The 112,460-nt window shown below is 37.0% G+C and overlaps 1 protein-coding gene across 1 annotated transcript; it reads left to right on the forward strand.

Moving 5' to 3' along the window:
• The first annotated feature begins 1,363 nt into the window (after positions 1-1,363).
• DEUP1 (deuterosome assembly protein 1) lies at positions 1,364-91,153 on the forward strand. The gene is made up of 13 exons (XM_087434027.1): positions 1,364-1,439; positions 26,833-27,004; positions 28,696-28,791; positions 36,624-36,758; positions 43,914-44,156; positions 52,045-52,190; positions 55,360-55,465; positions 59,895-60,092; positions 61,917-62,003; positions 70,617-70,640; positions 74,032-74,228; positions 79,764-79,878; positions 89,929-91,153. The coding sequence occupies exons 1-13, from the start codon at positions 1,393-1,395 to the stop codon at positions 90,103-90,105; spliced, it is 1,743 nt and encodes a 580-aa protein (XP_087290153.1). The 5' UTR covers positions 1,364-1,392; the 3' UTR covers positions 90,106-91,153.
• The last annotated feature ends 21,307 nt before the right edge of the window (positions 91,154-112,460 follow it).

Here is a 112,460-nt window from a genome sequence, read left to right on the forward strand (position 1 = left end):
GCCGGGGCTGGCGGGGAGGGAGAGGCCACAACGGCCTCGGCGGCCGCGCGGCGGGCGGGCCCGGGCGGCGGGAGCGCGGCGGCGGGCGGCGGGGCCCCTCGGGGCGGGCCGGGCTGGCGGTGACCCCGGCGATCCTGCTCCCGGGGCTCCAGACCGCTCGGGGGAGCGCGGCGCGGCGCAGGTAACCCGCCCCGGCCTGTATGGCCCCGCCTCGGCCCCTGACCCTCGCCCTCGCCCCTCGGCCGGGCGGGCTTGCCCGAGAGGAGCGGGGGACCCCACCCCAAGCTGGCTGGGTTTGAACCGTGCGCGGGGTGGGGCGGGGCTCAAGGAGTCGGGGTCGGGGCCCGGGGCGCGCGGCGGGTGGACAGAGCCAGGGCTCAGGACGGTCCTTGCAGAAGCCAGAGCAGACAGTCTTCCTAAATTAGAAGATCTAGGTTCTAGATCTTGCCTTGGGCAAGTCAGCTAGCTTGTCTGTGCCTCAGTTTCCCTGACGTTACAGTGAAGGATTTTGAGGACCTACAAAATCAATTTATTCATCTGTCCGTTCTGGTCAAGTTCTCGTTCCCCATTCCCACTCCTCGCCCGTCCTCTCCACACACAATCCCAGAGTCTTAAATTCCTTTAATTTGAAGTGACATGAGCCCGGAAATCTTTCTCCTTCTGTTTCTCCCATCTTAAATACTACTTAATTGACTTTTATTCAGTGATTCAGCGGAGTGGAAGTCCTTTTCAATACTTTGTCCATTTATCCTCATAGATTATTTTTTAATTAAAACTTTGTTGCTGGGAAAAACTTTTTTTTTTACTTTGGGCAAGTACTAACATCCCTATTTTATCAAAAGGCTGAGGAGGTGCCCACAGACCCGTTGAAGAATTGTAAGATTTCTCTTTTTAGGCAATTCTTAGCCTTATCGTCTTAAATCTCATGGTATATTCATTCTAACAAAACCGGGAAAGAGCCAAAGAAAGAATGTACTCAAATAAAGGCAAACTTTTCGGGGATCCACAGAAAGGCAAGTTGGAGAACATTTAGTTGGATCTCCTGTTGAAGAGGAATTCTATTTCACTCATCTCGTGTACTGAGCACTTTGCAACATACCTGGCACCAAGCTGCTGTTCAGTACAGTGGATGAATGGTCATTTCAGTCAGTACCACATATTTCAACTTATCGCTAAGCCAATGTCATAAGTGCATGGGGGCACTAAAAAAAAGAAAAAAGACCAAATTTCTACATTTTCTAGAACCAAAGGCTACTACACTCAGAAAAACTCATACCACATGGTTTGCCAGTAGCAGAATTTTCTTGTTTTATATGTTAATAAGCATAAGCATTTAAGGAATCTAGATCATTTTTCCCCCTAACAGATTAAAAATCAAGAAATATAAACCAGATGCAGCAGTTTCTTGACATGGAGAAACAAGCCCAAAATACAATGGGGTAAGTGCTGAGAAATTTGTATTGAATGAGTTGGTACTTAACTATGCCAAAAATTCCCTGATGATGCATGAATTTTGAAATTTAGTGTTAATAGGATGTGCCAATTATTTTCGGTGAGGAGCATGGGGGGAATTCAAGTGACTCTGATTAAGAATCTATAGTGTGAGTCTTTCCAATTTTGACTATGGATCTGCACTCAAAAATAACCATTTTCTAACTTTCAGTGCATTTTTCCAGTGTTTTATGGTGGCGGGTGCCCACACAGGCCTCCTGTGCTCTTGGGTTTCACAGTGCAGCAGCTCCTAGCCAGGTGGCTCCTGTCTTGCTTCATCGAGTGTCTCAAGCTTTCCTCCACACTTGCCCTTAAGGCTGAACTCAACACTTAAACATAGCCTCAAAACAGAGTTAGCTCCTCAAAACAACAAAGAACTGGATATCAAACCAAAAGTTTCATGAAGAGATAAGGAATAGGATTTGCATAACATTTGCCATGGTAAAAAATTAAATTCCTTTTCACAAACATCTGTGCCCACCCCTTTCCTGCCAGGAGCACCACAAAGGTTTCTCATCCTGTTTCATTAGCCAGCTACCCAATGGCTGCCCCAGAGCTGGGAGGGGAGAGGGGTAGGAACAATGGGTAGGGGTGGTACTATAGTGCCCAACCTTGACTGTGACTTTCAACTATTCTACTCAGAACATGACTTTGACACCAGGCTAAAGGAAAGCTGCACAAGTCTGGATAATAATAGCTATCACTTTTTAAACTCCTACTGCATACTCCTCCTTAACAACAGCCATGCTAGGTATCATTCTCATTTTACAACTAAGAAAATGAAACATATTAGTTAGAGTATAGTCTAAGCTCTTGTAACAAAGAGACCCCAAAATACAGTGGTTTAAATAAGATTGAAGTTTATTTCTGTTTCGTATACAAGTTCAGAGACAAGCAGACCAGGACTGGTAGGGCAGCTCTGCCATCCTCACTACATGATTTCCATCTCTGGACCCAAAGTGATTGCTTACGCTCCCACCATCATGACTGTGCTTCTGCCAGAGGAAAGGGGAAAGGGCAAGAGGAAGGAGTAAGACCCTCCTTTTAGGAGTATGACCTGGAAGTGGCAGGCCTCACTTCTGTTCACTTCTCATTGGCCAGAACTTAATCCTAGAGCTATAGGTAGCTGCAAGGAAGGCTGGGAAGTGTGGTCTCTAACTGGGCAGCCATGTGGTCAACTAAAGCTTAGAAATTCTATAATAAAAGAAAGAAGAATGGATACTGGTGGACAACTAACAGCCTCTGCCACAGAGTTCAGAAAGGTAGAAAGAAAAAGAAATAAAGCAGGCTAAGGATGAGAGGAATAGAGTGTGAATGGGGTGATCAAACAAGGATTCCTTGAAAAGGTGGCTGGCACTGGCTCTGAGATTGTGTCTGGGCAAAGGGAGTTCCAGACAGCAGGAAGAGAAAGTGCACAGGCCTGAGGTGGGCGCTTTCACACAGAACGTTTGTAATGTGGTTGAATCATGATTCTCTGGCATCTGGGTTATAATAGGCTTTAATTTTAATTTATCTATGATTTCTCCCAATTATAGGTGTTTGTATTTGTGCCGTCATAAGCAACCTAAATTCCTTCTAATCAAAACAGTCATATTTAAGTGAGTTTGTTCTTTTTATTTGTTTTTAGAATGTGTGTCCAGAACATAAATAATTATAGAATGAATAAATGATCTATTTTATTGGCCTTTTTAAGAGAACAATATCTAGATTTTGCTTTGTTTTTGTTTTCTTATTCATGAATTTCTACTCTTATTAATTTGTCCTTTTATGATTTAATTTACTTATCTTGTTCTTTTGATTTTTTAGTTGAAATTTGTGTTTCAGCTATTTCCATGATTTCTGGGTTTCATGATTTCTTTCCATAATAAAAGCGTTTAAAGCTAAAGTTCTTCCCGCACACAGCTTTGCTGCTGGCCGTAGGATTAGTATTCCAGTCTCATTTTCTAAATAGTCTATTTTCAACTTTGATTTCCTCTTTGGCTCAAGAGATATTTAGGAGAGGTAACTTCCAGGGATGCTTAATTATCTTTTTATTGTTACTTTCTAATCCTCCTACCACCACGGTCATAGAATATGGCCTATATGATATTTCAGTTTCATTAAGATGAGTCTTGTGATCTGTTGCATGATCAACTTTTATAAATGTCCTTTGGACATTTGAAAACAAATGTATATTCTCTATTGGTTACATAAAAGTTTAAAAAAATTATGCATATATAGTCACACCTTTTAATTGTTATTATTATGTTTAAATTATGTTTTTCAAATCCACTGTTACCTTACTTTTTGTCTATTTGATCTGTGAAATTTTAGGACACACCTTTACTATAATTGTGGTTTTGTCTGATTCTTCTTGTATTTCAAGCAGTTTTTTTTACATATTACCTTGTTCTGTTGCTCAATGTATTGAGGTTCATAGATGTTATGTCTTCTTGGTATATTATATGATTTAGCTTTATAAAATATCTCACAAGTATAAGTTAATGTTTTTTTGTTTGAATTCTACCTTGCCTGATATTGATATTGCCAACTCTGCTCTCTTTTTAATTTAATTTAGTCTGTAACATCCTTGTTCATCCCCTTTGTAAAGGAAAAAAACTCAGTCTTTTCCTTTCTATGTAGGGAAAAACCCCATTCTTCCCTACTATGTCTTTCTTCCCTGTGTGTCTCTTTTACCTTCAAGAAGTGAAGAGAGCACTTCACTTCTGACACTTCTGGTCACCAAATGTGTGAAAGTTTTTCCCCCACCAAGCAATTCTCTGTAACACCAGCTGGGTGTCCTACAATTTAACTCAATTCTGGCACTGTCTACCCGGAGACAGCGTCAGATCCCACAGGGTAAGGCCTCAGTCCCACAAGACTGCGCCCTCCACTTCAAGCACCAGTTGCAACCCTAGGTTGTCACCTGTGCTTGTGACCAACTGGCTATAGATCTGAGATTCCAATGACCCCTCCTTGGGTTCGAATAATTTGCTAAAGCGGCTCACAGAACTCAGGGAAACACTGTTTATCAGTTTATTAAAGTATACGATAAAGGATACAGTGGAATATCCAGATGGAAGAGACATATAGGGTGAGCTATGTGGGAAGGGGTGCAGAGCTTCAGTGCCCTGTCCAGGCTTACCACTCTCCCAGCACCTCCGTGTGTTCACCAACCCGGAAGCTCTCCGAACCCCATACTTTTGGGATTTTAGGGAGGCTTCATCACATAGACATGATCGATCATTAACTCCATTTTCAGCCCTTCTCCCTTCACAAGAGAATGGGCAGAGAGACTGAAAATTCCAAGCTTCTAATCATGACTTGGTCTTTCCCGTGGCCAGTCCCCATCCAGGAGCTATCCAGGAGCCCACCCGGAGTCACCTCATTAGAACAAAAGACACTCCTATCCTCCAGGAAATTACCAGGGTTTCAGGAGCCCTGTGTCAGGAACTGGGGTCCAAGACCCATATTAGAATAAGAAATGCTCCTGGTGTTCTTATCACCCAGGAAATTACATGGGTTTTAGGAGCCCTGCACCAGGAACTGGGGACAGACTAAAATACACTTTCTGGTCCAAGACCCATATTAGAATAAGAAATGCTCCTGGTGTTCTTATCACCCAGGAAATTACATGGGTTTTAGGAGCCCTGTACCAGGAACTGGGGACAGACTAAAATACACTTTCTATGATCTCACACCCTTGTTTTCAGTCTTTTTTATGTCATATTGTGTCTCTCGTAAATAGTGTATGGTTAGATTAAAATATATATACCTCAATTGGAGAGTCTTTGCCATTAAAAAGAGGATTTTATGATCACTAACGTTTGACCCTTTTTGCTTTCCCAACATTTGCTACTCAATCTTGATTTCTTTTTCCTCTTTTTCTCTTAGAAGTTCTGCATCTTATTTCATAAGTTGTTAATTTATATTTTTTACAAACATTTTAAATTTGGGTTTCTCTTTTGGCATCCTGAATTTTAACTGTAACTTTGGCATCCCTCGGCCCTCATAAGACTTAACCCTTAGTCTTGTCTTTGCTTCCCCGTTCCCTTATCCTACCTCCAAGAATAATCTGGATTTCTAGTTCCTGATGGCTATTAATTTATATGTAAATTATTACATATAGCATAATGTTAATTATTTTATTCTTCTTTTATTTAAGAATCCTTTTTTAACTGCTGTAAGTTTGATTGCATTGCTTATTACTATTATTTGTATACAAAATCTTCCCTGTTCTTAATTTTAAAATTTTTTTGAATTTATTTTTAATGTGACTGAAGTACTTCCTTAGGTAATCTTTTCATAAAAATTAACATGGATGGTATACTTCTTAACTTTTTACATGTCCAAATATCTTGTTTTTACTCTCAAACAGGAACTCTGTAATATTAATCCCACTGTCTTGAACAATTGAGTGTTATAGATGGAAAGTTCAATGTCAGTCTCATTCTCTCTCTCTTTCAAGATTTTTTTCTTTCTTTCTTTTTATAAATGTCTGGAGGCTTATAGGATTTGTTTTTATCCTTGGCATTTACAGACTTACCGGGATGACTTTCTAGGTATGGATCCTTTCTCAATGATCCATCACAGCATTTGGTGGACACTTTTACACTGAGGATTCAAATCTCTTCAGCTCAGTGAAATATTCTTCTATTCTTTGATTAATAATTCTCCACTATCTTATTTCATTCTCATCTCCTAGAATGCCTGTGTCTTCTTCTTTACTCTCATAATTTCCATCATGGTCTTTTTTGCTCTATGTTCTGGAGGAATTTCTTGAGTATTCTCATTTTTATTTCAGCAATGATTACATTCTGTTTTTTATTGCCTCTATTGAGATCTTTAGTATTGGCAACCATGTTTTTATTTCCAAGAACTTCTTTTTTTTATATTTATTTCATTGTTCCCTTTACATAGTAAATCACTTTCGTTTTATCAATGCAATAAACCCTTGAATCTTATGAAAAATATGAATAAGAAGTGTTTGAAATTATCTCTTGCTTCTTATATCAACTCCTTTACAAGCAGTCATTCTGTGAGTGTGGCTCTAATGTATTTCGCCACATCCTTCAATTTGTGCTTCTCCCAAACCCCAACAACTGCTCCACAGCCCCACCTTTCTCCAAGCCTCTGCTACTTAAAAGAGAAATCTGTCCACCGACTACAGTGTAGCTCCAACTCCCTGAGGGCTCAGCATGGCCACCAGCCAATGTGTCGTGCAGTCTAATATATTCAAGATTGTTAAAGCTTATTTTTAATAAACTTATCTCTGAAGGTCATTTCTAAATAGGAATTGCACAAATGCATTGAGCAATGGTAAGGTCAATGAAACACATACATGGAGTCTCCAAATGGATGAATTCTGGAGTGTTGTTTTCAAAAATGTAATTATTCTTGTTTAAGTGGATGCACATATGATGGATTACTTCTTTAAAATATCTTTTCTAACTGAAAAAGAATATTTATCCAGATCTTTCTTAACTTAGTTACACACACATGTAGTTTAAAAGTCATTTGGTTCTTTATCACTGTTACCAAAACACAGCAATCTCTTGTTCCTTCCCCAGTTTTCCACTCTCTGGAGGCAACCACTTGCAGTTCTCTTGGCTGATTCTTCTGGTATTTTTCTTTATATCTCTACATAACATACTTAGATTGCTATTTCTTGATTTTTCAGTTTTAGGCATTATCTATTGAAATCCACAGTGGTTATTTTTCATGCCTCCAACACCTCATCCCCACGACACACACAACACACACGCACACATACACACACACACACACACACACACTCTTCCTATTCTTTCATCCTCCCAATACACTATAATTTTGGTTGGATCAATATTCTGTTTGCCTTGTTATGACTTTATAAATACTCTTCACCTCTGAGCCCTATAAATATATTGTGATTACTTTTCCTTTCCTGCACAACGTTTTGTTTTTCCTGAAGTGAAAAACTCATGTCTTAACTATAAATTTTTTTGAAATTTTCTTCTTTCTGCATTATTTTCTTCAAAAAATGTCTTTCTGTTTATATTTGACCTAATTGTGTGAACCGCTTTCCTCACATGTCTGTCATCCCTGACTGTTTGCTCCCGTTTAAGGGTAGTGGAGTCCGAAGCTGGAAGCTCCAGTGTACATGGGCGGGGCTTGTTGACAGGGGTCTTCACTGTGTGGTCATCAGGCTAGTCTCTTTCAGTCTTCTGTCTCAGGCTGATCAGATTCCAGAGAGCATTCTTTTAAATTCTCCTGCTTGGAAGGTACAAGTTGGGCTGCCAGCATTTACCCCCTACTTCCAGAAATACCCAGTGGGTTGCTTCTTGGCTTTCTCCACTGCCAGCTCCCATTAATTTTGTCCTTATAGGTTTAACTTTGTAGGTTAAAAATATCCCTTTGCTGTATTTTAGTAGGATTTGGGAATGGAGCAAAATGTGTATGTTCATCCATGTTCAACCAAAAGTCTCATTTTTCTCTACTGAATCATTTACTCTACTTTTTATTCTGTGACTTATATCTTAGCCATTGATCTCGTTCATAGAATCTTGTCAAATCCTTCCGAAAAATCTAGGTACTGCTACATGATCTGCCAAATTTTTTTTATCTGCCATGAAGGTCATATTTTCAAAGAACCAAGGCAGATGAATATTAAAGTATAACTTTTCACACCTGAATTCAGAAAAATCCTTTAAAGCAGTACTCTTCTCTGTGCACATCTTTCTTACACTTTAGTGTCCTTTCCCTCTGAGACATATAAATTCATAATCACGACTTTGCTTCCCCATTTCTTGTGAGTTAAATACAGTTTTAATAATAGTTTGTAAAAAAAAAAAAAGTCTAAGTCAATACATATTGATAGTTTAATAAATTATAGTAATGTATTCTTTTTGCACATTGAAAATTCTTTTAAATTTGATTGATTCTGTTGCTTTCTGAATGGCCCAGACTATACCCCATTAGTCTCCCTCCATCATTCTTTATCCTCACTCATCCACACATACTCTTCTCCAGAGTAATCAAATTTGACGTGTTCTAGTCTTTTGTTTCTCTGAAGAAGAAGCAAAGTGAAGTGGACCTGGGGTAAAATCCTGAAGATCCTGAAACGTTATCACAGTGCTGAGAGATTGTAGGAATTCAGTGAGTGATTCTGAAAGGAGGGAAGAAAGGGAGGGGTGGAAAGAGGGAAGGAGGTGGGGAAGGAGGAAGGAAGCAAAGGAAGGGAAAGATTCCTTTGAGACTACTAATTAAGCTGCTACCAAATTTAGGAAAAGATGAAAAATTACCTCTGTGTAGGATAAATTTGCAGATAATTTTTACAGGATCGTGTTTATAAAAGGTTAGTTGCATTAGTTACAAGTTACATTTTAAAAAACAGAAAAAGAAAAAACCATGATACATGTAAACCTAGGCATGTACATCAGGGGTCAGGCACACTCAACCTGACCTGGTGTTCCAGGTGCTCAGTGTTCTGGCACCTCGGAACCACTAGGAACAGTTGGGAGCCTCTCGTCAGAGCACTGGTGAAACGTGTCAAAACGTGAAGATTATAGAAATGTGAGGAGCTCATTAATTCTCTCCCCAGAGAAACGAAGCAGCCTCATTGGACAGCAGTTAGTGCAAAAGCTATGCCTTCCTTGAACTAAACTCAAGAAGCAAAAAGAAAAGGAGAAATAGATGCAAAAATAGAAGCAAGAAAAGTGGTGGTACAAGTACCAGAAGCAAGAGGAACATTAAGAAGTTAATCCAATAACCCTGCAGGCCAGTGGATTCTAGGGGCCCCAGCTCTGGTCAGCACTGTTTGTCTTCCCCTGTCGTGCTAGAGGGACCAGCACGGTGCCTGACACAGGTAGGAATGCAGTCAGCATTTTTTGAATGAATGAATTAACTGAAAGAATGACAGCCTATTAAAGGGGACAGAGTGTCAAACCACAGGAAGATCAAATACAAACACGAAATTCAAGGACCAGAAGAGTGGAGTCAAGAGTTCAGAATTACATGGAAATGAGATTTTATGAAAAGCAAAGTGTGAAAAAATAAACAGAATCTAGGACGGTTTTTATAGATGCATTTGGGATATCGAGCACTCGCCTTTTTAATTGGGGAATGTGTGGTATGTGATTATGTAGGAATGGCTTCAAGAGCCAGAGACAAGCCATGGACTAGAGTCTGCTTTCAATGTTATTTAAATTAGGATGAGTTTTGAAATTAATAGGTATATTTGGCTATTATTTCCTTTTTCCTCTAAAAGCTGTTATCAAGTTGTTGCAGCTTCTTATAATAGAAAGTGTTATAGAATGAGGGAAATATGTTTCCTATATTGCCATACTAAAGCATAAACATATATGGAGTAGCTGTATATGGGGAAATCCTCTAGCTAAGCCTTAGTGCAATGGAGTAAATATAATCTGTACAAATGCTAAAGTGGACAAAAAGAGCGTAACAGAGCTAGGTGCACTATAGAATCATGCGATGAAATGGCTCCCACATTTTCTCTAAAAAAGAGTAAGGAAGAAATGCAGATATCTTGTGCTAATCTTATCATTTTCAAGTTGTATGCTGCTTTAAGATGTTCCATAGGAAAAAATCAGTGGATCAGCAAAATAGCTGACTCATAAAGGACATCTGTTCAGAGTACCCAGAGAGTCTGTACCCATTCATATTAGAAATTGAAGTGGGATATGAGGCGCATTTGGTGCTGTGGCCCAGGGACCCAGGAATATCCAGATCTTGCCTCACATCACAGACAATCCCAAGGGAGATACATACGCACCTACAATAGCAAAGACAAAGCAAAACACTTTGAGCAGTAATGGTAATGAGGTTACCCACCTCACTCAGTGTCACTGGGGGCCATGTGGGAAGAAGTAATGAGGCACCTTGCCCCTCTCAGCCATGTGGTATCAGCAAAGGACTAGCAGGGAACCTGAACTCCCATCTCCACTCAGCAGTAGTGAGGCGTCCCTTCCCCCAAGTAGCAACAGAGATTGAGTCAAGAACCTGGCTTCCCACCGCTGCCTGATGGTAATGAGGCAGCACCCCATTTCTCTGATGGTGCATTCTCAGAAGAGGCCCGCTAAAACAAAAAATTTAAGTAAGATCCAGAGTCTCAGAACACAATACCCAAAGAAGTTAGGGTGTTTATTTTTCTGGAGGTTGGCAGTTCAGAGCTGACACTGTGGCTCTACAGTGCCATCAGGGATCCCATGAGCTTACAGTTTCATGGGGGGAGACAGATGACAACAGATAAATAAATATATATTGTGTCGGGGGTGGGTAGTAATAACTGCTATGAAGAGAAATTAAGCAGGTTTTTGGAGTAGAGAGTTACAGAGTAAAACTGATAAGGTGACATTTGAAGAAAGACCTAAAGAAAGTAAGGGATCTCTTCATATGGATATCCTGAGGAACAGTATTCCAGGCAGAGGAAACAGCAGCAGCAAAGGTTCTGAGGCAGGAACATGCTTAGTGTTTTCAAGAAATAGAAGGGAGGCCGGTGTGTGCGGAGAGGAGGAAGCAAGGAGGAGAGTGGTAGGAGGGAAAGTCAGAGAGGCAGATATGGCCAAATCCTGTGGGGCCTGGTAGACTTTGGTAAGGACTTCAGATTTCACTGTGTAAAATGGGGAGTCACTGGAGGGTGTTGAGCAAAGCAGTGACATTTTCTGACTTAGTGTTTTCAAAGGCTCATTCTCGTTGCTATGTGAAGAATAGACCATAGCAAGGCAAGAGTAGAAAGGACAGACAAGCTAAGCTGTTGCAGTAATTCAGGTGGAGATGACAGTGGTTTGGATCAGGTTGGTAGAGGTAGAAATAGTGACAAATGGGTATATTTTGACAGAAGAGCTGACAAGATTTAGAGATCATGGATTGGATGCAGGATGTGCAAGAAGGAGATGAGCAAAGGATGAGCCCAGGGCTATCAGTTGGAAGGATAAGATTGTCATTGATTAGAATGAGGGAGACTGGAGAAAATGCAAACTTGTTTTGACATGCCTGTTAGACATCCAGGTGAAGATGTCCAATAATTAGCTTGGATGTATCTTTCTGCTTCTTCATCCTCAGTGTGTGGCTTCATTGTTTGTGGTCACCTTATGGTTGCAAGATGGCTGAACCACTTCCAGCATCACATCTGCCTTCCAGGAAGGGAGTGGAGGAAGCCCCATGGGTAAAAACAAAAGAGTGCATGCCAGCATTTTATTTTGGGTTTACAAGTTCCAGGGATTCAGACCTGATATCTTTGCGAGCCATTCTTCAGCCTACCACCTATGAGAGTGGGGAAGTGAAACAAGGGAGGGCAGGTTATCAGATCTGCTACCACTGAGGGTGACTGGAGAGAAATCCTGATGGGGAAACTCAGGAACCCAGTATAATCACACCCCTCAGAGTTATCCCATCCAAGGAGCGAGTGAGCATTTATACACCAATAACTGACAGTCATTGGTTGAAGGTTGCTCCTGGGAGACCTTCGATTCTGTCACTTCTGGCCCATCACACAGGTGGCAAAGAGGATTCCAGTGACAAGAGAAGGCACTCAGGCAAAGAAATGCAGGTTCTGTCCACTGGAAATCAGGCCAAGTGCCCTGAAGCGGTAAGTGTGAGGGATGTATAGGATACCAACAGCAACTGCTGTGGCCCTCTTTTAAATAGCCTCATGGCAACTTCCGCTTACATTTCATAGGCCAGATTTTTTTACATGGCCATGCCTAGCGGAGACTGGGAAATGTAGTTGTGTTTTTAGCTGGACACATTTCCACTCTGAATTACATTGGCGCTCTGTTAGTATGGAAGAAAGGAAAGATGGATTCTGGGTAGGCAACTAGCCACGTAGGCAATAAGAATGGAAGCAGACAAGTGAGAAGGAGGACTCAGATCAGGGTTTTATCACTGGACATGATGAGAAGTGGTCAGAATTTAGGATATATATTGGAGGCAGTGCCAATAAGACTGTTGTTTTGGAGTTTGAGGGAAACACAAATCTAGGGTCATGAAGGGTTTTTATCTTGAGCAACTGTAGCAGTGGTGCCAATTAAAGAGATGGAGTGGATTGGAGTGGGGGCAGGTTTGTGGTGCAGGGAGTCAAGCACTGTGTTTTGAGCATGTGAGGTTTGAGATGCCTGCAGACGTCCTCTGAGAATGTCAGTGTTGAATAGGTAGTGGGGTATAGAAGGCTGGCGCTCAGAAGCTCAGGCCGCAGATACTGATTTGGATGTTATCAGAACAAGCTGGCATTAGAAGGTTCATTAGAAATTTCCAACATTCAGGAAACAGTATATTTCTTAGTTTTCTAGCATCGGAAAAACAGATTTTATCAATGTTTGCCTAATTTTTCGCTGTTGGGATCTAGTGAAATAGCTGGCTCTAGTTTTAAATAGAAAAATAACTATCCTCACATGTACTAACACTGCAGTCTCTCATCAACTAGACCTTTTGGCAAGAGGGAATTTTAATTGTCCTAGAGATTGGCTTATCCAAGCTAATGCCTGTGTAGATAAACACTTTATTATTAATTGTATCGTATGTTTCTATGTATTAATATGAAATAATATTTCAGATATGTGTTTATGATGATAGTAAAGTTACTTATATTTCTAGATAATTGTAAAAATCACCCTGAAGAAAGAGGGTTAATGCTTGCTAATGTTTCACTGTCTTCTTACCTCATTCAATCTGTAAATCAAGATGTTACTCAGAATGTGAATAGTTATTATACAAAAAGTTTATCTGTAATGTAGGTATTTTAACAGCTCTCCCATTGTTTTTAGAACATAAAAAAATGAGATTTTAAATTTGTATGTACCTAGAATTCTGATAAAACATTGATAGGGACTTGGAAGCTATGACATTGTATTTTATTTCTTTGAATGTCTTGCTTTGATGGTTATGATGGAGGCTTTAGAATAAGGCCTTAATAAGTACCTTTAAACATCTTTTTTTGGAATAGTGGGATTTATATCTCCTCCATATCCCTACATTAGGCTTGTTGCAAATGAGAGAGAAGAATGGACTGAATGTGAGCCACCATCTCAAATATGCAATAAAAATGGGCATTGTAATGCTGCTAAGTCAGCAAACACTAATGATGTCAATAAACAACATTTTTTGGACAACTAAAAAAGTGCTTGAGGAAAAGCTATTTTTAGCTATAATTCGATAATTAATTTTGAACAAGGGCAACCATGAAACTATAACCTAAAAGCCATAAGGTATAAATCTTTCACTTTACTGTTTTAGGAAAGATAATCGACTAAAGAGCAGGCTGACATCACAGACATGTCTGCAAAAGTGGGTTCTAGGACTTCTCCTGGAGTCTCTCCCATTTGGTTCTATTTATGTTTCCAGTGTGGTACAGTATTTGATGTGCAGAATGGGGTCTGTGACTACAGAACTACAGAAAAGTTGTTATATTTATTTTTTTAAGCTAAAAAAACAAAAACAATCACCCATTTCTCTCACCCCCCATCCCCGCCTCTGGCAATCACCACCAATCTGTTCTCTGTATCTATGAGTCTGGGTTTATATATATATATAAAAAATATAAATTATTATTATATATATAAATAAATTATATATATATATTTTTTATATTCTACATATAAGAGAGATCATATGGTATTTGTCTTTCTCTATCTGACTTATTTCACTTAGCATAATACTCTCAAGGGCCATACATGTTCTCGCAAATGGCAAGATTTCAGTCTTTTTTATGGCTGAAAATGTTCCGTTGTATATATACACTGTAATTTCTTTATCCATTCACCCACTGATGGACACTTAGGTTGTTTCCATATCTTGGCTATTGTAAATAATGCTGCAGTGAACATGGGGGTGCAGATATCGTTTTGAGTGAGTGTTTTCCTTTCCTTTGGATAAATACCCAGAAGTGGAATTGCTGGATCATATTGTAATTTTGTTTTTAATTTTTTGAGGAACCTCTGAACTGTTTTCCATAGTGATTGTGCCAATTTACATTCCTACCAGCAGGGCACAAGCGTTCCCTTTCCTCCACATCCTGACCAATGCTTGTTATTTCTTGTCTTTTGGAAATAGCCATTCTAACAGGGGTGAGGCGATATCTTATTAGGTTTTGATTTGCATTTCCCTGATGATTAATGATGTAGAGAATCTTTTCATGTATCTGTTGGTCATCTTTGGACATTTGTATGTCTTCTTTGAACAAATGTCTATTCATCACTTCTGCCCATTTTTTAATCAGATTGTTTTTTGCTATTGAAGTGTATGAGTTCTTTATATATTTTAGATATTAGCCCCTCATCAGATATATGATTTGCAAATGTTTTCTCCTATTCAGTAGGTTGCCTTTTCATTTTATTGATGGTTTCCCTTGGTGTGCAGAAGCTTTTTAGTTTGATATGCTCCCACTTACTTATTTTCTTTTTTTTTTTTAACCTCTTTTTTATTTTTTAATTTTTTTAATTTTTTGTTTATTGCAGTAACATTGGTTTATAACATTGTAAAAATTTCAGGTGTACATCATTGTACTTCTATTTCTGCATAGATTACATCCATGTTCACCACCAAAATACTAATTACAACCCATCACCACACACACGTACCGAATTATCCCTTTCACCCTCCTCCCTCCCCGCTTCCCCACTGGTAACCACCCATCCAATCTAAGTCCCTATGTGTTTGTTTATTGTTGTTATTATCTACTACTTAATGAAGGAAATCATGCGGTATTTGACCTTCTCCCTCTGACTTATTTCACTTTGCATTATACCCTCAATGTCCATCCATGATGTCACAAATGGCTAGATTTCATCGTTTCTTATGGCTGAGTAGTATTCCATTGTGTATATATACCACAGCTTCTTTATCCATTCGTCCCTTGATGGGCACTTAGGTTGCTTCCAAGTCTTGGCTATTGTGAATAACGCTGCAATGAACACATGGGTGCATGTACCTTTACAAATTGGTGTTTTCAAGTTCTTTGGATAAATACCCAGCAGTCCCACTTACTTATTTTCGCTTTTGTTCCTTTTGCTTTTGCATGTCGGATTCAAAAAATCAATGCCAATCCTATGTCAAGGAGCTTACCACCTATGTTTTCCTTCTAGGAGTTTTATAGTTTCAGGTCTTATGTTCAAGTCACTAATCCATTTTCTGTTAATTTTTGTGTATGGTATAAGATAGTGGTCCAGTTTCAATCTTTTGCATATGGCTGTTCAATTTTCCCAACACCATTTATTGAAGAGACCGTCCTTTCCGCACTGTGTATCCTTGGCTCGTTTGTCATAAATTAATTCACTATATATGCGTGGGTTTATTTCTGGGCTCTCTATTCTGTTCCATTGATCTATGTGTCTGTTCTTATGCCAATATCATACTGTTTTAATTACAATAGCTTTGTAATATAGTTTGAAATCAAGGAGCATGGTACCTCCAGCTTTGTTCTTCTTTCTCAAGATTGCTTGGCTATTCGGTGTCTTTTGTGGTTCCATACAAATTTTTGGATTTTTTATTCTATTTCTGTGAAAAACCCCATTGGAATTTTGATAGGGATTGCGTTGACTCCATATATTGCTTTGGGTAGTATGGACATTTTAACAATATTAATTCTTCCAATCCATGAGCACAGAATATCTTTCCATTTATTTGTGTCTTCTTCAATTTCTTTCATTAATGTCTTGTAATTTTCAATATACAGATCTTTCACTTCCTTCATTAAATTTATTCCTAGTGATTTTGTTCCTTTGGGGGCAATTGTAAATGGGATTGTTTTCTTAATGTCTCTTTCTGGTAGTTCATTATTACTGTATAGAAACACCACAGATTTTTGTGTATTGATTGTGTATCCTGTAACTTTACTGAATTTGTTTATTAGTTCTAACAGTTTTTGATGGAGTCTTTAGGGTTTTCTATATATATCATGTGACTTGCAAATAGTGACAGTTTTACTTCTTCCTTTCCAATTTGGATGCCTTTTATTTCTTTTTCTTGCCTAATTGCTGTGGCTAGGACTTCCAGTACTATGTTGAATAAAAGAGGCAAGAGTGGGCATCCTTGTCTTGTTCCTGATCTTAGTGGAAAAGCTTTCAGCTTTTCACCTTTGAGTATGATGTTAGCTGTGGGTTTATCATATATGGCCTTTATTATGTTGAGGTATGTTCCCTCTATACCTGCTTTGTTGGGAGTTTTCATTATAAATGGATGTTGAATTCTGTCAAACGGTTTTTCCACATCTATTGAGATGATCATATGATTTTTATCCTTCATTTTGTTAATGTGGTGTATCCCATTGATGGATTTGTAAATGTTGAACTATCCTTGCATTCGTGGAATAAATCCCACTTGATTATGGTGTAAGATCCTTTTAATATACTGTTGAATTTGGTTTGTTAATATGTTTTTTTAGAATGACATTCTTTTATTTATTTACTTACTTACTTATTTATTTTTTGGTGAGGAAGATCAGCCCTGAGCTAACATCCGATGCCATTCCTCCTCCTTTTTGCTAAGGAAGATCTGCTCTGGGCTATCATCTGTGCCCATCTTCCTCCACTTTATATGTGACGCCACTACAGCATGGCTTGACAAGCAGTGCATCGGTGCACACCTGGGATCTAAACCTGTGAACCCCGGGCCGCCACAGTGGAGTGTGTGCACTTAAACGCTGCGCCACCAGGCCGGCCCCTGGTTTATTAATATTTTGTTGAGGATTTTGCATCTATTTTCATCAGGGATATTGGCCTATAATTTTCTTTTCTTGTGGCATCCTTGTCTGGTTTTGGCATCAAGGTAATGCTGATCTTGTATAATGAGTTTGGAAGAGTTCCTTCCTCTTCTATTCTTTGGAAGAGTTTGAGAAGGATTGGTATTAATTCTTCTTTGAATGTTTGGTAAAATTTACCAGTGAAGCTGTCTGGTCCTGGACTTTTGTTTGTTGGGAGGTTTTTGATTACTGATTCAATCTCTTTGCTAGTAATCAGTATGTTCAGATTTTCTATTTCATCATGATTCAGTCTTGGTAGATTGTATGTTTCTAGGAATTTATCCATTTCTTCTAGGTTGTCCAATTCGTTAGCATATAACTGTTCATAATAGTCTCTTATGATCCTTTGTATTTCTGTAATAAGAGTTGTAACATCTTCTCATTCATTTCTGATTTTATTTATTTATTTGAGTCCTCTCTCTTTTTTTCTTGGCGAGTCTAGCTAAACTTTTGTCAATTTTATCTTTTCAAAGAACCAACTCTTAGTTTCCTTGATCTTTCTATTTTTGGTCTTTATTTCATTTATCTGCTCTAATCTTTGTTATTTCTTTCATTCCATTAACTTTGAGCTTCATTTGTTCTTCTTTTTCTAGTTTCTTGAGGTATAAAGTTAGGCTGTTTCTTTGAGACTTTTTTTGTTTCTTGAGGTAGGCATTTATTATATTTCCATATTTCCATTTTCATTTGTCTCAAGGTATTTTTTATTTATCTTTTGATTTCTTCCTTGATCTATTGGTTATTCAGTAGCATGTCGTTTAATATCCACATATTTGTGAATTTTCCAGTTTTCTTTGTGTAATTAATTCCTAGTTTCGTACAATTGTGATTGGAAAAGATACTTGATGTGATTTCAGTCATCTTAAATCTATTAAGACTTGTTTTGTGGCCTAAAATATGACCTATTTTGGAAAATGTTTCATGTGTACTTAAGAAGAATGTGTATTCCGTTGCTTCTGGATAGAATGTTCTGTAAATATTTGTTAAGTCCGTCTGATCTAATGTGTTGTCTAAGGCAGATGTTTCCTTATTGATTTTCTGTCTGAATGATCTGTCCATTGATGTAAAGGGAGTATTAAAGTACCCTACTATTATTGTATTGCTATCTATTTCTCTCTTTAGGTCTGTTCATATTTGTTTTATATATTTGGCGCTCCTATGTTGGGTGTATAAATATTTACAAATGTTATTTCTTCTTGTTAGATTGACTCTTTTATCTTTATGTAACACCCTTCTTTGTCTCTTATTACAGTCTTTGTTTTAGATTCTATTTCATCTGATATAAGTATAGCTACTCCAGCTTTCTTTTGGTTTCCATTTGCGTGGCTGTCTTTTTCCATCCCTTCACTTTCAGTCTGTGTGTGTCCTTACATATAAAGTGAGTCTCTTGTAGGCAGCATATAGATGAGTCTTGTTTTTTTTTTATGCATTCAGCCACCCTATGTCTTTCTATTGGAGAATTTAGTCCATTTACATTTAAAGTAATTCAATAGATATGTGCTTATTGTCATTTTGTTAATTGTTTTCTGGCTGTTTTTGTAGTTCCTTTCTGTTCCTTTCTTCTCTTGCTTTCTTCTTGTGTAATTTGATGGCTTTCTTTAGGGATATACATACTCCTTTTTCTTTATCTTTTATGTATTTACTATAGGTTTTTGCTTTGTGGTTACCATGAGAATTACATATGACAACTTATCACTATAACAGTCTATTTTAAGTTGATAACAACTCAAGTTTGATCCCGTTGTAAAGCCCTACATTATTAACCCCCACACACGTTTTATGTTTTTGATATCACATTTTACATCTTTTTATCTTGTATATCCCTTAACTAATTATTGTAATCATAATTTTGTGTGTGTGTGTGTGTGTGTGTGTGTGTGAGGAAGATCATCCCTGAGCTAACATCCGATGCCAATCCTCCTCTTTTTGCTGAGGAAGATTGGCCCTGGGCTAACATCCATGCCCATCTTCCTCTACTTTATATGGGATGCTGCCACAGCATGGCTTGACAAGCGGTGCATCGGTGTGAGCCTGGGATCCAAACCAGTGAACCCCAGGCTGCCGCAGTGGAGCGCACGCACTTAACTGCTTGCGCCACTGGGCCGGCCCCCATAATTTTTTTTTATTTACTGTTTTTTTTTTCTTTTTGCTGAGGAAGATTTGCCCTGAGCTAACATCCATTGCCAATCGTCCTCTATTTTTTATGTGGGTTGCCACCACAGCATGGCCGCTGACATTGACAGGTGGTGTAGGTCCACGCCCAGGAACTGAACCCAGGCTGCTGAAGTGAAGCACGCCAAACCTAACCACTAGGCCATGGGACCAGCCCCAATCATAATTATTTTTACTGCTTTTGTCTTCATACTAGCTTTATAAGTGATTAATCCACTACCTTTATTATATATTACATTTCCAGTGAGATATATTCTTTCATATGTGTTCTTGTTACTAATGAGTGACCTTTCTTTTCAGCTTAAAGAAGTCTCTCTAACATTTCTTGTAAGGCTGGCTTAATGGTGATGAACTCCTTTAGATTTTGCTTGTCTGGAAAATTCTTTACTGCTCCTTCAATCCTGAAGTATAACTTAGCTGGGTAGAGTGTTCTTGGTTGGATGGTTTTTTTCTTTCATCACTTTGAATACATCATGCCACTATATATTTAGCTATATATATAGCTATACTATATTTAGTATATACTATATAATATAACTATATAGTTATATTACTATATATTTAGCTATATATATAGCTATACTATATTTAGTATAGCTAAATATACTTAGTATAGCTAAATATATAGTAATATAACTAAGATAAATAATACATTAATACATTTTAGAATGAGTTTCATTAAAATATTTTGAAAATGTTAAAACCTAATATCATTGCTCATCAGCCTTTTGGAAACTTATTTTCTTAGGCTAGTCCATGTTGCATGAAATAGTCTCCTCTTCTCTTTTCTCTGTGCTTCTCTTCCTCTCTCCTTCCTCTTTCTTCATGATGACCTCCATATTTGTCTTTTAAACACCCTTTTTCTCTCTCCCAAGCTGAAGATCCATTTCTATTCTAACATCCCTCATATCCCAAACTGAACTCACTCTTTTTTTTTCTTTACAGACCTGTTTATCCACTTCTGTTTTCCAAATTGGTGATGAGTAGGTTGACACTACATCCCAGTTTGCCCATAACAATCACTGTTTACATCCTTTGTCCTGGCATAATTATTATTAGTGCCCCTTTCACTTTCAGAATTGTCCTGGTTTGGATAACAGATCATATGGTCACCATAGCTATCTGTCTGATGAAGGTCTGCCCTTTTAAGAACCGGTATATAAGCCCATATGTTAAAGGACTTTGGAGGGGCATATATGTCTGTGTACCTTACCCCAGCTCTTTTTACTCTGAATAACTCTCTCCACATTCCATTCCCCTGCCCACTCCCAACATGCTTGCCACTACTACCTCCATTTATATCATCAGCTTTCTATTTTGCTCTCTCTTAATCTCCAAACTTGATAGGCTGATATTTTGACTCTAGGCTCCCCAGACTGGTATATCACCCTGCAAGTCTCAGTGTGCCCCCTCCCTTCTAGCTTAATGCATTTATACCTCTGGCCTGGCCCCAGGATCCTTCTCTTGTGAATTGCTCCAAAGAATAAATCCAATAGTAAAGGTCAGGGTTTGCATGTCTTGAGTAGTATATCAGGCACAATCCACCCAGTGTCCAAAACTGGGAGACTCAGAGGATTCTTATTTTTTTTTAGCTCCTCACTCAACTTTTCTAAAATTGGAATGTAAGACCTACTTTATGGGATGTTGTGAGGATCCATGAGAGGAAGTGCAGGAAAGTAATTAGCATAGTGTTAGCATTTGACTTAAGGAAGAAATGAAAATATAAATAATGCTAGGACCCAGCTGTGTGAAGGAGGCTAAATAAGCCTTTTGTATTTTATTTTAAACTTCACTAGATTTAGGAGCAAATATTGATGCTACTGAGATAGCTGAACTGCTATTTATTTCTAAAAAACTGAAGAAGTGTAGATATACTAGAAGATTGACAATTGACAGTTGAAATTCAATTGACAATTGAATTTCAAAAGGGAATATTAAATTTGACAAAAAAGCTGAGTTTAATGTAAAACTGAGTTGGACTAAATCTTAGATAAGACTCTGGAAGAGATTCTCAGTGGTTTGTGAGCATTCAGAAGGGGAAGCAGTGCCACCAGGACTCAACCTGGGTGCACCTGACCCCTGCCTACTAGACCAGTTTGGTTCACAGGGCTAATGTGCTGGTGCATCAAGGAATATATAGAAAGAGTTGTAGTTGGGCTTTGGCATGATATTTTACAGGGTTTTTTATGACATGACATTTTTGTGGGAAAAAAAGAAAAAGATTGTAAGGTTAATTAAGTGGATTAGCATCTGATTATAATAAGAGAAATAATCAACGGATCACTGTCACCCTGAAGGGCTTGTTAGTGGAATGCCATAGAGCTCTGTCCTCCGTCCTGTCCTTCATGACGTTTTACAAACACTTGTATGAAAAAACGTATTCATATTATATATGTATAATTATATAATATATTAGATACAACAAGTAATGCTTATCAAATCTGCAGCTAACACAAAACTTGGAGGTATAGTGAATATACTCTCTGGCACAAATAGGATCCCAAAATATAAGCTCAGATGTTACCTCCTTTAGGAAGGCTTCTATGATAGCACACCCTGTACAAGTCTGTATTCAATACCCTTCCTTTCTATTCCCAAAAGAGCTGCATGTCTTCCTAGTCTCATATTGTACCTGCCTACCTTGCAAGCCTCTCTCTGTGCACAGGCAGTTGGTCTTGCCTCTCTATCTTCCAGTTCCTCACAAAGCAGGCAGCAGCTGCTTACTGAATGTTTGCTTCATTACAGAACCAGTGATGACAACCCACATTGACAGGCTGAAACTAGCAAGCTGAAATTTAATGAGGGTAAATATAAGGCCCTGCTTTTGGAGCACCCCCCAAAAAACTAAACAAGCACAAGAGAGTGAATAGGTGGCTTTACTTGTAGAATGAATGAAGAAGAAATAAGGTGTTTAGATATGAATAAACTCTCCTTGAAACAGTACAATATCACTGTTTTGCCCTTCCCCCTCCCAAATTCAAAGCTAAGGTCATCTTCCTCTGCTTGAATAAAAGTATATAGTGCCTAAAACAAAGGATGTGCAAGTCCCTCTCTGAGCTGATTAGAATATACCTGGAGTATTATGTTAAACTTTGGAGTGGTGCATTTCAAGGAGGAAATCGACAAACAGGAACTTGTTCAGAGGAGAGCTACCGGAATTATGAAGGGTCTGAAAATCTTATCATAGTCATTCACTTTTTCATTCCACTCAACAAATGTATATTAAGGGTCTAGTATTTTCCAGGAAGTATATTAGGTAACGAGTGGTGAAGAAAAGAAAAATCCCTTTGAGCAATTGAAAGAAACAAAGATACTTCTGGAAATAAACAAAGACCACCCAAATGAGAACAAATGAAGCCTATTTATTCAGAGCTTGCTATAGCAAGGGAGTCAGCAACCATCACCTGCATTTGGCAGACTCAAAGTCAGACAGGGGAGTGGGAAAGCTTTACAACGAGCAAAAGAGAAGTCTTCAGGTGCTGGCCCGGTGGCATAGTGGTTAAGTTCATGTACTCCACTTTGGCAGCCCAGGGTTTGCAGGTTCAGATCCCAGGTGTGGACCATCGTACCACTTGTCATGCCATGCTGTGACAGGCGTCCCACATATAAAGTAGAGGAAGATGGGCATGGATATTAGCCAAGGGTCAATCTTCGTCAGCAAAAAGAGGAGGATTGGCAACAGACATTAGCTCAGGGCTAATCTTCCTTACCAATAAAAAAGAGAAGGCTTCAGCTATGCCCTGATTGGAGGCTGTTGGCATGGGGAAGCTGAGGCAGGCTAACTAGAAGCAGGGCATCCTATGTTGTTGGTTTGGGGAGCAAATTTGGCTTTCTCCAGTTGGTCCTGAGTTGGAGGTGGAGGCAGAAATTTGGGAGACCGTCAGTCATTGACCAAGTCCTAACCATTCTAGAGCTATTGCTGCAGAGGTTGTGAGTCAGAGTCTATTATCATATGTTTGGCCATTGTCTGTTTGTATGTTCAGTCTCTAATATTGAACATTGAGAAGAGAAGACTCAGAAGAATCTGGAGGTACACTGATAACTGTATTCAGCATATTGATAACTGCATTCAAGTACTTTAAGGTCTACTGTGTTGAAAAGGCATTTGTTCTGAATGGTCCCAATGGATCAAATTAGGACCGGGGGATGAAAAAGTTCTTCAATATGAGAAAGAACTTTTAAAAACTCATTGCTATCGGGGCTGGCCCACTGGCACAGTGGTTAAGTGTGCGTGCTCCGCTTCAGCGGCCCGGGGTTCGCAGGTTCGGATCCCAGGTGTGCACCAACGCACCGCTTGTCAAGCCATGCTGTGCCGGCGTCCCATATAAAGTAGAGGAAGATGGACATGGATGTTAGCCCAGGGCCAATCTCCCTCAGCAAAAATAAGAGGATTGGCACTGGATGTTAGCTCAGGGCTGATCTTCCTCACACACACAAAAAACTCATTGCTGTCTAGATACCATTTCAGACAGTGGTTACCTGCTAAAGGAAGAATTCAGACGTAGGCTGGATGACTGCTGGACAGTGGTACTGCAATGCAGATCACAAACTTTGGCATGCACCAGAATCACTTGGCACCTTTGTTACTGATGCAGAATCTTGGGCTCTGTCCTAGACTTGCTGAATCTGATCAGTGGGGTATGATAGATGATTCTCTTAAGAAGCATTTGTGGAAGATATGCAAACGTTGGATGGGTAGTTGGACTAGATGACTCATAAAAGTCCTTCCAATCCAAGAGTCTAATATTCTAACTTTTGCATAGCATAATAATAACCAGGAAATAAACCATGCATTCATTTATTTAACAGTATTGATTGAATAGCTTACATTATGCCACACTCTATTTTGGCCTCTGTTTTAATTCCATTAGCATGATGAATTCCTACATGCCAAGGAGATAGCGATGAAAAGAACTCATTTCTTCATTCTTCAAAAATTTGTTGAGCATCTGCTATGTGCTGGGGCACTGTGCTGAGCTCTGGTGAGATGATAATGAACAAGACTGATATAGTCCTTTTTTTCCCCCAGACCTTACACTAGCAGAAAAAGATAGACAAATATATTTGCAGTAAAGGGTGATACATGTTGTTATGAAAAAGAAAATGGTGTGAAAACCATTCTTTTTGTTATCTTTTTCCCCACATCGTAACGCCAATTAAAATCCAATCGAGTTATTTATAGAGGAATTAGTACTTCCTTTCCTCAGATTTGTTTTAGGTTTTAAGTAAAAATTGAGAGCCTTGGGGCCTTAGCCCAGCAATGCTAGAAGACTTCAGAATGCTACTTTGTATTTAAAACCTCTCTGATGTCAGAACTGGAGAAGCTGCCGTTGGATAAACCAATCAAATGGACGCCCTTTGTTCAGGTTGACTCAGGGTGTTTTAGAAAGTGACTCTGGAAATTCTGAATTCTTTGAGTTCTAATACTTGTTTCTAACCTTGTTGTAAGGGAGCTAATTTGTACTATATTTTTCAAGCAAGATCTATTCGAAACACCGTGTCTTTTGCTGTGCGGTATACAGGAAGGAGCTTAAGATGGGAAGCAGCTACCTGTGCTCCAGTTCTGGCTCCTCCACTAATTAATACGTGACCTTGACCTCTCTGTGCCTTAGCATTTTTCAAAATGCTAAATGATCCTTAATTAACCCTAAAATTCTGATTTGGTGAAACTAAATGGAGGAAATGTTGTTATTTTGCACCTGCCTCCCTTCCAGCTACACAAATGTATTAGCAGCCCTATCACCACCGTTGAATGGGTACTGAAATAAATTGCTTCTCGAATCTGGACATTTGTGTGTTCCTTAGGCTGAAGTCTGAAGCTTCAGCATCTGCCCACGTATCCAGTCTGAATGACTGGACTTACACCAGGCCCTTGGGGAGCACTGCAGCTTCTTTGAAAGAGAACCTGCCCTGGGATCAGATCACCCAGCAATCTGTCTTCTGACCAACTCTCAGTCTCTATAGTTGTAGCTATTACCAAGCGCCTTGATTCAAACACAGTAGACCTTCCTAGACCCAAGATATTGCCACCTATCTGACTAATAGTATCCCCAATGTTTAAAGACTTACATTACTCTGCCCATACCTGCCTGATCAGATTACTTCCAGACACCAGCCAGATCACACCAAGTTCCCCTCCCGGGGGAGCAGCACTGTAGCCCATGTGGTACCCCAGAATATGGTCCTACCTAGCCCAGGCTTGCTCTTCTATACCCGACAGGCACACTTGACATCCTAGTTTGCCTGCCATCAAACCTCCTCAAGGTATGCTAGACATAGGTACATGTATATTTATATGTAAGAGCATTGAACCAGTTTTCATAATTATAATTTTCCTTAGAATTAGCTCACTCTAAAAAACGGTTATTTTATTTATTTATTTTTTTAACTATCTTTATTGCGACCTTATTTCTGACATAATCAGCACAATGTGTTTTCATTTTAGTACTCCCTTGTCTAAGTCAAAACTTTTGGGTCAGGGAGACCCATATGCTACCATCTGCACTAAGAAGAGAAATGCAGGCAGTGACTTTATCAATCTATTGCATTATATTATGACAGAACTATACTTTAAAAAATGTCATTTAGAAAATTAAATGTACGGGCCGGCCCAGTGGCGCAAGCGGTGAAGTGCATGCGCTCCGCTGCGGCGGCCCAGGGTTCACCGGTTTGGATCCCCGGAGCGCACCGACGCACTGCTTGGCAAGCCATGCTGTGGTGGCATCCCATATAAAGTAGAGGAAGATGGGCACAGATGTTAGCCCAGGGCCAGTCTTCCTCAACAAAAAAGGAGGAGGATTGGCAGATGTTAGCACAGAGCTGATCTCCTCACAAGAAAAAAAAAAAAATTAAATGTATATACAGTCGTGTGTCACTTAACAGGGATACGTTCTGTGGGACTGGCCCCACGGCATAGCAGCTAAGTTTGGCATGCTCCACTTTGGCGACCCAGGTTCGGTTCCTGGGTGCGGACCTACACCACTCATCAGCAGCCATATAGTGGCAGCGACCCACGTACGAAATAGAGGAAGATTGACATAGATGTTAGCTTAGGGTGAATCTTCCTCAGCAACAAAAAAAACCAGGGATACATTCCGAGAAATGTACCCTTAGGTGATTTTGTCATTGTGCGAATATCATAGAGTGTTCTTACACAATCCTAGATGGTAGAGCCTGCTACACACCTAGGCTATATGGTACTAATCTTATGGGACCACCGTCATATATGTGGTTTGTTGTTGACCAAAACATTGTTATGCAGTGCATGACTGTACACTGTTAACTCTGAAATTAGCTTTTAGTTTTAATTTTAAATTTAACCTCTAGCTTTTGGACTTCTTCCTATTTAAATAATTGGACAATTTAGGGAAATAATGATAAAGCTATTCAGGGCAATGTAATAATTTTTCTTCTCCTCACATTTCACTCTTTTTAAATGTATTTTAATTTTCTATAATTGCCAGAGCTTCTCCTTGCGAGGCTGAGCTTCAGGAATTAATGGAACAAATTGACATCATGGTAAGCAACAAAAAATTGGATTGGGAAAGGAAGATGCGGGCTTTGGAGACACGATTAGATCTTCGGGATCAAGAATTGGCAAATGCACAAACTTGTTTGGATCAGAAAGGTCAAGAGGTACTGAAATATGTGTTAATAAATTGTTAATTCCTCAGACTGTTATAAACAGAATTTATTCTATCAGAATATGTTTTTCATTACACATACTTTTTATCAGGCATCAGCAATAGAATTTATTGCTTGAAATTTTGTCATAGTGTGCTAAATGTGTTCTATAAGATAAGTGACAAGCAGAGCCTAAACCCATAGAAATTTTCTGATGCAGACATATAGTGTCAATACCATCTAGAAAAGTAAACAAACATTCACTATATGTGTGAAATAAATGTTTGCAAGCAAAGATGTCAGTGCTTTTGCTGCTGTAGAAACAAAGCAGTAGTCATCAAAGCTGTGTCTTTGCACGAGGCGGAATTCAGGAGCATTTGCCTCTTCTAATCTGCTAGAAAAATATTTCCTGAAAGAAGTGAAATGTCAAGATTTGATTGTAGGACGAGAGAGAAAAGACTTTGGCGAAGGGGGTGTGTGTGTCTCGTGGGCACCCACTTAAGAGGAGTGCCCTTGGCCCCTGCGAGGCTGCTTACCACCAAGCTGGTGATTGTAAAAGCATGTCTGAGTGCTCTCAGGCCTGGAGAGGAGTTCAGGAAAACCGTATGCTTTATCTAACGTGGACTTTCGTGCCTGTGAATTTTTCTTTGGGGTGAGGCATAAGAGAAATGTCTACTCATCATATACTAAAACATCATCAGTCAACTTGTTCAGCCACAATTTTTCTACCTTTATTGGCCTCTCAACGGAACTTAGTTTTTGGCAGGGTTAACTATGTTATAGTTTGGCACAGTTAACTTAGTTTTTGGCCTCTGGTTTCCCTTCACAATAGAGGCAGGACTTCAGACCTGGCATATGTAAGAGACTATTTTCTCACTTCTATTCTTTTAATGACACAGATATGTGAACAGGTGCCTCGTCTGCTTTTGTTGTTTTTTTTTTTTTTTTGGTGAGGAAGATTAGCCCTGAGCTAACATCTGTTGCCAATTCTCCTCTTTTTGCTGAGGAGGATTGGCCCTGGGCTAACATCTGTGCCCATCTTCCTCTACTTTGTATGTGGGACGCCTGCCACAGCATGGCTTGGTAAGTGGTGCGTAGGTCTATGCCCAGGATCCAAAGGTGCGAACCCCGGGCCGCGGAAGCAGAGCGTGCCAACTTAACCACTATGCTATTGGGCCAGCCCCCTCACCTGCTTTTTAAGCAGACAAATTCTGTAAGCCAAATCCTTAAGAACTGCTCTTAGACGTTTTTCTTTTTAACGTGTTAGTTCTTAAGAACTAACTACCTAAATGTTACGTTATTCCATAATTCCACTAAAGCAGAGCTCCCGCTGAAGGCAGTGGAGCCTGAAAGAAAGCTGAAGTGTGCCGGTAGAGGTTCTGCCTGAGCAGTGATGACATAAGCCTCCCAAAAAGATAATGCAAAGTGAATTCTAAACCTTAATTCAAAATGTGATGGTGATAAGGATCTTTTGTCAAACATCCATACCGTAGTGTCTCATGTGTACCCAGTGGAATCGTGCTAGCAATGTTTGGTTTATGTGAATTTAATTATTAATAGCTATTTTAAGAACTGCAGTACAAATATTTATTCTTGGGTTTGGTACAGCAGTTTTATTTGCATTGTACTCCTCTTTTGCACATTTTCGGATATTGTCAGGCAAAATATAGAAAAAGCAAAATTAAATTTTATTCTTAATGCAGGTGGGGTTACTTAGACAGAAGTTGGACAGTCTGGAAAAATGTAACTTAGCAATGACTCAGAATTACGAAGGACAACTACAAACCCTAAAAGCTCAAGTAAGGAAACTTTTTACAATTTAATATCACACATTTTGGTATATGGTTTGACCTATAAAATTGTGTTAGTTTTATTCAAATGAATTGTTTTTAATACAAGCAAAAGTTCTTGTATTTTATCTACAAGATTATATGTTTGGCCCTACCTTTTATTATTTTATATGTATCGATTTTGTCTCTTTTACTGGATTGTCAACTTCCTATCCCTTTAACTGTTAGCACAGTACTAGACTAATAGCTGTCTATTTATCAGGAGACTTGTTGATTAATTGTATGATAATAATCTGCTATGTGAACAACGGCAAAAAGCAAAATTACCTTTCATAGTCATTATTAGTCCTTTATTCTGTGGCAATTTAAAACATGGAAGTTTGTTATTATGTAATAGATCATTGAAAGAACAACACTAGTCTTTACTACCTTGTTGCTGGTAGGACTGTTTCGTAAATGACAGTGCTTCCGCGTATGTGATGAGAGGGATACTGATTTCTTTCTTATTTATCCTTACATCTCCCCACTGTGCTGGCGATAAAAAGTCTTCTCCCTCTTACCACAGATAGCACATAGGGCAATAATCATCTGAGCTTCTCAGGTCTAGTAGATGCTATATGCTTGCTTAACTTAGTAAATGAATCAGTGGGAAATATGGTTTGATTATGAAATTTTACTTTACAACCAACTTTTTTGGGGTGCAAGACTTTCATAAATGATAATATAAAGGAGCCCAAAGTAGTTAATGCTCCTCCTTAAGTACCTCTTTAGGGATTCAGCCATTAAGATTGGAATATTTGATGCCGCTTGATAGGTATGATCTTACAAGACTAGCTCTTAAATCGACCTAGACATTTTGCCAGCAATTTAAGCAGCTGCCACTAGGTGGTAGCTTGACTTATGAAACTTCATATGGTTTTTTCTAGCTGACTCCAAGCATTTAACACTTAAGTCAATCAGTCTTGCTTTTCTATAAAGATAAAGCTCTAAAATAACAACATAAATATTAAATCACTATAGTTGTGCACTATAAACAAAAAGACCATGTTCTGGAATAAGTTTGAAAAAATACAGAAATCTAGATAGAAGTTAAATACCATCTCTAAATTTTATTTACTTAGTTCAATCACTGCTTACCAAATCCTTAATTTCTGGGTATTTTTTTTCATGTCTGTTGTTAAAAAGTTTGGGGCCTTGTGGCCGGCCCAGCAGCGTGGTATTTAAGTTTACATGCTCTGCTTCAGCGGCCCGGGGCTCGCAGGTTCGGATCTAGGGCACAGACCTATGCACTGTTTATCAAGCCATGCTGTGGCAGGCATCCCACCTATAAAGTAGAGGAAGATGGGCACAGATGTTAGCCCAGGGCCAAGCTTCCTCAGCAAAAAGAGGAGGATTGGCAATGGATGTTAGCTCAGGGCCAGTCTTCCTCACCAAAAAAAAAAAAAAAAAAGGTTTGGGGCCTTGTTTACAGGTGCTGAGCAGCATTTAATATATGACTTCTTGCCATTTGATGCTTTTCAGCTCTATCTTATTACTTGGCTGCTGGCTAACCAGCAAATATCTTTATGGCAACTTCACAAAAATTTGTTCTGTGGAACAGTAATGCCAAGAGTGGAGGAAATGCTGTTTACTCCTTCTCTGCTCCTGGATAGTCATAGCACACATTAGCATATTAGAGGCTGTGAGAAGTCCTGCTTTAAACAAATCTGTTTAGCCTTTTTAATCCATCATTTTCCAAACATATTTGACCATGAAACCCTTTTATCTTTTAAACCTAAAATCTACTAATATTGGAGTATGGTGTTGCAGCGTGAACTCTGTGAACAGGTGTTTCAGAGAATACACTTTGGAAACACTACATTATTGTTGAGAGAACAGCCAACTCCTCCCACTGCAGTTTTCTTCTTCTCTTTTCTTCTCTGGTTAAAAGAAATGAAGGAAGAGAGTTAGGGAGAGAGAGCATAAGAGTAGGAAAGAGGGGAGGAGGGAGAAAGACAGAAAAAGAAAAGTACTATGTACTTGACTTGGTTTGCATAATAGCTGGTAATATGTCATTTTTCTAACCAGAAAATGGTGTCTTGTGGCAACATGCTTTTGTTGCTGTTTGCTCACGCTGCTTCCTTCTTTGAAATTCCTGGTTTATTTACAATTTCATTTTCCTAAAATATCTTAAGGATATGCTTGACCACACTCTGCATTGAGTAACTTGACTCTGTCAAAGCGTTCTTGTAGAAATTGCTTCCTTTTTTAAAACGAGGTATTTTCTTCTCCTTCCAACCATTATAAAACTATAATTAAATTATATATGTATTTGAGGTTCCTGCTTCTGGAAAGATGGAGTAGACATAGTTGTCCCTATTCCTCCTGCTAAACGCTACTAGAAGCCCTGGACATTATTTATAAAACAACATAAGAAGACTCTGAGAAGTGGAGAGAAGAGTCAGACCAACAAGGACCTTGGGACCCGAGGAACGACACAGTGGTGAGTTCCCTGGGATGTTTTTTTACCTCTTATACCCAGACTGGGTAACAGAGAAGCCTGCAACTCAGACACTCCAATGGACACAAACAAACAAACAAAAAGACTCCCAAGGAAAGCCTGCTCTCTGCAGCCAGAAGACCAGGAAAAAGATAGCCTAGCAAGATTAAACACTTTTAGACAATAACTGCTCTGCTCCCACCAAACACCACAGGAAAAAAAAAAAAAACTACAGCTCACACCCACCCCACCAGCAAAGACTGGGTGGGCGGCCTAGGGTTCCACTCCCACCAGGCTATAAGGAGGGAGCCCAGGCCACCCACCTGCGTGGTGTCAGAGAAGGCTGAGTGGAGAGCCAGGACTTTCATAGCCACTGGGTGTTAATCAGACCTCCCTCAACCCGTGATGTCAGTGGAGACCATGTGGAGAGCCTGGACTTGTGTGACCATCTGGTGGTGATAAGCACCCTGCTCCCTTTTCTCTGGAATGGTATCAGGGGAAGCCTAACGAGGAGTCAATATGTTCACCACCCCTCAGTGGTAACCAGGCCACTCACCCTCAGTACAGTATCAGTGAAGACCATGTGGGAAGCAGTAACAAGGCACCTATGTCCCTCCAATCAAGGTGGTGTCAGTGAAAGATTAATGGGGAGCCTGAACTCTCACTCCCACTCAACAGTAATAAAGCACACCTCCCCCGGATTACCCTCTGAGGCCAAGTTAAGACTTGGACTTCCACTGCCACCTGGCACTAATGAGGCAGCATTGTATTTTCCCTGCTGGAATGTTGTCAGAAGAGGACTGCTAAAACACAATATTTAAATAAAATCCAGAGTCTCATAACACAATACCCAGAAAGGTCCAGGTTTCAATAAAAAATTACTTATCATACCAAGAACCAGGAAGATTTCAAGTTGAATGAGAAAAGACAATCAAGAGATGCCAACACTGAGTTGATACAGATGTTAGAATTATCTGACAAGGATTTTAAAGCAGCCGTTATAAAAATGCTTCAGTGAGCAATTACAGACATATTTGAAACAAATGAAAAATTAGAAAGTTTTAGCACAGAAACAAAACTATAAAGAACAACCAATTCAAAATTTTATAACTGAAAAATACAGTAACCAAACTAAAAACAATTAATGGATGGGCTCAAAAGCAGAAAAGAGAGGATAGAGGAAACAATCAGTGAATTTGAAGATAGCAAAATAGAAATTACCCAATCTGAATAACAGAGAGAAAATAGACTAAAAGAAAATGAACCTCAGGGACATGTAGTACTATAACAAAAGATTGAAAATTTGTGTCGAAGAGTATCAGAAAGAGAGAAGAAAGAGGGTGGGACTGAAAAAGTATTCAAATAATTAATGGCTAAAAAGTTCCAAAACTTGGCAAAAGATGTAAACCTACAGATTCAAGAAGCTGAGTGAAACTCAAACGTGGTAAACCCAAAGAAATGTACACCAGGGCACATCATAATCAAAATTCTGAAAAGTAAAAGACAGAGAAAAAATCTTGGAAACAGCAAGAGAGAAGTAACACCTTCCCTATGGGGAAAAATCAATTCAGACAATGGACTTCTCATCAGAAACCATGAAGCCAGAAGGAAGTGGAACATTTTTCAACTGCTGAAAGAACAGAAATGTCAACGCAAAATTCTATGTCCAGAGATATATCCTTAGGAATAAAGAGGAAATCAAGACATTCTCAAATGAAGGAAAACTAAGAGAATTTGTCACCAATAGAGCTACCCTAAAAGAATGACTGGAGGAAGTTCTCTTAGCAGAAAGTAAATGGTAAAGAAAGAGTCTTGAGACATCAGGAAGAAAGAAAAAACACTGGAAAGAGTCAAAACATGGATGAATGCAATAGACTTTCCTTCTCTTGAGTTTTCTAAATAGTTTGACAGCTGAAACAAAAATTATAACAATGTCTAATGTGGTTCTTAATGTATGTTGAGGAAATACTTGACAATAATGTTATAAATGGGAAAGGTAAAGGGACATAAAGAGAAGTAAGATTTCTACACGTCACTTTAACTGGTAAAATGCTGACACCAGTAGACTGTAATAACTTATGTGTATATAATATAATATCTAGAGCAACAACTAAAAAAGCTATACAAAGAGATATATTCAAACACACTATAGATAAATCAAAATGGAATTCTAAAAAATGTTCAAGTAACCTTGTGGAAGACAGGAAAGCTAAAACAGAGAAACCAAAAACTAGAGAACAAACAGAAAACAAAAGAAGTCAGGCTTAAGCCCTAACATATCAATAATTACATTAAATGGAAATGGTCTAAACACACCAATTAAAAGATGGAGACTGACAGAGTAAATAAAAAAATATGACCCAACTCTGTTGCTCTGTTCCAGAAACTCCCTTCACATATAACTGTATAGGTAAGTTGAAAGTAAAAAGATGGAAAAAATATACCATGCAAATGTTAATCCAAAGTGATCCCAAGATAATTCAATGGAGAAAGAATAGTCTTTTCAACAGTGAAGGGATAACTGAATATTCACATGTAAAAATATTAAGTTGGACCCTTACCTAAACCATAGACAAAAATTAACTCAAAATGAATCAAAGAGCTAAAAATTAAGTCTGTAAAACACTTAGAAGAAAACATAGGAGTATATCTTTGTGACCTTGGATTAAGCAATGGTTTCTTAGTTTTGGCACCAAAAGCACAAGAAAAATTAGATAAATTTAACTTTATCAAAATTAAAAGACCTTTGTGCTTCAAAGGATATCATCAAGAAAATAAAAAGACAACCCAAAAAAGGGGAGAAAATATTTGCAAATTGTATATCTAATAAAGGACTAGTATCCAGAATAAAAAAATAACTCTTACTAGTCAACAATAAAAAGACAAATGACCAAATTTTAAAATGGGCAAAGATCTAAATAGACATTTCTCCACACAAGATATACAAATCACCAATAAGCATATAAAAAAATGCTCAACATCCTTAGTCATTAGGAAAATGCAAATCAAAACCATAATGAGATACCCCTTCACACCCACTAGGATGGCTGTAAAAAAGATGTACAGTAGCAAGTTGTCAGTGAGGATATGGAGAAATTGGAACCGTATACATTGCCATTGGGAATGGAAAATGGTACAGCCATTTTGGAAAACACTTTCACAGTTCCTTAAAAAGTTAAACATTTTAACTTTGGAGTTATATACTATGAAGTTTCCATATGACCCAACAATTCCACTCCTAGGTATATACTCAAGAGAAATAAAACATATATCCACACAAACACTTGCACACAAATGTTAATAGCAGCATTATTCATAATATCCAAAAAATGGAAACAACCCAAATGTCCATCAACTAACAAATGGATAAACAAGGGTGGTACAGCCATGCAATGGAATATTATTTGACCATAAAAAGGGATGAAGTATTGATTCATGCTACAGCATTGATGAACCTTGAAAGCATTATGCCAAGTGAAAGAAGCCAGACACAAAAGACCACATATTGTATGATACCTTTAATATGAAATGATCAGAGTAGTCAAATTTGTAGAGACAGACAGTAGATTGGTGGTTGCCAGGGGCTGGAGGAAGGAGGAAGTATGTAGTGACTGCTGATAGGTATGAGGTTTCTTTTCAAGGTGATGAAAATATTATGAAATTAGATAGTGTGATGGTTGCACAACTTAGTGAATATACAAAAACCAATGAATTGATACTTTAAAGGGTGAATTATACCTCCATTTTAAAAATTACATCAGAAAGAAAAAGAAAACAGAAGTGACTACACTAATATCAGATAGAGTAGACACAATTGTTCATAGCTTTATTTGAAATAGCCCAAAACTGGAAACAACCAAAATGATCCCATATGTGAATGGTCAAACTGTGGTACATCCACATCATGGGATAATACTGGGCAATAAAAAGGAACAAACTGTTGATACACACATACATCTCAAGGGCATTACGCTGAGTGAAAAAAGCCAACCTCAAAAGGTCATATGCTGTTTGATTCCATTTTATAACATTCTTGAAATGACAAAATTATAGAGATGAAAAAACAAATTAGTGGTTGCCAGGACTTAGTGGTGGGGGGATGAGGGCGATGAGTGTCACTACAAAGGCACCAGGAGATCTGTGCTGATGGGATGGTTCTGTATCTTGATCGTGGTTGTGGTCACACAAATCTACACCTGTGATAAGATGGCATAGAACTATGCACATATATTGTACCGATGTCAATTTCCTGGGTTTGGTGTTGCCCCATAGTTCAATAAGATGTAAAAATTGGGGGAAACTGGGTGAAGATGACCCAGAATCTCTCTGTAACTTCTTGTGATCTCTCTGTAACTTCTTGTGAATCTATAATTATTTCAAAATAAAAAATCAAAACAAAAACTTTTGTAAATAGTTATATAGAAATTTCCTCACAATGTTGATAGACCATGTTGCTTTTAATCTATTATTTGAAAGTAGAATAAAAAACAGAGAAAATAATAGAGTCTAAGTTATAAAAAGAATTATTGGTAAGAAAAAGATTACATCAATTTTGATATTTAAATTTATTTAAACATATCAACATGAATAAGTAGTTTATGTTGTTCATATCTTTTAAATTAAGTACTCAGTTTTCTTTTTTTTTTTAAAGCTGTCAGCATCCTCACTTCTGCACCGAGATTCTTTTTTTTTTTTTTTTGCGGAAGATTGGCCCTGAGCTAATATCTGTTGCCAATCTTCCTTTTTTTCTTTTTTCTCCTCAAAGCCCCAGTACATAGTTGTATATCCTAGTTGTAGATCTTTCTAGTTTTTCTGTGTGGGACACCACCTCAGCATGGCTTGACCAGTGGTGAGTAGGTCTGTGCCCAGGATCTGAACCGGCAAATCCTGGGCCACCAAAGCAGAACGCGCAAACTTAACCACTATGCCGCCGGGCCGGCCTGCAGTTTTCTTGAATAAAGTATAAGCTAGTTATTTTATAGACTGAGTTACTGAAATTAAAATTGTCAACACAAGATGGCACTAAATAAAAGTGAGACAAAACTTGGCTTTTTTTGAAATTGTGAGCTTTGCTACATATGGTTAAAACAAAACTGAACAAAACATTTTTCAAGTGAATCATTGTTTAACTGTGCAGCTAATGAAGTCCCAAATTTACATGAAAGCTGAATTGAGTTCAGCTTCAATAATTTAGTTTTAATAACTGGTTCTATCTTCACTAATTGGAACATTTAAGCTTTACTGCATTTTCTAATCGCAATTTAAATTTTCAGAAGTACACAAGACAAAAACTATAGTGAAATCAAGTTAGAAATAACCAGTAATAGTAAAGTGTTAGCATTCTCTATTTTTTTTTTTACAGTTTTCCAAACTAACTAATAGCTTTGAAAAACTGAGATTACACCAAATGAAACAAAATAAGTTTCGACGAAAAGAATTACCTCACCTCAAAGAAGAAATACCCTTTGAAATGAGCAATTTGCACCAGAAATTAGAGGTGAGCTATGTTTTCTGAGTTTCTTCCTGTGTGTTAAAGATTGATTGTTGTGGCTGCGGGCTCTTTGTCTCTAGTGTAGACAATGGCACGTTCAACTGTGGTAACAAACACCATTACAAATCAACTTCTCATTGAACATATTTTCTTGGTGCACCTTCCCTTCAAGCACTTAGTGAATTAAAACATCACTGATTTATACATCTTTTATACATATCAGCATTTTTGGAGAGCCAAAAAAAAAGTTCAAAGAAACTGCAGATGTTGAATGAAATTGAAGGACATCCCTGGGATCACTTAAAGCAAATATCTAATAAATCTTTTAATGGCTGTTTAACTGTTAGGTGCTTAAATCCCAGTGAAGCCTCATAACAGTTTTCAGGACAGGGCTTAAAGTCTCAGGGTTTTTTCTTTAAAGAGATAGTGCCATTCCAGTATTGCTACCCCGTAGCACCCAGAACTTCTAAAATCTCAATTCCCTAGAATAGTTTACTGTGTCACGGATGCACTTGCTGTTATCCGCTTAACATTCCAAGCTTGGAAAAAACAAACCAGGTATTTTGCTTCCATAGCTCTTGAACATTTCTGCTACAGGTAATGAAATCATAGCTAGATTCTACAATAAATTGCTAGTCGCTAACCTTAGCTGAATTCCCAGTGCTGTTCAATTATTGTTTTTTAATTGACGTCAAGTTGACCGTTATTATGTTATCCCACTCAATTTCTTTCATTGTTCACGCACTAAACCTCAGCTTTCCCCCACCCCCAGCCAATAATTTCAGTTTCTTCTACATTGTTGATAGGTAATGGTTCTGTACCTCCAATCACCCAGGTAGAAACCTCCTAAGAATCTTTGATCTGTTCCTCTCTCTTAGTCATTTCAGCCCAATTTGCCCCTTTCCCTTGTCTAATGTGTCCTATCTTCTTCTTCCCCCTTTCTAATTGTCATTGCCCTGTTTCATACTTTATCATCTTACTCTTCAACTAACAGTCCTTCTCAAACTTTTGCTCCAAAATATTTTTAAGAACAGAAAAAAAAAAATTGTTGGAAGTCTTGGGTTTTAGTTTTTAAATTCCTTCAAATTTTAGGGGCCAGCCTGGTGGCGTAGTGATTAAGTTCACGCACTCCACTTCAGCGGCCCGGCAGCCCGGGGTTCTCAGGTTCGGATACCGGGTGCGGTCCTATGCACCGCTCATCAAGCCATGCTGTGGCAGTATCCTGTATACAAAATAGAGGAAGATGGGCATGAATGTTAGCTCAGGGCTGATCTTCCTCACAAAAAAAATAAAAATAAAAAAATGAATTCCTGCAAATTTTATATTCTGCTGAATAATGAATGTACATTTTTTTAAATACAAAATTACTACCACTAAATAAAGTTGACTGTCTAGGAAAATGCACTATGCATAACCCCCTGGCTCTTGCAGTGGTGTAATTAGACTGGCTTTAGAAATATTCTAGTCTTACAGAAGATGCCCAGAGATGTGCACTGTACTATACATGTGCTTTCACTGAAAATGCAGAGATCAAGTCACTGATTTATCCATTTGATTAACATCACATGTGGTTTAGTGAAAGAACCACATTCATATAAATTGTTCAAAGAAAAAGCCTTAAATTCATATTGAGTGCTGTGTGTGTGTGCATTTTACATTTAGGGAACTAAATATTTACATAAAATATATCTCATGAAATTATAGTGGAAATTAGTAGCAAAATATGACTTGATATGTTTGTACTTATACAAAAATTTTAAGCACATTATGTAGACACAGTTTAATCTGTATAATTATGGAAACACTTCATGTACCTGCTTTTACTTAGAGCCATCTGAAAAATTAATATGTAGGAGATGGACTGTTCTAGTTTTAGTCTACATATAAGCATGTTTTTGTTTTTCCTTTGGGACAAACATTTATACCCTGCTATAGTAATAGAGCAGTGGAAAGCAGCATGCTATAGTGGAAAAGCGTGACAGTTTATAACTTAAAGCACGTCCTGACTGGCTCATTTATTTGCCCTGTGACCTTCGGACAAGCTGTTAGCCTCACAGAGATTCCATTTTTTTCACCAATAAATGGAGATAAAAATATCTTATCAGTGACATTGTGGTTATGGAAGAAAAAAAATGTGTGTATGTGTGTGTGTATTTAGATAGACACTGAAGCTTTAGGGGTGAAAATATATGAGGTCTGGAAGTTGCCTTAAAATAGTCCAACAAAAAAGGATGGAGGTTAAGCGAAATAAAGATGGACTAAGTCGATGGTAGTTAAACTGGGTGAAGGGTACATGGGAGTTTGTTTTACTCTCCACTTTTATGTAAGCATGAAGATTTTCATAATAAAAAGTTAAAACTATCTTACAAGTGGAGGTTTATAGAGTCCCTGACATACATGCAGTAATCAGTAAAGAAATGTTCATTCCGTCTCTCAATATTTAGTAGAGGGATTTAAAATACATACATACATATATATATATATATATATATATATATATATATATAAAATAATGTAGTTTCCACTAATTTCAATGACCCTGACACAGTGTCAACCTTAAAGACCCAGAAAAGGTTTTCCAGCCATGGAGAACTTACTCTGGAGATTCAGGCAAGTCTACAGTCCTTCTGGAACCTGGGCTGACACCTCCAGTCTCTGCAAAAATCCTTATAAAGCTCTCTAGGTCTCTGCATGGCCCCATAACTGCTGGATATATTGTGCTTGCTCACTAATCTTGAAACCAATATATCTGTAAGACCAAGGAAGTCAGAACTATTATAAGCACCTGCTGATATGTCTGTGACACACATTTCTAGCCTTGCTTGGCCTCATTCTTGGCCTCATTTCTACCTGTTTCCTTCCTTTATGAGGAATTGAGGTTAATGCTTCTGCATGCTTCTAAAGAATTCTGGGAAATATTTATTTTCAAGATTGAGGTTATTGGGTGGGTGATGCTAAAAATTAATATTATCTGAAAGACATGAACTGTGTAAGTCAACCTTGCCCACATTTTAACTTCTGACTCCGAAGACTCCTTTCTAAATTGAAAGTAAACAGCAATTTTTTTTACCTACCTTGTATTGATTTGAATTGTTACCTATTTTCCACTACTAGGTTTGTAAATTTGTCACTATTGCTAAAGACTGTTTTCATCTACTTAACTTAAAATTGTCGAATGTCAGAATCAAAGTCAATAGCTTTAAATGAACTGTCTCCATTTATCTTAATAAATACAGTCCATTGCTCATAAGGTATTATTATATATTTAAAAGGGAGTCTATCCATATTCCTCCAACTTTATTACCACCACTCAATTTCAGGTCACCTTTAATTACTATAAAAGCCTCCTAATTTGTAGCCTCCCTTCACTAATTGTTTTGGGATTTGTGGATTTATAAAATGAAAATTTCCCCAAATATTCTTTAAAATCATCTCTATAAAAAATATGAAATGCCATGTTCTTCTCATTTTAAGCAAGATGTAGTTTTAATTCTCTAAATTAGCATATTTATTTTCCAGCATAGCCAATCCAGTCCTTTCAGCCATCTTGAAAACAACACCAATCACTCTGGCCAAATGAACTATGTTCCAATTTGACATATTATTGGAGATGGCTGGGATGATGGAGACATCCTCTGTCACAATATAGTACAATAAAGTACAGTAATAACACTATAGTGTTATTACATATAATATCATACTTATATAATATCTATTATATATAATACAATAACAACACTATAGTGTTATATATATAATACAATATATTATATATAATATAATAATTAATATATAATAATTGTATATATAATAATACTATAGTGTTATTATTATACTTATACCGTAAAATTATTTGTTTACATGTACATTTCCCTACTTTATTATATATTCCCTGATTTTTTTTCAAAAATTTGTTTCTTTTAATCATGAAATATTTCCAAATTCTCTTCTCTTCTCTCCATCATACCTGGTGGACACTAGGTGCTTAATAAATATTACTGAATTGATGACTGGAAATCAATACTTTCATGCCATGTATCTATATGCAACAATATATAGTCATGGACTTAGTAACTACAGAGTTTGTTTCCAACCATGTTGTTTTCTTTGCAAAATTTAGTGAGAAATGTTTAAATTCTAGGAAATATTAATACCATGTTTTTGTTTGTACATTCGTGGAATATAAGTGCTGCCTGGCACTTTGTCAGGCACTGTGAGCAATACAAAAGTAATGAAACCCTTAAGTTGCTTACAGTCTGGACAGAAAGATAAGATACAGGGGCCAGCCCTAGGCAAAATTGAGAAGCAGTGAAGTTTTCTTTGTCATTCCCAAAGCCATATCCTTTCCTCGTGTTAAGTTGTGAACAGATAATCATGCTCTATGAGTATACTATGTAAGCAAAAACTTGAAGAACTGAGCATGCTGTATCAAGCTAGTTCCACCACTTCTTCCCCAGGTTAGCCCAGTTGGTATTGCCTAAATGAGGCCTGAGATGGTTGTTCTGTTCTCAAGAATGAGTTGATCTTGGCTTCACCTTGGATGGTAGCTTTGAAAGCCGCAGGGGACAGAGTCACAAAATAATCCAAGCCCCACCCCCTAAAAAAATAAGGGAACAAGTTTGGTGACTGAGTGCAGAGAATGAAAGAAGGGAAAAAACTTCTGGTGTCAGCTCAGGAAATAGAAACGAACTACTGGTTGATGCAAAAAGTTGTTTGAAACTCCCTTATTAGTAATCATCATTTGTTATCAGAGAAACTTCTTACATTTCTAACAAATAAAATGCTTAATTTTTAATACAAGAATTAAGTTACAAATTCCATATTTTCCTAGTATATGTAGTAAGTAAATCCAAGATGAGTGAGTTGATGCTTCTTTTGTTTTTCTAATGGGAAAAGAATAGACTTACTTTTTTTCTCAGAATAAAGATGTACAAATGAAAGAAGCCATGTTCACTGTTCATTTAAAATGAATAATTTTCTTCAATTTATGTTTGTCCCTCCATTTTTTTTAAAGGAATTTAGAACAAAGTCAAGAGAATGGGACAAGCAAGAGATACTATATCAGACACATCTAGTTTCTTTAGATGCTCAACAAAAATTATTATCTGAGAAGTGTGATCAGTTTCAGGTACATTATCTAATACTATCCTCTAAATTAGAAGAAAATAGAGGTTAAATATTACTATCTTTGCCATTCAGCGTGTAATCTTTTTACAGATGGAAATGCCAACTACAGGAAAATAACCAGAGTAGGTCCAACACTGGGTAAAGTCACAAGTGCATGAAATATCTGTAATGGTGAATTCAGTCTACATGTCTTAAAGGATGGTGCTATTAAGAAGTTCATTGTTATTATATCATTAAGTAACACATGTTTTTGCATGCCTGTGGGAAAATCACTTAGAAAGTCTAAAATTGCTTGGTCCCTGCCCTCAAGAACCTTATAGCCTAGATATAGAGATAATACATGTACGGATTTACTGGTAATTAATGACAGGTGAATGGAAAGGATCCAAATCCTTTTAGAGGTCCAAGGAGTAAGAGAAAAGTTTGGACTGAGGTAGTCAGAAAACATTCTCTAGCAGGGGTGGGACTGGGCCTGGACCTTGAAGAATGGATATATTTTGAGACAAGAGAGAATGTATGCTGGGTGATGGAAATAACGAGTGAAATCACTGAGGCAAGAGAGCAAAAGGTGAATTCTAGGCATGGAAAATGGGCCAATTGGCTGGAAGTCCCTGTGGGAAGTAGGGAGGGGTAGTGGGCAGTAAGCCTGGTAAGTTAGATACAGATGATAATAAGCCTTAGAGACTCGGCTAAGGAATTTGGAATTTTATTAAAGCCAGTAAGAAACTACGATTTTTGTTTGATATACTTATTTTTCATTCTTTCTTTAAGTTACTTGAATTATATGTTATACATGTTCCCTGAATTCAACAGAACAAAATAATCTAAGGTAAAATTAATAGCCTCATCCCCCACTCCACTCTGGTCCATTTAATATAAACACTGTTAACAGGTGTTTATCTTTACATGAGTTTTCTTTTGTTTGTACAAACATGTCAATGTGTGTTTGTGTGTAAGTTTGTATATTTTTCCTTTTTAAAAATTTACTTTTTTACTTAATCAGCCATGGATATCCTTTCAAGTCACTACATAAAATTCCACTTAATTCTTCATAATATTTCATAGTATGTAGTATATATACTATACCTAATATATCACAATATATAGTAGATATACCATAATTCTTTCAATTATTTCCTTATTGATGAGCATTCAGGTTGTTTCCAGTTTTCTGCTATTACAATATTGTAACAAATATCCTTGTATACACGTCTCTACATACTAATACTTTCCTTTTGTTTAGATTAAAATCTTAAATATGATTGTTGAGCCAAAGAGTATGTCCATTCAAATTTTTAATAAATACTAGCAGTTTACTCCCCAAAAGGTTATAGTGATTTACAATTCATGAACAGGTGATGGGAGTACCCATACTCTCACCAGCTTGGAATGTTATCAGTCTTTTGATTTTTACCAACTTGATGGTCTAATAGTAATATTGGCTTGATTTGCTTTGCATTTCTCTGACTGCTTATAAGGTTGAGCATGTCTTCATATGCTTCCTAGCCTTTTTCATTTCCTCTTCTATGAATTGCCTGTTCATAAACTTTGCCCATTTTTCTTTTGTGTTGTTTGTCTTTTTCTTATTGATGTGTAGAAGTTTTTGTACATCAAGAATTATTATCCCTTGTTATATGTGTTGACAACTCTTTTCTACAATCCAGTTGTTTTTGTTTTATTTGTTTATTTTTGGTCGTAGAGATATTTTCAACTATTGTTCAGTTGAATCCATAGTTTTCCTCTTTTTATATCTTCAAGATTTTTTCTTTCTTGGTGAATAAGAATTCCCTACCCCAAGACCCGCACCCTATTCTACATCTTTGCCCTGAGGTTATACAAATATGTTTTCTCTTTATGCCATCTGAAATTGAGGTTTCAGAATAAACACAAGACTGAATTACAAAGGACAAAGCTTCATTATCTAATGACGTATTTAAAGATGTTTTTCTTAATTCTTGTCTATCATTCTTGAACTTTATGTAAGCTTAAATATGATATTCTCCATTTAGTTGACACAGTTTTCATATTTCTCAGAAACAGGCACAAAGTTACCAAACTCAACTAAATGGTAAAAAACAGCACATAGAAGACGGCAGCTCTGAAATTCCTCTGTTGATGTGTGAACCAGATCCCAGTTGTGAAACCAGTGAAAGAGATGAGTTCATTATTGAAAAATTAAAATCAGCTGTGAGTGAAATAGCACTAAGCAGGAATAAGTTACAAGATGAAAATCAGAAGCTCTTACAAGAACTGAAAATGTACCAAAGACAGTGCCAGGTGAAGATTTATTTATTTTTCAACTGATATTGCCCATGAGGTATATAAATGATGACTCAACAGGTATATGGATTAGAAAGCAAATTTTATATTACATGTGTAAATTCACCTCATATTTCCTCTTAGTATGTAACTCTCACTTGATGAGTAAATTCAGTAATCCCATAGGTAATTTACCCCACTCGAGTGCACTTTGGTTCTGCAGTGACATAATAATAATGTATTACCAGTGCAGTATAAGAGCGGGCACTTACAGACCTCCGTGCCTAAAACCATGGCGCTTTAGCTGCACACCACCCTGTGTCCCCACTATTCATTCTCTCTGGCCCTGTGCCTCTTTGACTCACAGGAATCCTGGGTTGGACATCCAGGAAATCATTAAGGGTTCAACAATCTCATAACCTCAGTGAGAGGCACGGGTTTCACTCCCTGTGACTTATCACTGTTAACCTTATCAGAATCATTTACCAAACAAGTGGCCTGGAGATTTTTTTTTTTGGTGGGGGGAGTAACTTCCACATTGGCAGATATGATTGATGGTTTTTACAAGAATTAATTTTTTTCTTAACTCAAAAATCTTTTTTCTTTTGTCTCTCTACTTTTTGCAACCACTAAGAAGGTTATATAGCATTCATCATAATTGGTCATGATCCATTTCTTTACTAAATATGTATTTCTTATTCACAGATATCCCAGTTACTTGAGACATTCTATAGTTTTATCTCCCATTCTAGGTCTTATCTCCCACCTCCAAACAGTCAGCCTCTTTCTACCCATTCCTCTGTGTCAATTGACCCATTTCTTGTCCCACTCTATTCCCTCCCCACGCTTAGGTAGACTTTCTCAGGTCACTGTCTGAGCAGACTTCTACTTCTCTAAGTTATTCCACCTCAGGATCTTCTGCCACTTAAACTCCCAGGGTCATATCTTAGTCTTCAGGCAACTCCTCATCCCCCTATCCTGTCACATTTATATATGAGATTAGTCCTTTAACTTCTTTCTCTGCCAGCATGTACTCTTCTGTGTTCCCTTTCCCCAAGTTTGCAAGGGGACACAACACAAGGCTCCCAGCTTCTCCTATTGCGTGGCATTTCTAAGAGAAGTACATCTCCCCCATCCCAAGCTCCAGCTTTGTTTGGAGGGGGGGTGTTATTCTAAGACAAATTAGAAAACAGATGTAAACAGACAAATTAAGCTAAACCACAAATACTAAACCTGGAGGAAGCCATAAATTTTCTAGAAATAGAAAAGGTATTGCTAATGTTTTCTCTGGCTTCGCTAAAAGATAAATGAGATTAGCCCTTATTCTTCTGCTCTAGAGGTTGTCCAGGCGGTGTCCAGTGGTTAGCTTGTCAGTCAGCCCACGCAGTCCTGTTTGAGGTGGTTCTGCATGACTGCTGGTTCTGATGGGATTCTCTCCCTCTCAGGGGCTACTTCCCGTTCATCTCCCTGGTATGGGACAACTGGTCACACCTCTGGCCCTGATTTAAAGACAACTTAAACTTACATTATGCAGCTGTCTTTGCACTGCTGGAGTCTGCACCAGGATCACAATCAATAAATAAGGAGATTATTTTTCTGGATACTTCCCAAAATATTCTCCTCCAGGTTTCAGGTTATCCTGCACAGACTGAAGAGTTCTCTTTGTCCCTTTTTGAGGTCTTTTTGGTTCTGGTCTCTGGAAATCTATTTTCTGCTCAGATCTGTTTTGTTCTGTTCTCTTTAGTTTGCCTGAAACATATTTCATTAGCGAGTCCAGTTATGAAGTCTGGTTCTACCCTTTGGTGAGGTTCAGCTTCTTCACTATTAGTTCCTCTTAATCTCCCCCAGAAAATTCTGTTTGGACCTATTACGGCATCTAAGCACATCCCCATTTATAGGCTGAGGTTCGGCGCTTGGTTCTTGGCTCACTTGCAGAATAGAAATCACTACTCTTACCCTATTCTAGAAGGAGCCTCTGTTCTCCTCTCTCGGCAGTATGACTGGCTTTCTCTGTAATGCTTTCCTTGACCAACCCCAGCTTTCTCTTTCTTAGAACCTTATCTTTTAGACTTTTCCAGGAAGTAAGTTGCAGAATCTTGTTAAAAAAAGGAATATTACAAATAGAGGAAGAGTGTACAGTGAAAGATTTTACTAAATTAACATTCCGGGTTCATATTATAATCTCTACCCTCTCTCCAAGTAAATGCCGTAAACCTGTACTTCGCACACTTATCACATTGACACACTTCTATTGACAGGAAGAGACAAAGTGCAACCTGGGAGTCTGAACGTGTAGCAGGAAGTTAGAGGACTCGAACCACCCGATGTCCAAGGCCACCCTATCTTTTAACAATATCATTTAATTGACTTACATTCCTGACCCAAGTCCAACAGGATATGACTCATCCCCTCACCCAAGATCTCTACAAACTTCCAGGGGCTTACATGCACTCCTGAGAAGCCTCTATAGGTTGTCTGGGCTAAGGAAAGTCCATGTTACCCACTTGATTTTTCCTCATGTATACACTTATTAATGTACTTAATAATTTATTAATATTCCTGAATATAGACTAACAAAATTAAAACCCAGCTATTCATAGAAGTCAATATAATTTTGAAATATTTTTATTGATATTTACACTAAAGGTTATAAAGTAACAATATTGCCTAATTTTTATGACTTTCCTTTAAATCAGTGGTTCTCTGCTGGGTGATTTTGCTCGCCAGGTGACACTTGGCAATGCCTGGATACATTTTTGGATGTCACAACAGGGGAAAGGGGTACTATTGGCATCTACTGGGTAGAGACCAGGGATGCTGCTAAACATCCTGCAATGTACAAGACCACCCCCACTGCAAAGAATTATCCAGACCAAAATGTAAATAGTACTGAGGTTAAGAAACTTTGCTTTAAATTTTAAAATGTTATTTTTCTCATATTCTTTACTAGTAATTCTCTACTTTGTGATGTTTTCTATAGTTAATGATAAATATTAACATGACTATTATTTATTTATTATCCATGAATTTCTATAAGAAAGTTTACCAAAGTTATTTTTACAAATTTTTGTTCATTTAAAAAAATAATTTAGTTATCCTTGGATCTAGGAACATTACTAAATTTAAACTAAGACTCTCCATTTTATACTTCACAAAAGAATCGCGTGTGTTAAAAAACCAACCAAAGTATTCTGGAGTATGTTTCACACACACATACCAAAGATATATTATAGTCCTAATGAAAAGATTTTGAGAAGTAATTTGGTTCCAAACCTTCAAAGTATCTAAAAGATAAGATTTCTACTCCCGGGAAAACACTAATTATTTTTGATGCGTTTAGGAAAAAAATGCTGAGAATAATGCTTTTATTTGGGCTTTTTCCTGTTTTATTTCTGAATTCCACTTATGTTTCATTCTTTTGCTTTGGAATAAATACTAAATGAGAAGATATCAATTATTTACTATTTGGTAACTGATTTGAAGGTTTAAAATCACTGTGTGTCAAACCATTAGGCAAATTTCTAACTAAACAGATGGGCCTTAAACTTGTTTTATACAAAATTTATATTTTACCAAATGGGAATAATTAGAGGTAAATAATCATTGTAACCAGTGCATGTGCTTAGAAAGAAGTTTCTCTTCTCTTTTTGCAAAACTTTCATATGACAGTGTTCCACATCTTGCACATGAATTTAAAAAGACAACCATTTTGATTTGAATTACTGTCACTTAATTTATATAAAATTCTGTTTAGTTTATAACACACTTTAGTGCCAGATGCATCTGAATTTTCACATGAATCACGTCTTCTCACTTTCTTTCTACAACCTTGAAATGTGTCAGTATACATATTAATTCCATTGCATATATTTATTTACTGTGCTGCACTATACTCATATTTTTCAAATGTGCACTATTTCTCATTGGAAGTTAATGACAACAATAAATTGTTCTGCATTTTTTCTAATATCTATGCCCCCGAAAATGACCTTTTTTGGTTGCTTGTTAATGTGTCATTAAGGTGCTAGAACAACACCGTCCAATAGAGATATAATGCAAGCCACAAATATGATTTAAATTTTTCTAGTAGCCATATTAAAAGAATAAGAAATGGGTGAAATTAATACATAATAGTAATATATTTTATTCAACACAACATATATCCAAAGTATTATCATTTCAACATGTAATCAATGTAAAAATTATTAATGAGATATTTTACATTTCTTTTCATACTAAGTCTTCAAAGTCTGGTGTGTATTTTACACTTACAATATATTTCAATTTGGATGCTAAGTATCCACTGGAAATACCTGATCTGTATTTAGATTTCATAAAATTTACAGTTAAAAAAGTTGATTTACATACACAAGTTGTTACAAACCAACTTGAAAGTGTTCCAATAACTGAATCAAGTACCAAAGAATCATTTTCCTGAATATTTGCATCCTTACTGACAAATAATTGATTTGACTTTTATGCTAAAGCATGCCAATTTTAAAATTACATCTAAGTTAAATAAATTCACTAATTTTTGTGTCAGCTCAGTATTATTAACATTGAATTCAAAGGGATACTGCACAAGTCAAAAAACAACTGCAGGGGCCAGCCCAGTGGTGTAGTGGTTAAGTTTGCACGCTCCGCTTTGGCAGCCCAGGGTTCACAGGTTTGGATCCTGGGTGAGGACCTACGCACCGCTTATCGCGCCATGCTGTGGCAGCATCACATATGAAGTAGAGGAAGATGGGCACAAATGTTAGCCCAGGGCCAATCCTCCTCAGCAAAAAAGAGGAGGATTGGCAACACATGTTAGCTCAGGGCTAATCTTCGTCAAAAAAAAAAAAATTGTCAATTTATCAATATCAACAAAGCCTCTTTTCTTCTACTTTTATAGTCAATTTACATAATCCTATGAATTATAATTAAAATCTTTTGCATACTGATTCATGTTAGAAAAATGTGTCAAATCATTATTATTGATTTGCATTATGAAAAGTTTCAATTTTAACATAAATTTCCCTCCCTGTGTAGCTAGATCACAAATAAGCTTTTTTTCCCCCTTAATGATATCTCCAAATGTCGCACTTACAGGTATTATTTTCTATTAACATTAAACAAACAGACTCTATTAGTATCATATTTTCCAGAATTTCAGGTAACGCTAGCCCAGGGTGACACTACATTTCATTGGCCTGCAGTGAGGGCCCTTCTGTGTCTCTCCTTCCCCAAGTGAAGGCAGGCCCACTTTTCTACATGCAGCTTCATGGTAGATTGCTCCCTGGTGGCAAATTTGCAAAGCAGGGAGCCCAGATAGTGCCTTCTTCAATTGGGCAAAGTAATGGATGACATTCACATCAAGGTGGTTTGTCTTTCTACTTGCTAATCTATTGTTTCACATTTCTTTTGTTTATTTTGAAATTTAACCTCATCTGAAAAGTCCCCACTGTTTGAAACAGGGACTTTATCCAAACAAATCTTTATTCAAACAAGTCTATTAAATTTATTTGAATATATTTTTATACTTATTTCTAAGTCAGCCAGGAACTTCTGGGACTAAACTATTGCAGTTAGGTCCTTCACTGAACCCAGGTCTCTAGTTCTCCTGCAAAATAATATATATTTAAGACTTTGATAAAAAAAAGTTTATCTGGGGGCCAGCCCCGTGGCATAGTGGCACGCTCTGCTTCGGCGGCCTGGGATCTTGAGTTTGGATCCCACGCAGACCTACACCACTCGTCAGCCATGCTGAGGCAGCAACCCACATACAAAATAGAGGAAGGTTGGCACGGATGTTGGCTCAGGGCTAATCTTCCTCCAGCAAAAAAAAAATAAAGGAAAATTGGCAACAGATGTTAGCTCAGGGTGAATCTTCCTCACCAAAAAAAAAAAAAAAAGTTTATCTGGGAAGTCATATGTCCTGTACTGTCTACACAGTTATATTTCTAGGCTTTGTGAATTTTTGGATAAGAATTAATGAATAAGAAAACATATGTCCACATAAAAACTTGTGCATGAATTTTCATAGCAGTATTATTCATAATAGCTAAAAAACAGAAACACCCAAATGGCCATCAGTTGATGAATAAATAAACAAAATGTGGTATAGCCATACTATTAAATATTATTCATCAATAAAAAGGAATGGAGTACTGATACATGCTACAACATGGATGAACCGTGAAAGCATTGTGCTAAGTGAAAGAAGCCAGTCACAAAGGGCCACGTATTGGATGATTCCATATGTATGAAATGTCCAGAATAGGCAATTCCATAGAGACAGAATATATGTTAGTGGTTGCCCGGGACTAAGGGGAAGGAAAAGAGGATTGACTGCCAATGGGTATTGGGTTTATTTTGGGAGTGATGAAAATCTTCTGGAATTAGATAGTGGTGCGACTTGCACAACTTTGTGAATATACTAAAATCTAATGAATTGTATACTTTAAATGGGTTAGTTTTATGGTATGTGGATTATATTTGAATAAATCTGTTGATATATATAAATAATTATTGAACAAATTATGTTTTAAAAATATCTGTAGTGTTTTCTACAGCCTTGATTAGCAGAGGAAACTCCTACCCTTTGGAGTACCTCAGCCTGTCTTTACCAATAAGTTGCAGGTCTGTTTCTCTTACTATTTTGTGTGAAATGAATTATTTTTGCATCTTGAATGGTCTAACTGGACTAGTAGACAAAAGATCTGGATTTTTCTGTTCCAAAATCTGCTACTTATGAGCTGTGTAACTTTCGACCAAGTCTGGCTCTCACTTGCCCCATCTATAAAAGTGGCAATGGATTTGATGACCTGGGTCAGGCGTACTGAGAAAACATTAGTTTCCCTGTATAACTGAGTGGAAGAGACCTAGATGATACGGAAGGACTCCGCCATTCCTCTCTCCCAGAGAACAGCCAAGTACTGCTGGAGAAAATCACTCAACAGGTCATGCTCACAAATAAATGAGTATTCAACACTGCCGGGAATCCTACTGTGTTGCTCCAATCAGCGAACTCTGCCATTCCCATTGCAGGCCATTTAAACCTTCTCACTCTCAAAAACCACTCCCATAGCCCCACCTCCACCTCTCCTTCCATTGATGGTGCCTTATTATTTCACAGGGAAAATGGAAGCCAACAGATGGCCACTGTCTTATCTCCCCACACCCAAATGCGTGTGCTTGCCTACATTCCATCTTCCTCCTTTCCTATTGCAAGAGCAGAGGCACTCTTTCTCTTTAGGCAGTTCTTTCTCTTGTGCTTCAGGACCCATCCCACCCACCTTCTCAGGAATCTGACATCATTGCTGTTACCCCTTCTGCCTCCTCACTGGGTCCTTCCCAACGGCTTTTAAACTTGCTCAAGCCTGTCCTAGTAACAAGATAAAACACTGGACTCCCAGAATTGCTGGTGTTTCTAGTTCCCAGCTAAAGTAGGGCTACTCTCGGGCAATAATGGAATCATAAACCATGGTTTATATTTCACTTTCTTGGCCCGCTTTGAAATTAGATTTTTCTTGGCTATTATCTTGTTTAAACTGGGAATTATTTGCATTAATCCAAATTTGATGCGTTGATATCTTATTCATACTTTTACGTTTCTCTCTTTCAAATTCACAGACAGTGTGACCATATTTGTGTGATTATTTGGTTATTCTTTGTCTTTCTCACTAGACTGTAAGCTCACTGAGGACAGATTCTGTTTCTATATGCTCGGGGCTGAGCACGTAATCAGAGCTCAGTAAATATTTGTTGACTAAATGAATGAAATTCTGTAACACAGAGCCCGCAAAGGACTAAATATCAGTTCATTTGAAATTAAGCTGGTTCACAGGTGTTAAATATTTTTAAATGTATTATACATCATGATATCCACATATGAGCATTGAAAATTTTTGATGTTTTTATTTAGGCCATGGAAGCAGGACTCTCAGAAGTGAAAAGTGAGTTACAGTCACGTGATGATCTCTTGAGAATTATAGAAATGGAACGGTTGCAGTTGCACAGAGAATTATTAAAAATAGGCGAGTGCCAAAATGCTCAAGAAAATAAAAAAAGGTAAATTCTTTGTATTCAGTAGCCTGAGAAAAACTGTTCAAAACATGATCTTTGAATATTTTTAAGAGTTTTATATTTGGAACTAGAATAAAAAGTCTATTTGTTTTCTATTAACAAGCTGTTAATTATTGGATAATATTAGATATTAAAAATAAAATTAATAATTATCTTCAAAATTAATATCTTTATTTACCTAGAACATGATATCATGTTCTGATTTATGGATACTTAAGTGTCACACTGAGTCAGAAGTTTTCTTAGAACTTTATTCTTCAGGATATTATAAAAACAATAGTATAGAGCTGGTATTTAATTATATATGTTGATAAACAAGATTTATAACATATTTTCCAAATGCTTTTCTTTTGATTGCCTGTAAACCTATTATTAACTTTTTCACTTGTAAATGTGTTATTTATTTTGGCCTCCATGCTTACCACCTTGTCAGTCCCATTCAGGGTTTTGTTAGAACAGATTTTTTTTCCTCTTTCAAAATCGGACAGATATTGCATACTCCATTACCACAAACGGGATGGTGAGGATTAGTCAATGTTTATGCTTGTGAATAGACAGTTTGACTGTTCTAACCATTCATTGATGTTCTAATTCTCATTAGAACTTGAATCCTTCTCAAATCTGAAGGCTAATGCCAGACCAATGATAGGATTTTTAAAAACTGAGTAGCCAAATGGTGAGAGATATTTTATTGAAAGATGATTACATTGTTTTAAAGGGAATAATTATTTCTTCAAAATTGTGCGAACTGCTAGCATTTCTTTGAGGTCTACACTTAACAAATGGAAAATTAAGATCCCTAAAAATGACCCATTGTATTTCTCACCAAAGATGCTAGAAGGCCTATTAGCCAGGCAGCATTATTGAGTGCTCCATATACAAGCTATATATCATCGTCACCAATCATTAATAAATCAACTGGAAATATACTATGTGCAAAGCACTTTTGCAATGTGGTGTGTTGGTGAGAAATGTCTTCGCACAAATAATGTATATGCCTAAAAAACATAAGAAATTTCCTAGAAGAGCAAACCATTCAACCCCTATCTAGCTTTGGTTTTGTGAAAAGTATTGTAGGTGCTTTCTGTGGAGCTATCTCACAAGGCCAATGCTGCATTCCAGACATTGCCAGCTCTCCTTCAATACAGGGTTTAATCTAAAATCTTGCAGTTACTCACATATTTGGCCAATACAACTCTTTTGCTATGCCTGATTGCCATCCTCTAATTAAGTTGGTATTTATTTTGGTCTCCAAACTACATCTTTCTCATTTGGGGTATTCCTCAGTTCTAGTATTCTGAAATTTGATGAAAAGATAGAGATTTAACTTTTCACGGCTTCCATTGTATTTTAGACTTTGGGCATAGATATCTCAACCTTCATCTTTCCCCTTGAAAGTTTCTAATCCTTTCAGTTTGTTCTCATATCAATGTGGTTCTATCTTCTTTATTGTTTTGGTTTCTTTTATTTGGGATCTGTTTCTTCTTTACAGTTGTATTAAGGTGAAGCAGCCCAGACTACTGAGTGTACATGTACAATAGATTTATAGAAGTAGGAATGTAATGTTTTTATTCATTTTCAGAACCTTTCTCAATAATGCTAAAATGTTGTTAGCTTTTTCTTTTTTTAGTTGTAGAAGCACCTTGGGCTGATATGTTCTAAGAGTTATTAAAAATAATTCCAACATTCTTTTCCTACATGACAAATGATAATTCCTTTTTATATTTATATTAGCATGATGATTGTTTTCTTCTTTGGACTTGTCCACATTGAAGTTTGACATTTGTTCCATTCACTCACTGAAATTTGCAAGATCATCATGTGGTTTTCACCATTCAGTTCAGCATTCCGCTCCCTGAAATTGCTTAGGAAGAACTGAAAAAGAGGAAATTTCATTTTTCACCTCTTCCAAATCATAAGAAATAAGAAAAATTTAATACTGATCCTGACATAATGTTTTAGGAAAATATTGGATAAAATGTTCACAATATATTACTGAGTAGGAAACAAAAAGGGACTGAAAAATAATGTGTACAGTACATTCTAATTGTATGGGAAACATGTATGTATTTACACACATATGCATAGGAAAAAAGACAATTCATATACACGAAAATGCTAACGATGATTTTTCCTGGCTGACAACATTCAACCAGTATATACTCTGATATACTCTGTTTTCTATAGTTAACATATATATTTGATAATCAGAAAAAGCAATCCAGTCTAGACATACATACCTCAGGAATATCACTAGTAATTTATACCTTTAAAAGTTCCCTTTATTTTCAATCTTTAGATGAATTATTTCTCTCTCATTACTCAGATTTTGTTTTGTTTGTGTGGTTTAAGTTTTTGATTTGTGGAACCTTTTAAAAAGTTCTTTGGAAATCTAAAATTGTACCCACAGGTGGGTACATTCTTCCAAACACTCTACTAGGTTAGTCAAGAAATAGAAAGCATGCACTTTCCTTGCCTGATTATCTGTATTTTTCTGTTTTAATGATTTTTTTTACCAACTTCCCTATGTGGAAGTGAACATTACCTGCTTACACCCCTCCAAACTTCCTGTGGAAATTGTACTTTTTATGCTAGTTTCTGCTTTTCCCCTCTAGTATCCATACGTGGTTGCAATTCCATTTTATAAATTGAGCATCCAAAGAATAGATGTATTTGAGCTCTCTCTGGGTAGACTGTCAGGTTTAATCATTTGGGGTCACTTTTTTGGAGTAGTTTGCTCCCCTTGGACTTCTCCTGACAGTTCCTTTGCGCAAGGTAGAAGCAAGTCAGGTGTATTTCCTTTTTTTAACAGGTTCCCAAGCTATTTTGTTATAGGAAACAGCCTTTTCTTCTTATCCAAAAATCTTATCTACATATGCAAACCCAGTATTCTTCCAATTTTTAATGTATAATTGAAATTCCATATTAATTGCTACCTTTTATTTATTTATTTTTTTCGCTGAAACCATTTGCACTCAGTTAACTATGTAAATACTTATGGGATCTGAATGTATTAGAACTTGCAATTTCTGTAACCAGAAGTGTTTCCAACAGACTAATAATCTATCTCTGCAGCCTACAATGGTCTAAATTAACAATATAATCATAACAGTTTATCAAGCTAAGCTTAATTTTTACTCATTTTAATTTGTAGGCTTGAATCATCTTACTCACTTTCTATTAAAGAACCAGAAAGGAAAAGGAAAGAGCTGTTTTCAGTGACCCCAGATCAACCAAATCATGAAAAAGAATTGAACAAGGTATGGAATATAATGAGCTCCATTCTGCCAGGCAGATCTGAAGTCTTTGAATACAAAGGGGGACAACATCTTCCTTCTCACTCCTTTCTTTTTCCTTCTGTATTTTCTCCTAATATAATAACTTACCAAGCTGCTAATTCTAACATTCTCCTATGTGATGCTATAAAAGACACAAACCTTAGGTCCGCACTCTGCCACTCATGCCCATGAGACATGGAGGGCCTGTGGCTCTGTGGAGGTGGCTTATAGCAAGCAGTGTAAGAGCACAGTCTCAGACACGCAAGCACATGTAGAAGCCTAAGCTTGGGGAAGCTGCCCGTGCAAGTTGCTCAGGGTCCTCATTTCTAGGATGGGGATGAGATAATTAATACCTACCTCATAATGTTGTGATGAAGATTAAATGAGCTGATAGTAGCTGCTCCTTAAATAGCACTTACCATGTGCCAGGAGCTGTTCTAAGGGCTTAACAAATCCTAATTCATTTATTACTCACAACCGTCTTAGAAGGTACATTTGAGGAAACTAAGGCATAGAGAAGTTAGGTAATTTCCCCTAATATTACACAGCTGTTAAGGGGCAGAGGCCAAGAAATCTGGCTCCAGAGTCCATACTTTTCCCTTAAGTTAACATCCGTAAAATAATGCATGTAAAGTGCTTAGAACCAGGCCTACCTAGCTCAGAGGAAGCACCTAGTAAACACTGGCTGCTGTTGTTATTGGTTACACACACATGTTGTCATTGAGCACCTAACATCTGCCAAGTACCCTGCCAGGAGCTAGGAATACGAGGATGAATGAGACCTGGGCACCGTCCTTGAAGACATTGTGGTTCTTAATTCTCCTACAGAAAGTACATTCTCTTCTCCCTCTAGTAAAATCCAGTATGGCTTTCTTTCCGTGGGTTTATCATGGCTCCTACCCAGTTCTTTGGTCTTAGGTTTGAGGATCACACAGAATATTCAATGCTGTACAATCTAAACAATTGTTAAAAGTAGGAAAAACCTGGATGTGGCTTTGAATTATGATCTAGTGCCCAGCACAATGCCTGACACACAATTAGTGAAAATATTTAAAGAATGAATTAATTAATATTAAGGCTAAGGTCTCCCATAATTGTGTAGGGTCATAAATTCAGTTATTGTTTACATAAATTCCATAAACATTTATTGAGTATCTAGTAGGATTGTAGCTATTCTGCTTATTTCTGTAAGAAATTCAATGATGTGAAAGTCAAATCCTGTCTCCCAAAGAGTTGATCGTCAGGCAACTGTTAAGTGTAGAAAAGGTGTTATGAATTAACGATCATTTTCCTTATATTTTTTACATAATCCCATGAAACTAATTTTACTGATATTTAAAAATATAACTTTAAAAGACTGTTCTTTACTGGTGTCCCCAGTGAGAGCATTATAATAAAAGGTTGATTAAAGCCAGCTAAAGTATAGTTACACTATTCTTAACCTCAGAGATTTAGAGAGAGTAATAAAACTTGGAGTAATATAAGGAATCTACTGATTTTGCACAGTTTTGATATGAAGGGAGACTACAAGGCACAAATCTCATTGTAGGCTCTTGGAGACCTGTAGATAATGCATTGCTGGCAGAAAAGTTAGCAAATGAATTGTGTATAAATAGCTATTGCTTCCAGGAAGTGTTTGTCGAGAGTATCTTCATTCTCTTGTAATAAAACTAACAAGATCCATGTATTATGAATCTTGCAAGGGTTTTATTCCTTTCTCTTTTTTCAATATACAATGATTTTTAGTCATTTATTTTGTGATAAAATTGACATTTTTAGTAAAGCCAAAAGTCATTTAGAGCTAAGTAAATTAATCTCATTTAGAAAGAAGATTTGCAGTATAGCATGTTGTTTTAATATCTAAATGTTGTGAAAATAATAAAAAGTTTATTCCTTTTTCATAATAATCTATTCTTCTTTTTACATTTTAAAAGTTCAATTTTAAAAGAACGTGTTAACTACACAACAGGGATGCAATCAGAAAAATCCAAAACTGGGACAAACTCAGAACAACAACCCTGTTGTTTCATCAAGTAAATTGTAAGGAAAATAATTGGAGAGAGAAGATTGGAGATGAAAGAGACTTGTAATATTGTCCTCAGGGTGAGGTCATTTGCACTCCAGTCTCCTAGTCTCGGGAGCTGGATAATTTAGGCCCAGTCACTTCCCTTCCCTGTGAGTCTTTTTTTTCCATGTGTTAATTGATGGCGTTAGACCATGTCCAACTCTGAAATTCTAAAAATGTTAGTAATAAGAATAGAATCAGATGAGGGGTTGGTGGTATAGAGCCTGAGACTGGACCTCTCAGATCCCATTTGCCTTCTGGATATGTCTACTTTCCAGGTTAGGTCAGCCCACTCTAGCTTTTTCCAGTGTATGAGCTCCCTTGTAGGGCTTTGCTCACAGAGGTTACACAGCACAAGGAGTAAGGTCCTGGAATCAGACTGCCTGTCACCAGGAACGTGACTGTGAAAAGTTATGTACCTTAATTTTCCAATCTACAAAGTAGAGCGATATTGTGGAGATTAAATGAGATGATGTATGTAGAGTGCTTAGAACACACACAAACACACACAAAAGAGAGGCTGTAAAAAGATATGAACCAGTCTCAATGTGTGGACCATATTTAGATCTCAATTCAAATAAACAAATTTTAAAAACATTCATTACATTTCTGATAAAATTTTAAATTTGGAAACGGCCTGGATATTTGATGATATTGAGGAATTGTTATTAATGTTTTTAAGACATTATAATAGTATTCTGGCTCCGTTAAAAAAAGAGGGAGAGTGTGCCCTTATTCTTTAGAGATATATCCTGAAATGTTTAAAGATGAAATGAAAAAAAAATCAATTTTAAGAATAAGTGCCCTGGGGTAAATTCATATGAATATCTATGGATGACATCTGCTTAACTCTCCGGCCTTATTTCTCACAACACTCCAGGTCCCAGCCCCTCCAAACTCCTTTTGGTTCACTGAGGGCGCATTCTCTCACCCCCTTGCCTTCACTGCATTCTTTGCCTGGGAGCCCTTCTCCATCTCTATTTTCTGTCTGGCTTCCAATCATCCTTCAGTATTTGGTCTGATGTCCCCTCCTCTGGGAATCCTATCCTGCCACCCTCAGGCTGGGTTAAATACCCCTGCACTATATACGGCTGACATGGATTGCTACACTATGTTGTAACTCTGTATTTTGCTGTTCCCCCAATGGACTATGATTTTTTGAAATCAAGGATTGTGTACTTTATCTCCAAACTTAAAGAATTAGAGACAGTGAATGATTTCTAGAAAGATGCTATGAGGCTGGACTAAGACAGTGATAGAAGGAATGGAGAGCAGAGGAGAGATTTAAGAGAGCTTGAAACAGAAGGAGCAGCATTTGCTGCCTGACTGGATTTGGGAGGACGAGGGCAGGGAGGAGCAAGGTGATCCAGATGTTCCTAACACAGAAGGCTTAGCTAAGGTCAAGAATATGAGACGCCACAGGCTCAAGGGGAGGAGGGGATGTGTTTTCGTGGACACATTAAGTTTGAAATTTATTATAACACAATTCTGAAAAACATAGTGTTTAGTCACAAACAGTACAGCACAATTTAGTTAGAAAAAGCACTGAATTTAAAGCCAAGAGTCCTAGGTTCTAGTCCTAGCTCTGCCAGTTAATAGCTTTATGGCTTTGAGCAAGTCACTTAACCTCTCTAAGCCAATTTTTTCTCCCTAAAAAATGCTTGGTCCATCAACCTCTTGGTCCAGTGTCTTCCACCACACCACTCTGGAGTGATAGTTCAGTGGGTATAAAGTTAAGTTGTACAAGACGAGTAAGTTCCAGAATTTGCTGCACAACACAGTGCCCATAGTTAACGGCAAGGTATTGTGAACTTAAAAATTTGTTAAGAGGGTAGATCTCATATTAAGTGTTCTTAACACAAAAAAAAATTTAAAAAAACAATGAAGGGACCAAAGGAAAGTTTTGGAGGTAATTGATATGATTATTACCTTGACTGTGGTGATAGAAACATCAATGTATGTCCAAGCTCACCAAATTGTATACATTAATTATGTGCAGTTTTTTGTATACCAATTATACCTCAATGAAGCAGGGAGAAAGTGCTTGATAATACTTTCTCCACCTTCCTGTCAAAGTAGTTATCAGAGTAGCATCACTAGTAGCGGTTGATTTGCATACAACAGAAAATAGAAGTGAGAAATGAAATTTTGAAATTGGAAGGAAAAAAGTAAATGAATCATTATTGTATCTGTTTTTAATTTAGCATCAATCAGAAAAGCAGGGTAGAGTGGGGCCTGCCAAAGTTTTAAGATAGAATAGGAAGACTGAAAATGGCCAATAAAAGCTTTAAGCTGCTTTATAAATAAAGGGATTTGTTAATATTTTCTGGAATGTCTCTGCTGCAGATAAGAAGCCAACTCTATCGGGAAGAAGAGTACCAAAGCTCTGAGCAGGAAAGAATGAGGAATGAAATCTCTGACCTAACAGAGGAGCTTCATCAGAAGGAGATCACTATAGCAACTATCATGAAGAAAGCTGCCCTTCTGGAAAGACAGTTAAAAATGGAGTTAGAAATAAAAGAAAAAATGTTAGCAAAACAACAGGTATGCAAGCAGCAGGACTGCACCTGTCCAGGCCACTCTCTTGCCCAGGGCAGATAGCAGCCTCATTATCGACTAATAAAACCATTGCATTTCTCGGTATTGTTTCTGAGGCTAGCGTCCCAGAAATGCTTTGTGGAGTCACAGGAAACCTTTGTGAGATAATGCAAAGTGTCATCAAAAAGAACCAGGGAAATAAGTGACGGCACAAGATAATTTCATTAAATCTCATCCTAACATTTTCTTGTGACATATTTTGACCACCTCCCGCCGGATAGTCTAGTCAAAGATTTCTTCCTGAATTTGTTTTCTATAGTTCCCTTCCATTAACATTTTTATCCTTCAAAAAATAAAAACCTCTATTCCCGCTTTTCTTGGATACTTCCCACTCCATTTCATATATTTATTTTAGGGTTTTTAAAAATGGACATTGAAACATGAAAATTAGTTCATATTTACTGAACTTTGACTCCATGCACAGCATGGTTCACGGGGAAAAAGAGCAATTATAACATTCTACTGTTAAAATACTGCAAGTAACTTCTAAGTCTTCCCTGCCGTCTTCCTTCCTTTCTTCCTTCCTTCCTTTCTTCCTTCCTTCCTTTCTTCCTTTCTTCCTATTTATTTTGAAATTCCCTCAATCCCTTACTCATCATCAAATTGGTAGGGTTTTTTTAACCTCAAATCTAGAGGTTTTGAGAGCACCATTCATTAATTTTCTAGGCATTTGAGGGCCACTTCACAAATAACATGGCTATTTAAATCCTGTGTACTATAAAAACAATAAAAGATTTGCCTTTGCCCAGTTATAAGCCTTAAACTGTGATTAATCTGTATAATGCACAGGAAAACAGCACAGATGGGATAATAGCATTGGTTGTACCTGTATAGCAAAGGATATTTTACAGGTGTTAATAGTGATCTGGGTAGCTGGATTATGAATGATTTTTTTTTTACCTTGATATTCTTCTATATTTTTAGGTTTTTGTCAAGGAGAATATATTTTGTAATTTAAAAAAGTAAATCTTTTTAAGGGAAGTGTTTTATATAAAAATGAGCCCTAGATAAATAAAAGGGCAGATACTATGTCTAAGTACTGTCAAGTAGAAGAAATCAGGGGAAAAAATAAATTAGGAGAGAAAATGAAAAAAAGAAGGAAATTTGGCACAAATATCAGAAAGAACGAAATTAAACATGAAAGTCAGGGCTGGCCCCATGGCTTGGCGGTTAAGTGCCCGCGCTCTGCTGCTGGCGGCCCGGGTTCGGATCCCGGGCGCGCACCGACACACCGCTTCTCCTGCCATGCTGAGGCCGCGTCCCACATACAGCAACTAGAAGAATGTGCAGCTGTGACATACAACTATCTACTGGGGCTTGGGGGAAAAAATAAATAAATAAAATTAAAAAAATATATATGAAAGTCATATTTGCACATTGTAAAAATTAATCAAGTAGTGAAGAAATTAATGGACAGTGTTATTCAAACATGTTTTTAAAATTGTGATTTTCTGGTGATGGTTTACATACGATAGAAAATAGAAGTGATAAATGGAATTTTGGAATTGGAAAGAAAAAAGTAAATGACTCATTGTTATAAATATGTGTTTTTAATTTAGCACTGGTCAGAAAAGGAGGGTAAAGTGGGGGCCTGCCAAAGATAGGAGAACTGAATGAGAATATCTGATTTATGGTGATCCTGCCTAAGAAGGGTTCCCCTTCACTACACTTAGAAAATATTTACGTTAACAAAATAAAATTAATTTTAAGAGAACTAAGGGCTTTTATTATGAATTTTACATTCACTTTAACCTACTAATCTCCTTTCAGGTCTCAGATATGAGATATAAAGCTGTCAGAACTGAAAACACACATCTCAAAGGAATGATGGGAGATTTAGACCCTGGACGGTACATGGTAATATGCTGAAATCATTCCGTAAATTGAACAGGGAGATTACTTAGTGTGTCAGGATTTACCCAGTTGTTGTGTACTGAGCACTGCTACATGTCAGGCATGCAGGAATGGAGTGGGAAATTATCTTGCACTTGGATTGAACTTAACGTTTACCCTCAGGCTAGAACATTTGAATTTCTAGTTTTCTCCTTTATTCTTTTCGTGGGTTGGACTCAATTCTGATCTTTTCCTCAAATATACTACTCCCTTCCTTTTTCTCTTGCTGTTGCCTCTGAAATCCTACATCCTACATGGCCTGACTCAAGTATCAACCTTCCCCTTGATGAAGCTGCCCCTGAATCTCCAGGCAGAATGAACTGTTCCATCCGCACTTGGTTTGTATTTTAGTCTGACTTGTTTTGTAGCTTGTCACTTCCCCACTGGATGGTGAACAGGGACCATGTCTTGATGTTTGTATCCCTAGCACCTCATGATGTCAGGGGTATAGTAAGTGTTCACTGAATGCTGGTTGAATAAAAAGAATGAAAAATGAATGATTGAGGATTGCCCTTGTTGTTTTAACCAGCGGCTCTACAGGTTTACACAAGACAACTTAAACAGGTTCTTTGTACTTGTTCTCGTAATAGTCCATCTTCTAGCATCAAAGAGAAGCATTCTGGAAGAATTCTGCCTTCCTCTTTGGGCCTGGTTATGGATCTTGTGATTGGAGAATTGATGGATAAAACGTAAAGTATATGTAGTTTCCCTGCCTATTACATAAAAATCTCTGTGACACCTAAGACTTTTATTTCTCAACACTGGACACACAAAAGGTTAAATGAGTGTCTTTTTTTCTCTCACAAAATTGTTTTTGTGTTATTTTTTAAAATTTCAGTCTGAATGTTTAAAGTGTGTATTCTCCATCATCACAGCCCTCGCTCAGCCTGCTTCACTCTGGCTCCTGTAGGCATTTGGCTTTGTTCATTTATTTGTTTTTGTTTTTGTTTTTTCAAGAAGTGAAACACATAAAGGTGTATAAAAAAGAAGCTAATTATCCCCACTCCTATCCCTAATCCTAGTGTGGATTCCAGAGATATCCAATGCTAACAACTACTGTGTCCCATTTGATAACTGTTCCTTGCTCGTGCACACATATAGAAGGGATGAGTGTTCTTTTACAGAAATAAATTTATAATATATACATTATTCTAAACTGCCTTTTGACTTTCTCTCATGGACATCTCTACAAGTCAGTACAGAAATATCTTTTTATTCTTCCTAATTGCGTAGGAAAAATAAATATATACTTATGTAAAATATATATAATTTTTAATATATTGAATCATAACTTCCATACTAGTGATTTTAGTGCAGTCTCTTTTTCTTCTTGCTTCTCTCCTTCTCTTGTCTGCCATTTCTCTACCCATCTCATACCCCATCCACCAGATAACACGTGCTAATTATTCATTATGTATCATTTTGTACTTTTTCATGTGTATGAATTGATATATATAAATGTGTCTGTGTGAATATATATAAACATATATGTATATGTACTCATATAGCTTTGTAGAGGTTTTAACTTAAATTGGGTTACATTATACACTCCTCTGTGTCTTGTTTTTGTTCGCTTAACAATATCCTTTGCAAATCTTTACAAGTCAACTAGTTTAGGTCTATTTCATTCTGTATAATCGCTTAATAAAATCCCATGATATGAATGTATCAAAGTTTATTCAGCTGTTTTTCAGAATGAATTCATTCATAATTAATTCAATTCTGTTTTTAGATTTTTGCACAAATAAACAGCACTATAAAAAACATCCTTATACATATATCTTGGAATAGCTTCCTAAAGAATGGAATTGCTGATTCATAGGATATGTATGTTTTAATTTTAAAACATTTGTTGCCAAATCATATTTCTACCATCTCTGCGTGAGAGTACTTTTTCTTTCATCCTTACCAGCAATAGGTGTTATTGCTCTTTTAAATTTTTGTCTGTCTACTGGTTGTAAAGTGATTTCTCAATAGTACTTTAAGTTGCATTTCCCTGACTACAGTGAGCATATTTTTGTATACTTATTGGCAATGTACTGTGAATTGGTTAGTCTTTGCTCATTTTTCTGTTGGGCTTTTTCTTGTCAATTTATAACAGCACTTTTCTAAATTTTTTGTTTATACTTTTATTTATGATATCCTTTTGCCGTACAAAAAGTTTTAAACTTTTATTTGTCAAACATGTATATCTTTTCTTTATAGCTTCTGAATTTCCTTCCTTGAATGACAAGTTTCTTCCAACATCTAGATAGTATATATAGTTTCTTAGAGGTTCTTCAAAGATTTTTATATTTCTCATCTAAGTCTTTAATACATTTGAATTGTAATTTTGCATGTGATGTAAAAAGGAACCCAATTTAAATTTTTATATGGATGTTAAGCTCAGTTTATCCAGTTTCTTCTGATAATTTCCTGTTGAATTCTATTTGGGATTGAATTAAGTTTATAGATTAACTTTGAAAGAATTGGTATTTTTATGATAGTACATTTTCCCATCCAAGAATATGACATGGCTTTCCACCTCTTCATATCTTATTTTATGCTTTCAATAAGATCTTACAATTTTCTTTGTATAGGTTCTGTGCCTTTCTTTTTAAATTTATTCTCAGATGTTTTATAATTCTTGTCATTGTTGTAAATGGAATATTTTCCTTTTCCATATCTAAGAACTTATTGCTAATATAGAAACAAGCCAAATTATCTTTTAATTCTAGTCAGCATTTTACTAGAGATTCTTAAGTTTTTCTGCGATAATCATATCAACATTAATAGTTTTATCTCTCCTTTTCTACTGTTCATATCAGTTATTTTTGTCATACTGCATTGGCTAAAACTTCCAAGAGAATATTAAGTAATAATAGTAATTGCTGATAAATTTGTTAAATTTCTGATTTTAGATGAAATTGTCTTAGAGTTTTACTATTTAGGATAATATTTGTTCTTGATTCACAGTCTTCATTTTATCTTTCTACTCCTAATATACTTAGAGTTTTTAAGATTTGCTGCTGGTTTTTATTAAATGTCTTTTCAGCATATATGACATCATGTGGTTTTTGTCTGTTAATTTGTTGATGTGTAATAGACTATGGTTGACAGATTTCCTGATATTGATCCACCTTTGACTTCCTGGAATAAACTTTCTTGGTCATTGTACTCGTTTGCTAGAGCTGCCTAACAAAGCACCACAAACTGGGTGGCTTAAAATAATAGAAACTTATTGTTTTACAGTTCTGGAAGCTGGAAGTCCAAAATCAAGGTGTCAACAGGGCCACACTCCCTCTGACACCTGTAGGGGATGATTTTTCCTTGCCTCTTTATAGCTTCTAGTGATTTGCCAGCAATCTTTGGTAATCCTTGGCTTGTAGATGCATCACTCTAATCCTCTGTCTTCACATGGCATTCTCCCTGTATCTCTGTCTTCACATGGCTGTCTCCTTCCTGTATCTTCATATCATCTTCCCTCCGTGCATGTCTGTCTCTGTGTCCAGATTTCTCCTTTTTATAGAACACCTATCATATTGGATTAGGGCCCACCCTAATGACCACATTTTCACGTGATTACCTCAGTAAAGATCCTATTTCCTAATAAGGTCACATTCTGAGGTACTAAGGGTTAGGACTTCAACATATCTTTTTAGGGGTACAAAGTTCAACCCATGACAGTCATACTCTAGCAATTTTGGTGTATTACTGGATTCTACATGATATTTTATTTAGAAATTAAGATTTGTGTGTATAAATGAGATTTGTACATAGTACTCTTTTCTCTACTTGTTTTAAAGTTATGCTGGCTTTGTAACATAAATTGGGAGCTTTCTATCTTTATGAGTGGTCTAGAATAATTTAAATAATATTAGAATTAATCAGTTCTTTAAAAGTTAGAAAGAACTTAGCTGTGAAACCATCTGGACATTGAAGTTTCAATGAAGTAGATCTTCAGTTACTTTTCCATTCTCTTTTAGGGTACTTGGTATATTCAAATTTCACTTCTTAAGTTGCTTTTGGTCATTTGTATTTTTCTAGGAAATTTTTACTCATTCAAATTTGTTTTCTTGTTACCAAACGTAGTAATATCCTACAATTCTTTTCCTGTCTTCTATATTCTGTGTTTATATTTCCTTTCTTATTCCTAAACTTGTATAGTTTAGGTCTCTCTCTTTTTTTAGGTACGGCACATAGGGAATTATTTGTTTTATTTGTATTTAAAAGTACTAGTTTTTGAATTTATTGTTATTTCACCTATTTTTTTCTAATTTCATTATTTTTAGCTTTTATCAATTTCCTCTTCCTAGCTTGTTTTGTTTTATTTTGTTACTTTGTCTAATTTCTTAAGATAAGTACTGAATTTCTTAATTTTATTTCTTTTTCTTTAATTGTAAAGATTTTTAAAGCTGTATATGTTCCTCTGGATATAGCTTTTGCCGCATCCCATCATTTTGCTATGAAATGTTCTCCTATATGTTTCTTTCCAAATGCACTCTCCTCATCATAGAGTAGAGTAGGCAGTGTCTTTGGAGAGCAGGGAGACTGGGCACACTCATGAGGGCTAATGTAACCCAGCCAAGCCCTTCCCAGGTTATGTGTCCCTGCTTGGCTTTGAGGGAGGAAAGGGTTAGAAATAGATATGGGTCAGGGGAGATGCAGCAAGATGCCAACTTCCAAGTCTCCCTCACTCCTCAAAATGAGAATATTAGAATGCATATCCCATAAAGAAATTAGCACTCAAGTTTCAGTGAAGTTAGCCAGTTTCAAATTGGTGCCTTAAAACTTTCTCTTTTTTCCCAGCTTTATTGAGGTTTAATTGACAAATGAAATTGATATATTTAAATTGTGCAAAGTGATGATTTGATGTACATATACATTGTGAAATGATTACTACAATCAGGTTAATTAACACATCTGTCACTTCATATAGTTATCATTTGTGTGTGTGTGTGTGTGTGTGTGGTGGAACACTGAAGTTCTACTCTCTTAGCAAATTCCAAATATACAATACAGTGTTATTCACTATAGTCACCATGCTGTACATTAGATCCCCAGAACTTATTCATCTTATGAATGAAAGTTTGTATTCTTTCACTCAACATCTGCCCATTTCTCCCAACCCCAAATGGCAGAATTTCCTTCTTTTTTGTGGCTAAATAATTTACTATTTTCTCTATCCATTCATCCATTAACAGATGTTTAGGTTGTTTCCATATCTTGGCTATTGTGAATAATGCTGCAATGAACATGGGAGTGCAGATATCTCTGTGAAATATCTTCCCTTTCTCCACAACCTCACCTCCAGTTGTTATCTCTTGTCTTTCTGATAATAGCCATCCTAACAGGTGTGAAGTGATTGCTCATTGTTGTTTTAATTTGCATTTCCCTGATGATTAGTGATGTTGATCACCTTTTCATGTACTGTTGGCCATTTATTGACTTCTTTGGTAAAATGTCTGTTCAGATCCTTTTCCCATTTTTAAATTGTTTTTTTTTTTTTTTTTTGCTATTGAGTTGTATGAGTTCCTTATATATTTTGGAAATTAACCTCTTATCAGATACATGGTTTGCAAATCATTTTTCCTATTCTGTAGGTTGTCTCTTCATTCTATTGATTGTTTCCTCTACTGTGCAAGAAGCTTTTTAGTTTGATGTAATCTCGTCTATTTTTGCTTTTGTTACCTGTGCTTTTGGAGTTATATCCAAAAAATCATTGCCAGGAGCAAAGTCAAGTAGTTATTTTCCCTATGTTTTCTTGGAGTTTTACAGGTTCAGGTCTTCCATTTAAGTCTTTAAGCCATTTCAAGTTAATTTTTGTGACTGGTGTAAGATAGGGCTCCAGTTTCATTCTTTTGCATGTGAATATCCAGTTTTCCCAACAACATTTATTGGAGAGACTGTCCTTTCCCCATTGTGTGTTCTTGGTGCCCTTGTTGAAGATTAGTTAACTATACATGTGTGGGTTTATTTCTGGGCTCTCTATTCTGTTCTCTATCTATTGCATGCCACAGTCACCACAGAATGTTTTCATTCATTCTATAAATATTTATTGAATGCCTACTATGTGTCTGGCAGCATGCTAGGATCGTAAGTCAGACTAGATCTTTGAACTCCTGGGGCTTAATATTAGTAGAAGGAGACCATACCTTACTAGATACAGACAATTAAGTGGATAATTATGCTAGAGTGATAGGACAGTGCAGAGTGTAGGGGGCCTGATAGGAGTTACCTAACTCTGTCTTGAGAGTCAGAAAAGGCATCTGAGGAGCAGGTAGCCTGACAGATTGGTGGGAAAGAGTCATGGAGAGGGAAGAGAAGGTACAAAGACCAGGGATGAGAAAGAGTCCGGGAGAACTGTAAAACAACAAAGAGCTGCTCTTCATTAGGTATTTACTACATGCTTTACACTCTACATTCATTCACTTACACTTTACATTCATTCATGTCTATATCCTTACAAGTATGTGGGATAGGTATTACTATCGCCACTTCACAGGAAAAGAAATGAAATCTTTAAGTAACTTTCCCAAGCTTTAAGTTGGTTTGGATAACTCCAAATGCATGATATTAACTGTTGTAATATCCTGTAGTTCTGTTTCTTCTGTTTTCTTCATGGATCCTCACCCTATTGTTCCTGACTCTACTCATTACCCAAATTTTGCCCTTGGCCCCCAGCTCCTCTTGCTGTATGCTTTCTCTTAAAGGATAAATCCGCCAACCACCTCAACTTATGTCTTCTGTATCATACAGTGGCTTCCAAGCTGCCCAGTTCTCAGACCACATGTGCTTTCCTTACAAAACCTTTCCTTATGTTATTCTTCAATTCAAGAACATGTGCTCAGTTTTCCATGGGAAGTCAGAACTCTTCATGTTCCATGGCTTTCTTAATCTCGCTCACCCACTTCGTTTCCCTTTAGTGACCTACACAGACTGTCTACTATAGCCACACCTGTCTTAGTCTCATTTCTCATGCTCTTTCTTGCTTCCAGGCCTTCACACATGCTTTTCCTTCTACCTAAAAATCCCCTTACCCTACTTCACATGGCCATGCCCTATTAATGTTTCAAGTCTCTCAGCATAAATTTTCCATGTTATAGAAAATCTTCCCTAATTTCTCTCTGTTCTCTTAAGTGTCTCTCCTTGAAGCCATCATAACATCCTTTACTTAACACCTATCATAGCACAATATTAAAATTACCTGTTTCTTGTCGGCTACCCATCCCCTTTCCAGTAGAATGCCCTCAGTGAGGGCAGTTATGGTCCTTCCTCATTTACCATTGTACCTCAGCAGTGAAAAAATATTTTGTTAGATGAGTGAATGAACAAATGAATGAGTGAGTGAATGAATGAATCCATTATATGTCCTCCACCTGAATGCTTTTCCTTTACTTTACCAAAGTAAAGACATATCCTTTACTAAATCCAGCACTCCCTTAAGACCTAGAATAAATGTTCTCTACTCCATGAATTCATCTCCAGTTACTCTAGGCCCCATTTATTTCTCCTTCCTTTGGCTTTCTTCGGCACTGCTAGTTATAACAATTTAGCACTAAGTTTTGAATTGTCTTTTTTTATTTTTTAATTATTTCGTATGTGTAGGTTTTTGTCTCATCAGTCATAGACTTCTTGAGGGAAGTGGACTATATTTTTTACTTTTTCTTCATATAGGGTTTGGTATAGAGTAGGGCTCAATGAATACTTGTGGATTTATGGGTCTCATTGTAGTCTAAGAGGCATGAAGAAGTTATCATGGAAACTCATGCTAGTGTCATTAAAGAGGTCCCCAAAGCCTTGTCTTATCTCACTGCCTGTGTGATCTCTGTCCTAATAGTAGTTGCCATTCATTGATTTAAAAAACATTTGAGTTCCTACTTGGCGCAATGTAATTTAACACATAATTATACTTTATCTATATTATTCACTATTTTTTCATACATGTTAGTTTAGTCTACTCAATTTTATTGTATTTTCCATGAAGACAGTGTCACTTTTTCATACTCGATTACCTCTGTAGCACTTAGTACATATGTATAAAATATATGTTTGCTAAAAGATTGGTTAGTTGGATATCATAAAATGGAATGCCACTGATATATGGCCCTCAATGTGATGCTTATTAAAATAGCACTTAATCATATATATTTTATGTAGGATTGTAATTCATATAGGAAGTTGACTTTATAATTGCCCTCTATTTTTTTGTATGTGAAGATTTGGAATTGACTTTGATAATTGAAATAGTCAAGCCACTCTCCAAAGAGAAAAATCTTAAGTGTCTATTTAATTAAAAAAGAGTTAAATGTAATTCTTTTCTCTTTAAGAGTTTACAATCTATTATGTGACTTATTTAGCACTCATTAGTTTAAAGATTTCATGAGGAAAACTTATATCTGTTATATGTTAAAATCCCATAATTAGATAGTTCATTCTTTCTGAAATAATCAGAATGGATAAGTAAACAGAGAGTTAAATAATTAGTGCTGAAATTTTACTTCAGGCAAGAAACAAAATATTTACATCATTATTTTTAAGTTTTCTAAAATATGTGGTATTTGGATAATATTAAAATAATTTTTTTTTTCTTTCTAGATGAGTGAGATTACTGATATCAAGGTAGGTCATTTCTAAATAACTAGAGCTTGAGAATTCTTCTTCTTGACTAACTGTGAAGCTCCCTGCTGATTTACACTTAGAGAAAGAAAGTTTTAAAAAGGCACCCACCCCGTGGTAGGAATAGCAGCCCTGCACTCAGTCATTATCCGTTGTGTGCTTGGGGCTATGGCAGCTCCCATTTTCCTCTGGAGAATGTACTGAGGGGACTAACTGCCTGTACGTAAGTTTTCCTCGGGTCTCAGTGAGGTACTTAGATTAGTAGCAGAACTAGCAAGAGGTTCTTAGAACATCTCTGAAAAAGATGTTTTCCTTGGATTTGTGCAGAAGCTTGACTGCATGGGGAAAAGTGAGGGATTTACTTTTATTATGCTCCTGGGTAGCTAACGAAGAATTAAGTTTATCATGATAGCTTTTTGTGATTCCATATTTACTTAGACCTATAATTGTGTTAATTAAATGCTCTTTCATTTAAGAAAGGTGTCATAAAATCAGGTTTAATCAGAACTCGGTATTTATGGTAATTTTTAAGACTAATTTGCTTTTCCCTATCCATAAAGTCTGCTAAATAAAATAATAGCATAAAAAAGTTAGTACCCTCACAAGTATCTAAAACATCTATTTACATACTGAAATTAACATACTAACCATAACACATGATTAAAGCCAGTCCTGTAGAAATGCTTTGTTAGACTATTATTGTTGAATATGCATGAATTTAAAAGAAAAAGTGCACATAAAAAAATACTATTATTCAGACACTTCAGTAATTCAACTGGCCTCATGCTCAAGTGTCCAAGCAAATAGGCACCAGGAGGTTTAGCTATTTCAAGAAGAAAGAAATGGATTAAAACTACGGAACTCTAAAATTTGGGGAAAAAAATTTAATAAGCCTATAAAACAACTCATCAAAAATACAGAGATACAATTTAATCAATGCCAATTTTCACATGATAACCATCTACGGAAGATATATTCCTGAAATTTCTAGAAAAGTATTTAAGAAAAACATGAAATGAGAGAGCCCCAAAAACATTGTTGTCAAGGAAAATGGAATATGCTTTTAAATATGTCATGTAAATACATTACCTGTGTAATTCTTTTAGGTCATTCTCACAATACTTTTTTAATCATGGTACATTTAGAAAATTGTGGGGTTTTAAAGAAATTATTACTATCATTCTTAATTACTTTAAACCAACACTGGGCCAAAAAGAGTCACAGCTGAAATCTAATTTCATTGAAAAAGCTTGAATAAAATTACAACTGAGCAGCAGACCATCAAGAGTCATATATTTTGACTAATAGATGTCTTTTTAGGAGTAAAATTTTGAATCTTTCCCATGACCTATTTCAATCAGATCTGATTGTATGAACATTTTCCTTATAAAGGGCAAAATTTTATAAGACTCTGCCTCCTTTATATTTATAGTAAATCTGCTCTAGTTTTAGAATAAACAGTCCTCTCTCTTTTAAAGCAGACTACAGATTACCCTTTCTTCTGCACTGGTGTATCTCAAATGAGCGAATGTTGAGACGTACCAAAGGCCAGGGCCTCACACGTGCAGCAAGACCTTCAGTGGTCCCCATTCTCCAAAGGGCACCTTGTCAATAGACATACAAGCGTATAACCCTTTCTGTACTGTTTTGGGGAAGTTTGCCCTCCTGGAGCATTTCCTTTCATTCAAAAGTGAGACCTTTCTAAAGATTTATAAACTTCTATAATGTATTAGGCAGTAACAGAAAATGTAGTTAGCAGGTTTCGCCTTTGAAGCAAAAAAATGAAACAAATAAGTAAAAGTTTTTAATGCCTAATATGTATATACTTCTACATTTATTTATCAACATTGATACTAATCAACATTTATATGAATAATTTAAAATGTGAATTAGTCAAAAACTTTTGAATGACTTTATGGGGTGCTAGCCCATATGAAATTACTCTCAAAGCCTTAAATTTAAGAATTTCAAAGTGAAATTCTAAGCCATATTCATCTATAGTCTTATAGGCTTTTAACCATAGAAATTGGGAGCTTCAAAACAGGTATTTTATCCATGTTATGATTTTTGTGCTAAAATATTACCCTTCTGGACAGCAGAGAACTATTGTTTAATCAGCAACTACACAACTCATAGATATTCACATCATAGGACTAGAAAGGACTATGTAGATTCACTTAAAGCATTTTCATGTTAGAATATATCCGGTTTTTTTAAATTTTGTGAGGAGAAATGGTTAGACTCCCCTTACAAAACTTCTTACAGCATTTAATTCAAACAGCATCGGAAATCTTTGTTCTTGCTCTAAACCTCTCATTTTGTGATTTAAACATGTTTCTTATTCTCCTCTGAAGACACATTAAAATTGGGTGGCCCATTCCAGATAGTAAAACTTTATCATGGGGGCCGGCCCCGTGGCTCAGCGGTTAAGTGCGCACGCTCTGCTACTGGCAGCCTGGGTTGGGATCCCGGGCGCGCACCGACGCACTGCTTGTCCAGCCATGCTGAGGCGGTGTCCCATATACAGCAACTAGCAGGATGTGCAACTACAACATACAACTATCTACTGGGGCTTTGGGGATAAAAAGGGGAAAAAAAGGAGGAGGATTGGCAATAGATGTTAGCTCAGGGCCGGTCTTCCTCAGCAAAAAGAGGAGGATTGGCATGGATGTTAGCTCAGGGCTGATCTTCCTCGAGAAAGGAGGGAGGAAGGGAAGGAAGGAAGGAAGGAAGGCAGGAAGGCGGGTGGGAGGGAAGGAAGGAGGGAGGGAGGGAGGGAAGGAAGGAAAAAAGGAACTTTATCATGAAGCTACATTCCTGAAAGCTGTGTGATACTGGCACAATCTCAACTGTTAGATCATTGGTATAGAATGGTCCAGAATCAGACCCCAGTCTAAATGGATTTAGTGTGTAATTTGTTGCATCACTCAACAGTGGGGAATCAATATGTGATTTTCTATAATGACATGTATTATTTTAATCAGAAAAAAATTCTTTTAAAAATGAAATGTATTTCAATTAACCAAAATTAATTCTGATTCCATTATTGACCAACACTAGAAGGCATACCCTGTAAACACAGAAACTCTTACATCTAGCCAATTTGTGCTAGATACAGAGAACACTAATGCATGAGTGAGTCTTTTCTGTATTGGAACATAGGCAGTAGTGTATGCGTTGCTTTTATTGTGATGTGCTCAGCAGCAGCTATCTCTGAGTATCTGTGTTGTGAGGAGATGAGTGTGGGAAAGGGCATTAGGAGGTACACAAGCACAGAGCTACATCACTTGACTCAAATGAAAGGGCCTTTCCAACACACCTGTCCAAACGCACAGAAAATATGCCTCACTTACAAGGAACAATTTTTTCAATGATGGTTTATTTTATTATCTAGAGTATGGACTTCACTAACAGGGAAAAGTCAAGGCATACATCTATTAATAAACTGGAATATGAGAATGAAAGGCTCCGAAATGATCTTGCAAAACTTCATGCCAATGGAAAATCAGCATGGGCTAATCAAAATGCCTGTGAAGAAATGGGACGGTACACCTATCAGAGCCAAATAAAAATGGAGAAAAATGAAGACAGGTATGCTGACTCCATTTTATTTTTAAACAATTCAAATTATAATTGTATACACTTTCTCTTTAGTTGTTTAGTGATAATGCAGTAAGTGTAGATACATTGTTTTATATGAAATTCTATGTTGTTAATAGCTTTCAAAATGCAACAGTGAAATGGGTAGAGTGTTATAGTGAGTTTTAGTCAATTCAGACCCGTCTTAGAAGCTGCTGTGGCATGCAAAATACACAAATAAGTAATCTTATTTTCATGTCATAGGAATAGAAAAACTAGAATTTAATGTTACATATACTGTTCAAACAAAATAGAAAATATAGGAAGATGTCACTTCTTAACTTCAAAAATGTCTACACTTTATATTGACTTAACTTGATAATGACTTAATTTCAAAAATATATGCACTTTACATTGACACTCCAGCAGTGGTAACAAACTATTGGTCATTTCCTAGGGAAAGAAACTATGGATGTGTAAGGGAGGTTTTCTCCGAGTGAAGAGAAGCATATGGAAAATCAGTATCTGCAGTCCACACTATCCCCGTGCTCTTTAAAATGTCTTAGTTCAAAATTTAGGTTAATATATCAACTATAAAATTAGACTAATTTATTCAACTCTAATAAATATTTATGGAATCAAAACTGTCTCTGGAAGCCTTCTACTGTTTTCCCAAACTTGGAAAATGCTCAGCAAAACCAACAAGTTTCTTTTCTACAGGATCTCTCAGAGCCATTAATGTACTAATGTACACTGTGAGTTTCCAAGAAGGGGTATGGCGTTCAATGCTCCCCAAGCTTATTTGATGTCAGGTTTATTAATATTCCATGGTGCTGAGAAATGGTAAATTAATAGGTCCAGACCCAACTTCAATACAACTTTTGCTCAGAAGCTCATAATACCTAGCCTGAAAACCTTACCTACTGTTTTTATATGCCATAATTAATGTTTATAACCCTAGGAAATTTACTTAACCTTTTTAACCCTCAATTTCCCATTTGACAAATAGGGATAATAATTACAGGGTCTTTATGAAGATTATAGGAGAAAACATGTAGTTCCATGAATGTTAGCCATTATTATTGATATCATTATGACTAACAAAATTATTAGTATTTGTAATAATAATAATACTTCCCCCACAATTGACAGTGCCTAAAAAAGTACGTTTTGGTGGATAATAAGTGGCTGAATCTAACATTTCCTCAAAGATAGTCCTGTAGGGGAAGGGTGATGCCAGGCTCATCTTTGTAGCTAAGCATGCCAGGTTCTGCAGGTAGATAAATCCATAAATCCATGGGACATACTGAAAAATCAACATTCTTATGGATGTAGTATAGCTCTCTCCTACTTTCCCCACCTCAGCCCTGTGTGTGTTAGAAGGATCTATCCTAATCCAATACAAGAACAGCAACCATTCAAAAGTGCTAAATTAGTAATCCCTCTTCAAGTAGTTAAGGAAGGGAATGAAGGAAGACTGGCTGCTACCCAAAAAATCACTGGTGGGGGGGTGTTGTCGGGGGGGGGGGTGAGGTGGAGTTGGGGGTGGTGGTGGCAGCAGCAGTGCAAAAACAGTATGGGGAGGATGGAAGAGGACACTGGGCCACAGCCGTGGGCCAGCTCTCTTGTGAATGTGCCCATGTTGACTGGCTAGTATAACTGAAAATCTGTCCACAAGGCTCTAATCTTGATTTTGCTGTAAGAATATATTTTCTAATAGAGAGTAAAACCTTTAGAAAGTGCTGCCCTACTTTCTGGATTCATTTCTCCATGGGTCAAATCACGACCTCCATGTATTTGCATAGTTTTCTCATTGTAAGAGAAAAGCAGGCCCCTAAAGATATTATCAAGGGTCTTCCTGTGTATCTCAGTCAGTCACTGGTCTGTACTGAGCACCCGTTAGGTGCAGAACGTTGTTTCCTATTCTTGCTTGTTGGGAATAACTTTGAAAGCCTTAGCTGAAGGTACCAGGTGTTGTTATTGAAACTAAAACACAGTTACTCTGCCTTTTACTCTTTTTAAAAAGTATTTTTATTATTTGAATTGCCCCCTTTTTTCTCTTTGTCGGGCAGTACAGGATGTGTTAAAAGTGCCTAACAAAAACAAGACAGTAGGGGACACAGAAAGCAACATAAGTGAAGTGCTCAGCAGGAGATGATCTTAATAAGCAGTTGGGACTACTCCTCCTGCCGCAAAGCCTTGTGCCCTGACAGTCTCATTTGTTGAAAGTTTCATTAAATTTGTTTTAATGCCTTGTCCGATTTCAGTGTTCTCCAGTGACTTGATTTTTAAAAGAAACAGCATTTCAAATGTTCTGAATAAATTATTACCATGTAAAACCCACTATAAGGAAAGAGTTGTTGAGATGCAAGGACACTGCGAACTCACCAGTGGAGAACCGTAAAGCGCATCTCTATTAATTTTAGCAAGTGAAAAATGACGTACTCTTTCATTCCCTCACAGCACGGCTCAGTGAAGTCAAATAGCAAAAGCTATATATATTTGTTAGGCATAAAATAATCGGAAAAGACACAAGTCATATTTACATATCAGTGGCTAATGAAATAAGATTTTATTAAACTATTTTAGAAAGGAAAAAGCTTTGAGGTAAAAGTCTATGAAGATAGTGTTCCACAAAATTTTAAAGTCTGTAGTCTAATTTTTAGCCACTTCTTGCTTTTAACTGAGAAAGATTTGTATAACACATTATTAAAATAATCTTTTATTTACTCAGAAGCAACTCAATTCTTGTTGTTTTTCACATCTGTTAGAAATGATAAGAAGTTTTTGATGCTCATCCACTTAAAATGTGAAGCATTTTAGGATATTCCAAAGGATTTGCTTCCCAATAAGACAGTTATTCGGCACTTTAATAGATTAGGAATGAGATGTAATTGAATTCGATGAGGGTGTATTGAATATTTTAAAAATTTTTGTAAGTTAGAGTTTTGAAGTTTAAGGATAATTTACAAGCCAAGTTGGAGTAGTGGTATCCAGAGCTATTAATATATAACCAATTTTAATGACAAATCAATTTTGTAGTAAATGGAGTTTTATCTCTATGTAAGATACATACTTAAAAGTGAATTTATGGTCTTAAAAGTTATATCATGTACTGGAAAGATTTTAGTAATCACAAACATTAATCATTAAAATGGCTTCAAATCTAGTTAATAAATTAACAGTTGCTGATACTAAAAAACCACAAAGTCAGCAGGTTTGTCATAACCACTCTCACAGGATCCCTTGTCGGGGAATGAATAGTCATCTAGACGTGAAAATTTGAGAAAATTTTATACCATAGTGTTACTCAGTAAGGAACAAAACAGTAGGCTGGACAGTTCTGGGCTAGGAAATAATGAGTAGTTCATAGAATAGGGAGCATTATGTGGAGCTTTAGAAGGTGAGGCTGGAAGCAGGTAAATTAGCACAGTTTGTAAGGGGATCTTGTTCCATGCTGAGGACATTATCCTACAGCCCACGGAAAATTCATGAAGGGCCAGGATTGGACGTACACGTCAGACGACTCTGACAACTGTGCGGAGAGTTGACTCAAGTCTCAAGTAGGTAGCATTCTACTCTCCAACAAAGCAATCAGGTCCTGCCCTGCTGGCAAAAAAGGTAGGCAGAGGCCTTGGAATAAGGCTTGTGGAAAAGCCAATTGAACAGACCAGCTTGTGAGGGGATATTAAGAGCCTTCTGAAATAATTTTTGAGATAGCTTTTAAATTGATATACTTAGCATTTTATGCAAGGTGGTTTTATGAAGTATTTGAATAGCTGTATTCTAGAAGAAGAACTTGTCAGATATAAAGATGATTTAAAGCAAAAGTACTTTACTTCATAATGTAGTCTCTCCTTTCAATCTCTACATTTTATTGATCTTAAAATAAAAAGAATGTTCATATATAAATTTTAGTAATTAACGCCATAAAACTGTGTCTATATAGCCAAAACAAAATGGATAATTGAGATAATTATTTAGATAATTTAGGACAAATAATACTTTCCTTGAAATCTCTGTATAATTGAGATTACAGAGAGATATATATTTCCTGAGTCATTTCTATAATTGTCTTATTTTTTTCGACTGTGCTTCGAAGTATAGATGGTTGCCTCACTAAAATTAAAAGGTTCAACTGAAGATTCCATGCAGATGTACTATGCAATTCTTATAATTCTATTTGAATTGTGGGATGTTTCTTCTTACTGTGCACATCATAAACCATGTTATTTCAGTTTAATTTGCTGTTCTGTTTCCATGGTAATTATGATTTGAGAAAATGGATTTTAAAAAGATATATTTCAAGATAAGTAAAAATGGAAAACATGTTGTGTTTGTTTTTATGTACTAATTTACAGATGCCTCACTTAGCTTTTATTGTTATTTGTATGCATAGCTTTGAAAATGTTTGCATAATAAGAAACAAGTCTATATAGATAGATAGTCTTTGGATAAGAACAGAGAAAAAATAATGTAAAATTTTTTTGAACTGTGTAAATTAAAATATGAAGGCTTTTAAAATGGTTAGTCAATACCTGTGGAGAATTTGAATTGTTAGTAAAAATAAATAACTTTGAATAGAAGGGATTTTTATGTTTTCATGGTCTTTGATGAGTTTGATTAAATTTAAACCCCATTTTCAGGAATTAATGTACAGAAAGATTGATTTAGTCCCAAATAGCCCATACTGTTGTGATCATTTTGTGTAAAATTTTAGGGTAAATTGATGTGTTTTAGTAAGCATACCAAAATTTAACATTTCACTGGTATTTTATTCAGTCTCACCGTCTACCCTTTATTTTAGCATGAACAACAAATTCTGTACTGTGCCTTTCATCCAAATTGTGGAGTTCAATTCTCATAGCAACTTTTTTTTTATACATGAAAAAATTAAAGTCACAGAAAGATAAAGTCACCTGCTCAAGGTCATACAACTAAGTGTGGAGGAGCTTAGGAGATGGTGTAAATTAAAAACATGTAATTATAAATTACATGTAAATTAATAACGTACATTAAAAACACGTAAATTAATAAATTAAAAACGTAAATTATTAAGTCCTATTAGAATTAGAATTATTATTATACAAAGACTTGTTCAAGCACCAAAAAACAAACTATAACTCTGTTAAGAAAGCCAGTGAGGTTAAGTAAAATAGAGAATAGAAAAAGAATATTTATTTAGAACTGTCAAGGGCAGCTGTGTTAGCTGTTTTGAGATTTTTCTCAACCTGGTTTCATGTTATTTAATTAAATGGCAAAGAGATACAAAAGTAGAACACAGAAAGGGAAGCAATATAGGCAATAAGGATAATAGAATATTTTTAACAATTACAAAGTTTTCTGTTTCATTATTCATCATTATAAGTCTTTCAAGTGGAGTACAAACTATTCATCAGGAAAATTATTTTCAAAGAAATATCCAGCTAACAAGCCCAAACATTTTGTTGTGTATTCCCCCCAGTTAAACATCAGAGAAATTAAAATCTTTAGCTACATAAACACGTAAACAAACAAGCAACATGACAACCATTCTTTCTCTTTTAGATTTAGCCAAGATTGTGAGCCAAATAGAAGTACAACGCCTCCATTGCCACCTTTGCCATTTCAAACCAAAGAAATGACAAGTCCTTTGGTTAGTGATGATGAAGTATTCCCATTGGTGAGTTGCTGGTTGTTGGGTTCTTTTTTTTTTACCCCTTTAAGGAATGATTATTCTTACCCTGATACCGATGTACTGATGTGTACATAGTTGTTAAAAAGAAAAAATGTCGCTCCTTGAATAAGACTCCACGATGGGTCTGTGAGTTGGTTGGCCATGCCAGTCTATAGAAAGAAAAGGGATCTGTAATGTTTCACGAAGTGTTTCCATCAATGGTTCTTCACCTCTAGTGCAGGCCAGAATTGCTGTGATGCTTTTTTAAAACGCAGGTGTTTGAGACTTACCCCTGGACGTTCCATGAGCCCTCAAGGCTCCGTATATTTTAAAGAGCTACAAGTGATCTTTTGTGCCTGTTTAAAAAACTTTTTTATTGACTCTGACATATGTACAGAAATATGCACAAGTCAGAATTGGACGGCTTGATGATTTAGCACAAAGGGAACACATCAATGGAACTACCACCCAGGTAATAAATAGAACATTAGTAGCGCTCCAGAAGCTTCCCTCCTGTCCTTTTCCAGTCACTCCTTCAACTTGCTCACAAGGTAACCACTATCCTGACTTTTCACATCATAAATTAGTTGTGGCCATTTGTAAATTTTGTATAAATGGTATCATACTATATGTGTTCTTTTGTGTCTGGCTTATCTTGCCATTGTTTCTGAGATTCATCATCCATATTGTTTCATATAGTTGCAGTTTATCCATTTTTGTTTCTCTAAGTATTCCTTTGTATATAGATACTACATACAATGATAGTACAATTTATCTATTCTACTGTTGATGAACATTTGAGTTATTTCTTGTTTGAGGCTATTACAAATAATGCTGCTAAAAAACATTTTTGTATGTGTCTTTTGGTGCATATTTCCATTGGGTATATACCTAAGAGTGGCATTGCTAGGTCATAGGATAAGGTGAGCTTTAGGAGGTACTGCCAAGCTGTTTTCCTAACTGAGCCAATTAATATCCCCAACAAGTAGTGTGTGAGTGTTTTTGCTCTATATTCTTTCCAACGCTTGGTATTATTGGTCTTTTTAATTTTAGCTTTTATGGTCAGTATGTAGAAACATCTTATTGTGGTTTTAATTCTTGTTCCTCAGGTTACTAATGAAGTTGAGCACATTTTCATATGTTTATTGGCCATTTTGATATTCTCCATTGTAAAGTGTCTGTCAATTTCCTTGCCTAATTTTCTATTTGATAATCTTTATTCTTATTGATTTGTAGGAGTTCTTTATATATTCTGGATATAAGCCCTTTGTTGATTGTATGTATTGCAAATATCTTCTCCCACTCTTACTTGCCTCTTCACTTAACGGTATTTTTTGATGACCATTTGATGTCCATACATTTTAATACATTCAAACTTATGAATCTTTTCCTTTATGGTTAATATTTCTTGGTGTCCTATTTAAAGCTTTTGCCTGTCCCAAAGTTATAAAAATATTATCCTATGTTATCTTCTAGAAGCCTTGGCTCTTTACTGTTCATATTTAGATCTATACACGGAATTAATTTTTGCTCATGGTGCAAGGTAGGATTCTCAATCCCTTTTTCGATGGAAATAGTCAATTGAACCTGAACACATATTCCAGTCCTGTAGATTCTTTTCGATTTTCTATGTTCGGAATCAAAATAATTACAATTTAATTTCCTACTTTCAAATCTTTAAGTCTTGTTTTTCTTTTTCTTGTTTTATTGTACTGCCTAGAACCTCCAGTAAATGGTGAGTAGTAGAAGTAGTATTGCCAGCATTCACCTCTCACTCTCAATTGCAAAGGAAAAGCTTTCAATTTTTTACCATTGTGTATGATATTTGCTATAGATATTTTGTAGATTCCTTGCAAAAGATTAAGAAAGTTCCCTTTTCTCCCTAGATTGCAAAATTTGTTTCCATGGATTGATACTGAATTTTATCAAATGCTTTTTTTGCCTCTATTGAAATGATCATATAAATTCTCCTTTGCTCTGTTAATGTGATGTTTTTTCTTGATTTTAAATTGTTAACCCAACTTTGAATTCTTGAAATAAACCCCACTTGATCACTGGATTTGGTCTGTTTACATTGCTTCAGAATTTTTGCTTTGTGTTCACAAGAGAAATTAGCATATAATATTCTTTTGTTATCTTTGTCAAGCTTTGGTATCAGATTATGCTGACCTCATAAACAAGTGGGAAGGGTTCTCAATATCATATTCCTCTTTTCTTCATTTTCCTTGACTCTGTGTTGGTTTCTATGCATAAAAGAGCCACTTCTCCCAGTCTTGAGGAAGTCACCTCATGTAGGTTAATTTCAGTTTTAATGTTTTTCAGTTCTTGAATTTTCATTTGATTTTTTTTTACAGTTTCCAGTTCTCTGCTTAAAGTTTCTACCTTGAATTTAATTTATTAAACATAATAATCACAGTTTTGTTATGTAGATTTTTCCCCTCAGAAAGTAAGTAGTAGTACTCTTACAATTATCTTCACTTGTATTAAAAGTATATTATGTAATTTTTCAGTGCCTCTCCATGATATACAAATATTGGATACAAATTGTAAAAATTAACAAACAAAAAACAAAACAAAAAGAGAAAATGTTTAAACTGGATGGAGTATCCCATGAGTACTCTTCTGCTTTTCTGGAATCTATCACCTTCTTTTGGTAGAGATTGGAAGTAAGATTTAAGCTATTGTGGAAGGAGGAGGAGACTTAAAACCAATAACTTTTGAAGTTTTAGAGATCTCAAAAGCCCTAAAATGCTCTTTTGTGTTCATCTCAACATAAAATGCCAAAATTATTTGAACAGAATAAAACTCCTTACCAATAAAGTAAACTAAATTAACTTCCTCATTTAAGCTATGGGAACCTCTAAAGGGACTTACCAAATTCTGTATCAACAAAACTTTGATCTTTAAGGACCCCAAAGTAACTAGACATTCCAGTCAAGCAAGAGAAACTAATATCAGATGATTTTATTATTTGGGGATCATTAGTCTCTGCTCAAATATCACCTCATCAGAGACGCCTGAGTGACCACCTTACAGTAGCACCTTCCTCTTCACTCCCTGTCTCCTCGTCCTGTTTCTTGTTTTTTTCATAGCACTTCACCATAAGACATTTATTTGTTTGCTTGTTTGTTTGCTCCCTCCTCTAGAATTTAAGCTCCATGAAAGTAAGGATTGTTTCTATTTTTGTTTACTGTTGTAACCCCAACACCCAAAACAGTGCCTGACACTAGTAGGCACATAATAGGCATGCAAGAATATCTGTCGTCTCAACCTAATGAACACTGGGCTTCCTTCCACCTCTAAAATTCAACATCACTCCTTTGAGGAGTTCCTAGCCCTAGAGTGACCAAGAAAGAAAATTCTTGATCGTTTTAGCTCTGGGCATGGGGAACTAATCTGTGATGGAGGCCCTAAAGTTCTCTGAAAGATATGGCCCAACCCACTGTTCTGGATCCAGTGATTTCCATCCACTGTTGCATTTTGACTTGACATCAATACTCTTCCTACCAAGGCCAGCACTGACCTCCTGGTTGTTAACGCAATACACGTTCTCAAGAGCTCATCTTCCTTGGTCCTTTTTTCTTGAAACCCTTATGTTCTCTGGCTTCTGTGACACTATTCTCCACTGATTCTGCTGCTGTCTTTCTGGTTACTTTTTCCCAGTCTGCTTCCAAGTTTCCCTCCTATACCTGTCCCTTATACATTAGTGTTCATCATTCATTCATTCATTCATAAAATAAACGTGTATTAAGCACCCACCATATGGCAGGTTCTGTTCTAAACACATCTTCATGTGTTCATGACACAGATAGGTCTACTGGCTAGTAAAAAAAAAAAAGAAAAAAGAGGGGAACTCTATCAACAGATGAATGGATAAACAAATAGTTGTATATACACACAATGGAATACTATTCAGCCATAAAAAGGAGTGAAGTACTGATATGTGCTAAAATGTGGATGAACCTCAAAAACATTATGCTAAGTGAAAGAAGCCAGACACAAAAGATCATATATTATATCACTCCGTTTATATGAAATGCCCAGAATAGGCAATCCATAGGAACAGAATGCAGATTGGTGGTTACCAGGGGCAGAAATAGGGAGCAATGGCTTAATGGGTACAGAGTTTCCTTTTGGAATGGTAAAGTATTTTGGAACTAGATGGAGGTGGTAGTTGCACAACATTGTGAATGTACTAAATGCCACTGAATTGTTCATTTTAAAATGGTTAATTTTATTTTATGTGCATTTTACCTCAAAAACAAAGAGGGAACAATTAATGACTGGAAACAAATGAGCAAATAAGAAAATATCAAATAGTGATAAATGCTGTGATGAAAAGAAAAGCAGGTGATGGGATCGGGAGTGATGGGAGTGTGGAGATTACTTTAGGTGGAGTGGCCAGGAAGATCATCACTGAGGAGGGGACATTTGACACATAAATAACAAAAAAAGATCCAGCCTTGCAAAGATCTGGAGGAAGAGGGCTTCAGGAACAGGGAACTGCTGGTGCAAATCTGTAAGGCGGGAACAAGTTTGGTAAATTTAAGAACTAGAAAGGGAGTGGAAGGTCTGGAGCTTGGAAGGGAAGAAAGAGAATGGAGTGAAATGGGGACAGAGAAGTAGGCAGAGGAAGTCGAGATATGCAGAAACTGTAGGCCATGGGAAGGAATTTGGATTTTATTTTAAAGCAATGGGAAGCCATTGGAAAGTTGCAAGTGGGGGAGTACGTGATCTGTTTAAAATATTTTAAAAGATCCTTTTGATTGCCAAATAGAGAATAAATTATAGGGGGGGGCAAATGTAGAAGTGGGGAGAACAAATGTCAGGCTATTTCAGTAGTCCAGGCAAGAGATGATGATGCTGGCTTCATAGCATTGGAGGTAGAGCAACATGTTGGATCCAGGAAATGTTTTGGAGAGCAGAGCAGACTTGACAACGGATTGGCTATGGGGAGTGAGGGAAAGAGAGGACTCAAGATGCCTCCTAGGATTTCAGTCTGAGGACTGGGTGGATGCTAGTACCACTTTCTGACCTGAAAGACTAGGGGAAGGGGCAGGGTTAGAGGAGAAAATCATGATTTCTAGGTTGGACATTTAAGATGTGTATTAGACGTACAAATGGAGATATCAGATAGACAATAGGATATGTGAATCTGGAATTCAAGGAAGAGACCAGAGCAAGAAATAAAATATGGGAGTGATCAGCATATGGCTGATATTTAAAACTGTGGGACTGGATGAGAATATTTAACAGCATAAATGAAGAAACTGTCCCAAGACAAAGCCTTAGACCGTAACATTTAGTAGTCCAATGGGAATCTTCAAAGAGAGGAGAAAAGTTTGATGATGACGGAGGTGGGACCCGGGGAGGGGCAAGGTTCATTTGAGAAGCAAAGTCATCGAGAAGGTAAGAAGGAATAGAATCCACAGTACAGATAGAAGGAGGAGTCTCTGAAACAGAGTATGGCCCAAAGTGTGGCTCCAGGTGCAAATGGGTGTGCAGGGATGAGGGAGGTCACACTTGGGAAAGAGGTGAGGCCACGAGGTAACAAATGAGAAAGTGAACATTCTGGGGAAGTGCAGTAGAATGGCCAGGCAGTGTTAACTGGCCATTTGACATTTGTGGTCATGAATTTAAAGGGAAACTAGTCCCTGCAATAACGTAATTCCTCCTCCATCCATCTGCCCCAGCATTCAGTTGTTCAGGTGCAGGCATGGCTCAGGCAGTTTAATTAGGCCTAGGTTTTACCGAGTACCTGGGATAGAGACAGGATATGGGGTGGGGCAAGCTGCTGCCTGGTTATAATGATGGATATGGTATATAAGCAGAGTTAGAAGGAAACAGATGATAGGAGAAAGTGGGAGTACTAGACTAAGTAAGCCAGAAGGATGATAGGTGAATGCTTAAAAGCTTGAATAGTAAATAATACAGTTATCACTGATGACAGTGTCAAGAACGTGACCATGGGACTGGGTGCCTGAAATGAAGTGTTCCCCAGGATTCCATTTTTGAAATTCTTCTTCTTCTTTTATTTGCATATCTTGGATGATTTCAATTGAACTCATGGCTTTAATTATTATCTATAGCTTCCAAATATATATCTCTGATCCAGACCTATCTTCTGAGATCTGGACTGATACATTATATCCCATTGTCTACTTGACAATCTGTTTGAGTCCTAAGTTGCCTCTAACTTAGCATTATTCAAAATCGAATGCATTTCCTTCATTCATATATTAATTAAAAACTTTTATTGAAAATATCCTCCATGCTAGAATCTGTGCTAGAATCTTGGGAATCAAAAATAAATAAGACCTTACCCTTAATGGGCTGCTTTTGCTGTTTTTCCTTTCTCAATAAATGGCATTGATGTCACCCAGTCACTCAAGCCAAAATCTAGAAAGTCATCTGTCTGAGGTCAGGTTTCCTAGAACCTGAGATGGAGATTCTTGTGACAGTGATTTGTTGAGGGAGTATTCTCAGCAGAAGGGGAGTGAGGGAAGCAGGCTAGAGGAGCAGAGGAAAGCTAAACAAGGATGAGGCCTCAGCTAGAGATCAGTTTAGCCTGGTCTCACCAGGATCTTGAAGCATGAATAGCACAACACAGTTTGCTTCCCTGAAGACAAGATCTCTGGCATTTTGTGCCCCTGTGTCAATCAGTCATTGCCCCTGAGAGGGGAAGGAATGGGATGAGGGGGGATTGCAACTTCCCAGATGAGGCAAAAGCCTCCAGTTCAGCTGAGGGCAGGTCTCCAGAGAAGTGGCCAACTGTGAGCTGTTAGCAGCCAACACCCACAGCAGCTGGAAGAGAAAGGCACCAGCCTGGAGAAGGGGATCCAGGTAGAGCACCAACAGCATCCACTATGGTCCACCTCTTGAACCACTCAGATCCATGTTCTTCTCACATTGTTCATTCCATTCTGGTATAGCTTTTCCAAGATTCTTGTTGGTCATAATTTCTAGGAAAACTTATAAGAGGAGGGTTAGTGGGACAAACTATAGCACCTGATGCTGCAATTGGTCTCAAGGACTTAACTGATACTCATCATCTCCTCACCCTTCTAGATTTCCCTCCCCCTCAGCTGGCACTTCTGTTGATCCAGGTGGCTTGCCCTGTGGGGGAGCCCCTGGTTCCCAAGCCTTTATCAGGATGTGGTTTGCCATTTACAGTTAAAATTGGGTATGAGAATACCAAAAGACCACCGCAGTGGATCACCTGACTACCAAACATATCCCTCACTGCCTCCATTAGGTAGCAGTGGTCTTACCTCTTCATGATAATTAGGGTCAGTTACCTCTGCCAGTATAGTACCTCTTTTCTGTGCTTCTAATCTGTTGGCATGAGGAGCCTAATGTGACTAGGTGCCAGCCAAAGCTTTGAGTTTTGTGAGACTCTTACAAGTCTCTTGGTGGAGACATTCCCCCTCTGAAACCCAGGACCTCTAGAGCAACAGAGCCTAAAGATACAGAGACAAAAGGTACAAATTCTCCCAGTGATTCAACAGAAGTGGTAGAGTAGAGCCATTCCTACGTCCTCCCTTTTGTTCCCAGATCTGTGTAGTCTACCTGTTGGAAACACAGTAGCATATAATAGCCATTGGTTTAAAGTCTATACCATATCCTGAAGAATGGCACCCCATCCTCATAGGATATGCTCTCCAAGCTGATGTCTCAGCTGTGCCTTCCAGAAGCCTATTAGGCTAGCATCTTCTGAATGGTGCTGTATGTGGTAGGACCAATGGATACCATAGTCATGCCCCCACTGCCATACTCCTCTGCTGTAAAGTAGGTTCCTTTACTATTAATCAGGATCCCATGTCAGTAAATCAGTCACTCTGTGGTCCCTCAGGTAGTGGTCCTGGCCAGAGCTCTGCAGGCGGGAGAGGCAAACCCATAGAGTACATGTCAATTCTGGTAAGGATAAAACATTGCCCTTTCCAAGGTGTAAAGGACCTGATGTAATCTAATTGCCACCAATAGGCTAGTTGGTCTCCTTGAGGGATGGTGCCATATCAGGAGCTCAGCTTTGGTCTCTACTGCAAGCAGATCAGACAATCAACAGCAGCAGTAGCTGGATTAACCTTGGTGAAAGGGAGACCATGCTTTTGGGCCCATACGTATTTCCACTGGAGTGGCCAGAGACAGAGGCTAGATCAAGTCATCCTGTCCGTTTCTCAGATGCTCTGTCTCAACCAGGGCTCAATGACAGGAACTGCTTCACAAATAGTATACAGTTTTCTGCTATAGATGGCATGACCTTGCTCCCAAATCTTACGGGTTTGCAATACAACTTTCCCATTGAAACGTGCAGAGGCTCCACAAGGCATTTTTCTTTACCACAGATTCTTCTACTACGGGATCTGCTGAGTCATTTGGCCCAAGTAGCAGGACAGCTCGTACCCCATTCCCAGTCTGCTGCAGAGCCCTTTCTTACTCTGGGCCTTGCTCAAAAAAACAGCTTTCTGTGTCACCCAATAAATGAGTCAGATTATTCCACCCAAGAGTGGAATATGCTGCCTCCAAAACCTGAAGAGACCTACCAAGCTTTATGCTTCTTTTGTAGTGATAAGAAATACAAGGTGCATTAATTTGTGCTTATGAGATGTCCTGACATGCTCCATATCACTAGACACCTAAAAACAACGTGTCAAGCCCCTGAATCTTTTATGGGGTGTATCTTCCACTGTCTGGAGTACATGTGGGTCTTTTCAAGCCTTCGATGTGCTTGCCACTTCTTGCTCATGAGGTCTTATTAGCATTATATTAACGTTAATATATGACATCCTATAGACGGTAGTCCTTGGAATGCCCAGATGATCTAGGCTCATTCAGAATTTATTGTGACATCATCATAAAACATAACATAAACATAAAACATAACATTGGGGCAAGAACGTGGATGTATATTCTTGTCCATCCCATGTGAATGCTAACTGCTTCTGATCCCCCTCCTCATTGGGTATTAAAAAGAATACATTTGCCAGAACAACAGCAGCATACCATGTACCAAGGCTGTGATAACCTACATAATAAAGATACTCTATCTGGCACAGCAGCTAAGTTTGGGGCTACTACAGGGATAAGTTTGCCGTACTCCACTATCATCTGCCAAGGTCCATACACTTTTGGCAGGGGCCAGACTTGTGAACCAAATCCGCCTATAATGAAGTTCACCTGCATACAGATTGTTGACTCTTCAAACACTTTATAAAGTCCCATTCTTCATACTAAAACAAAAGTTGAAGAAGAGTCTAGGGACCACAGAAATGGAAAATTAAAGTACAAATTTCCCCAACTTATTTTTTTAATTAACATAAAAATTATTTTGAATGAGGGACTGTAAAATTATCTAATATTGCCCTTTATTCCTCAGCCACGGATTGTGTGTGTGTGTGTGTGTGTGTGTGTGTGTGTAAGCACTGAACAGGTCACAAACAGTTTAATAGCATTTCCACATGACCATGAAGGGTGGAAGTGGGCACTCATCACTGAGGCTTTCTCAACCGTAATTGGACAAACAAGATACAACCAGCATCGTGGCCCTCCCCACTGAGAAACCACTCTTAACCCTGAGATGTAGCAGGCAGCCAGCCCTTCCCACCTGGCTAACTCCAAGCTGCAGTTAGCCCCCTTATTAAGCCAATCCTTAATTTCTTTTTTCCAAATAAGCTTTCTTTACCCAATCCTCCTATAATCTTTACTTTAGCTTTTTGGAGTTGCCTATTTTCAGATGAAAATCGTTGGCTTTGCAAATTAGTGGAGTATGTTTTAGGTAGGTTCCATGGTAATTACGTTGTCCCTGCATTTGCATTTGGACACTATAATATTCATTTCTAGAGCTTTGTAATGTAATGGAGCTGTGATGTTTCAGTTCCTTGAGGATTTCATTAGCAGTGACTACATTACACTGGTAGAGGGAGTTCAGCTTAAGATGTATTATTTCATTAAGAGTGCAGTGTTTGACAATATGTCAGGGACACAGCATTCCTGGAAATATGAAGATTTAAAAGGCTTTGTGTTCCTCATCTAACTTTTCCTTCTTTCTTTCTTTAGTCTCCCCCAGACATGTCCTTCCCAGCTTCTGTGGCTGCACAGCATTTCCTTCTGGAGGAAGAGAAGCGAGCAAAAGAACTTGAAAAACTTCTAAATACACATATTGATGAACTGCAAAGACATACAGAATTTACTCTTAATAAATACACCAAGCTAAAACAAAATAGACACATATGAGCTTTTAAACTTTTTTATTTGCTTTCCCCACCCCAGGAAAAAAAACTCTGGCAAAATATTTACAAAGCTGATTAATGAAACTGAGAAATTTTGTTCTATTTTCTTGAGTAAATCATTTTGTAAGGCAGCTAGAAAATAGTAAGTATTTTCTTCGATAAAGCTGTTTGTACTTCTGCATTAACATGATAAATTGTTCGGCTGTAGAGTACTATAAAATAAACATGACTACTCCAAAAGAGATTTTTCTTCTAGTCTAAGAATATTTTGGAATTAAATATGCAGTTGTTTTCCCACCTGAATCATGTATACTGAAAACCCAGTTCCGCTATAACAGCACAAAAGGAGGGAAAGGGAAGCACTGTATTCCAAATATAAATGAATCAAGTGCAGCTCGGTTGTACTAGGTTTGAAAACTGAAGGATTTTTATAAATGAAAATATTAAGTATTTTGAGCTATGTAAACATCCTAAAATTTCTTTTAGGGAAAAAAAAAAGATATAGCTTTACTGTCGCTGCATTCACCTGTGTAATGTTTCTGTTTTAACACAATAAAAGACATGGAATGTGCTGTTTACACACTTAAAATACATGTGCCAAAGATTAATGCTTTCCTGTTAAGGCTAATTACTTCATGGAATGAACAAGATAAAGAAAATGTAAAGCATTATTGTTGTTACATTCTCCTTTGTAATCATCTCTATTTTTAATAGGTTAAAGGGGTACAAAATTCTATGGACTTAAAACATAAATGCCAAACCTGTACAGAACAGTAATAGCATGATAGTGAACAATAAAATTCAAGTTACAAATATACAAGCGTGATAATCCATTCTTCTTTCTTTCAAAATGACGTTTATATAAAGATTATGAAAAATCCTATGTAGTTATTCAAGGTAAGTCCCACAGCTTTTGTAGTTTTCTTTTTCTCTTTAAAGAAACCAAATCTCAGCACACTGAAAGATAACTCAAGATATCTTTAGATAACTAATGTCATTGTCGTGTGACAAATGCAGAGCATGATTCACTTTGGGTGACACAACCATGTGGATTTGTATAGCTCTTGATATTTGCAAAAAGCCTTCACATAGCAGTATTCATTTCAGCCCAAAACAAGCCTGTGAAGTCAGCAAGGCTAGTAGCCTCGTTCCTGAAAATCAAGCTGTTAAGGAACTTACTCAGAATCACGGCGAGCAAGAGTCAGGAACCCCTGGCTTCTGACTCCTGGCTCGAGCTCTTTCTCTCACCAGCATCACCTCTTGTAAGCAAGCAGACGGTGAACAATCTGTATCCACAGAGGCCATGTTTCATGACAAAACATCAGAGGGGTACAAAGCCTTTAGTGTACCCCAAAAAGCCCCATATGAGAAAAATAATAAAAGTTATGATACTTTTAAATTATTTAGTAATTTCTAGCCTGGACACAAAGAAAATATTTTTCAGTATTCTCTTTGGAAGATGAGGAAAAAAAGTATGTTTAGGAAAAGGGCATTCCATAAACAAATTCTAAAACCTTTGTATCCCCAATGCAAATCCAAACAACGCAAAAGTTTAAATATACATCTCGTTATAATCCTCTAAGCCTGAATGCCACTTCCTTCTCTTCAGGGTTAAGATGTGATTGAAAATGGTGTGATGAAATCAGATCCAGGCTACAATGCCTTAGACCTTAGCAGAGTCAAGGGAGCATGAACTTAGAGATGTCCAAGACTAACGGTGCATTTGCCCCTCCGGATTATTATTTCAGGTCCATAAGCAAACTTCTTTTAAATCACTAGTTTAGCATTCCACTTAATACCAGCTTTCTTAAAACAGCGGTTTTCAATATTTTTTGCTTAACAGCAGGATTCAGTGTTCAAAAGGAATCATATGCTGAAGCCCAACATGTATATAATCAAGATAAAAAGCAGGCAGCTCTGGTTGCATGTTGAAAGGAGTGAGGCCTACCTGCTGTTCATCCTCGCTCTGCCCCCTCTTCTACCTTCCACGGGCCAAGGGATTCCATGAAGCAGTTGCCCCTGATGTTGTGAGAGGCAGATTTGCTCTGTTATTACCTTAGCATGGAAGACATTTTCCTACAGAAACCATGTCCTGGATAATGGTTATAACTTCCTCCATATCACAAAAGCCAAGCTAGCCCATGATGTAGCTAAAACATGATGGAAGGAGCAGGAGGGAAACAGGAGAAAGACCAATGTGGCCATCTAACACTGGGAGTCAGCTCAAAGAGGAAGTGTGACTTGAGTTAACTTTTGCCTCATAACGGCTTAAATATATACTTTCACTTCTCAATTATCCAGGAGCAGTTGAACTGGTTTGGGAATTAAGCAAATTGGGAGAGGGAGGGCTGCTGGAAAATCGTGATAACCCTCAACCTTCAACTAAAACAAAATGATAGACAATTCTTGATTATCTATCAACAGCTGCTCTGGCTACGTGGAGTTTAGAGTCTCCAGTACCATCATCCCGAGACTCTGCCCCACCCAGACCCTGACTATCTCCTTCCACTCTGGGAGAGCAATCAGAGCTAAGCAGCTTCGGCTGCCTAATTAAGAGGCCTGTTTGGAGGTGAGTTTGTCTAGGTCCCTGCTATGCCTAATAGTTCATCTGACCCAAGCAACCTAGAAACAATTGTAGTTTTAACAGTGATGTGGGGTTATCCCCACCCCATCCTGTCATCTCACTTAATGTAAATTTCTTCTTTATATATGTGCCTCCTGTCTCTCCAACTGGCCCAGAAGCTCCCAGAAGAGAGTAGTATTCCTAGGCTTCTTTGCCTCCCATGTGTATCTAGCACAGGTCCTGGTCATGGGAAGTATTTGATAAGTAGTGATTGATGGGTGGATTGAATCCAGACATGGGGGCTGCTTTTAGAAAAGGCAAGGAGGAGAGGAAGTTTGGGGCAGTTTAGGGTACAATGACAAAATACTAGGCATATCAAATTGTCAGCTGCAGAAAAGTGCACAAACTGAATTTGTCTGAATGTTAATAGGAATAGGGGGAGATTTTCACCCATACTTGACCTCACATAGGACCATCTGAGTATCTATGCACTCCTTTTATATGTTTCAACTAATGTCTAACAGGAATCTACTACAGAACATTAGCCATGGTGCTTAATGCTCAGAGCAAATGAAACCATAAGAGTCCCAGAACTTGAGCAATGCAGTGGAAAGTGTGAGGGAGATTTGGACCCAAAGACTTAAACTAGCAACCGAAACCCTGCACAACCTTTCCAGCCCTATAGTCGAGAGCATCACCAGGAGCTGACCCTTAAGAGATCAAACATTCTAAACTGATGTGAGGCTCTTTTTCCTACAGTGAGGCTGCACTGGATGACCCAAAGATGATAATAAATGGGCCTACTGAGTCCTGGCCGAGGAAAAAGCCTGGGGAAAAGTTTTCATGACCTCTGGGGAACTCCCAGGGCAGAGGTGAGGCAGAAGCGTTGGCACAAGTCACAGAAGTCAACCAGGCAGTGTTCAAAAGCTGCCACTCATCACCATCCTCCAACATGGGTCAAGAGGGATCACAGTTTTGTAACAAGGATAAACACAACACGAGTCAGAGTCAGGCAGGCAATTACTGTCTTGGTGACCAACAGTCACATCACAGAGCAGAACTTCTAGGTGATCTAGAATAGCAAGATTTCAAACAGGCAAGCCTTCAGCAGGGCCAAGCATAGAATGAAGGAGGTGCTCAGAGCTACCTAGCTGGCCCCAAGACCAGGTTAGAAATTCTTAGGTCTTAAAGGTTCTCAATACATTAGGACTGGTTAGATCTGTTGGAGGCAAGGGATTCTCCATGCCACGGCCCTGGGACCTTAAAGAAGCTTCCTTTTTCTTATCTGTAGAACAGGCATAATACTACTACCTGTGTCAGAGGACTGTTGTGAGGATAAAAGGAGATAATGTACAGAAAGAGGTTAGCACAGGGTCTGGAACATAGCGAGCACTCAGGATATGCTAGTTGTTAGCATTTGTTGCCATCCTTGCCCTCTGAGGCATCAGGTCTGAGCTCAGAAGATGAAATATATCCTCAAAGAATAATACTATCAGTTATTGAGGACCATGTACCAGCCCCTATACTATAAATTAAACTCATTTAATCATTAACAGTTTTATTAAGAAATAATTTACATACCATAAAATTCACCCATTTCAAGGGTATAATTCAATGATTTTTACTAAATTAACAGAGTTGTGCAACCATTGCCACAACTCAATTTTAGAACATTTCCATCACACCAAAAATATCCCTTGTGCCCATCTGCAGTCACTCCCTCTTCCCATGTCCAACCCCAGGCAGCCGCTGAACTACTTTCTGTCTCTGTGATTTACATGGACATTTCATATAAATAGATTTGTATAATATGTGGCTTTTTGCATCTAGCTTCTTTCCTTTAGTATACTTTTGTGGTTCATATTGTACCATGTATCGGTATTTTTTTCTTTTTTTATGGCTGAATGGTATTTTGTTGTATGAATAAACCATGTTTTGTCTATCCATTTCATCATTTGATGGACATTTCACTTGTTTCCAGTTTGGGGCTACTATGAATAAAGCTGTTAGGAACATTTACATACAAGTCTCCGTGTGGACATGTTTTCGTTTCTATTTGAGTAGATTCCTAGGAGCAGAATTTCTGAGTCACATGGTAAATTTATGTTTAACTTTGAAAAGGAACTGTTAAACTGTTTTCCTAAGTAGCTGCACAATTTTACAGCCCACCAGAAATGTGTGTTCCAATTTCTCCATATCTGCTTCCATATTTGCTATTGTCTATCTTTTGATTATAATTATTTCAATTTAAGTGTGTGTGAAGTGATATTTCATTCTGGTTTTAATTTGTATTTCCCTAATGACTAATGATTCTGCACCTTTTTTTTGTATGCTTATTGACCATTCATGTATCTTTTTTGCTGAAATGTCTATTCAGATCTTTTGCCCATTTAATAATTATTTCTCTTCTTATTGAGTTATAAGAACTCTTTATATATTTTGGGTATAAGTCCTTTATCAGATATATGATTTGCCTTTTTTTCTCCCAGTCTATTGCTTATCTTTTCATTTTCTTAATAGTGTCTTTTGAAGCACATGTTTTTCATTTTGATGTAGTACATTTCATCCATTTTTTTCTTTTATGGATCGTGCTTTTGGCATGATATCTAAGAAGTGTTTGCACAACTCAAGGTCACAAATGTTTTCTCCTAAAAGTTTTATAGTATCAGCTTTTACATCAGGTTTATGATCCATTTTGAGTTACTGTTTTTGTATAAGGGTGTAATAAGGGTCTAGAGTCATCTTTTTATGTGTCTATATCCCATTGTCCCAGCACCATTTGGTGAAAAGACTATTCTTTCCCCCACTGAAATGTCTTGACACTTTTGGTGAAAAATCAATTGACCATAAATATAAGGGTTTATTTCTGGACTCAATTCAGTTCCATTGATCTAGATGTCTATCCTTATGCCAGTACCACATAGTCTTAATTATTGTAGCTTTGTAGTGAGTTTTGATATTGGGAAGTATAAATCCTCCAGCTTACAAGACTGTTTGGGCTATTTTGGGCCCATTGTATTTCCACGTAAGTTTTAGGATTAGCTTGTCAGCTTCTCAATTTTTGCAAAACAAAAAAGCCTACTGGGATTTTGATAGGGATTAAAATGGCAATTTTCTCCAAATTGACTTATACTGAATCTCAATTTGGGGAGAATTACCATTTAATAATATTGAGTCTTCCAATCAATCAGTGAACATGAAATATCTCTCCCTTATTTGGATCTTCTTTAATTTCTCTTAGAAATGCTGTACAGTTTTCAATGTGCAAATCTTGCAGTTCTTTAGTTAAATTTATTCCTAATATTTTATTCTACTTGATGCTATTGTGAACGGAATTTTCTTAATTTCATTATCGTCTTATTCATTGCTATTATATAGAAATACAATCAATTTTTGTATGTTGGTCTTGTATTCTGTGACCTTGCTGAGCTCATTTATTCTAGTAGTGTGTGTTCCTTAAAATTTTCTACATATAGGATCATGTTGTCTTTAAATACAGACAGCTTTTACTTCTTCCTTTCCATTCTGGATGCCTCTTATTTCTTTTTACCTGATTGCACTAGCTAGAAACTGCAATACAATGTTAAATTGAAGTAGTGAGAAGTAGTGAAGTGTGTTTGCCTTGTTCCTGATCTGAAGGGCAAGCTTTTAGTCTTTTACCATTAAATATGATGTCAGCTGTAGGTTTTTTGTGGATGATTTTATCAGGTTGAGGAAGTTCCCATCTATTCCTGGTTTGTTGAAAGCTTTCATGATTGGGTGTTAGATTTTGTCAAATGCTTTTCTGCAACTATTGAGATGACCACGTGGTTTTTCTCTTTTATTAATATTATTACATTGTTTTTTAGGATAAACCAATCTTGCATTCTTGGGATAAATCCTACTTGATCATGATGTATAATCCTGGATTCTGTTTGCTAATATTTTGTTGAAGGTTTTCGTGTCTGTATTCATGAGGGATAGTGGTCTGTAGTTTTCTTGTCATGTCTGTCTGGCTTTGGCATCATAGAATGAATAGGGAAGTTTCCCCTACTCCTCTATTTTCTGGAAGAGTTTGTAAAGGACTAGCATTATTTCTTCAAATGTCTGGTGGAATTCACCAGTGAAGCTATCTGGGCATAGGCTTTTCTTTATGGGAAAATTTTAATTATTAATTCAATGTCTTTCCTTGTTATAGATCTATTCAGGTTTTCTATTTGTTCTTGAGTCAGTTTTGGTGATTTGTGACCTTAATTGAACTAACATTGGTTTATAACATATAAGTTTCACGTGTACAACATTATAATCCGATTTCTGTATACACTGCAGCATGCTCCCCACCGAAATCTAGTTTCCATCCATCTCTGTACAACTGACCCCCTTTATCCATTTTGCCCTTCCCCCAACCCCCTTCCCCTCTGCTAACCGCCAATCTGTTTTCTGTATCTACGTGTTTGTTTTGTTTCGTTTAAAATTCAATGTAATCTTTATAATAACCCCTTCAAAGTAAGAATTTTGCCCATTTTATTTTAAGATTTAAAAGACTGAGTGATTTATCTCAAGGTCAGATATCTGAGAAATGGCCAGTCTGTGAGGCTCCCAAGTCCGTGCAGCTTCCACCAGGTCACACTGCATCTAGACAGACAGAGGGCTTTGTAAAGCGACCCCCTAGGGTTGCCACTAAAACAACCCTCTTCTGTGGATGCCATATTCAATCCAAGCTTTTTTTTTTCTTAAAAGCTTGTGCCTCCCTGGAATCTGAGCTGCTGGCAGCAGAGATGCTTCCCACAGACCAGAGTTCTCCTTTCTTTAAGGCCCCATTGAGCATTGCTGCCTTAGGAGTCCCAACGTGATGTTCACAGGTGAACCCTCTTGGGAAGGCACTCAACATATAGAGGCTGCACTTAACAAGTGAGACAGACACACTTTCCTCCCTTGCCTGCCAAGGAGGGGAAAAACAAAATGCCCAATGACATAAGTGGTTAGAATGAACCACACTTGTTTTGCTATAAAGAGTTGACAACTGATAATCAAGACCTCTGCTAGATAAGAAGAGCCTGATGTGTGACTTCCTAAATGTTTACTCACACAGTAATGATATGGTTGCTCCCCTAATAGGAAGAACCCATGAGAGATAAAATTTATTTGGCTCTGTGTGCTTCGCACAAAATGAAGAATTCACTTATTTCATCAATATCTCTTTTATCAGGTATGGTGAACTGCCTAAAAGATTATTATTAAGATGAGGCCCAAAGGCCCATACTAAGTAGACGTTATGTCGTACTTGAGGTGTGCACAACAGATCTCTCTATACCACAAAATTTTATACATTAAGATGATAAAATAGAAAAATATCAAGATAACATTTCTTCCCATTTGGTATGATTTCTTTTGTGTTTTGTTTGTTTGTTTGTTTCTGAAAACAAGAACATTGCAGCTTTGAAATTCCTCATTTTCATCAGTTTGAGGAAGTCTTCCAAAAGTCAGTATTGTTTGAGCTCAAACCATTTCCAACACCAACCATATCTTTTGGCTGAGATAAATTATTTGATAAGTCATTCTCAAATGATTTTGATAGATAAAATTCTGAGTAACCAAACTAAAACAGCTCTTTTGCTTCAAATATAAAGTTTGCTATACACAAAGTTTAGTTTATAACCAAAAGTTTTTATATTAACAAGAGTTGCACCCAAGAATTTTGGAAGAATATACACATACATATATATATATGTATATATATGTGTATACACACACACGTATATACACACATGAAGCTCTGAAAATAATCAATAAAAATAATAATAAATGAGGGAGAAAACTTTTGGAGGTGATAGATATGTTTATGGCATAGATTGTGGTGGTGGTTTCATGGATGTATACTTATCTGCAAATTCATCAAGTTGTATATTTACATATGCACAGCTTTTGTATGTGAATCGTAGCTCTATACAGTAGATAAGTCAAGAAAAGTATCAGAACTTGGAAAACAAACACACATAATTCAGTCATTATTTTTAATATTAAAAATACAAGTACTTAATATAGGATTTAACGGCCAAACATAATAGCTTCATTTTGGAGAAAATGCATTTATTTCATTAAAGACCCTATGCTTGATGTGCAAATTTTGGGTCTGTTGTTTAAGCCACTCAGTTTGTAGACTTTGTTAGAGGAGCCGTAACAAATTGATGCACTCATGTATCCCAGACTCGGAGCTGAAAAAGCTGACAACCTTGAAATGGTAATGGGTGCAAACAAAAAAGCCCTAGCAAAGTCTGCTCTCTCTACACAAAAGACAACAAAAGGGAGAGCATAGCAAGGCAGAAAACTTTTAGACAATAACCACTCTAATTCAGCCAAACACCACAGAAAAACTGTGGCTCCACCCCCACACACACCAGCAAAGGTGGACAGAGAGCCTAGATTTCTACCCTCGTCCCAACCTCCCACCAAAGTGGTGTCAGAGAAGGCTGAGTAGGGTGGCAGAACTTTCGTCCCTGCCAGCAGGTGTTGAGGCATCCCCCTCAGCAGGATCAGTGGAGACTATGTGGGGACCCCCAACGAGGCAGTAACAAGGCAACCCTACACCTCTCCTCTACAGTGGTGTCACTGGAGACCTAGTGGAGAGTCAGGATATTCACTATGGCTCAGTGGTAATAAGGCTGCTACCCCTCTCACCCCCCACAGTGTCACTGGAGTCCATGTAGGGAGCAGTAATGAGGTACCCCTGCCCCTCCCAGCCAGGGTGGTATCAGCAAAAGACTACTGGGGAACCAGAAATCCACCTCCACCTAGCAATAATGTGGAGACCCTCTCTGCAGGTGTCAACAGAAGCTGAGTCAAGAAGCTGGACTTCCACTACCATCTGGCAGTAATGATGCTCTACCCCATTTCCCTGCTCCAACGTTGTCCAAATAGGCCTGCTAAAACACAAAATTTAAATGAGATCCAGAGTCTCATAATATAATGCCCAAAATATCCAAGTTTCAATCAAAACTTACTTGTCATACCAAGAACCAGGAAGATCTCAACTTGAATGAGAAAAGACAATCAATAGAGGACCACATCAAGATAATACAGATGTTAGAATTATCTGACAAAGATTTAAAGTAGCTATCATAAAATGATTCAGCAAGCAATTAGAAACATGCCCCCAAAAATGAAAATATAGAAAATTTCAGCAAAGAAATAGAAGATATAAAGTAAAACCAAGTGGAAATCTTACAACTGAAAACACAGTATCAAATAAAAACTCAGTGGATGGGCTCAACAGCAAAATGGAGAAATAATCAGTGAACAATAGAAATTACCCAATCTGAACAACAGAGAGAAAACTGAATGGAAAAAAAAAAAATCAACAGAATCTCAGGAACATGTGAAACTATAACAAAGGACTTAACAAGTGTGTCATTGGAGTCTTGGAAGGAGAGGAGACAAGGGGCAGGGCTAAAAAAAGTACTCAAAGAAATAACATCTGAAAACTTCCCAAGAAGCTGAGAAAACCCCAAACAGGATAAACCCAAGAAAATCCACATTATGACATATTATAGTCAAACTTCTGAAAACTAAAAACAAAGAAAAAATCTTGGAGGCAGCAAGAGAGAAATAATACCTCACCTACAGAGAGAGAACAATTTTAATTAAAGTAGATTTCTAATCAGAAACCATGGAGACCAGAAGTAAATGACACAATATTTTCAAGTGCTGAAAGAAAAGAACTGTTAACTCAGAATCTTATACCCAGTTAAAATATCCTTCAGGAATGAAGTCAAGGCATTCTCAGATGAAAGAAAACTAAGAGAATTTGTCACCATTAGATCCACCCTTAAAGAATTTCTAAAGAAGTTCTCTAAACAAAATAAATAAATAAATAAAAGAAGGAATCTTGGGATATTGGAGGAAAAAAAGACCAGAAAGAGTAAAAATATGGTTAAATACATTAGACTGTCCTCCTCTTGAGTTTTCTAAATTATGTTTGATGGTTGAAGAAAAATCACTTTATGATGTGATTCTAACTGTCTGTAGAAGAAATATTTAAGACAATTATGTTATAAACCAGGTAGGGTAAAGGGACAGAAAGGGGGTAAAGTTACTACATATCATTGGAACTGGTACAATGATGACACTAGAAGAGTTTGATAACTTATGTATATCAAGAACAATGTAATCAAGAACAACCAATAAAAAGCTGTACAAAAAGATACAGTCAAAAACACTACAGACAAATCAAAATAGAATTCTCTAAAAATGTTCAAGTAACTCAGAGGAAGGTAGGAAAAAGTAAACAGAAAAATTAAAAACAGAGAGATCAAACAAAATAAAAAATAAAATGTCAGATGTAAGCCCTGATATCTCAATAATTACATTAAATATAAGTGGTCTAAATATACCAATTTAAAAACAGAGAATGGCAGAGTGGATTAAAAATGACCCACCTATATGCTGTCTACAAGAAACTCACTTCAAATATAATGACATAGGCAGGTTAAAAGTAAAAGGATAGAAAAGATATAACATGCAAGCATTAATGAAAATAAAGCAGGAGAGGCTATATTAATATCACATAAAGTAGACTTCAGAGCAAAGAAAATTACCAGAAATGGAGAGGGACATTATATAATGATAAAAAGGTCAATCCACCAAGAAGAGAAAGCAACCCTAAATGTGTATGCACCCATCAACAGAACCACAGAATATATAAAGCAAAAACTGATGCGCCTGAAACTAATATAATGTCGTATGTCAATTATACCTCAATAAAAAAGTAAAAAAAAAAAAAACAACTGATAGAACAAAAGTCGAAATAGACAAATCCACAATTGTAATTGAGACTTCAACACCCCTCTCCCATTAACTGATTGAACTACTAGACAGAAAATCAGCAAGAAGATAGAAAAAATCAACAATACCATCCACCAACAAAATTTAATCAACAAGTATAGATTATTTCACACAATAACAGCAGAATATGCATTCTTTTCAAGTGCTTGCAGAACAGACGCCAAGATACACTATACCTTCGGTTATCAAACAAACCTCAACAAATTTAAAAGAAATAAAATAAGATACAGTGTATTCTACCACCACGGTGAAATGAAACTAGATATTAATAACAGAAAGAAACTACAAAATCAAAAATGGGAAAGGAAGAATCAGAAATCAATAACAGGAAAATCTCCAAACACTTGGAAACTAAACAGACATTTCTGCTTAATCCATAGGTCAAAGAAGAAGTCTCAAGGGAAATTTTTAAATATACTGAACTGAATGAAAATGAAGATATAGCCTACCAAATTTGTGAGAAACAGCTAAAGCAATGAAAAGAGGGAACTTTATAGCACTAAATGCATACATTGGAAAAAAAGTCTAAAATTGATAATCTAAGCTCCTCTCTCCAGAATCTAGAAAGAAAAAAGCAAAATAAATCCAAAACAAGCAGAAGAAAGGAAATAAAAAAGAGCATAAATCAATGAAATCAAAAGTAGACAAATAATAGAGAAAATCAATGAAACAAAGAGCTGGTTCTCTGAAAAAAAAATCAATAAAATTGACAAATCTTTAGCAACACTGACAAAGAAAAAAAGGAAGAAGACACAAATTACCAATATCAGGAATGAAACAGGGGATATCACTGCAGATCCTGCAGAAATCAAAAAGATAATAAGGAAATGCTATGAACAACACTATTATCAATGCCATAAACACACATATTTATTTGAAAACTTAGTTGAAATGGACCAAGCCCTTGAAAAACACAAATTACCACAACCCATCCAATATGAAATAGATCACTTAAATAGTCCTAAAACTATCGAGGAAATTGAACTCATAATTTTAAAACTACCAAAAAAGAAATCTTCAGGCCCAGGTGGTTTCATTAGAAAATTCTAACCAAAGTTTAAATAAGAATTAACGTAAATCCTACACAATCTCTTCCAGAAAATAGAAGACTTCCTAATTCATCTCATGAAGCTAATATTACCATGATACCAACACTAGACAGACAGTACCACAAAAACTGCAAAACAATATCCCCCATGAATATAGATATAAAAATATTTAATAAAATATTAGCAAATAGAATTCAGATATATATAGAAAGAATTATACACCATGATTGAGATTTATTCCAGAGATACAAGGCTGTTTTGATATTCAAAAATCAATCAATGTAATGCACCTAAAGACATAAGAAGACTAAAGAAGAAAAATCACATGATCATATCAATTAATGAAGAAAAACACCTGACAAAATTAAGCATCCTTTCATGATAAAAAAAATTCTCAGAAAAATAGTAATAGAAGGGAACTTCCTCAAATTGATAAAAAATACTTACCAAAAAGCCTATGAATAACACTTTGCTTAGTGGTGATAGAATGCTTTTCCCTTAAGATCAGGAACAAAGCAAGGATGTCCATTCTCACCACTGTTACTCAACATAGTGCTGGAAGCTCTAGACAGTATGATAAGTCGAGAAAGAGAAATAAAAGGTACACAGATCAGAAAGGAAGAAATAAAACTTGCCCTATTTGCAGATGACATGATTGTCTAGTAGAAAGTTCCAAGGAATCTACAAAATAACTCCCAGAATTAATTAGTGAATTCAGCAAGCTTGCAGGATACAAGATAAACATACAAAAATCTATTGCATTTCTATATACCAATGAACACGTGGACAATGAAGTTAAAAATACAATACCATTTACAATCATTCAAATAAATAAAATACCTAGGTGTAAATTTAACAAAACACATTCAGGACTTGTACACTAAAACACTGATGAAAGAAATCAAAGAGGATTTAAATAAATGAGAGATATACCATGGATTGGAAGATTCAACATAGTAAAGACCTCAGTTCTCCTGAAATCGACATACAGGTTTAACACAATTCCTATCAAAATTCCAGCAAGATATTTTGGTAGACATAGACAAGATTATTCTAAAATTTATGTGGAAAGACAAAGGAACTAGAACAGCTAAACAATTTTGAAAAAGAAAATAGAGAGGATTCAGTCTACCCAATTTTAAGACTTACTTTATAGGGAAAGTAAGCAAGATATAAGTCTCATACTTTATACAAAAATTAACTTTTTTGCTAATAAACAAATTATAAAATTAATGATACAAAAATTGATCATGGATTCAAATATAAAACTATAAAACTTTTAGGACAAAAACATAGGAGAAAAGTTTTGGGATCTAGGGCTAGGCAAAGATTCTTAGATATGATGGAAAAGCACAATACATAAAAGGAAAAATTGATAAATTGGAAGTCATCAAAATTAAAAACTTTTGCTCTGCTAAAGGCCCTGTTAAGAGAACGAAACAAGCTATGGAGAAAATATTTGTGAACCACGTATCTGACAAAGAACTAGTATCCAGAATGTATAAAAATCTCTCAAGGGGCCGGCCCGGGGGCACAGCGGTTAAGTGCGTGGGCTCCGCTGCTGTGGCTGCCCGGCGTTCCTAGTTTCAGATCCCGGGTGCGCTCGGATGCACCGCTTGTCAAGCCATGCTGTGGCGGTGTCCCATATAAAGTAGAGGAAGTTGGGCATGGATGTTAGCCCAGGGCCAATCTTTCTCAGCAAAAAGAGGAGGATTGGCAACGGATGTTAGCTCAGGGCTAATCTTCCTCACAAAAAAGAAAATAAAAATAAAATAATTTTTAAAAACTCTCAAAATTCAATAGCAAAACAATAAGCAATCCAATTAGAATATGGATAAAGACATGAAGACACATTTCACTGAAGAGAATATACAGGTTGCAAATACATACATAAAAAGATGTTCAACATTATTGGCCATTAGGGAAATGCAAATTAAAACCACAATATCACTACACATATATCAGAATAGCCAACAATTAAAAATAGTGACAACATGAACTGCTGGCAAGAACACGGAGAAACTGGATCACATTGCTGGTAGGAATGTAAAGTGGTGTTGTTACTCTGGAAAACAGTTTGGCACCTACCATATGACCTAGCAATTGCACTCCTTGGCATTTATCCCAGAGAAGTGAAGATTTACGTTCACACACACATAAAACCTACACATGAATGTTCATAGCAGCTTTATTCATAAAAGCCCCAAATTGGAAACACTGATGTCCTTCAACAGGTGAATGAGTAAAAAAAGAAAAGAAAAGAAAAGTAGTACATCCATACCAGGGAATACCACTCAGCAATAAAAAAAAAACCAATTGATTCATACAAAATCTAGAGGATTCTCCAGAGAATTAAGCTGAGTGAAAAAAGTCAATCTCAAATGGTTACACTTTGTTATATAACATTCTTGAAATGACAAAATTATAGACATGGAGACCAGATTGGTGGTAGCCATGGGATAAGGGGAGAGCAGGAACAAGAGGGAAGTGGGTGTGGCTATAAAAGGGGAACATGAGCCATCCTCGTGGTGATCTGTTCTGTATCTTGACTGTGTCACTGTCAATTCCTGGTTGTACTAGGATATTGTACAATAGGTTTGAAGAAGTTAATATTGGGAGGACCTAGGTAAAAGACACATAGGCACTCTCTGTATTACTTCTTACAGCTGCATTCAAATCTATAATTATCTCAAAACAAAAAGTTCAATTTTTAAAAAGTAGCTATTCTTAGCTCTCCATCTGTTGAAAAACAGGTGGCAGGCTGGATTTGGCCCACAGGCTGTAGTAGTTTATAGAGTTTAATGCAAACACCAAGAAACACTATATGTTCATTCAATGGTGTTTTAGACGCTAAAATTTTGTAGAGATCTAACACAATCACAGATCTTAAAATGTGTTTTCAGTCATTAGTTCTTATAATTACTATAGTGGTTTTCTAGAGGGTAAGTGTCCATTCCCAATGCTAACTTGAACGGAATAAGAGCAGTGGGTATGTAACCTCCTCTGGATTTGGAATCTTCAAAATCCTCTTTCCCTTATTGTTGCTGCTCTCATATCACCATCGTGAGCTCATCTTCTCCAGTTATACACCACTGCTATTTTCCTACATCCTGGATTTTCACCACATCATGGAAGCTGGTGTTTGTTTTATCCAGTTCTGTTGTGAGCCATGTAAATATGATTGTTCTTTGAACAGGACTTCTGTTTCAATTGTAGAGATTGGTTTTAACTTTCTCAGTCTTTCCATTTACAATCTCAGTTTTGTCCACTGCAGAAAAGAAATTTTAAATTACATTTAAAACATCTATGTTGACATTTATATTAGGAAATCCACTTTGATCCAATACAACAATCATTATTCAGTCATTCGGTATGGTCTCTGTTTCCTTTGGATTGCTTTTAGTTGTTTATTTTGGCCTCCTTTTAAAAATGTATTGTGATCCTTAGCTGTCTGATTGTTTTTAAGGGTCGGGTACTAAAAAGCTCTGTGCCCATGAAGGAGGCTTGGTGGAGCTTACTGACCCAGTGCTCTGCTGAAGGCTTACCCAAACAGATCATTTCTTCTGTAGCCCACAATGTTAGCGTCTTTAGGTCTTCTCTCTTGGGCTTATTCAATTCCCCAGAGAAGATGCCTTACTTTTCTGTCTGAAGAGTATAATTCTCTGTGCCTCATTCTGGGGACCAGGTGTGGAAGGAAGCCTGGGGATCTCAGCATTTGATATGTAAATCATTTAAGCGCCATATTTTTAATAAAAGACCTCCTTCTTCAGCTATACCTGGTGGCCTCAGCCAGGACTCCCTGTGTTCTACCTTCTCCTAAGAATCACCTGCCTTCTGCCAGGGTTGGGGAAGGAAGCTGGGGTTAAGTTTGGACTGACTTGCAACCAGTCTTCTTTTCTCTAGCTCCACCTCCACGATCACTTACAGAAGAACCCGGTTATGTCAATTCCTGAACTTTATGGGGATCTGCAGTGAAAGCCGAGTTGATTCCTAGGCACTCCCATTGCTATCTTGTAATTCAGTGCTCGCAGGTCTGCTAAGCCAGTTACTACTCACCCATTTGCTTTCCATCTTTCGAATGTTGTTGCTCTTATCTCTGCTCCCTTTCTCTTCATCCTGGGATTTGTCTTTTTCCTTTACTGTCCTGCTGTTTTATCATCAGGAGGGAGCATGGGTTCAACTCACCATCATTAACCAGAGGTTTTGATTCAAACAATCATAGTCTGAACCAACACATCAGGAACTAATATGGTTATAAGGTTTAACGTGACATCCGGGTTTGTCATCAGTCCTATCCAGTGAAGAGCTGGGATATAGGCATATCCCCCCTGCCCCATGGTTACTTCATGCACACGGACTCAAATTATTCTGAATGTAGCTGAAATTAGTTCTAATCATTACTGCAGATGGTTAGACTAAAAGGCAGGGGTCAAATCCTGAGCTTAACTTGAAGGAGGAAGATTCCACATCCTGGTTGGATGTGGAATCTTCTTCAACATCCTTTTTATCATGTTTTTTGTTTTGTTTTGTTTTGTTTTGTTTTTAAATACCAGCATGTGCCACCCATCTTCTCCAGTTGTAGGCTCTCCCAATGCTAACAATCAGAATCTATCAAGGTGCTATAGGAAGAGGTGGGAGATTGAACCAGTAACCTCTATGGACCTTCCAACTCTGAGCTTCTAAAATTCAAATAGGTTTTTGTGGGATAATCTAGAAATCAAACTATGAAACATGCATCTTTATTGCTGTATGAAAATGTGCTAAGTTCCATGTAGCAAATTTACACATCAGCAATAGGCTAAATGCCAGCCTGGGGGAGACACCCACTTGGGGAGAGCAGCAGAGGGGGGCAAACTGACAGTGACAGGCAAGGACAGCTAAGCAGAGAGTTCCTGGGGACGGTTCAGGGGTGGGTTGACCTCTGTTGTGGGCCTATCAGGATGATATGCCATCCTGCCTGGGGCCATGCCATCCACTGAAATAAAGGGAAAGTTAAGACGTGACATAACACAAAGTAGGGCATTTCCTCAAAGTCGTAGCTCACCCTTGGATGAATGCGTGAGGGGATTAGGTACTGGGAAGAACTACTTGTGCTATCTCTTCTGCTTGACATTTTGTAGAGCTGACATATTATCCAGGTATGCATTTATATATAAAGCAAGCATTTAGAGCATGTTATTCTTTTACAGTTTCGTCAATTTGATAGGTAAAATGTATTCTACCATTATTTTGAACAGAAATACCTTTGTTTATAAAGTTGGGCTTTTCTCCCCCATGGGTTTACTGGCCAATTGTATTTTTCTTTTGTGAATTATGTGTTCTTCCACTTATTCAAAAATATTTATTGGTCATCTCTGTTAGTTCTCAGGGAAATAGGGTTAACAAGACAGGCAAGTTCCCTTTCCATCTCATGGAGCTCATAATTTAGAGGAAGTAGACACACAATAAATTAGTGAAGAAATAAGTAACATAATGTTTGTAAATGTTTCTGGAACTTGAAAAAATATATATAGCCTCTGTTTTTAGGGACAGAGTTTGATATATCTGAGTCAGATCTATTTTAAGTGGTTTGGGTCTTCTAAACCCTTATTTTTTATTCACTTGTCCTGACATGGGCTGAAAATGGTGAACTTAAGTCTCCATTTATTAACATATTTCTGTCTGTCACCACCTGTAGTTCCTATAATTTAAGAAAAACTTGATCATTTTTACATAAACTTTTAAATTTCTTTTATTAGTTGTATAATTTTTGGATCTTCATTTAGTTAGCAACGTACATATCCATGATCATATCTTTTATTACATGACTAGTATGTGTCATCCTTTGCCTTTTATGGCATGTTCACCTTATAATTGTTTTGATTTAGATCTTTAGATCTTCTGAATTATATACTTTTTCATCATGCATCCTTTATCTTTTTTATGCTTTTTGCTCCCATTCAACGTTAATAGGGAGTATGTGACCACTGGTAATTTTTTGTTCCCCTGACAATTTCATTTTTCCATGTTTATAGATATAAGTATTTAATGCTACGAATTTTCTTCTCAGCACTCCTTTAATGGTACTGTCATTTTCTAGATGTATCACCGATATACTTTTGCCCATCCTTTATTTTAAACTGTTTCAACATCAAAGTGTTTTAAATAACTTTAAGGTGTATATTTTTTATATGGTGAATACTTGAGTTTTCCTTTAGAATCCAATTTGAGTCTTTTTCTTTAAATAAGTATATCCAGTATATACTTATACTTTAAATAAGTATATCTAATAGCTTTACGTTTACAGATATGAAAGCTGTTTGGTTTTGTTTCTATCATCATATTTTACACTGTCTATTTCCATCGATGTTGTAAAATAACTTCCAATATATGACTAGTTTCCTTCGCCTGTGTATGTGTTCTGATCATTTCAAAAGTTTTTACTTTGTCTTACCTTTAATAGTTACCTTTATTTATGAACCCTCTATTTCTTTAGCTTCTGTCTCCTGACACCGTATATCAGCAATGACAAAATAATAGTATGCTTTTACTTCCTCATACCTCCCCCTCCACCAAATTACCTATTTCTATTTATTCTTTCAGTACTTATCCTTATACTTTAAAGTATATTATCAGCTTTAAATAACTTTTACTCCTCATAATAAAAGAGTCAGAAATTAGAATACTCATGGCATCTCTTTCCTTGTCCTCTCACTTCCAACTTCTGTTACGGCATTTTTGTAACCATAATTTCCACAGTTGATGCTGTTTTCATTCTATAGCAAATTCTTTTGCTATAGTTTCTCCACTTATCTGTTGATTGCTTAGACTTTATCCTCTTGAAGTTTCTTCATAAAACGCTCACGAGAAATATATTCCTTAACTTTTCCATATTTATCAATGTTTACATATTACGTTCATACATGAGTGTTAGTTTGATGCATGTCCTTGCTAGAATGTACCCTACATAAACAGGAATATTTGTCTGTTTTCCCCACTGGGGTATCTCCAGTGCCAAGACCAGTACCTGGTACACAGTAGTCGCACTATAAATATTTGTTCAATGAACGACAGGCAAAGGAAAAATACAAAAAAGCTCTTGGGTCAGGCTTTTTCCTCCCGAGGATTTTGTCAGCATTGCTCTTCCGGTGCTAAATGCTAAAGAAGTTGGAGGCCTATCTGATTTCTACTCCCACCACAATTTATTTTTGGTTTTCAGCAATTTGGCGTTGAGGCGCCTACGTGTGGTTTTGTCTGTTTGTCCTGCTTGGAGCTTGTTCAACTACTTGAATCTACGGGTTTATATTTTTCATCAAATTTGAAAATTTTTAAGCCAATTCTTATTAACGTTCCATGTGTGCTCTTAAATGTTTATTCTCTGTTGAGTGAAAAGATCTATATTTATCTACTAGATCAAGCTTATTAATTTTATTATTCAAATCTATATCTTTGCTCTTTTCAGCTGCTTGATCTATCCATTTCTGAAAGGTGTATATTAAAATCTCCAACCAAAACTGTTGATCTATTTCTAGTCTGTAGTCACTTGCTTTATATATTTTGAGGCCATATTGTTAGCAACATACATATCTATGATCATAATATCTTGATCCATGATCATATCTTTTTTAATTACATTACTAGTATATGTCATCCTTTGCCTTTTACGGCATGTTCACCCTATAATTGTTTTGCTGGTGTTAAAATTGCTGCCATGGCTTTTGTTCAATTTGCCTGCCATATCTTTTTCTGTCTTTTTAATTTTCAATCTTTAGTACACTTTTGCTTTAAATATGTCTTTTGCAGATATTGCTACATCTTTTAAAATCCAATCTGAGAGGACTCTATGAGGCAGGGAATTTCAATGTCTCTGGAGAATCTGGGTGGATAAAACGGATGGGTAGACCCTCAAATGAGCCAGGAATGCAGTTGGAGGCAGAGGTATTTCAAAGTGAAGGGGTTTATGAAAGGAGTTCATAATGGCCTTTCTTAATTTATTCCAATCCAAAAGAGTTGATGCCTTGGGAGTTAGACCTAATCCCAAAAGGCTTAATACGCTTTCTAAAAGAGCTGAGGTGATCAGCATGTGGCCAGTTGTGCCTTGTTTCAATTGGAAAACAAATATTCACAGGTTGAAGAAAAATTTCCTTCCCAGGAGGGTTCAAAGACAGACAAGCTTCATGTAATGCCGGGAAACTGAACGACAAGGGAAGGAAAGAGATCTTTAAATGGCATTACTGAGCCTCCAAATGCTGCTCGGGTCTACATTCCTTACATTATTACTCAGCTCAAGGGATTAAAAGCTTTTTGAAAAGACTAGCACTTTTCCATAGAACTAGCAAGCAGGGAGATACCACAGATGACCCAGCTGAAATACACTGAAGTCAGAGACATTTGCCTTTTCGAGTAATGACAACACACTCAGAATAGAAGAGGACACACTGGCTACTGAACTACACAAAGACCCATAAGAAAAAATTAGGGCTGACCAGAGTGGGTGAGACCAAACTAAGGTGCACAATTGCTCTTCCTTGATCTTTGAAGCATGGGAGAAAGTGGGACAAGAATCCAGAGGATGTGCAAACCTTTATCCAATTCCAGTACAGATATTCTGGAAGGATCGAGAGAAAGCTACTCACATAGTCCCTTGATCCAAAGAGTCTGTATCTCATTTTTAATGCTTAAGTAAGTCTGTGGCAAATACTGTAGAGAACACAGAATTAGACATGATTCCTGAAAAAAAAAAAACTGCATTCAAAGTAAGGCAGACATCTTCAGGTGACACACCATGTGGGATATTTCCAATACAGAGATATAAAGGATGGAGATATACATGTATACACACAAACACACATAAATACATATACACACATATATGATAGTCGACTTCCAAAAAAAGTCTAAGAGCCATAATTTTAAGAGATTTCCTTCTTTTTCTACCTCTAGCAAGTAAATAATGATGTGAGATCCTCTTGGGGAAAAGGGAAGGACAATCATCTCTCTAATCTTCCTAACAACCCTGAGGCAGGTGTTATCTCCAATTGGCAGGTAAGTCTGGCTGAGGCATGGAGGAAGGATAGGCGTGTGCAGCTCCATCTTTGAACTGGCTGGGAAAGAATTAAAGCTGGTGGCTGCAGAACCAGCAGATACACAAATTCATCTTGCTATCATGATTTTTTAAAACACATCAAGTGACACCTTTTAAACCAAGGACAATGGTTTCTATTCCTTCTTCTCATCTGATTCCTCTTTTGGAACTTGCTGTTCAAGGAATCCTAGGCTCGGTAATGAGGACTCTGAAAGCCAAGAGCCCTAGATCCTACTGCAGAAACCCCAGCATGACTTTCTGTGAAACTCCTAATAAATCATTCAGTTTTGCCTTGAAGCCATTGAATAACAGGAAATAATCTGGAAGTTAGTGTCTCAAATCATTACCCCGTGCACCCACATGGGAGTACTATTTACCCTGAGAATTGTTAAAATTCCACCCAGCAAGTCCACAGTAAATTGGCATCTCGTCCCTGGTGGGAGACGGCTCACATCAAAGTTGTGTTAACTTTTAAATGTCCATTTTCAACCTGCCTTCCCCAAGCCCTTCTAGTAATTATCTTCTGAAAATCCAGTTCAGATCCACTAGGCCTCCTAACAGACCACAATGAGGAAAACAGTGGGTGAAAATAAGAGCCAGAAGCACCTAAAGGATCTATTATACAGAGTGTGGTGGTGTGTCAGCTTGGCAAATAAAGCCTTGGGAGGCAGGCCTTGATTTCTTTATGTTCTGTGAAGTGTGAACACACTGACAAGAAGAAAGAGAATGACCATTTATTGAGCATCTACAACGTACTAGGCACAATGTCATGCCCTTTTCCTATTTCCATGTATCCTCCCAACATCCTCTACATAATAAAATTAACCTTACTTGATGGATGTGGGGCAGCTGCAGCTCAGGTT

Source organism: Ceratotherium simum, chromosome 7 (genome assembly GCF_057802395.1).
Source record: "Ceratotherium simum simum isolate JZ-2026a chromosome 7, ASM5780239v1, whole genome shotgun sequence".
NCBI classification, from domain to species: domain Eukaryota; kingdom Metazoa; phylum Chordata; class Mammalia; order Perissodactyla; family Rhinocerotidae; genus Ceratotherium; species Ceratotherium simum.

Bases quoted from the DNA above. Each gene is read 5' to 3' on its own strand.
- DEUP1 (XM_087434027.1), top strand. From the start codon at position 1,393: ATGCAGCAGTTTCTTGACATGGAGAAACAAGCCCAAAATACAATGGG. The intron at 28,792-36,623 runs GTAAGGAAACTT...TTTTTTTTACAG, and splicing joins TACAAACCCTAAAAGCTCAA to TTTTCCAAACTAACTAATAG. The intron at 60,093-61,916 runs GTATGCAAGCAG...ATCTCCTTTCAG, and splicing joins AAATGTTAGCAAAACAACAG to GTCTCAGATATGAGATATAA.